At 40.3% G+C, this 144,179-nt stretch overlaps 5 protein-coding genes and 2 long non-coding RNA genes across 9 annotated transcripts; 2 read left to right on the forward strand and 5 right to left on the reverse strand.

Annotated features, from left to right (window-relative positions):
• Positions 1–42,006: 42,006 nt before the first annotated feature.
• slc34a1b (solute carrier family 34 member 1b) lies at positions 42,007–57,365 on the reverse strand. Its single transcript, XM_056262144.1, is given in 12 exon segments — positions 42,007–42,657; positions 44,187–44,253; positions 47,438–47,594; positions 49,479–49,646; positions 50,366–50,444; positions 50,528–50,620; positions 52,711–52,906; positions 53,004–53,115; positions 56,083–56,226; positions 56,417–56,548; positions 56,635–56,747; positions 57,318–57,365. Coding segments are annotated over 10 exon segments (1,704 nt in total). The 5' UTR covers positions 56,538–56,548; positions 56,635–56,747; positions 57,318–57,365; the 3' UTR covers positions 42,007–42,090.
• A 2,851-nt stretch (positions 57,366–60,216) lies between these two features.
• LOC130095408 (uncharacterized) lies at positions 60,217–69,193 on the reverse strand. Its single transcript, XR_008808103.1, has 5 exons — positions 69,049–69,193; positions 61,713–61,790; positions 61,502–61,579; positions 60,640–60,696; positions 60,217–60,457 (listed from the first exon to the last, which is right to left on the reverse strand). It is a non-coding gene; the product is annotated as an uncharacterized LOC130095408 (long non-coding RNA).
• Positions 69,194–70,980: 1,787 nt separating this feature from the next.
• rgs14b (regulator of G protein signaling 14b) lies at positions 70,981–88,589 on the reverse strand. Of its 3 annotated transcripts, XM_056262122.1 has the most exons (17): positions 88,572–88,589; positions 88,256–88,396; positions 87,536–87,658; positions 86,279–86,300; positions 79,209–79,378; positions 78,130–78,222; positions 77,892–78,035; positions 75,642–75,833; positions 75,449–75,566; positions 75,284–75,327; positions 75,010–75,201; positions 74,823–74,899; positions 74,273–74,399; positions 73,694–73,769; positions 71,783–71,835; positions 71,589–71,691; positions 70,981–71,500 (listed from the first exon to the last, which is right to left on the reverse strand). In XM_056262122.1, the coding sequence occupies exons 2-17, from the start codon at positions 88,310–88,312 to the stop codon at positions 71,244–71,246; spliced, it is 1,848 nt and encodes a 615-aa protein (XP_056118097.1). In that variant the 5' UTR covers positions 88,313–88,396; positions 88,572–88,589; the 3' UTR covers positions 70,981–71,243. The 3 variants fall into 3 exon arrangements, with proteins under 3 accessions (XP_056118097.1, XP_056118096.1, XP_056118098.1); XM_056262121.1 differs by lacking the exon at positions 88,572–88,589 and having other exon boundaries at positions 88,256–88,440; XM_056262123.1 differs by lacking the exons at positions 87,536–87,658; positions 88,256–88,396; positions 88,572–88,589 and adding an exon at positions 86,883–87,037.
• A 389-nt stretch (positions 88,590–88,978) lies between these two features.
• LOC130095409 (uncharacterized) lies at positions 88,979–100,674 on the reverse strand. The gene is made up of 3 exons (XR_008808104.1): positions 100,553–100,674; positions 94,394–94,674; positions 88,979–89,109 (listed from the first exon to the last, which is right to left on the reverse strand). It is a non-coding gene; the product is annotated as an uncharacterized LOC130095409 (long non-coding RNA).
• arl3l1 (ADP ribosylation factor like GTPase 3, like 1) lies at positions 94,549–101,016 on the forward strand. The gene is made up of 6 exons (XM_056262139.1): positions 94,549–94,634; positions 94,790–94,933; positions 98,490–98,606; positions 98,754–98,804; positions 100,606–100,791; positions 100,894–101,016. The coding sequence occupies exons 1-6, from the start codon at positions 94,617–94,619 to the stop codon at positions 100,939–100,941; spliced, it is 564 nt and encodes a 187-aa protein (XP_056118114.1). The 5' UTR covers positions 94,549–94,616; the 3' UTR covers positions 100,942–101,016.
• Positions 101,017–104,190: 3,174 nt separating this feature from the next.
• On the forward strand, positions 104,191–107,351 carry LOC130095399 (myozenin-2). The gene is made up of 5 exons (XM_056262137.1): positions 104,191–104,275; positions 104,897–105,051; positions 106,058–106,220; positions 106,319–106,502; positions 107,108–107,351. The coding sequence occupies exons 1-5, from the start codon at positions 104,206–104,208 to the stop codon at positions 107,289–107,291; spliced, it is 756 nt and encodes a 251-aa protein (XP_056118112.1). The 5' UTR covers positions 104,191–104,205; the 3' UTR covers positions 107,292–107,351.
• A 102-nt stretch (positions 107,352–107,453) lies between these two features.
• rbm22 (RNA binding motif protein 22) lies at positions 107,454–117,088 on the reverse strand. Its single transcript, XM_056262132.1, has 11 exons — positions 116,976–117,088; positions 116,317–116,370; positions 116,181–116,210; positions 115,806–115,938; positions 113,012–113,112; positions 112,697–112,869; positions 112,240–112,440; positions 109,320–109,484; positions 109,151–109,233; positions 108,224–108,355; positions 107,454–108,118 (listed from the first exon to the last, which is right to left on the reverse strand). Exons 1-11 carry the CDS (start codon positions 117,027–117,029, stop codon positions 107,970–107,972), a joined length of 1,275 nt encoding a protein of 424 aa, XP_056118107.1. The 5' UTR covers positions 117,030–117,088; the 3' UTR covers positions 107,454–107,969.
• Between the last annotated feature and the right edge of the window lie 27,091 nt (positions 117,089–144,179).

Consider the following 144,179-nt stretch of genomic DNA (forward strand, 5'->3'; position numbering starts at 1 on the left):
TGCGCGATCAATCTGTTTTATCGTGATCATTACATTACATTATAACGCGTGTTTAGCAATTCGTATGCCACTCGGTAGGCTACCACTTGAAGATACTCTTTAGTCTTTACCGCTATGGAGGTATTTTGTCATGTCTAATGTAATAATAGGGCCACCAGAATGGAACCAAAGCACTAGAAGGTAATTGTAAATCATACAAAATAAATGCCATGATCACTAGATTTTATACAGGTGTTACTATAATTATTTTGTTAATGGTGATCAGCAACCAACTATTGATAATGTGGAAGTTACTGCCTTTTGCCTTGGCATGACTTCTCACTTTTTGCTGACAATACAAAGGCAGAGTACAGTAACTTTAAAATAGTGGTCAAAAGTCAAGTTTGAGCTCAAAATTTTGTTATGTAGATAATTTGCATTACTTAAACATCTATTTGCCAGATTTTCAGTGTCCTAGCTATAATTAATTTGGCGGGACAACTAAAAATCTTTAAAGTCATTTTTCTCAGTTCCACACTCTAGCGAGTTAAGGTCTTTTGCCTTTGTAGGGCAGAGTTAATCTAACTAGCTGTGACGATCTGCGGCTGGAGTGCCTGCTTGAGCCGCTGGGGGGCACTCCTTCCTAGTTTATTGTTTCCTTTAGGTTTCACCCTGGACTGATTATGGTTGATTTTATGCACCTGTGTTTGATTATCTTGTTTAGCGCACCTGTCTTTAGCCTGAGTTTTCCCTTGGTTCATGGCTCAGTGTTGTAAGTGTTTGTAAGTGTCATACTGCATTCTAAGCGTTTTCCGAGTTCCTTAGTGTTTCCTAGTTCCTTAGTGTTTCCTAGTTTCACGGTTCCTGGACTCCCTGCCTGTATCTGGTCTTCCCGTTTGCCTTATCCTTACTTTATATGTTTGCTGATCTGGACTGCTTACCTGGTTTTGACCCCTGCATGTTTCCCTGTACCTGTCCCTGGATCTTCCTCTCATTAAAGCCTGCGTTTGGATCACCTCTGTCCATGTTCCTTGTGCAGTTTCATGACAGAATACTGAGCCACTACTGATCCAGCGGCTGAGAGGAACACGGACCTCGTTATGGATCCCACAGCGCAGATCGTAAGCCTCCGTCAAGGAGAACGTCCTCTCAAGGTTTTTGTGACAGATTTTTTTAAGCTCGCTCGTCAGTCCTTCTTGAATGATTTCTGTTTGATGATGTTCTTTCGAGGAGGACTGTCTGAACTGCTCGGCTCTGCTATACCGTTTCCGTGTTCAAGCTGGACTCTAACCCAATATATTGATCTGGCCCTTTCCATGGGTGGTTCGCTTTTTACTGTGGATTTTTTGGAACTTTTGCTTCACAAAGGACCCGATGATTCGCCACTTTACAAGGTACCCACTGAATCCACGCATCGATTGTCTCCCGGTGAACCAGCGCATCACACGTGCTCTGCCGAGTTTGCGTTAAGTGAAAGCCCAGTTGGACCAGCGCTTCGTAAAGGGTCCGCCGTATCCACGCAACATGTGAATCCCTACGTTCTAACACTTCATGTAAGCTCCGTTGTATTCCTGCCTCAAGTGTTTTCTACTGAGCCTGCGCTTCACGTCAGCCCGGTCGCGCCCGCGCTTCACTTCAGCCCAGCCGAGACCGCGCTCCACAAGCCTGCAATTCATGTCTGTCCAGCCGAACCCGCGGTTCACGAGTCAAGTGAGCCGAGTCCCGAGTCAAGTGAGCCGAGTCCCGAGTCAAGTGAGCCGAGTCCCGAGTCAAGAGAGCCGAGTCCCGAGTCAAGAGAGCCGAGTCCCGAGTCAAGAGAGCCGAGTCACGAGTCAAGTGAGCCGAGTCCCGAGTCAAGTGAGCCGAGTCCCGAGTCAAGTGAGCCGAGTCCCGAGTCAAGTGAGCCGAGTCCCGAGTCAAGTGAGCCGAGTCCCGAGTCAAGTGAGCCGAGTCCCGAGTCAAGTGAGCCGAGTCTCGAGTCAAGTGAGCCGAGTCCCGAGTCAAGTGAGTCAAGTGACTCAAGTGAGTCAAGCGCCAAGTCAAGTGCCAAGTCAAGTGAATCGAGTGAGTCAAGTGCCAAGTCAAGTGAATCAAGTGCTGTGTCAAGTGACTCAAGTGAATCAAGTGAGGCAAGCGCCAAGTCAAGTGCCAAGTCAAGTGAGTCAAGTGAGTCAAGAGCCGAGTCAAGTGAGTCAAATACCCTGTGAGGGTCATGGCGACGACGTCGATATGGACCTCACCCTCGTCCGAGTGTGCTCCGCCCTGGCTCCCTTCCGAGTGTGCTCCGCCCTGGCTCCCTTCCGAGTGTGCTCCGCCCTGGTCTTCGGCACGCCCTACTCCGCCCTGGTCGCCCACGCTCCACGGCCCAGGCCCGCCTTGCCTGTGTCCTGGTCCCGTTCCCCTGCACGGGCCTGGCCCTCCATCCCATCCCCCGTTGACCTCCCATGGGTTATGTGACGATCTGCGGCTGGAGTGCCTGCTTGAGCCGCTGGGGGGCACTCCTTCCTAGTTTATTGTTTCCTTTAGGTTTACCCTGGACTGATTATGGTTGATTTTATGCACCTGTGTTTGATTATCTTGTTTAGCGCACCTGTCTTTAGCCTGAGTTTTCCCTTGGTTCATGGCTCAGTATTGTAAGTGTTTGTAAGTGTCATACTGCATTCTAAGCGTTTTCCGAGTTCCTTAGTGTTTCCTAGTTCCTTAGTGTTTCCTAGTTTCACGGTTCCTGGACTCCCTGCCTGTATCTGGTCTTCCCGTTTGCCTTATCATTACTTTATATGTTTGCTGATCTGGACTGCTTACCTGGTTTTGACCCCAGCATGTTTCCCTGTACCTGTTCCTGGATCTTCCTCTCATTAAAGCCTGCGTTTGGATCACCTCTGTCCATGTTCCTTGTGCAGTTTCATGACACTAGCTATCGTTTGACAGTGAACAATTAATTTTTCAATTGATTCTCTGTTTCATTTGTTCTACTGAGCCATTGTTAGTATTACATTCATACTTGTTACTCCAAATATACATTAAAGGGTCGAATAAACATTGTCATTAGCGAAAGGGCAAAAGTGCAAACGCTAGACTGAGGCTAAATGTCTGTGTTTTGCCAGCGAATTAATTCTGGAATAATTTAATCATTTAAGTGCCCATTAAAGCAGAGAAATCACTTGCACTCACACAAACACAAATACACACAAACACACGCCCTCAGGGACACAGATAAAGGTATTATCAGGGCATGTTTGTGTGAGAATTTAGCTATATGTGCTGTGCATGTGAGATGAAACAGGGTTAGAAGCATTTCAACAATGAACTGAAGTGAGACGACTGGGAATTTGAGGAGTAATCCTGCAGTTATTGACCTACGAGTAGGAAATACAAATAGGTATCATTAGTATAGAGAGTGAACACATGTACTCTTTTATGTATGTACCGACAGGAGGTGGGATGCTAGAAGGAATGTAATGTTCTGCTTGGACAGGGTTTCATGAAGAGACACATGAGACACTCTGAAAACCTGTTTGTGAGAAGAGGTGACTGAATTAGAATGAGAAACTCTCTCACGGACAGAGATGTTATTGAGCACAGGTTTCCCTTTTTTTAACAGCAAATTGATTTTTAGATTTTTTTTATATAAGTATCAACTTAGATGTTTGAACTCTTGAAGATTCCCATAAAGAAATAATAAAAACAGACCACAGACAAATTTGGCAATTGGTCATTTTAGACAAAATGGTGGGGAAATCGTTCTGTGCATTTTCGACATTCTCTTCTTTCTCCGAACTTTGACCTTGCAAGCACTTTATCTTTTTAAAACTTAAAAAAAACCACCAAAATACTTATATTTGTAATATTTTATATATATATTCTGATTAACCCTGGAAAACAAATAATTAAAAAATTATATATTTATCTAAACAAATAAATAACTCTAAATGACCTGAAGCAGTGTGGCCTACAAGATGAATACTTTAAAAAAAACGGGCACTTGACAAAAAAAGAAGCACACATTCAAATTAGTTTAAAGGTACACTGTGTAACAGTGGGGCCTCTAATGGTTACAAAAACAAAACTACATGTATTTTGTGGAAGAACATTGTTTTGATGATTGTGCTTCAGTTATGCGTGACTGTGAGGGTGAATATGGTTATCCTACAGCTCATAAAACATTCACTGTTATGCTTAAGAGATATAACCAGTTTAGATGGAAGCATACTTTGTATATGTCATACACCAATCGGTCTGTGCAGCGCCGCTTCAAGTCGAACAAGGATATGACGAGACACACGGGCGAGTGACATGTAAGCAATTTCAAGTGAAAACCATCCCGTCAGGTCTAAAATATAAACACTTACCATATTACCAAAGTGAATCAGGGTAAGACAAAAACATGTTTTGGAATTTTTTATGTATTGACTGTGTTGTTAATTTTGAAAAAAGTTACATAATGTACCTTTAACTGTCTTTAGATTAATATCATTCAATGCAAGCTCTGTTATATTTTTGCGGTTAACTTAAGAAGTTATTAACTGTCTGAAGATATATTTCTGATAATACTGTCTCTGTGAATTATGATATTGAATGCTCTCTGACACAATCTCTCTTTCTATTTAAGTAAATGTCGTTGTTTGAGAGCAGATGATTGGTGAGTGTTTGGCATACTAGGTCTGAGTGATTTTCAATACTCTGAGAGAAAGCAGACGGCTATGAAAATGCTTAACCACCGTGGTTTGTTTTCAATTTCATGTTGGCAAATATAAATGATTGTCTCCGAACCAAACTAGATTTCAGGTGTCTTTTAACACAGATTCATTTTTATCAACTGATGTAAGCTCTCGTTAAACCTCCATATAAGATCATTACAGATCACAGGACATCAGCTGGAGGGACACAACCAGGAATGAATGCAGATGCAATGCAATCTTACTCAATAGATGTGTAACAGTGTCTCTTATATTGGGATGTTATAAGAATCAGTCCGTAGGACAAGAAAATCAACACATACAGATGAATCAGTCTGCGCTTATGGTGCCCTCCTTCCAACTTTAGGAATCACTTGATAAATAAGTCTTTATCAGAACACTGGTCACACAGTCTGCATCTGGAGTCTTTTAAAAACACACATGGGTCAAATATATGATGCTGATTTTTATTGTCTGTATCTATTCATTTATTTAAAAAATTGCAATTCATATTTTAACTTAGATATGAGGATGTAATGTATCTGTTTCTTTTCTTAAGTATCTTTTAAACTTTTCTGTTCTGATATTGTTGATTGCAGTTCCCTTTCAAGCCATTCTCCACCCTAGTTTTCTAGGCCTTCCAGAAGCTTTACTTGCCTCTGTTGATCAGGGCACATATGGTGTCTTTTAAAGCCCTGTTTCAGGGATTTCCCTGCAGGAAGTCTGTGATGCGGCAGGCTGGGCTTGCGCACACACGTTCATTAGATTTTACAGTTTGAATCTTCCATCACAAGTGCTTTCGTCCTGAGTTGTGCCTGGACATCTTCACACCAGGGCAGGCATTAGTCAGTGTGGCACAGAGGGTATTCGTTCCCCATAGTGTCGTCTTTGACGCTGCGCAGGTTCCCTCGAAAGGGAACGTCTCAGGTTATGACTGTAGAAGGGAACAAGAATCTGTGTCACTTCTCAAGGATCAAGGGTCACAATTGTAACCCAAGACGTTTCTCTTTAATCGTTGGGGAAAAAAACATCTTCAAGGCTTATTAATACTTTAACAACTTTTATCCGTGCATCAAAGTTATGTGGTGTAACCAATATGCAGAAATAAGCAATAAAACAGGAAAATATATCATAACCTCTGCAGAGCCTCATGACTGTGAGCCAAGGTCAAAAAGTCTCTTAAAATATTATTTTCATTGAGCCACCTGCCATTAAACAATCCATTACATATACTGAAACATTCTTCAAGCAAGAATCACATCAAGCAAATCACTTTATTCACAGAGTTGTCATCTTGTCAGGATAAGCTAGTGAACATGCCACATGGCTAATTCCCTTGACGCCTATTGCATACTGCAGTTATAGATAATTCATGTCAGCCTTGTGCAAAGCTCGGCTCTGTAATTACTTCTCCACAATGTGTTATGTGTCAAGGTTGTTGAATTAGGGTGAGAATTACCTGTTATCTGTATTCTGACTCTACAGCACAATTCCTTTACATCTGGCAACTCATTCATGGCCTCATTGTGCACATGAGTGCACAGGATATGTTCAAATATTAAGTGGGCAGTATAACCAGGTTTATAGTCCCTCATGGTATCTGACATTGTAAATCACTATCCTACAAAGCCTGACTCTGTGCAGTCAGATACAGATTAAATTACTTTTTACAAACAGCCGCTCCACTGCTACACTTTTGGCAACTTTGAAAAGAGCCGTTTTATATAGAGCTTCATTCAAATTGAGTTAAAAATGACCCAAAAGAACTTTAGTAGGGATATAATTAAATTCTCCATCATTAACTCAAGATTTGACACAAATTATGATTCAAGTTCACAGACCCTAGTTCACCATGCCCGCCTCTGCTTTGATAAGATTGAATGCTCTGTGGCTGCTGTTGGTAGAAACGTCTTGAAGCATCACACAATCCCTCAAGTCACAAATGATTGATTTTAACTTCCAAAGTGATTATCTACAGTGTATATTGGATCTTTATGAAAGAATATGCCAATAAAAATCTTTCAATATAGACCAAAATCACCCTTGAATATATTTTGAATGCAGTAACTTGTTCTATTAAAACCACCTGTGATCAATGTTAAATATTTTCACTATTTTATGCTGTAAAACTCTTTTTATTTTCACTTTTGCCGTTTACTCAAAAATCTAACATTTCTCTGTTTTTAGAAGTGTTGGTTTGTAAAATATAACCCAAAAATGAAACGTCACCATTTACTCATCCTCGTGCCGTTCCAAATCTGTATGACTTTCTTTCTTTTGTGGAAGACAAAGGAGATATTTTTAACAATTTATCAAGTGTTTTTTTGTCCTTACAATGACTAGGGTCCAAAACAACACACATTTTTCAAAATATCTTTTATGTGTATTTAGCAACTGTCACAGTTTATGAATTCACTGTCTCCTTTCTTGTCTCGTGTTGTGCGTGGGCGGGGTCGCTGATCATTGCAGCTGATTATCACCAGCTGCGCTCGATCAGTGCGCCAGCTGCAGCTGATTAGCAAACCCTATTTAGTCCCTCTGTTTTCTCCTTGTCTTTGTCAGATCATTGTTGGATGTTCCTGCTTGTCTCCTGTTCTCCGTGTTCCTGCCTGTTCCAGTTCGTTGGTTGTTCGTTTGTCCTGGCACCTTTATTCGGATCATCACATTTATCTGGTTCACTTTCACCTGGACTTCTGACTGTTCCTCGCTTCACTTCCACTACCGATCTGGACTGGAAATACCCACAGCATCCCTGTGCTACCAAGTGCCTTCCCACGGACAATCTTCTCATTTCCCTGTGACTTCAATAAACGTACCTTTTTACTTGCACTTGAATCCTCCGTCTCGTATATCCCTAACAGAACGATCTGACCATGATGGATTCAGCAAGCAGCACGCCGGAGTTGAACGAGTTCCTGTCTCGTAGCATTACCAGAATGGATCAACAGGAGGAGAATCTGGCTGTCACTAGACGCGCAGTTCAAGCCTTGGTAGCACAGGTGTCCGAGCTCACCCAACAGCTTCAACACCTGGCTGTTCCCACTGCGCCCAGCCCACCGCCGATTCCCCCACCTCCACCAGCACCCTATTGTCAGTCTGAACCACGTCTGCCTGCTCCGGAGATGTATGCTGGTGAGCCGAACTATTGTAAAACATTTTTAACAAAGTGCTCTGTTCTTTTCCTTGCAGCCACAGACCTTTTGCACTGAGAAGGCGAGGGTGGCTTTTGTCCTGACGCTGCTCACAGGACGTGCAGCACTGTGGGGAACGGCGGTGTGGTAAAATCAACATCAATGCTGTTCCTCGTTCCAGACACTTTCGGAAGAGATGAGGCGGGTCTTTGATCGGGCGACCACCGGACGGGCGGTAGCTCGTCAGCTCGCGGACCTTCGCCAGGGCAACCGTTCCGTATCAGATTACGCCATCGACTTCCAGACCCTGGCTGCCAAGTGTCAATGGAACAAGGAAGCGCAGTGGGACATGTTCCTGCATGGGTTGGCTGACCGCATCCAGGAACAGATCTTCACGCTGGACCTACCTGGGAAGTTCGACGGACTCGTCGAACTAGCATTGAGGGTGGACGCTCGCTTACACCAACTGGAGCAGCGGACCAGAATGGCCCAGTGTTCCGTGAGTGTCAGAGACCTTCAGTCCAGCGGCAGTGATGCGGTCAGCCCCGTCTGTGATCCCCGAACCCATGCAGGTGGGTAGAGCTCGGCTTTCCCGGGAGTAGAGAGAGCGCCAGAGATCCAGGGGCCTTTGCCTCTATTGTGGCGGGGCCGGTCACTACTTAAACACCTGCCCGGTAAAAGATGGAGCCCGGCCGTGAATGAGAGGCTACTGTCGGGCGGGATCTCCGTGAACAAGACCTCATCCTCTACTCTCCTCCCGGTTAGACTGCTGTGGGGAACCCGGTCCCATCCCACGCAAGCCCTTCTGGACTCTGGAGCTGAGGGTAATTTTTTTGGACAGAACTTTAGCCCAGACACTTGGATTACCCATCACCATTCTCAAGAACACCATTTCAGTTAGAGCACTAAACGGTCAAGAACTTCCAGACATAACATTCTGCACTCACCCCTTGACACTTGTCACATCCGGCAACCACACAGAACTGATTTCATTCCTCCTTCTGGACTCACCCATGGCACCCATTGTCCTCGGCCTACCCAATTCTGTTTCAGCCTGGAGCACTCAGTGCCATAAGTCGTGTCTTGTGTCTGCCTGTTCGTCTGTGTCCAGTTCTGTTTTTCAGAGGGAGGCGGTGAATTTATCTAACGTGCCCGCTGAGTATCGCGACCTGCAGGAGGTGTTCAGTAAGTCCCGTGCTGCTTCTCTTCCTCCGCATCGTCCCTATGACTTTGCCATAGATTTATTTCCAGGTAAGTCTCCGCCTAAAGGCAAACTATACTCACTTTCTGTTCCTGAAAGGGAGGCCATGGAGAAATATATTTCTGATTCTCTAGCTTCCAAATTCATCCGTCCTTCCTCTTCTCCAGGGGGGGCGGGATTCTTTTTTGTGGGTAAGAAGGATGGATCTCTGCGACTGTGTATTGATTACCAGGGGTTGAACAACATCACGGTAAAGAATACTTATCCTTTGCCGCTGATGTCTTCAGCTTTCGAGCGGTTGCAGGGAGCATCCATCTTCACAAAATTGGATTCACGTAATGCCTATCATTTGGTTCGCATCAGGGAGGGGGATGAATGGAAAACCGCTTTTAATACCCCCAGGGGGCAATTTGAATATTTGGTTATGCCGTTCGGGCTGTCCAACTCCCCAGTGGTTTTCCAGGCACTCATCAATGACGTGTTGAGAGACATGTTAGACCAATTCATATGTTTACCTGGATGACATATTGATTTTTTTCGTCGTCTCTCCAGGAACACGTGCAACATGTCAGACGAGTGCTTCAGAGGTTGCTAGAGAATGGGGTCAGAGGTGGGGGTAGGTGCAGTGCTTTCCCAGCACTCTTCTGCAGACGACAAGATGCATCCTTGCACGTTTTTGTCCCATCGTCTATCACCTGCCGAACGTAACTATGACATTGGTAACAGAGTTGTTGGCGGTCAAGTTAGCGTTGGAGGAGTGGCGGCATTGGTTAGAGGGTTCGGGAGTACACTTTATCGTTTGGACCGATCACAAGAACCTTGAATATATTAGATCTTCTAAAAGACTCAACTCCAGGCAGGGTCAATGGGCACTTTTTTTCGGACGTTTTGACTTTTCTCTCTCGTACCGCCCGGGATCCAAAAACATCAAGCCCGATTCCTTATCTCGTATTTTTGATCCATCCGAACGCCCGGTTACTCCCGAGTGTATTTTACCCGAGAAAATAGTTATCTCCACACTCACATGGGAGGTCGAAACGAAGGTCAAGACGGCCTTAGAAAGGGTTATGCCTCCGCCCGGTTGCCCACCGAATCGATTATTTGTTACGGTCCGACGTTATTCGATGGGGTCATTGCTCCAACGTGGCTTGTCATCCAGGAGTAAACCGCACCCGCTGTTTAGTCAAGCAACGATTCTGGTGGCCATTAATGGCTTGCGACATTCACAGTTTTGTGTTGGCTTGCTCGAGTTGTGCCGTTGGTAAGACGTCTAACCGTCCTCCTGATGGGTTACTCCAACCACTGTCTGTCCCTTCGAGACCCTGGTCCCACATAGCGCTAGATTTTGTCACCGCCCTCTAATGGCATGACGGTTGTTTTAACCGTAGTGGACCGGTTCTCGAAGGCGGCACATTTCATCCCCTTGCCCAAATTACCCTCTGCCAAGGAGACAGCGGTAACTGTCGTAGATCACGTCTTTCGTCCACATGGCCTCCCGATGGATGTGGTTTCCGACAGGGGTCCCCAATTCGTGTCCAAAGTTTGGCAGGAGTTTTGTAGATTACTAGGAGCTTCAGTCTGTCTTCGGGTTTTCATCCCCAGAGCAATGGTCAAACCGAGCGTGCCAACCAAGATTTGGAAAGAGTGTTGCGATGTTAGGTGTCCAAGAATCCTTCATCCTGGAGCCAACAACTTTCTATGGTGGAGTATGCTCACAACTTATTACCAGTGTCATCCATGGGTCTCTCGCCGTTTGAGTGTAGTCTAGGGTACCAGCCACCTGTTTTTCCAAGTCTGGAATCCGAAGTTGCGGTTCCCTCCGCTCACGCCTTCGTCCAGAGGTGTCACCGCACATGGACCAGAGCCTGCGAGACTGCTCCAGGTGGGGGCGCGCACCAAGGCTTAGGCCGATCGCCACCGGTCAAAGCCTCCCTTATACGTCGTGGGTCAAAAAGTGTGGCTTTCTACCAAGAACATTCCACTCCACTCCGTGTCTAACAAGCTAGCTCCTAAATTCATTGGCACGTTCCCTGTCATCAAAATCCTTAGTCCGGTGGCAGTCTGACGCAAACTTCCTCCGGCGTACAGGAGAATTCATCCCGCCTTTCATGTGTCCAAATTGAAACCTGTATTTCGTTCCCACCTTAATCCGCCGGCCCCGGTTCCCCCACCGCCGCGACTCGTAGACGGGGAACCAACATGTCCCTCTGTTTTCTCCTTGTCTTTGTCAGATCGTTGTTGGATGTTCCTGCTTGTCTCCTGTTCTCCGTGTTTTGCCTGTTCCAGTTCGTTGTTTGTTTGTCCTGGCACCTTCATTCGGATCATCACATTCATCTGGTTCACTTTCACCTAGACTTCTGACTGTTCCTCGCTTCACTTCCACTACCGATCTGGACTGGAAATACCCACAGTGTCCCTGTGCTACCAAGTGCCTTCCCACGGACATTCTTCTCATTTCCCTGTGACTTCAATAAACGTACCTTTTTACTTGCACTTGAATCCTCCGTCTCGTATATCCCTAACAGCAACTTGTTATACATCTTTTTAAATTTGAATCAGTGTTATTTTAGTATTTACATACTTATATAGTAAAAATGGTAAAACTTATATAAAAGTTATATACTATTATATAGTCTTTATTAATATATTCATCTCATAACATATTCTTACCTATGATTCCTGCATATCTTTTTTTCAGTTTTCATTTTAATTACAGTTTTAGTAAAAAAACAAAAGTGCTTTCATCATTTTTATTATTAATGATTTTATTTTACTATTTGGGTTTAAATTATTTAAATTTTAGTTCAGTTTTATTTATTTCCAGTTAGTAATTTTTAGCGACTCAAGCCACCTTTATTTTAAGTAACAACATTTAACTTTTGAGTTTACAACCCTGATTCAAATAGCCTACTAAATAAAGTTGACTCAAACGTTATAAATCATAACCATCATTAACCGACATTACATTATGCTATGAGATCATTGGAACTGGGATTTACTACAAACCAGATTGCATATAGTAAGGATCATGTGTACTAATCGCCACAGTCTACTTGGCAGCAAATAGAAATAATAAAATCACAAATGGCAGAAAGAAACAGTAGAAACAAGGTAAAAAGTAACATTAAAATGCACTAAATGTTATCGCCGAGATATCTTACAGATTGAATCGCATCCCTCTCGAAAAGAATCAGAGTGTATCATTATCGAGCAGCTGACAGTAAGATGGATCCTGTTTAGAGTCAAAGCAGGCACAAGCCCATCCGTTTAGATGTGCATTTGGATCGCTGCACTCTAGAATACCAAAAACGCAGCCTCTTATGATCTGCAGAGATAAGTACTTTACCAGAAGTTCAACTTCTGCTTCACATGGTCACTTGCATATATATTGCCCACTCATTTTTTATATGAGTCGCAGGTATGAAAGACATATAAATCAAGGGAGCGATCCAGCGCGAAGAAAAATAGTCCTCCTTTCAGACAAGATGGATTAGGTGTGTTCCTGATGGATACCATTCTGCTGGTGACCATGGAAACTGTCGTGTTCCCTGTCCCAGCCTGCTTTCAGATCAGAGAGCAGCTGCCTTTACATACATCAGGATTTTACTTAATGAATGGAAGCCTTTTTTCAGAATGAAAGTCTTGATGAGAGAACCAAATTAGCCAAAATAACCATGACAACAAACACAACTTAGGGAAACAGTGTGACAGTGTGACTTAGTCAAACAGTGTGAGATTGTGAAAACATGGCACTTATGATGGTAAAAAGTAACAGTTTGGTTTCTACAGTATTTGTTATGAAATTATGGTAGCCTAAACACATAATACAAATGCACAAACACTGCTAAATCTTAAAAAAAACACCGTAGGCTAATTATATTCCATTAATCCTTTAATACATTTAAAGTCCCTCTGTAGTCAATCATTTTATCCCTTAAAACTCATCTTTGATCACCAAAATTACATATTTAAACGTCTTTTTTTTCTGTGACAAAAGTCTACATGCCTTTAAATAGCTTGAATGCAACTCTTCACCCTAGCTTAATTTACTGTATGTAGGCCAATATGCTAATTAGGCCCGTCTCCACTCACTCACACCAGCTCAGAGATTTTACTTGGTCAAATTAGTAAACGCTGCACAATAGCAAGTAGAAATACTGATTTATTAATTTATGTATGAACCAGAAACTGATTCAGAAGAAGAAGAGGAAGAGCGAATTATACAGGCTCGTCTACAAGTCGAAGTATCAAAAAGGTAATGCGTTTTACTCTACAACATCAGACACATACTGTAACGGTAATTAATATGATTAGCCTTTTGCAGCACTACGTTATCAAACAGCTAATAATGTGTTGCTAATGTTACATGAACCATGTTCCCATTCGCCATCCCAGAGTCTGACGGCCGCCTTTTAAAAATCAGCATCCTAAGAAACGCTTTGAACAACTTAGAGCATCAGTGGAGAAAAGCATATTCATCATAATATTGAAATATACATCATATACATAATTCAAGTGCTATATTGCTAAATGTACCCGATCTTTCATATCAACAGACACATATACCTGGATAACCTTCTCTTGAGACTCCCCTGCTTTGTAGTTAATATCTGCTGACTTGTGAATTTGCACATGTTTTGTCTTAACGCATATTAAAAACACCACATAGACATATAAACAACAATAAAAACTTGATTTTCACCACTTTAAGACACATGTACATTAATAATATAATGAATTAATATATACATAACACAATTCGATTTGAATAGCCCTACATTTCTGCTACTGTAATGGTAAATGTTGGTGATTTGTGGATTGAAGAGCCCTCTAACTGTAACAATCACCTTCTAACAATGGAATTATCTAGTTCCTAGACCGTTTATACATGGTATTAAGGGTCAAAAACGTTTTGAGTTTTGTGTAAACAGGGCCTCAGATACATGTGATTTGTCGCCTGATCAAGACCGTCAGGGGTTTCACTTTTTTTTTAAACAATCTGAAGGGTTTGGGGTTTGACTATTGACTGTCAAGACATTCGACAAAGGCAGAGAGCAATGCTGGAAGCAAATCAATAAGTATACAAAGCTCAAGATGACGCAGGTATGCTCTACCCTGCTATCTGGGAAATTATTTAATATATAGAAAGATAAAAAAAAAAAAGCTATGTAGCTCTTGTTCGTAAATTCAATCTTGCAATACGCAAGGGCATAAAAGCATGCATGATGTGTTTACATATGACGACTGCATGCTCTGGCATTTGTCAAACTATGAGCTTAATGTGCCTTTGGAGGCTTTTATTAAGAGATACATGGGTATTTTAACTCCGATTACCCTGCGTGGAGGGTTATTTCCTGAATATAGCCTGACAGTGTATAACCCCTGGCAACAGATGAGAGGAATTACATATCCTATGGGTTGTTTATGGGCCCCTGGGAGCAGAAGTGGATCTGGGGGTCGGCGTCAAATAAATATGTTGACGTCTGTTCCTGCACACCACGCTCCCGCAATGCTAAGTGTGAGCCTGAAAGGACTGAGGAGCTCAACACATGACGTTTGAAGATTCGTTGGTCCCGACCTCTTAAAAGCACCAGAGAAATGTGAAGAGCCAGAGGGAGACACTGGAAAAAATGAAGAACTGTCCACTGGGGAAATTTTAGTCACAAACGAATCGGTTACCTAACGTAACCTCGGTTCTCTCTAGAAGAGGGAACGAGTATTGCGTAAGCTAGCTTACGCTGCGGGAAAGATTCATCTTTGCTGAGATATTGAAGCCAAAAAATTATTTCATAATTTTGTATCCATACACAACGCAGTTCCTCTGCGGCAGACCTAGAGCGGGCTAGCTAGCAGCTCATTGGTTCGCTCAGAGAGAACTGCTTAAGCCTATGGGAGAGCGGGGCTGAACCCGCTTCCAATGAGAGGCGCCCGCGCGCTCATTGCGTCATGACCCGCCAGAATGGGCGTGGCCATGGTGTATATAAGGCGCTCTCCCAGGCTTATATGTTGATTTATTTCAGCGTGAAGCGAAACGCTAGTAGCGCAAGCACGGCCGGGAACGCAATACTCGTTCCCTCTTCTAGAGAGAACCGAGGTTACGTTAGGTAACCGATTCGTTCTCTTACGAGAGGTTCTCTCGTATTGCGTAAGCTAGCTTACGCTGCGGGAACACCTGGCCAACGCCGTGCGCGCTACGAATCCACTCATGAAAAACCCAGGGATATACCGGGGGAATTTCTTAACGTGGAGTGAATGTACAAAGAGGCCGCAGAGCGGGCTCATGAAGTGTACACATAAGCATGTATGGGGCCAGCAGAGCGGGCACATGAAGTGTATAAGCATTACAGGAGAGCACAAGGGGCGAACCGGTTGTGAGGGACCTCCAGAAATGCAGCTTCTTAGAGAGCTGTTCGTCAGACAGCTAGTAATTTTGCCTGCAAGGCGGGAACTTCCAAGTTATAAAACCTGACAAAAGTGGACGGGGAGGCCCATCCCGCGGCCACACAAATGTCATGAATGGAAATTCCACAGGACCATGCCCACGATGAGGCCATGCCTCTAGTGGAGTGCGCCCTGATGCCCAGAGGGCAGGGCAGGCATTTAGATGCGTAAGCAGAGGCGATAGCGTCCACTATCCATCTAGACAGTGTCTGTTTTGAGGCGGCCAGACCCTTGGTGCGCCCCCCAAACGACACGAAAAGCTGCTCAGCGCGTCTGAACGCGGCAGCGCGCGTAGTGTACAATCTCAGAGCCCGCACCGGACAAAGGAGATTGGCATCGCGCTCACTATCGGATGAAGGCAGAGCCGATAGGGAGATAATCTGAGCCCTGAACGGGGTACCAATCGCCTTCGGGACATAGCCATGCCTAGGTTTGAGAATGACAATCGAATCATTCGGTCCAAACTCAAGACACGCGGCGCTGGATGAGAGCGCGTGAAGATCCCCAACGCGTTTAACTGAGGACAGAGCCGTCAGGAAAACGGTTTTGAGCGAGAGGTATTTCAGATCCACAGACTCGAGCGGTTCGAACGGGGGTGCTTTCATAGCTTCAAGGACTATAGAAAGATCCCAAACCGGAACCGACGGGGGCCGCGGAGGGTTCATCCTCTTAGCTCCCCTGAGGAAGCGGATGACTAACTCGTCTTTGCCCAATGACTGAGCGCGTCGGGGTTCCGCGAACGCCGCGACGGCTGCCACATAAACCTTGAGAGTGGAGGGGGACCTGCCCTTGTCCAGCATCTCTTGAAGGAAAACAAGCAAAGACGGCACCTCGCACGACCGTGGGTCCAGCTGTTTGTCGGTGCACCATTTTGAGAACACAGACCATTTAGACGCATAGAGCCTTCTCGTGGAAGGTGCTCTAGCCTGTATGACAGTGTTTCTTACTCCCTCTGGCAAATCAACGAATAGTCGTTGATCACCCATGCATGCAGCGCCCAGCGCTGTGGATGGGGGTGCCAGATCGTGCCGCGAGCTTGAGAGAGGAGATCTGCTCTGACTGGGATGGGCCACGGGGCTGTCTGTGACAGCTGCGTGAGCTCCGGAACCCAATTCTGACTCTCCCAACGCGGGGCTATGAGGAGCACCGAGTGGCGTGTGTCCCTGATCCTCTGAATTACCTGTGGTAACAGAGCGATCGGAGGGAATGCATAGAGCGGGCGGCGAGGCCATTCCTGGGCTAGCGCGTCCTCGCTCTTCGAGAAATATATTGGGCAGTGAGCGTTCTCTTCTGACGCGAAGAGGTCTACTTCTGCTCTGCCGAATAGTCGCCACAGTAACTGGACCGTCTGTGAGTTCAGGGACCATTCTCCTGTGGAGATGAGGTTCCTGGACAGTATGTCTGGACCGTCGTTCAGATGGCCCGGCACGTGCGTCGCTCTGAGCGAGAGCAGGCGGCTCTGAGACCAAACTAGAATGCGGTGCGTCAGTCGACAGAGATTTCTGGATCTGACACCGCCCTGACGGTTGAGATAGGAGACCACGGCCATATTGTCCGAACGGATCAGGACGTGGTGTCCCTGGATGCGCGGGAGAAAGTGCGAGAGCGCGTTCTCGACCGCCAGCATTTCCAGACAGTTTATATGTAATGGGCTTTCCTGAATCGACCAGTGGCCGAAGGCCGGTGAGCCCTCGCAGACTGCACCCCAACCCGTGTTGGATGCATCTGTCGAGATGACTTTTCGGCAGGAAAAGGTCCCCATCGTGACGCCTAGACGAAACCATTCTGCTACTGTCCATGGCTGCAGCGCCGTGAGACACGTTTGCGTAACCCTGATCAGCTGGCGACCCGTGTTCCACGCGCGGTGGGGTACACGGCTGTTCAACCAGAACTGAAGCGGGCGCATGTGCAGAAGGCCCAGCTGAAGTACAGCGGAGGCTGAGGCCATGTAACCCAGCATCCTCTGAAAAGTTTTCAGAGGCCTGCGGGTGCCCATCTGGAACGAGGCGGCTAGACGCTGAACACTGCGCGCGCGCTGTGTAGACAGGCGAGCCGTCATCGTGACCGAGTCCAAATCTATTCCTAGGAAGGAAATCGATTGACTGGGATGAAGGGAGCTCTTTGTCCAGTTGACAGGGAGGCCCAGCGTTTCCAAATGGTCGAGGAGAACTGCGCGGTGCGACAGAAGCTCCGTCTGTGATTGGGCCAAAATCAGCCAGTCGTCCAGATAATTCAGAATGCGCAGCCCCTGGCTTCGCAGGGGGGCGAGCGCCGTATCCATGCACTTCGTGAATGTACGGGGCGCCAGAGATAAGCCGAACGGGAGAACGGCGTATTGATAAACAAGACCCTCGAAGGCGAAACGTAAGAATGGCCTGTGACGGGGATTTATCTGGATCTGAAAATAGGCGTCTTTCAGGTCTAGAGATATGAACCAGTCCCCTTGGCGCACCTGCGCGAGGAGTTTCCTGGTAGTGAGCATCTTGAACGGTCTCTTCATGAGCGCTTTGTTCAAAGACCTGAGATCTAAGATCGGTCTGAGGCCGCCGTCTTTCTTGGGAACCAGAAAATAACGGCCGTAAAACCCCGACTCGGTCATAGATGGCGGGACTCTCTCTATCGCGCCCTTTTGCAACAGCGTCGCAATTTCTGAGCGGAGCGTGCCGGCGGCCAGCGGGCTGACAGAAGATTCGAGCTGCGCGCGCGCACGAGGCGGGCGGCGGCGAAACTGTAGCAGGTAGCCGTTCTTTATAATGCTTAACACCCACGGGGAAATGCCTGGAATGGCTTCCCACGCTTTGGAGCATGCGGCTAGTGGCCGAATGGCTGTATTGCCCTGATTGCTGCACATAGCGGGCTGGACACAGTGTGTGGGCGCGCTTTGAATGTGTGTGGCAACGGGATTTGCACTCAGAGAGGAGTCTATGGGCCGTGACACAGAGCGAGCAGAGAGGGGACACGTGCACGAGCTCGTGGGCGTGTTTATGTTCTCTGATATTAGAGCGGGCTGTGCCCGTTTCATGTGATGGGGCTCTGATAGAGACACGGGATATGTTATGCTTGTGTGTATGGGTGAACACATGATTGTGGGCACATTTTCTACACAACTGGCAAAATTTCTCTTTTTGAGATTTCTCTGGGTAGCCGTAAAAACGGCTTTTTGTCGCTCGCAAGCGGGCTGGGACACCGGCTTGTTTGTGGCGGTCAACACTACAGCAGTCGGCGAAATAACGGGGACTGGCAGAGGGCGAAGCTTTGACGGCGGTCCGGCCGCGGCGGGAGAGCACCGTCGTTTTCTTGACATTGTTAGGCAGACTTCTGATGATCAGGCTTCAGCGTGATCTTGGGTCGCGGGCCACGGGGGGGCGGCGGTCTGCGGCGGCTGTCAGAGCGAGAGCGAGGGCGAGGGCGGCCGCTCTGACTGCGCTGAGTTGTTTGAGTCTGCGGAGGGGGGCGCTGTGATGGGGCTCTGGCGGAGGGCTCGTGAGAGCGGCCCGCTGAAGAGCTAGCGCGGCGGGGTAGAAACAAGTTCATCGCCTGAGAAGCTTTCTGTACTTCAGAAAAGCGATCGACAATTCCCGTGACGGCAGATCCAAACAGGCCCGTCGGGGAGAGGGGCGCGTTGAGAAACGCGGCGCGCTCAGAATCTCCCATGTCGGCGAGCGTGAGCCATAAGTGTCTCTCAGCAACACAAAGGCTGGCCATGCATTTCCCCAGAGCTTGTGCGGCGGCTTTAGTGGCGCGAAGGGCGAGATCCGTAGCACTTCTCAAATCCGTGACGGCGGGGGGGGGTTTTCTACCGCCTTCGGCCCATTCACGGAGAATATCGCTCTGTAACACTTGGAGGACAGACATAGAGTGAAGCGCAGCGGCGGCCTGACCGGCGGCGGCGTAAGCGCGAGCATGAAAGCTCGAGGTCGCTCTGCAAGCCTTCGAAGGAAGCGTGGGTGAAGAACGCCATCTAGCGGAGGGCGGGCAGAGGTGTGTGGCGACCAAGTCCTCGACGGGCGGCATGGCTGCATAGCCTTTCTCGGCGGCTCCGTCCACCGAGCGCAGCGAGGCGGATACATCGGAGCGATTTCTAGCCGAGAGCGGTGCATTCCAGGATTTTGTCAGCTCTGCGTGAAGTTCAGGCAGGAATGGAGCGGCCCGGGTGCACGCGGGGGTCGAGCGCCGATGAAAAAAGCTACCGTCCATTCGGTTCGGGGCCTGCTCGGGTGGAGGAGACCACTCGAGACCGAGGCGTTCGACGGCCTGTGAGAGGAGGCGCATCAGCTCCTCTTCTATCCCGGCGCGGGTCCCCGTCGACTCTCTCGCGGATCCGAGAGATGACCAGTCTTCACTGTCAGAAGCGAGCAGTGAACAGGAGTCCTTCTCCTCCGCGGCGTCATCGGAAACAACAGAGCGGCCACTCGGCGGCAACTGAATGTCCGGCAGGGGCGGGGAGGGAGAGCGGGAAGCGGGAGGCGGCGGCGGCGGCCCGCATGTTTCCGCTGGGGGCTCCGGCGGCCTTTGAGAGCGGCGTTTCTTTTTACGCGGCGAGAGAATAGGCGGCGCGGGAGCGGTTTTCACTGCCAGAAGTCGTGCCCGCAGGGACGATAACGGCAGGCTTTCACAGAGGTCGCATCCTCCATCAGCGAGGGCGAGTTCTGCATGCTCGAGTCCCAAGCAGAGAGCGCAGATGACATGGCGGTCTCCGTCCTCGAGACGAGCGCGGCAAGAGCCGCAGGAAAAACGAGACATCTTTAAAAAGACGCTCGGCTCTTTTAGAAATAGAGAAAGGATACAATCGTCGGATGGCCTAGCTTGCTGGGCGGCTGAAGGTGGCGAAGACGGCCGGCTTCTTCAGGGTCCTTGAGCTCGCTAGAGGATGCCTTCTTCGACGGCAATGGCTTTTCTCAGGAACAGCAGAAGCGTGCAGCTTGCTGAAGATGAAATGAATCAACATATAAGCCTGGGAGAGCGCCTTATATACACCATGGCCACGCCCATTCTGGCGGGTCATGACGCAATGAGCGCGCGGGCGCCTCTCATTGGAAGCGGGTTCAGCCCCGCTCTCCCATAGGCTTAAGCAGTTCTCTCTGAGCGAACCAATGAGCTGCTAGCTAGCCCGCTCTAGGTCTGCCGCAGAGGAACTGCGTTGTGTATGGATACAAAATTATGAAATAATTTTTTGGCTTCAATATCTCAGCAAAGATGAATCTTTCCCGCAGCGTAAGCTAGCTTACGCAATACGAGAGAACCTCTCGTAAGAGAACCTCCGATTCCTCTTTTGTATGTCGCTTTGGAGAAAAGTGTCTGCTAAATGCATGAATAAAACAGCATTTTGTAATAGATTATTATGGTACGTATGAGATGTTTTATGAGATACTTTATGACACATATGGATTTTAAATGATCATTTAAAAGTAGAAATTTAATTTGTTTTAATTAATTTGGACATGCTGTATTTCATTATATTTAATAAATTAACATTCATTTAATGGCCCATGGTCAACAGAAGCATCACTTACCAGAATCATTAGGTGGTTATAACTCAATAGGCTAATAATTAGAATTTTAATGTCAATTTTATTAATATTATATTCTAAAAACATTGTGATTGATTTTGTGGCGCTGTTTTGGCAGCATGGGATTTAGATTAATCTAATGAATCAGTTGAGGAATTTTTTTTTAATGAATAAATAGATATAATTAGCCAACAGTGTTGATGTACAGTAATTATTTATGGGATTTTTTTGGTCACTTTTCCTGCTCTAATCAGTTACCATGGCATTTCATTGGATCATCACACCTGTTAGTGTTTTAGTTCATTATCATTGTATACTTGTTTCCTCGGTTCGTTGTCAGCTATTGTTTGTGTTGAGCACTCTGTTATGCTATGTTGGATATTCTTAGTTTATTCTTTTATTAAATACCTTTGGATTAGAACTTTTGACTCTTTGAACTGTGACAACTACTGCCTGTTCTCAGTTTAGTGTAAGTTTGCGATATTCAAAATTTGACAGAATTAAGCACGACCCAACAGTTAATCCAAACAACAAGAAGCATTCAACCTTTCGTAAGGAGGATGACAGTTCTCCCACTCGAGGGGAATTTCTGAGAGAGGCTGGTTCAACAGACTATGATTTCAGCAAAGAAATCCAGAAAAATTACAGCTTAGTGGCAGTAGTGGACACTCAAGACCATCCTAGCAAAACATGAGTGCTTTATTTACACACTGTCTCACATTTTTCTGTCCGCCTTTCTAATTATCAGTGTTACAAGGAGAGTAATTAACAGTCCAGTGTAAAACTCAAAAGAGTCTCACAAGTGTTATCAAGATTTTACAGTTCATCAGAAATGTAGGTCCTGTATATGGAAAACTTAAAAGCTGATAAAAATCGATGGTGCTTAATTTTGCATGCATGTCATGCAGGCATGTTTTTCAGTTTTATTTTCTAAGGGGACATATGCTCCTGCAAGTGCTCTCAGTGAAGGACCAGGTGTGTTTGCTTGAGGAGAGAGGCACCTGGATTCTCTGGAGGAATGAATGTCTTAACATGAAAAGGAAGAGCAGACGCTTTCTTCTATCTTTAATGCTTTTCCAGAAGTGCCTGTATGCATTTCAGACATTAGAGCCTTTTGCATCATAAAAACCTGAAATCTCCTGATGTCTAACTGTAAGTGTCTCATAACCATTGGTGTTATCGAATGGCATCTCAAATCAAGTAGCTTTTTGATGAGAAGTGAATTACTTTTCCAAATGACTAAAGGTATGATTTTTTTTTTTTTTTTTTTTGATGGACGATGAAGCAGGCAGCAAAATTTATAGACATGAATATCCTACAGATTTGGGGATCTGTTCTTTTGACTTGGTCTAAGCATCACCCTATAGCAACCATAGGAAAAATCAACCAGAGTGCCTTAGCAACCACCTACAAGGCCCTAAAGCAGTGGGAATGACTTTTACACAGGGAAACATTGCTTACATTTTCACAAGCTTGTGAAATGTCAGTGTGGTCTTAAAAAATGAATCCCTCAGACTATTAGGCCATAAAACACTGCAATCAATAATAATTTTCAGTCCACTAACCATGTTGTATTATGTTCTAACAGTGCAACTAAAGGAGAAATATTTAACGAGATTTGTGACATAAATAAATGAACGAATGAATACATAAATAGATATACACTCACCTAAAGGATTATTAGGAACACCTGTTCAATTTCTCATTAATGCAATTATCTAATCAACCAATCACATGGCAGTTGCTTCAATGCATTTAGGGGTGTGGTCCTGGTCAAGACAATGGCTGCATCCGAAACCGCATACTCAATGAGTAGGTACTTAATTTCAATGAGTACTTACTTAACGAGCGCTAAAAGAGTAGTTCTACCATAAAGACTCAGAAGGATTCTCGAATAAAATAGAATTTAATTTGTGAAAGGAGTTTACAGACAAAAAATAAAAGTAGATGCTCGACAAGCTCCGTCTCAGAGTTCTTTGGCGTAGGCCCCGTCCTCTGTCCGGGTCTGAAGGTTAGCTTGTGGGTCCTGCCTGATGTTAGAGGCAGGGGCAGAGCCTACCCCCAGACGAGTGGACGGGAGCCATTCTGGTGGTGGTGGGGAGGATGGGGGAAAACTTTGCTACGACACCTGCGGGCAACAACATGGGACGGACGGTAAGATCAGTCTTTTATATTCAATGTCAAGCTGTGATTGGTGGTGTGGAATTATAAATAAATGACGTGGCAGTGAGGTCTTTCTGGTAGAACTTCCGCTTCCGCTTTCATGTACTTTATAGCCAAATCTCGTTGAGTATGAATGCGAACCGGACATCTGCCATGTTGACGTTATCATGTGACCTACGACGTGTTATCACAAGCGCAACAACTTAAAATGTATGTGAAAATGTATATGAACGACACGTTTAATTCATCTATCTATAAATATCTTGATATTGATGAAACTTACTCATTTTGTGGTAGTATTGTTGAAGAAACAGCTGCCCATTTAATTTTTTTGAATACATTTAGGGTTGATTTAAGTTGTTATATTTTAAACCCTACTAATGTGACCCACATGCAGTTTTATCCTGATAACGATATAATTTTTTATTAAGAAACCCCAAAATCGTCATCTCTTGAATATGTTGTTAATTTCTTTATTTTATACCCAAAAAATTTACCTCTCGTTTCATCCCTCAGACTTATAACAACAACAAAAAAAACATTTATGTATGTATTATGAAGAACTATTTAAAGATATTTAGCCTTGTTATTGTTCTTTTTTCCTGTGTTATCATATTATGATGTACACAAACCAATGATCTTTAAGTTTTCTGTTTTGTCATGATTGTTAGATACAACTATGGTATCTTTCCATGATCTTGTATGTAATAAGTTTATAAGTTTAAATTATATGAGCAACAGGTGCACTAACACTTCATAACATCAGTAACTCGACAGCACAACCTAGAACAGTTTTCCTCTGCGTTTGTAATGTCTGCACAAAGGAGACGGGCAGCTGCTCGAAGATCTCACCTTTGGAGAAAACAAGATGGAGAGATGGAGGGTCTCATCCATGGCACCACTTCCAGGATTCAGCTGTGGGCTCCTCATCCTCAGATCCTACAAAAATGCACAAACATTACAAAAGCAGTCATTTTAACAGCACAATGTCATTTGATTTATGTATTAAAAATAACAAAAATGACCTTACTTTATATTTGAGTAAAATCACTAAAACCTTTTTTTCCCAACAAATGCTGCCATTATCTTTCCTTGCAGGTCCTGCTCCACCACAAAAGATCTGCAGCAAATGCACAGAAATCAAGAGTCAGAAAAGTGCTGTAATTTCTCCGTTTGAAATTACAATAATTCAAATAAACTAAAACTTTTAGATTTAATAGATTTTGTTATCCATTTCTGTAGTATACTCACTCAAAGCCTTTGATGACAGCATTCAGCATCATAAGCCACTCTCCACCGGATACACAAACGCGTGTTCTTCTGTCCCTGTAACATCCTGACAAGATTCACATTACCTCTGTGATTTATGAGCTCAATACTGCTTTTACATGCTAAGGTTGTAGCTGATGTCTTAACTCACTTTTTATTGGGATCACGCTAGGGAGACCAATTGCCTTCGAGTGAATTAAAACGAGCCAATAAATATTGGCATGCGGGATTTGCATTCCGCATCCCACCTATCAATGCGGGTATAAAAGCGGAAGCGAACGCACATACCATTGCTTTACGCTGAGGAGCCGGACGGTGTCCAGTCCCCCGCGAAGGTACAGCAAACATGGCGACGGGACGTGACGTCTACGTTCCCTACTCAGGGAACGAGGGTTACCATACGTAACCGAGACATTCCCTTTCGTATGGGAACTCCTACGTCTCGTCGGAGGAGTTTCCAACGAATTGGGTTCCCAAATAAAACGCCATTATGCTGGCCCCTTCCAGCGCCCAGCTAAGCTGCCCGCCAAGCAGTTTCTCAGTTTCTTCCGGGCGGGAGCTATCTAAGAGGAAATCACACTGCTGTTACGCAAGACCCGCTCAGTGGATTTGGATAACACTGGGGAAACGTGCCCATGTGGGAACGTTGCGGAGCCCCCGGCCAGCCCGAAGGGAGGCACTGAATACACATATGAACTAGCCCGTAGGGTAGTAAAACATATGGCAGTCCTTGAGGTAGTCCCAGCCCGTAGGGTGGGGAGCATACTCAGCAAGGACGACAGAGTGAGTCTGTCGAGGGGAAGACACGGAGCTAGCCCGTAGGGTAGCAGGAACGTGGAAAATTGATCACGAGGAAGTCATCGTGAAGGTCACTCAGTCTACTAGCGACTTCTTAAGAGAGGTAATAGACCTAGCGTCAGGCGGTCCGCCATGCCTGATGCCGAGGAGTGATGGAGGAGCTCAGAAGGTTAGCCGTTTGTTGGGGAACCAAGGAGCAAAAAGGCGCACGGATCCAGCTCATAAGGCGGAATGGCGCAGCAAGCCGACAGAACCTATTCCCTTGCGCCACTGACCGTAGTGAGTAAACGGGAGGAAACCGGTTCAACACGTAAGCTATAAAACCTGGCAAACGTGTTAGGTGTCGCCCAGCCCGCAGCTCTGCAGATATCTGTCAGTGAGGCACCTTGCGCCAAAGCCCAAGAGGAAGCGACACTCCTAGTGGAGTGAGCCGTCAACCTGGGTGGGCAAGGTACGTCCTGGGATTCATAAGCCCGGACGATAGCATCCACTAGCCAGTGGGCTAACCTCTGCTTGGAGACAGCCTTCCCCTTCTGCTGGCCTCCGTAACAGACGAAGAGCTGCTCTGAGGTCCTGAAGCTTTGCGTTCTGTCCACATAACAACGTAGTGCACGTACGGGACAGAGAAAAGCCAGGGCTGGGTCTGCCTCCTCCACGGGCAGCGCTTGCAGGTTCACTACCTGATCTACAAATGGAGTGGTAGGAACCTTGGGCACATATCCGAACCGGGGTCTCAGAACCAGTTGAGAAAGGCCCGGTCCGAACTCTAGGCACGATTCGTCGACCGAAAAAGCCTGCAGATCCCCGACCCTCTTGAAGGAAGCTAGAGCCAATAGAAGAGCAGTTTTTTCAGACAAAACTTTTAGCTCTATATCATTTAAGGGCTCAAATGGGGGCCTTTGAAGCGCTCTCAGCACCAGGGCTAAGTCCCCAGAGGGTACAGGGTGCAAATTACGAGGGGGATTTAACCACCTAGCACCCTTAAGGAATCTGATGATCAGGTCGTGCTTCCCTAACGACTTCCCGTCGATCACATCATGATGGGCAGCTATTGCGGCCACATATACTTTGAGGGTGGAGGGAGACAGCCTTCTCTCCAACCCGTCTTGTAAAAAGGAAAGCACGACACTGATCGGGCAAGTTCGGGGGTCTTCCTGGCAGGAAGAACACCAAACGACGAACAGGTTCCACTTCAACGCAGAGAGGCGCCTCGTAGGGGAGGCTCTAGCGGAAGCGATGGTATCTACCACAGCCTGTGGTAGGCCATCTAGAACCTCCGCGTCCCGTCCAGGGACCAGACATGAAGTCTCCACAGGTCTGGACGCGGGTGCCAAAGAGTGCCCCGTCTCTGAGAAAGCAGGTCCTTCCTCAGAGGAATGGGCCAAGGAGGTGCTGTCGCAAGGAGCATGAGTTCCGGGAACCAGGTCCGGTTGGGCCAGTACGGCGCAACTAGCAAGACCTGCTCCTCGTCCTCCCTGACTTTGCACAGTGTCTGTGCGAGAAGGCTCACAGGGGAAACGCATACTTGCGTGGGCCCCGGGGCCAGCTGTGTGCCAGTGCATCCGTGCCGAGGGACCCTCCGGTCAGGGAATAGAACAACTGGCAATGGGTTGTGTCCGGAGAGGCAAACAGATCTATCTGAGCGGCTCCGAAGATTCCCCATATCAGCTGAACCACCTGGGGATGGAGTCGCCATTCTCCCGGAAGGGGCGGCTGCCGTGAGAGCTCGTCGGCTGCACGGTTGAGCACACCAGGGATATGAATGGCCCGAAGCGACCTCAGATGCTTCTGACTCCATAGGAGGAGATGGCGGGCGAGTCGCGACATACGATGGGAGCGTAGACCACCTTGATGGTTGATGTACGCCACGGTCACAGTGCTGTCCGTACGGACCAGTACATGCCTGTGCAGAAGCAGCCCCTTGAGGCGGCACAAGGCTAAGCGTACTGCTTGCAACTCTAGGCAATTGATGTGCCAATGCAGCTGAGGCCCCATCCACAGACCTGAGACTGCATGCCCGTTGTACGTGGCCCCCCATCCGTTGGCAGAGGCATCCGTGAAAACCACAGCATGCATGGACACCTGGACTAAGGGCACTCCGGCCCGTAGAAAGGCAGGGTCCGACCAAGGACTGAAGGTTTGGCGACAGTGCGGGGTAATGTTGACCCGGAACGTGCCGCTATGCCACGCCCATCTCGGGATTCGATCGTGAAGCCAGCGCTGAAGCGGTCTCATATGCAACAGGCCGCGTGGCGTTACTGCGGCTGCAGCTGCCATATGCCCCAGGAGCCTCTGAAATTGCTTCAGTGGGACCGCTGACCTGCCTCGAAAGGACCTGGGGCAGTTGAGCACTGACTGGACGCGCTCCTCGGTGAGGCCGAGTCCAGCTCCATGCCGAGATAAGAGATCCTCTGCGTGGGGCAGAGTTTGCTCTTGTCCCGGTTGACCTGAAGTCCCAACCGGCTGAGGTGCCGGAGCACCAGGTCCCTGTGATCGCACAATAGATCTCGCGAGTGAGCTATTATCCGCCAGTCGTCGAGATAGTTGAGAATGCGAACGCCATGTTCTCTCAAGGGAACAATGGCCGCCTCCACGACTTTCGTGAAGACGCGGGGTGACAGGGCCAAGCCGAAGAGTAGGACCTTGTACTGATATGCCCGACCCTCGAACGCAAACCGAAGAAACGGTCTGTGTCGATGCAGAATCAAGACATGAAAGTACGCGTCCTTCAGGTTGATCGCTGCAAACCACTCCTGGGGACGGATGCACTCGAAGATGGGTTTCTGCGTAAGCATCTTGAACGGGAGCTTGTGAAGGGCCTGATTCAAAACACGCAGATCCAGGATTGATCGTAACCCACCGCTTTTCTTGGGTACAATGAAGTAAGGGCTGTAGAACCCAGACCTCATCTCGGCTGGAGGGACCGGCTCGATCGTGTCCTTTGCCAGCAGGGCCACGATCTCTTTCCTCAGGACAGGGGCGTCGCCACTCCGCACTTGGGTGAAGAGGACACCCCTGTACCTGGGAGGCCGGCGGGCAAACTGAATTGCATAGCCGAACCGGATGGTGCGAACGAGCCACCTGGACGGTCTCGGAAGCGCTAGCCAGGCTTCGAGAGACTGAACCAACAAGCCCACTCGGACCACCGGCGTACCCGCGGAGGGGCAGCGAGGTGGAAGGTAGGGACCCGCCCTCGGAGGCATTGCTGCGGCCGAAGGTGGGGTCTGTGTGTGTGGTGCAACACTTACCTGCCTCCACCGGGGGGCAAACAATTGGGAAGGCCCATCTTTCTCTGGGGCGTTCGACTGCTGAGTGTCCCGTGGCGAAGGTCGGAGGGGAAACGAGGAGCGAGGCTGAGGGGCGTCGAGTCCTGGCTTCCACGCCTCCTTGGCCAACGACAGACGAGAGTGATGAGGCCGGGGCGGCATCACTGGCATCTGAGCGCTGGAGCGAAGGGAATGAGTGTGGCGAGGCAACGTGGCGGCGCACACAGACATTCTCGCCTTCTTCGACGGAGGAGACTGAGAGTGACGAGGCAAATGAGCGTCGTTCTTGACTGCCAGTCTCGACCGAGGGTGACCCAGAGGAAACGGAAACTGCTCTTTTATTGAAAATTTGGGAACAGAAATAAACGGAACAGAAATAAACGGAAACAAAAGATTCTCCACCCGGCCCTCCTCCGGGGGAAGGAGAGGTGCAGAGGCCCTTTCCTGAAGAGCAGCAACCACGTCCTCTGGGTGGCCCGTCTCAGGGTCGCTTACCTTTCCTCTTGCCGGGTGGTTTAGACTAGGCCTGAGCAGGCTGCGCATCTCTCCTACGGCCGGCACCCTGTCGTTTAGCGGGCTGCTGCTTGGGCTGGGCAGGGGCGGAGGCGGCGGCAGGAGGGCGCCCTCGGCGACGAGCAGCTGGAGGCGCGACCGTCGGAGCCCACTTCCGAGGCATGATGTGTTTGATCACCTCCGACTGCTTCTGGGCGGTGGAGAACTGTTGGGCGAAGTTCTCCACCACATCGCCGAAGAGGCCACCCTGGGATATGGGAGAAGCAAGGAACTTGTTTTTGTCCGAGTCCTTCATATCCGACAGGGTGAGCCATAGATGTCGTTCCTGGACCACGAGAGTGGACATCGCTCGACCCAGGGAACGTGCGGTGACTTTCGTCGCCCGTAGGGCAAGGTCCGTCGCCGTGCGCAGCTCTTTGAGCACCCCTGGGTCGACACCACCCTCCTGCATGTCACATAGCGCCTGGGCCTGGTAGACCTGCAGGAGCGCCATGGCATGCAGGGCAGAGGCAGCCTCTCCACACGCAGTGTAGGCCTTTCCAGTCAGACTGGAAGAGAACCTACAAGCGCGGGAGGAGAGCGAAGGGTTACCTCGCCAGGAGGAAGCGGAGGTGGGACACAGTTGCATCGCCACCGCGCGCTCCACTGGGGGGATGCCTTCGTATCCCAGAGCTGCTCCGCCATCGAGAGTGGTGAGGGAGGAGGAGGGAGTCAACCTCAGTCTAGCCGCCAGAGGGTTCGACCAAGATTTCGTCACCTCCTCATGCACCTCCGGGAAGAAAGGAACCGGAGCGGAGCGCTGAGTACCAGCACGGGCCGCCCCGAGATACCAATCGTCGAGCCGAGACGGTTCGGGACGCGGTGGAGGGTTCCACACCAGCCCGACCTTCTCGGCCGCCCGGGCGAGCATAAGTGTCATCTCCGGGTCAGGCTCGGACAACACTACCACACCCAAAGGGGGCAATGCAGCCGAGTCGTCATCCCCAGATCGCGAGTCATCTCCCTCCGATGCCTCGATCGACATCTGGTCCTCCGGAGGGGCCCCGAAGGAAACGACTGGAGCCACACGTGATGACCCAGCACGCTCCTCCGAAGACCCCAGTGGCACGGCTGAAGAGGAGTGGGATGTCCGAGGGGGTCTTTCACCCGGCAGATCATTCCTCACTGTAACCCTCAGACCACCAATAGGATCAGCCGAAGTAGCTTTCTTCTGGAGTGAACCAGAAGAACAACTAGATCGGGGGATCTCAAAAGGGACTCCCCCTCTGGTGAGGGATCGCAGTTTTAGTCTCAACACCGCGATGGTCATGTTACCGCAATGAGAACATGACTCATCCACGAACGCTGCTTCAGCGTGCGCGAGGCCCAAGCACGTGACACAGCGATCGTGACCATCAGCCGGAGGCAGAAGTTGACCGCATCCAGAAACACACGGGTGAAACGTCATCCTGAAAAGGACGCGAACTTCACTCGTATTGCTCTTTCAGAAAAGAAACGCTCTCTTATTGTGTCGAGACACACAGGGACCAACGCGGCAACACAGCGGGGAAACTGCAAGCCCGCTGCGCGCACTCAACCAAATACCAGCTGTTACAACAGCTCTTTGAAAACAAGGCAGATCGCGTGAAGCAACAGCTGACACCGGGAGATCGCGAGGATCACTGAAGCGCCGTCACACCAACACAGAGAGGCTCTTCCTGGAACAGCAGACTCGTTGAGCGTGAAGATATCAAACCAATCTTTGTAGCTTATCACTCAGTGGACACTAAGTTCGGCTCCGAAGCTAAAAGCAATGGTATGTGCGTTCACTTCCGCTTTTATACCCGCATTGATAGGCGGGATGCGGGATGCGGAATGCAAATCCCGCATGCCAATATTTATTGGCTCGTTTTAATTCACTCGAAGGCAATTGGTCTCCCTAGCGTGATCCCAATTCGTTGGAAACTCCTCCGACGAGACGTAGGAGTTCCCATACGAAAGGGAACATATTTTCACAACTATACTATACTGCCTAACTACTTTACCCATTCAACAGTTAAAATGTTTACTCTATAGTAGTTTAACACATAGGATTTAAACACAAGGAACCGTGTTTACTCACATTTGAAAACCCCCGCGTCGCTGATCTCCGCGATGTTCGATTATGGCGTATGCTCTCCCGTGGGCTCCTGGGATAGAAGAGTATCCATCGGATGAGCACTCAAAAATCTGTGCAGAAGCAGTGAGCCATCCGGGAACTTCTCGCCTACTCTTTTATGAATACTGATGTTTCGAACGTACTGCTTCTTTCACGTACTGTTTTCCTACTATATAGTAGGAAAGTAGGTATATTAGAACGCACTATTAGTATACGTACGTCCGAATCTCGCGAGAATTAGTACGTCACCCAGCTAATTCTCGTCTACTCTTTTATGATTCGCACATACTTTTCGCTCGCCTACTCTTTTCCCCCTACTATATAGTAGGGAAGTATGCGGTGTCGAACGCAGCCCATCTCCTGAACTCCAAACTGAATGTCAGAATGGGAAAGAAAGGTGATTTAAGCACTTTTGAGCTTGGCATGGTTGTTGGTGCCAGACGGGCCGGTCTGAGTATTTCACAATCTGCTCAGTTACTGGGATTTTCACGCACAACCATTTCTAGGGTTTACAAAGAATGGTGTGAAAAGGGAAAAACATCCAGTATGCGGCAGTCCTGTGGGCGAAAATGCCTTGTTGATACTAGAGGTCAGAGGAGGATGGGCCGACTGATTCAAGCTGATAGAAGAGCAACTTTGACTGAAATAACCACTCGTTACAACCGAGGTATGCAGCAAAGCATTTGTGAAGCCACAACACCCACAACCTTGAGGCGGATGGGCTACAACAGCAGAAGACCCCACCAGGTACCACTCATCTCCACTACAAATAGGAAAAAGAGGCTACAATTTGCAAGAGCTCACCAAAATTGGACAGTTGAAGACTGGAAAAATGTTGCCTGGTCTGATGAGTCTCGATTTCTGTTGAGACATTCAGATGGTAGAGTCAGAATTTGGCGTAAACAGAATGAGAACATGGATCCATCACGCCTTGTTACCACTGTGCAGGCTGGTGGTGGAGGTGTAATGGTGTGGGGGATGTTTTCTTGGCACACTTTAGGCCCCTTAGTGCCAATTGGGCATCGTTTAAATGCCACGGCCTACCTGAGCATTGTTTCTGACCATGTCCATCCCTTTATGGCCACCATGTAACCTTCCTCTGATGGATACTTCCAGCAGGATAATGCACCATGTCACAAAGCTCGAATCATTTCAAATTGGTTTCTTGAACATGACAATGAGTTCACTGTACTAAAATGGCCCCCACAGTCACCAGATCTCAACCCAATAGAGCATCTTTGGGATGTGGTGGAACGGGAGCTTCGTGCCCTGGATGTGCATCCCACAAATCTGAATCATTATGAGTTCCCTTTCAGTCGAGAACGTTAGACGTAGTCGACGTCGACTGAATGGGGATCCTGCCAAATAGGCCAAATCCCCATTCAGTCGACGTCGACTACGTCCCCCGTTCCCTCCTTCAGGGAATGGTGGGTTATATACGCAACCAGGACGTTCTTCAATACTGTTCCTATAGTGTTCATTGCCGTCAAATTGAAATTCTTAACTTTTCATATTTATGTGTTCATTTTGTCCAAAAAGAACAAAACAAATCACAATAGTGTTAATTATACATGAATGAAATTATATAATGGTAAATACTTCCAAACAATTGTGTAAATGTAATAATATAATTGATGCCACCAATGAGAAATTAATAAAATGTACTGTAAGTTGACAAATGCATAAATATAAATGTAATCATCACAGTAATTTTTCCACTGTAATACAGCATCATAATATGGCAAAGTTTTCTATATTGGAGTGCCACTGACACGCTACTACTGTTTGTGCATGCGTGAAATCAACTTCACAAAGAGCTGATGTTCATTTACACATCTAGAGCCACTGTACACTTTACAAGTTGCTCATAAACTCGAGCTGAGAAACTTTGGTAAAGGCATGATCTTCTGTTTAGAAACATCACAATCTCTTTATTAACATGAATGGTTAAGAAATGGAATGCAAATTTTAAGGCTTTAAATCTATGAAGTGCTTTCAAGCTCGTTTGTTGTAAAGTATGCATCACTGACTTTTCAGTGAGTCAGAAGGTCTTTCACAAAGTTTACTTAACCGTCGCTCTACCTTCTGCTTTCTCACTTGTCACCTGGTGTACTCACAAAAAGTAAAACCAGTCATTTAGCCAGCACTATTTGCAGCATGGTAATTTAACTGTCATATTCAATAGTACAAAAGATCACAGTAGCGCGATGAGATGTGATAACACGTTCTTTAGACTGAACTAACTGAGGCTCAAAGCCTGCTCATCAGGTGCAATGAATGAAGCAATGATAAATTAACAAATAATTTCTGAAGGCTTTGATTCACTCACACTCAAGAAAAAGTCCCCATGGAGAAACCGACCTCGAGTGCCCTTCCTGTGAGAAATGAGTGGGAAGCACATCCTGAAGTTTAGGTTTCTCATAAACCAAAACCTACATAGCTGCCCATAAGTGTTCAGTTCACTTAGGCTACTTAAAACAATTTAGTAAACCCGTTGCCTTGAAATCATTAAGTAAATAAACTTAATGCTTAATTGAAAAAAATTCAGTTATGTGAACTTGACAATTACACATTACTTTATTTTTTCGATTAAGCATGAAGTTTTTTTTACTTCATAATTTTAAGGCAACGGGTTTTCTCAATTTGTTTAAGTTAAGTCAACTTTTTACAGTGTACATACAATGGACGTAACACAGAGGACCAAAAAATCGTTTTAAAGTGTGAACATTAAAAATTACATGTAACTTGCAGGGGCGTGATTTGCAGTACTGCAGGACACAGGCAGACCCTTCTCCTGTAATATATTATGTAATATAGTTAATTAATAATTTATCACGATCATTTGTGCTGGGATGTGTGTGTTACTAGGGGATTTCATGACATTCTATTTAAATTAGGGCTGTCAAATGATTAATCGTGATTAATCACATCCAAAATAAAAGTTTTTTTTACATAATATATGTGGGTGCACTGTGTATAATTATTTTATATATATAAATACACACACATGCTTGTATATATTAAAGAAATATTTTCATGTATATACTGTATATAGATTTATATATAATTTGTATTATATATAAATATAAATATTTTATATATAAATAATATTTTTTTCTTAAATATCAGCCCATTCTCATCCCTAGGCGTCATGAAACTGACGCCTTGGGAATCATTTTGACCATGCTTCAATATTCGACGCTTTAGGCACCCTTTAGCGTCAGTTACATGACGCGATCCTAGGGCGTCATCTTGCTGACGCTTTACCTTTAACGTCAGTTAGATGACGCTATCTAATCCTAACCCTACCCCAGACCTAAACCTACCCGCGTCATCTAACTGACGCTTAGGTAAAGCGTCAGTAAGATGACGCCCTAGGATCGCGTCATGTAACTGACGCTAAAGGGTGCCTAAAGCGTCGAATATTGAAGCATGGTCAAAATTGTCATTTTAGTGACGCCTTGGGGTGAGAATGCGTTGCAAATATACATGCATGTGTGTGTATTTATATATATACAAAATAATTATACACAGTGCACCCACATATATTATGTAAAAAAAACTTTTATTTTGGATGTGATTAATCGTGATTAATCATTTGACAGCCCTAATTTAAATGTGTTTTTAATGAGGAAGTGTATCTAGCCTTAACCATGATTTGGTTCACCCTCCTACGCCTTTAAAGACTGAGGCAGCACAGTTATGTTGCTCTCTAAAATACTTAATTTTGACCAAAATCTATGGTAGCATCACATACATCCTCCAGATCAATTCCAGAATGCATTGTTTTGGGCTCAGAGAAATCATTCATCGAAGATAATAGACGTAGCCAAAAACAATGCCAATTATAAACACATTTTAACAATTTAACCCAATACATTTTCTACTTATTAAAGGTGCAATAAGTGATATCTGAGAATAATTGTTAAACACTGTTGATGTTTGAAAATCAACCCAAACAAATACACCGCTCCCTCCATTGCTCCGACCCTCAAAATGCATGAACACGCAATGCAAGAGTGGATGTCTCTTAATCACAGCAGAAGCGAAGCCAAATAAAGCAAGGAAGAACAAAAATGAACATACAGTACAAAAGTATATACAAGCAAGAGTTCGTTGCTAGTCGTCAACAGCACCCACTCAAAACCAATGTTACTCACGTATGGAGCAGACACATCGCAACTTCAGCATCCGTTTTCAGGCCTTCCCGCTTCGGTCTCTCCAGCGCTGGAAAGCTTTTCTCATATTAATGCAGGTCCTAAAGTGCTTGCCAGATCATACCCTTCTTTTTCCAGTGTTATTCCTCTGACCTTTTCTCTTTTGTAATGTCTCTTAGCCATCTCTCTTTCTACAGACTTTCTTCAAATCTCCCTATTGCTCGCTCACTCGCACCCCCACATGTAATTATGCACTAATGCCAAACTATTGGTATCAATTGCCTGTTTTTCTTCCTTTAAAATTGTCCTGTGGAGTTTCCCATAACTCTTTTCTAACCTGTAAGATGTGATTTGAACTTATTCAATTTTTTTATATTGTGTGTAGCCTACGTTTGCTTTCATTTGACATAGTCTGCCTGCTGTTTGTTTGCCTGGATCGCACAAAGCTAATATGAAGTTCATTAAATTTAATCCCTGTAGTAAACTCCAGATCCGCCTATACTGTATTCATTAATTCCAGGAACATTTGAGTGTATAGACTTTACATAGTGTTAGCAAAAGAAAGCATGATCAAGTTGCTAGTACTGCAAACATAAACATAGTCTGCATTTTTCTTTCAGGCTCGTAAACAATGGCCACATTTTACTGTGAAAAGCGCTCAGCTGCTACATTGTGGGTTTTTCTTAACACCTCTGAAATCACAATCTAGACTAAATGGAAGGCAAGCAAAATAGAACAGGTGGACGCTGATTACAACACAGTGAGATGTGCACGACAACGTGCTTTGGAGATGAAAAGTTTTTTATTCAGTTTTATTTGTCTTTATTTATCCATCAAGCAGATAGAAACACATTTGCACAGCATTGCTCAATCTTTAATGATATCATGAGCAGTACATGTTTTATTTCTTATTTCACCCTATAAGGGAAACAATTCTTGAAATGCTATGAAAACATGCCAGATTCAAGCCATGTTTGATTCATGGACAAATTCATTCTTTTGAGTCAGATCATTTGATCCAGTACACACAACCAGTAATTAACAATTTATTTCTAACAAACTTCAAGTCCTCGTGCTACTTCTGACACAAAGAACAAATGTATTTGCAATGGTCACTTTACAGTTCTTCAAAACGTCTTCTTTTGTGTTCCACATAGGACAGAGCATCATACGGCTTTGGGACATCATAAAGCTGAGTAAATCATAATAGAACAGTCAATTTTAGGTCAATTATCCCTTTACATAAATATTTTGTCAGCGTCTCAACGGGAAGGGCTAACTGAGGTCTTAGAGACATTATGTAAAACAAAATAAATACTCTTTAAACGTTGACATTCTCAAACTTATGAATATTCCCTGTTTAACAATCAGAACCTCAAGGGGGTTTCAAAACAAATTACTGTATGGTTAATGTTACCACATGTCTGGCAAATTACCTTCAGGATGTTTCTAAAACCCGCAAAAAGGAGGCTTAATGTGCAATTCATGATCTTGCCAGTGTGGCAAAACACTTCCATACTCTCAACAATCAGTCACCGGGCCTTCTCATAAAATTCAAATGAATACAAGCAAAGAAATGTGACATTTTCCATATACATTTCTATTTCTCAGGCTGTATGAAAAACGCAGGTGTGGGTGAATTATAAATGTGCGAGCAGGTTAGTTTGTTTAGTATCACAGGCAGCAGATTTCACTGTAGGCTGAAATGGTTTCTAGGTCTATTACACGTCTTGTAGTCCGATATGCATCCCCTAATGAAATAACTTTCACTGACAACACAGAAGAAACTCTATGACTTCATGCTTTTTGAAATCAAATCAATGAGATTTTCTACAACATAGAAGTGGATCAAACCTGCAAAAGGTTCTGCCCAACCTCAGTGTATTAAAGCCATAATGTTGTGAGATGTGGAGCAGTTTGTTTCTTTCCCTATGGGCCTGCTGGTAACATGCTCAGTGTAGGTGGTTGGAACACACACTGCACTTTACATAAAAGTGAGGGGGAGGTGACTAGGAGTGCAGCTCATTTAACTGTGTAGGTGACTCCATCAGTGAATTCACTGTCAGAAGGACAGCAGTATGTTATTAATATGCAGACATCTTCTAACACAAGGGAATGATCTAATGTAGCTACTGTAATCAGGTTCGAACATAAAAGGTTGCTAACTAAATTTTGAGCATGCTGTTCATTAATATCACAAAGCTTACAGAAAGCCAAAAGAAATTAAGACAGGATACTGTGAATTTAGTGACTTTGCAACTCTGGCCGAATATGAACCTTCAATGTGAATGTTTAATGTTGCTACTGTACGTTGGCATAAACATGGAAATAAAAGTGTACTGCAGAGTTTAATCAAATGGGAACTCTTATAATATTTTTGGAGAGCGTCTGTGAATTTTGCTTAAAACTTTGTGATTGCAGTGTAGAGTGGTGAAAAGCCTTCAAACTAAATCAATTCATATACCAACTCCTTGATGTTTCTTATGACTTGATATATACCAACTCCTTGATGTTTCTTATGACTTTAGGGAACGTTCACCCAAAAGTTTCTCACCATCGTGTCAATCCAAACCACGACTTACTTCTTCTATCTTCTGTGGAACATAAAATAATACATTTTGAGAATTGTATTTTTGTCCATACAATGGAAGACATTCTTCAAAATATCTTCTTTTGTGTTCCATAAGCAAGTCAAACAGGTTTAGAACAATATGAGGGTGAGCAAACAATGACCAAATATTCATTTTTGTGTGAACTGTCTCCTTTAAGACTTTATTTGCCGCCATAGTTCAGTTCATGGTTTATACTTGAGGCGACCACTTTAGTAACTTCAAGTTGTGTCTTTGCAAGAATGGCTTGTATCTTTCTTACTAGTGGAAATTGTTCTGCAATGATTCAGCAATCACTGAATTACTGTACTTTACTGTACTCTGCAAGATTTGTCATGAGATAAACTGTAAGTACAATGGGATAATTGTTTACTGTTGTTCAAACAAAAATCATGATTCTTTTACATCTTTAGTGCAATCACATAACCTCTTGCATAATTTAATATTGGTTTGCTCCTCATGGTAAACGTGTTGAAGTGTCTAAAGCAATTTTTTAATCATGTCTCACCATAGGATAGCCGTAAAAACAATTTCCCGGCTGTCACCTGAAAGCAACGCTTTCATCAGAACCCAATCATTTTTGACATTTTAATCCTTAACTGAAATAAACCTCTACCGCAGAGACACAGGGTACAACACGGTTAAAGCAGACCCTGAGGTAAAATGTCTTCTTGATTTTAATTGCTCCTAAAGCACCAAATAAAAACAAAAAATATCACCACAGGACTTTCTTAAACAAACTTTTTTTTATTAAATATCACGGACTGTAGAATCCACATGTTACAAGTGGGATGCAGAGATGAGGTGAGGATCTAGTTGCTGCAACTTATCCTTTATGTGCAAGAACATAGAAGAAACAAAACACTTATGAACAGACTCTTTGCAAGAACAGAACAACCAAGCTAATACGCAACGACGACAGTCAACTGCTCTTAATTTGACTGCTTCATTAATTTGTGAAAAATACTAATAGGCTATAGTAGTTTCAAGACACTTTGCACTTACTAAAGACAGAATAATGCTGGAGTTCTTATAAAATAAATGTTGGTTCACTTGCAAAAAGGGCAGTATGAAAGCGAACCACACCAAATAAAAATAAATTAACATTGTATATGGTCCGGACCAAAGTAAGTGAACTAGTGGACTTTCCTGGTGTGAATACACTCAGACTCAAAAGAAAAGGCCTCCCTCTATCATCCACTGGCAAATGAGATGCAAACAGGAGCTCTCTGAATATTCAACATTGTGATGAATTAACCATGAATTGGTTTTATGAGATTTTTATGAGAAAGTTTCCACTCCATTACCTCTTTAAACTTATAAAAAAAACATACAATATTAATTATGATAACTTTATTTAAATCTGTGTAGAATAAATTACCATAGGGCACATCATGATCCATATATAATTTTGTCTTGACACAAGACTGCTAATGCTTTAAACATGCCAAACATTCTGCCAACTTAATACGATACTCAGGACCACAAAAAAAATGTTTTGGTCTCTGTTAAAAAACAAACAAAACAAAAAAAACGGCATGTTATCCAAGCAAAATACACATCCACATATTTGGTACTAAGTAAGGTTGATGTATTGTTCACAACTGTGGTAAATGTAATAATTGCCTTATGGATATTTAAAAAAAGTGACAGCCTATGATATCTGAACTCAAAACTCTTCAAAGACAGGGTAGAAAAGACTTGGCAAGCTGCGCTGCCAAGCTTCATATTAATCAACTGCTGTGCTGCTTGATCTTCTCCAATTTCTCCCAAGGTCCCGGTGTGGGTTCCCGGCCTTTATTCGTACCATTCGAACCATTCTGCTCATTTCCACTGCAGAAAAGGGGTTCCAGGCCGGAAAGATCAGTTTAACTCCGACCCTAAATCTTCCTGGACTGCGATCGAAATCGCCCCCTTACACATTCACTATTCCATACATTACTCCATTGATATAGTTCACTTGAAGGAGTGAATGAAAACGAGTGAATGAATTCGGACACTGAGTGTGCCAGAAGGGCACTATAACTGATATAGTGGGACCCACCATCCAATCAGAAGTACATGACATGACAATCAGAAGTACATCCTACTAGGCTTAAGTAAGTAACATATCTGCCACTTTTGTTCTGACCAAATGAAAACTTAAATGTTAAAACTTACAGCACCTTGTTTGTGTGGGTGGTCCTCAAAGCCCACACATACTTGCTGTCCATGGAGTCATGGAACGTGACCAATACGCAACGTCACATAAATAGACCACACCACATCATGTAGGCCTATCTTTCATTTAATGAGAACTGTCACTGAGAGGCTCTCAGTGAAGTCAGTCAGTTTAATTCCATGTGAAAATGACCGTTTTGAAAAGCATGTTGTAATTAGTCATATGCTTGACTATGCGTGTCATTGCTTCTGAGGACTGAATCTGAGCATTTTAAAAATTGACTTGTCAGTAAAGTCACAGGGTCCACTCAAGGAAGTCAATTGTAAAAGTGTTCATTCATATAGTCGGACTGAGATTGACTGAAAATGAGTCTTCAATTTATGACAGGCCATTAATTCAACCTTATTCATATTTGCGGTGAAACTAAAATTCTCTGTCACATGCGGTAAAATATGTGGATTCCATGCAAATTGGGCCTATTTTTTTTCTTACATTTTGTCTGTTTTGTTATTGATGTTTATTCTTTAAAAAAAAAAAAAAAATGATGAATTCAAAATAAAAAAAATGATGTTTCAACAGCAGTTTCAGTTGCTGCTAAGCATTCTTCAAGCCCAGACAATCTAATTTCTCTCTTTAATTGTTCTTGCTCAGATATCTTGGACTCTATAGCACCTTTTAAATACAAATGTCCCAAATTTACTTCTCTGGAATTATCAGTAAATATTCTCAAACCCCTAAAATCCTGTTCAGCACTATACATTCAATAATTAAACCTTGCATCTCTAATTAAGTAGAACCATCCCCTTAGTGTGAGAGATTTTTGAGGGGGGTTTTTTTATTGAAAAGATTGATGGCATTCTATCCTTTCTTATTCCTTCTCACTCTAATACTCTGGTTGACTGTTCCGTTATACAGCCAACTTGAGCATCTTTCAGCGGGTGTCTTTCTCTGACCTGAGGAACTCAGTGATGCAGATGAAATCTACAACTTCGCCCCACGATGTTGTTCCCTCTGACATCATAAGTTATTTTGATACAAATGGTTCTAGCATTCGAGTAATTATTAATTCTTAGTCACTGGTACTGTCTCGATAGATCACAATATCCTTCTGTCATGCTTTGAACAGTAGGCATTAAGGATTCAGCACTACTCTGGTTTGAATCACATCTTAAATCTAGGACATTTTCAGTGGCTGTTGGCCAGTTTTCTCATCATCTGTCTCTCTCTCTCCTGTGGGGTTCCTCAGGGGTCCATTTTGGGGCCATTACTCTTGCTGCTCTGCAATATCATTAGGAAATATATAATTTCTTTTCATTTCTATGGCGATGAATCATAGCTGTTTCTTCCATTAAAATCTAGAGATTCTCTGCAGCCTCTCATGGACTGTCTTGAGGATATTAAATGTTGGATGGCAAATAATTTTTAATAATAACAGGTAATAATTATACAGGTCTGCCAGTAAAGCACTCTTACATGTCCCACGGTCACGTCTTAAATCAAAAGGTGACAGAGCCTTTGCAGAGTCTGCTTCACGGTTATGGATTCAGTTGAGTGCTCCTTCTATTTCTGTTTTTAAATCTAGACTTAAGACTTTACTCTCTAGGCTTTCCTGACTATTAACTTGGATTACTAACTGTTTTTAATATTTTTTATTGTATTTTATAAAACAAATTGTACAGCACTTTGGTCAAGCTGAATTTAAATGCTCTATACATACAATTAACTTTATTACTTCCTAAATAATAATGATAAATCACAGAAACTGTAGTTTTAATATTTAGACATGGTCACAGGGTTGAAAAAATTGGCCAACTTGATATGAAAATAACAGCATATGTAATACACTCATGCTGCATTTTATTTGAATGTTACGCTTCTCCTTTCACTGAACAAAGGGGGAAAAAATGTGTAAGAGGCCCTAATTTGTACCCCATTGTTTGAATTAATTTCTGTGGCTGTGTCGGGTAGTTTTGCTTCAGAAAAACTCACAAAAAGTGCAGAGAGGAAACCTGTTTAATCACGATATGAAAAGATAAACTATTTTAAGAGCCAAAAAGCATTTAATGGACCACATGTAGTCTACATCCTGCTGCTCTTGCCATCCAATGAGTCAAAAACTGCCCCCGTCTCAGTCTCATAATCATAAATCAAAGTTGGGCTATTCTGTGCCAAAGGGGCTTGATTTTTTTCAGCTTCATATTCCGTCAATTGTGGCAGATCCTCGGGAGACGTGCGGCTCTGATCACTGTTCTGGGCTTTCCTGCAGCACAATGTGACTCTTGTGATGATGGTATCCAATGGTTTGAGTGAGTGCATCCAGAGAGGAAGGTGGTCCCAGGTTTGCAGCCACCAAGGCAGGAGGTGAGGCTTTTGCGATTGCAGTCTATTCACAACAACAATGCAGAGGAGGAGAGCAACACATGGCACACAGATCCCCAGCAGAACCTGCCATCCAGCCATGGAGAGGGCAAAGACAATGGATGGCAGAAGGAGGAAGCACAGAATCAGGTACAGCACAGCAAACCACCTATATTTTGCTGTCCGCTCACCCAAAAACCGTGCCATGCGAATGGGGAGACGGCTAAGAGGAACTGGGTACCAAAGCAATATTCCCAGAATGTTGAAGATGAAATGACACAGAGCAACCTGAGAGAGACAATGTGCAGAGCATCATGAGGGATGGAACATTGTTTTATTTGCTTTACAAACAGACTATCTGAAAAATAGGTCTCTAGGAATGAGCAATACAACTTATTTTCAAATCCTTAGTATTAAGGCCAATATCGCCCACTGATACTAATATCTCTATTAAATATACAGTATATCCATATTTTTTATGGATGAAATTAATACAATTTTACCATTTATTAACTTAAAAAGATCATTTAGGATAAATTTGCAAGCCTGTTTCTCAGTTTTGTTTAGTTTTTTCAAATAAATTTTGCCTATTTAAGGTTGATGTTTATTTAATGTTTATTCCTTGAAAATAACAAAATCAAGGGAAAAAAATGTGTAATTTTAGACAATTATCATTAAATCATTCATTATCAACATTAAAAAGGATTAAACTGCTATAACTATCAAACTTCTGTTTTATCATTCGGTAAAGGGATAGTTCACCCAAAAAAAAATGAAAATTCTGTCCTCATTTACTCGCCTTCAAATTGTTCCAAACCTGTATGAATTTCTTTCATCTGCTGAACACAAAAAAATATATATATTTTGAAGAATATGGGTAACCAAACAGTTGATGGACCCCATTGACTGAAAAAAAGTGTCTGATTACCGACATTCTTCAGTTCAAAATATTATTTTTGTGTTCAGCAGAAGAAAGAAATTCATGCAGGTTTGGAACAATTTGAAGGTGAGTAATTGATTACAGAATTTTCATTTTTGGGTGAACTATCCCTTTAAAGTTGACATGAAATAAAGTGCCAGATTTACTAATCAGGGAAAATTAGCATGAGAGCACAATCCCATAAAAGCGCAGATGGGAGTGGAAAGTTCAACACGTGATCTACTGACGACACGCAAATTAAAGAAACACAGACGCAGCCGAATCATTTCCATAATGACAAACGCGATCTACCAAGAGCAGCTCAAATTAGCATCTGATTTAAGACATGCTTTTTTTCGGGTAAATAATGGCCCAAACCAGTAAATTGGTCAGTGCAAACCTTAGTAAATCACTTTGCATAATTAATTTAAATACTTCTGAAAGGGAAACTCCTACAAAGGCATATGCAATAAGGTCAGCCGTAAAAAATAACCCTGTCCATGCCATTTCAGCACAAATTTTTCACTGCGTGTTTTTAGTTGACAGTAGTTTTTTTAACACCACAAAGAGGGTCTGCGGTGGCGCAAGCTGTTAGTAAATCTGGCCCAAAGGCTTCGATCGTCTTTTCTTCCCTATTGTGACATATATCTGAGTGAACTTCTTGAACGAGGAAATAAATGTAGGGTAGGACTTGATTTTGTCCATCAGGAATTGATTGAACAGTTAGATTGATGTTGTTTGCTAATTACTGTAATCTTATGTGAGTGACAGGATGATACAACATTAGCCTACGTATTATCGGAAGCATCAATATTCTAAGATCAATCCACCATTCCTAGAGTGCTGTAACTCAGTCACTGATTAATTGTGACAATGTTGAGGTCTCAAAAGACATCACCTGAAAGGCTGCAGCTAGCTTGTCTCCTGGGCTAGCTAATGCAGCTAAGATGGCTGTAGTGGTTGTTCTAATGGAAAAAAGCCTCATTAAAAGAATAAAATTATTATATTATAGTAAAGTCATATACTATGTATACACACTACCGGTCAAACTTTTGGGTCAGTAAGATTTTTTTTTTTTAAGAAATTGATAATTTTATTCAGCAAGGACTCATTAAAGGTGCAGTATGTAATATTGATAGCTAGTGGTTGAAATGGGTACTGCAGTCTAAATTCAAAATATTTGAGAGGGTTGTTTTCTGTATTCGCACTTCTTCCTCCTCGCGCGGGTTTCCATTCAGAGGACACGCGACGCTTTTTAGATGGATGCTGAGGCTTTTTCGGTTGGGTAGAATCTGCGATCTCTGACCTACTTTGTTTGCTGGCTTCTATGGCTATACGCTGTGTTTTCCACCAAATGGCAACCCTGGGTGACGAAATAATATTGGGTAAATTGTCAGCGGCGGGATCGCACAAACCAAAACAAAAACAGGCATTCCGACACGGAAAGCACATTTCAAAGTACTAGAATAACTGGCTGTAGCATTGTTTTTCAGAGAAACAAGTACAGTTGTGCTCAGAAATAATGGCACCCCAGGTAAATATGATCAAAACTGTAAAAAAAATAAATCTGCATCATTTATCCTTTTGGTCTTTCATTAAAAAAAAATGACAAAAATCTAACCTTTCATTGAAGTAAAATAATTAAAAGTGGGGGGGGGGGGGGATCACATTATGAAATAAATGTTTTTCTCCAAAACACGTTGGCCACAATTATTGGCACCCTTTTATTAAATACTTTTTGCAATCTCCTTTTGCCAAGATAACAGCTCTGAGTTTTCTCCTACAATCCCTGATGAGTTTGGAGAACACCTGAAGAGAGAGATCAGAGACCATTCCTCCATACAGAATCTCTCCAGATCCTTCAGATTGCCAGATCCATGTTGGTGCTTCTTCTCTTCAGTTCACTCCACTCATCAGGTCAGGGAACTGGGACGGTCATGACAGAAGCTTCATTTTGTGCTCCGTAACACATTTTTGTGTTGATTTTGATGTTTGTTTTGGATCGTTGTCCTGATGGAAGATCCATTTGCCCATTATAAGATTTCTAGCTGAAGGCGTCAGGTTTTGATTTTTTATCTGTTGATATTTGATAGAATCCACGATGCCATGTATCTGAACAAGATGTCCAGGACCTCCAGCAGAAAAATATGCCCACAACATTAAAGATCCAATGGTATATTTAACTGTGGGCGTGGTGTACTTTTTATCCTGTGTGCACCAAACCCATCTAGCGTGTTTGCTGCCAAAAAGCTCTTTTTTTTGTTTCATCTGACCACCGAACCCTGTGTCGTTTGAAGATCCAGTCTTGTCTGACAACTGAATTTGCTGGAGTTTGTTTTTTGGATGAGCGAGGAGGATTTTTCTTGAAACCCTCCCAAATAACATGTGGGGATGTTTGATTTTTTTTAAGGCTTTTTGGCCCCAAGACTCAACTAATCTCTGCAATTCTCCATCTGTGATCCTTGAAGAGTCTTTGGCCACTCAAACTTTCATCCTCGCCGTCCATTAAGACAAAATAGACGCACGTCCTCTTCCTGGCAGATTCGTAACATCTTCAGTTGTTTCGAACTTCTTCATTTTTGCCCTGATGGTCAAAATGGGGATTTTCAATTCTTTAGCTATTTTCTTACAGTCACTTTCTATTTTGTGATGCTCAACAATCTTTTAAAGCACATCAGAACTATATTCTTTGGTTTTACTCATTGTGGTGGATGATTAAGGGACTTTGGCCTTTGTGTTTCCTCATATTTAAACTCCTGTGAAACAAGAAGTCATGGCTGGACAATTGCATGTTCCTAGTCACCCTGGTGTGATAACAAAAGGTAAATATTAATGGGAATATACTTCAGAGATATTTTACTCGTAAGAAATTCTAGGGGTGCCAATAATTGTGGCCAACATGTTTTGGAGAAAAAGATTTATTTCATAATGTGTGTTTTAGAATGATTTTTGAAGGATCATGTGACACTGAAGACTGGAGTAATGATGCTGAAAATTCAGCTTTGCGTCACAGGAATAAATGTGTAAAATTATACGTGTAACTTGAAGTTACGTTTCTTGAAAATGGTATTAAAGTTTAAAAAAAAAAAAAAAAAATCTGTAAAAAAAATACAAAACGTATGTTTCTAAGAAATTGGCACATGTATTTTAAACAAATTTTTTTAAAGATTTTTCCTTTTATCAATCATGACACTCTCTATTGTCATTAACCCCTAAAAGTCTTCACATTGTAAAAAAAAGTATATGATCAATTTATAGTTCTGATGACACGTTTTAGATTGCTTAAACTCATCAAAATAAGTTCAGCAATTTTCAACCTTTTTATATTAAAGGTTTTAAAATAATTCAACAAACGTTTTTCAGTTTTATCAGTTTAATGTAACTAAAGTTAAAATTACTTAAACATCCAAGTTGATTGTAAAAAAAATGAAGGCAGCTACTTTTTTTTTTTTTTTTTTACAGTGCACCTGTTTGAAAAGACTACCTGGGTTTGCCTTTGGGAAGAAGAAATAATGTTTGAAAAATATAGTCTGCACACATTATGGCTTGTGTGGCAGCTCTTAAGCTCTGTGGGATTAGTGGTCTCCCAGGCAGTGTAATTAGGATGCTGTGGATCCATAATCTGTCATGCCTCACTAGAAAGTATAATCACTGTGTAGCTAATTACAATAAATCCAGGAGCAAAGTTAGACAATCACTCGTCTATCAATCAGAAGCCCAGGTGGATTAGAGAGAGTTGAGAGCATCAAGTGAACATCTCTCTTCACTTGGTTCTGTTTCTCCTTTCCTCTATTTAATTTCTCTCTCCCTCGCTCTTATTTGTTGAAGCACAACAACTTATGTCTCTCATTTCTCTGGGAAATCGAGTGCATGAGTTACTACATTGAGTAAAACCTTCACATTATTCATCGACCTGAACAGACCATTTATTCCCAGAGCACAAAGCTCATAGTGAATACGAATGAGTGGAAGTCAACAGTCAACCCTGTGAGGGCTAAAGATTGACTCCTCTGAGGCTCAGTGGTGTCTAAATGCAAATATTAGTGCATTACTCAGAGGTGATCTTGGGTGAAATGAATTTCTCGGGTTCAGTTGATGCACAGCTAAATTATACAGAAGAAATTCAAACTCTTTGCTGATATTCTTGGCCATAAGTTCAGCCTGGTCATCTTAGGGAGGAAGGACTCACCTATCAAAGGAGTGATGGCAGAAGTGAACACCGAACTGCTCTGAACAACAAAAGTCATTCCAGCACCAACCAGAATGGCCAGGTAGCCAGTCAACCAGCCAAACGGAAAAGGAAAGTCTGCAGGAAAGTGATTTGTTTATCACCTAAAAATGCTGGAAAAATGACAAGATAATTGAGGCTCCCTTCAGGGTTTCTCAGACTGAAACACTGGATGAACTTTTTAGCATGCTTTTGAAAAGGGAAGCAGTCAAAAACTGACAAAGTGCTTATTGGAGCCTATAAGTTCTTTCAAAAACTCAAGTTAGATGCGTTCCTGTGTCAACATATTCTGTTGGTCCTGGAACGACATTCCTGTCTGAAAATTTAATCCTACCCATAAGTTATCCCTAAAATCAGAGGGTAATGATAGGTGAATAACACTGATAAGCACCTAACCCTGGTTGTAAGACTGAAATTGGCATAAACTTGTCTCTCAAATCTGATTGGTTGATTGAAATGTTTTTCCAGGATCAACAGAGTTTTTGATCCTGGAACATGTTGCTCTTGGTGAAATCAGGTTCTGCGTCAGGGGTGGTTCTGCCATTAACCCCATCATGAGGGTTGTTCAGAATAAATATAATAAATGTGCTAATCGGACCATCAAGATTCATAAGAGCATATCAATGTGTTGAGATGCAATACAGTGACATACACTCACCAAAAGGATTATTAGGATAACCATACTAATACGTTTGACCCCCTTTCACCTTCAGAACTGCCTTAATTCTACGTGGCATTGATTCAACAAGGTGCTGAAAGCATTCTTTAGAAATGTTGGCCCATATTGACAGGATAGCATCTTGCAGTTGATGGAGATTTGTGGGATGCACATCCAGGGCACGAAGCTCCCGTTCCACCACATCCCAAAGATGCTCTATTGGGTTGAGATCTGGTGACTGTGGGGGCCATTTTAGTACAGTGAACTCATTGTCATGTTCAAGAAACCAATTTGAAATGATTCGAGCTTTGTGACATGGTGCATTATCCTACTGGAAGTAGCCATCAGATGATGGGTACATGGTGGCCATAAAGTGATGGACATGGTCAGAAACAATGCTCAGGTAGGCCGTGGCATTTAAACGATGCCCAATTGGCACTAAGGGGCTTAAAGTGTGCCAAGAAAACATCCCCCACACCATTACACCACCACCACCACCAGCCTGCACAGTGGTAACAAGGCATGATGGATCCATGTTCTCATTCTGCTTACGCCAAATTCTGACTCTACCATCTGAATGTCTCAACAGAAATCGAGACTCATCAGACCAGGCAACATTTTTCCAGTCTTCAACTGTCCAATTTTGGTGAGCTCTTGCAAATTGTAGCCTCTTTTTCCTATTTGTAGTGGAGATGAGTGGTACCCGGTGGGGTCTTCTGCTGTTGTAGCCCATCCGCCTCAAGGTTGTGGCTTCACAAATGCTTTGCTGCATACCTCGGTTGTAACGAGTGGTTATTTCAGTCAAAGTTGCTCTTCTATCAGCTTGAATCAGTCGGCCCATTCTCCTCTGACCTCTAGCATCAACAAGGCATTTTCGCCCACAGGACTGCCGCATACTGGATGTTTTTCCCTTTTCACACCATTCTTTGTAAACCCTAGAAATGGTTGTGCGCGAAAATCCCAGTAACTGAGCAGATTGTGAAATACTCAGACCGGCCCGTCTGGCACCAACAACCATGCCACGCTCAAAATTGCTTAAATCACCTTTCTTTCCCATTCTGACATTTGGTTTGGAGTTCAGGAGATTGTCTTGACCAGGACCACACCCCTAAATGCATTGAAGCAACTGCCATGTGATTGGTTGATTAGATAATTGCATTAATGAGAAATTGAACTAATAATAATCCTAATAATCCTTTAGGTGAGTGTATGTGGTCAAATAAGAAAAATAATATCTGAGAAATCTTTTAAAGCATTTCACACGGCTCCTGGCAATCACCTTAACTGTATAAACGGGTAGTTACCTGTGTTGATGATTTTCTGGATAGCTTTAGCCACTTGTCCCTGGAGGAGGGAGTTGAGAAGCTTAACCAGCAGCAGGAGGCAGGTGCAAAGCACCAGCAGTGAAGAAGACAGCAGAATCAAGCCCACAGCCAGATCAGACAATCCCGTCTCCACAAATAGATGAGTGCCTGCTCCAATACACACATGCATTTACATCTTCACTCTCCTGTGGAAATGTGCCCGTCAGTCACGCATTGACAGGCATGTGTTCATGTTAACAGTGATTAGCCCATCAGCTGCTGATTATGGGATGTGTTAGTAGAAAAAGGATTTCAGATTCTTACAAAAAAGTGGCTTCTAAAAATGAGGCCCACGTTTATAATTGAGGGCTTGAGTCATAGATTGTCCCCTGATAAATATGTATATATTACCTATTTTTTCTCATTATGATGGCTCATGAGATTATAAAATGTTATTGTCTCAAAGTCAATATGTGAGGCAGGATGACTCAAAAGCTCATTGAAAGTTTAAAAACATCTTGCTTCCTAAAACAGCATGTACGCTGTTTGTTACTGTTGTTGATGTCGAATGTGTAGTTAGTCTTTTACACAAGCATCTGACTCAGAGGCTTTCTATTGCAGGATGTGCTAATACAAAATAAATGACAGTTATTAGCCCAGACGGAGCTCTGAGTAAATGCAGAAGAGCCAAACAGTCAACAGAGGGATTTAGAAAGGCATTTCTCTGTATTAAAAAATCTTACAGTTTGAAGCCAGATAGAATGGATAACAATACTGTTTTATTTTAAAAAGTGTGCATGAAATGACTAAAGGCCGATTGATCAAAGGAAGGCTCTATGCTGTGTTTTTGTCCATTTTATTCGCTATCCCTTTGAAATTTGACTCACATTTTTCGGCATTCATGTGAAGTGATGTGGTTGGTACAGCTGAGGCTTCTGAATGCGGAAAAGAAACATTCTCTTGGATCTGTGGATTAAAAAAAAAATGTAGATAACGTCATGTGCTGCGTCAAAAATCTTCATCTGTAAGCAAACAGAAACGTTGCTCACCGTGATCCGTGTCTGACACCAAACTTTTATCAGGCTCTTATTGCGCAGCACCTCTTGCCCTGTGGCTATACCTACGATTACAGTCTTATCCAGCTGAAAGGGAAAAATAACATTTTCTTTTAACTCTAAACTCTAAGATTAATGACAGACTGAAGAGTACCAGAGGGTGAACAGTGTGATATTTAATTAGGCTACACAAGTTTTAACAAGCTACAAAGAATTTAACAAGACAACTAATGACCAGTTTTCTTTTTATTTATAATGACACCCAATTGGCCGCATACTTTAAGAAATAAATCACCAAAAATTAAAAATCTTTCATTATTTAATTATACTCATTCCAAACTTTCTTCCTTTCATTGAAAACAAAAAGAGATGTTTTGAAGAACGGTCACGCTGATCTTTTCCATACAATGAAAGTGGATGATTATGAAGGGCTGTCAAGCTCCAAAAAGGTAAAAAACAAAACAAAATAAGAGCACAAGAAAAGTTGCGAATAAGACTTGCGTGCCACATTCTAAAGGTGCTGTTACAAAAAAGGTCCATTGTCTGTTGTCAATACTGTGGTGATTCTGTGAATCACACAGAAGTCACTTTCGAACTGTAACAAGGTTTGTATTAAGGGAAGGAGGAGGCAGAAAATATAAATTGAGGCGAATGTTAATCGCAACTTTAATCACAAAATAAACAAAAAGAACAAAACTGAAGTAAAGCGTCAGCCTCTCACGGAAGACTTCCGCATAAACTAAAATAAAAACACTAAAATAAATGTCCCAGGCATGGTCCTCTCTCCTCCTACACTGTCATCACTCCTCCTTTTATCCTTCCGGTGTTCCTCAGTGGGACTCGAGACCGTTGTGGCGCGCAAGTGGCGCTAATGCCGGCCTCGCTCCATTCCCACTGCTCTCTGCCCCCTCCCCGCTTGCCACACAAACCAAGCAGCTTTCTTTTGTCACCACGGTAAATCCATGTGACCAGTTTGAACCTGTTGAGGAATCTGTGTGCGTAAATCTTTCGCCCTCGTGCAGAATTCACCATTGTGTGGATGGCTATCAAAATGACTGGATTTCACCTGGGAAATTTCACTGAACAACAGTAAATGTGACTGCACTGTAAAGTCCTGTTAACACTAACAATGAACAAGACAGTTATAACAATAATTATATTTGTGTCGTGACAATTCTCTGAGTGTTTGTCATGGTAATGGGTATTTCAATGTTGATATGTTTGGTCTTGGTGGAATAGATCTTCTGCTGCTGCTGTTTATTTTTACTGCAGAGCAAGTACGGTACTTGCTACTGCCAATACATACACAACAAGCTGCTGTGAGAAAGACAGACATGCTGCTGCTGCTGCTGCTGTGCAATATAATATACATGAATTACCCATAACAGATCTATACAGGTGGAGCTGGGGAAGGTGGAGGGTTTCTGAAAGCGCGCTGCACTGCTATAGCAAATGCTTAACAAGTATTTGAGGGTTGAGCAGCGAGCTCATTGGCTACTGATACGGCAGGAACCAATCAGCTGCGCCCTACAGATAATGATGTGATTGCAAGCAAGTTGAGTTAAGGCCCTATAGCCTGTATCATCTAGAGTTCCACGACAGAACTTTGTATTAGAGTCCACGCCAATACACTATATCATTCTGTTCTGCTTTGCGGTTTGTGTTGTCTGCTGCTTTAAATGATTAAGCTCTATATATTTGTGTGGATTCTGATTGTAAATGTTTTTTATCATTCATCATCCGGAAAATATAATTCTGAAAGTGATTGCAACTATGTTGTGTCTTTATAGTTATAGTTTTAGTGTGGACTTTTGTATTCTCATAGAATTAGAAATAGAATTATTATTAAACTTTATAATTATAGTCATCATCCTTTGGTCTGAATGGCCCTTAAGTCTTCTGAAGACAGATTTATGTGAGGAACAGACCAAAATGTAAAACAATATTCTCTGAAACATTAATTGCATAGCTTGAGAAAAATGTTCAATAAAGCATGAGTCGCATTTGGACCACTTTTATGATATGGTGATTTTGTCATTTTTCAATATTGACAGCCTTTCAACTGTGTACTAAAACTTTTCTTTTGTTTTCCACAGAAGAAAGAAAGGCATCCTTGTTAGTCCTGGAACAATTATTTCTATCAACCAATCAGATTGTATTACAGAATAGTGCTGCACCTGTATAATACTTTTGGTGAGGGGTTCTGTGATGACTTTCAGGAGCTCTGGACCATCCTCTCCGGTCACGATGTTGAAACTTTCAACCACCGCCTCCGACGCGAGCCTGATCACGCCAGTGATGGCTTCCAGCGGCAGCAACACCAACACTGACAGCCAGTTAAAGCAATCGTGCACTGTGGCACCCGCAAAGGCTCTGAAACAGTCCCACGCAGAAAGTGTCATTAAAGAGCTCCAAACTTTTTATTGATGGTTGAATGCTGACAGTGTGAGGTACTGTATGCTCTCTCTACCGTTTGAACTCCTCTCTCTCCCCTGCCTGCATCAGAGCCACTATGGTATTGGTGACAGATGTGCCAATGTTTGATCCCATGATGATGGGAATGGCAGATCCAACATCCAACACTGCATGAAACAGAATGTAGAAACCCGATCGATAGATGTGAGTCACGTTTCAATAACAATCATCCTTAGGCAGTTGAGAGAAGAAGAAAAAAACAGGAGGCTGCTATTGTGCACAAAACGTTCATTCTCAGGAAGTAAGTACTGCTTCTCTCCAAATAAATAAAAATCTTAATTTCAGTTTAAATTATTTAATAATTTTACCTGTATACAAAATCCTAAAGCTTCTACTAAAGAGGAAAAATGTGCAGCGTTCACGCCATGTCGTAATTGCTGTAATTATGAGATGACAACATGTGACATTGTACTCGGAGCTGTTCGGAATTATGCACTATGGCAACAATATCAATGTCAAAATTAATCTGCGGTGCACATGTTGTTCAGTGTTCACACATGGTACAAGTTGGAGCAGTTTACAAGTTGTAATTAAAAGTTCTACGAGAGTGTGAATGCTTTGTTCAAGTCGTAATCTCGTAATTATAATTATGACATGGCGTGAACGCACCTTGTACAGTACAATATATATATAAAACAATCAGCATAGCAACAAGGAGAACATTAGGTTATAATAATACAGTAATAGCCTATTAATCATTGTCACTGCAATCGATAACTGGTTCACAAGAATAAGATGCCGCCATTTGCATTTGTATTTGTATGAAATAAGAGAGAATGATTTCATAGTGAGATATGAGAGACACGAAAGTAGCGAGAGTTGAGTGAGGCAGGATGCGATGACATAAACGACACTGTCTTGACACTTACCGGCCAATTTAAAAGTACATTCTATAAAGTATGAATGCGTGTAGTATGAATGAAATTCAGACATACATTGAGAAGGGTCTATCTGCGTTCCTCAGTTTTGCAAAACACAACCTACAAGTTAGGCCTACAAGTTACGCCTCTTGCAATGGAAAAATGATCTTTTCAAGTAGCCTATTTATTTGGTTTTATGCATACAATGTTTGAAATTATTTTGCTTTCAATTCTTATGAAGCTGTGTGAATTCACCGAGCTATTGATGAAATATAGGATGCCCCCCTGAAGACCATTGTGGATTTACTTTTGCACGGTAAAATTTTTAGATATAAGTTTAGCATGTGCTGGATGATTATGCATCAGCCAATGTGTTATTATGCAACGCATTCTCATCCCAAGGCGTCACTAAAATGACAATTTTGACCATGCTTCAATATTCGACGCTTTAGGCACCCTTTAGCGTCAGTTACATGACGGGATCCTAGGGCGTCATCTTATTGACGCTTTACCTTCAATTTGGAAATTGGAACTTTACCTTCGATCCTTAGGTGACGCGGGTAGGTTTAGGTCTGGGGTAGGGTTAGGATTAGATAGCGTCATATAACTGACGTTAAAGGTAAAGCGTCAGTAAGATGACGCCCTAGGATCGTGTCATATAACTGACGCTAAAGGGGGCCTAAAGCGTCGAATATTGAAGCATGGTCAAAATGATTCCCAAGGCGTCAGTTTCATGACGCCTATTATAGGAAATAAATAGTAGCATTTGCTAATTTAGTTGTTATAGCACAAAATGTCAAATATTAAAAGAGGGGAAAGATTGCCCCTACTGGGGTAAGAAGCCATGCATAAACTGTTATGTATAAATTCAATTTGATATAATTCTTATTAATATAAGTAAGCATATTCAATGCACAAACTGAATATTAGGGATGGCCCGATACCATTTTTTTTCAAACCGATACGAGTACGAGTATTTACATTTGTGTACTTGCCGATACCGAGTACCGATACCGATATTTCTACCGCAAAATTAATAGGCTCCCAGAAGAGAAGACGACTATTTTAGAACACAGGTTAGAAGACTGTTTTTATTTTCTTCTCTGCTTGTTTTAACAAGTCTAAAAATAAAAAATAAATTGTAAAATAATAAATGTATTAACACACAAACCACTGTTAATTTAACATAAAAGCAAGCAGGCTACTGCGTGCATGGTCTGGCATTCTGAATGCGCGCAAAGTGCGCTCCCTTAATAAATCCTAAAAGCTGACAGTTCATCGCGATCTCACACAACTCTGTTATTATCAATGAAGCTGACTGCACAATCAATCTTTCATAATATCCACACTTTGTTCATTATAATTAGAGGATTTGCCAGCATACAGAATTCAGCACTGAACAAAAAAGTCCGTTTTGAGTGGTGAGGGGAGTCTATCTTAAATGCTTCTGATTGGCCATTGCGTTCCAGAAATCAACACATATGTCTGTGATTGGCTACATCGCTCAACGCTGTAACCATGTTATGAATAGAAACTCTGTCCTGTAAATCGTTTCTATTTTGTTGTAGTTGTTCTTGTTGCTTTTCTGCAAGAGATGAATAAAAATCTTTTATTTTTTATTCATAGATATTTCTAGTTTGCGGGAGTCCCGCGAATCGTTTTATTCTCCCGTAACCCGCACACACAGAGTGAGTGCATTACCGCCCGCGCGCGCGCTCGGCCATCAGATCTATGATGCGTCTTCAGATGTTTAACTAGATTGCTGGTGTTAAACGATGTACTTTCTTTCCCTCCTCTCGACACCTTAGCTGAACATAACTCACAGTCTGCCTTGCTGTTGTCATCACCCCTTATCTTGAAATGAGCCCAAACCGCCGACATTATACTTTCCTATGCCTCAGTTCACCTCGACAAAGCACTCGCGGCGGCCAGTTTCGTTTTGCAAAATGTACGTGGTATCGGTGCGTGGTATCGGCGAATTTTTATGAGTACGAGTACGAGTATATTAGGACAGTATCGGCCCGATCCCCGATGCCAGTATCGGTATCGGGCCATCCCTACTGAATATTAAGAAATATCAGCCCGCTGGCAATTAACCAATGAGAATGGAGCATTCCAGAGTGCTGTGCTGTGCTTTAGGAATGATAATATTCTATATGGGTTTTTGGATTATGCAGAGCGATACTGGGTTTGTAACGACTGCATCTGACTTACATCCAGAGGAGACCAAACTGACAACAATGGAGGTGGAAGTGCTGGAACTTTGGACCAGGACAGTAACCAGTATTCCGACCACCAGTCCCGCCACAGGGTTAGAAAAGACTTCGTTGTCCTTGAATATGTCCCCTGCAACCTTACCTATCCAAAGATACAACACGTCCCAATCAAAGCTTTTTTTTCCTCTCTGAGGATGTGATGTTGAGATTAGTAGTTAGTGGTCACAAAGTAACCAGCTTTTCACATTTCACTTGGAAGAATGGTGTTTACAATATAGTTACTATATCAGTGAACAGTGGAAAACGTAAAACAAAAATATGTTAAAGTTTACCTCCAGCTAACTGAAAGGCTGAGCTCAGGATGTCCAGAGAACAGATGAACAAGTACAACAAGAAGAGAAGAAGAGGTATCTTGCAAATATTGATGAAGATGTGTTTTCCCATCGTCCCCATCAAATATGGTTCTGGATAAAAAGTCTGTTTTAAAGAATTATTAAATTGAATTATTAAAGAATAATCACGAATTTTATATTTGTTTTATCATACTCACCTACTATTTAATGGACTGATCTGAGATCTTTGTTGTGAGACAGGTAAAATAGTCCTACTTTTATTCTTCTATGGCTCAGATGACGTTATGGAGCATCTTGCCATAGATCACCGCTGGGGGGGAAATATTTGTATTGATTTATATTTATCTTAATAAAACATTTTTATCTTATAATGAAGCAACAGAGTCCGTACAATGTGCACAATGTGACCTGTGAATTCACTGAAAATATAAATTAGCTTTAATTTCATCCCCCCTTAGCGAAATCCATTTTCACTTATCCAGGATTCAGAAAGCAGAAACACGTTTGATTGAATTCTCCTAATACCGTCATTCCACAAAAACATCATAGTAAGAAAATATCTCGTTTTTGCTTTATTACCATTCTGATGCGTTTTACCACCATTTCATGTGTTTGTTTATGTGTTACCAATTAACAAGTTAGCATTTGTATGTATCTCACTCAGATCGTCATGACCGTTTGAAAACTGAACATTAATAACTATAAAGTTCATTCTGTTCCTGAACATTAAAAGCTCTGAAACGGTCAGTTGCTTAATTCTTCTTTATTAATTCTTCTTTTTGATATATGAATAATTCTGTTGATAACTACTGTCTTGATTGTGAAGCAATTACGCACGACATATATAAGATAAAAAGAAAACGGCATGCTCAATACATACCTCATCATATAATGATGCTCTGCGCACCTGGCTGCATATGTATTCATTTATCAGCCAGCATTTATACGCTATCTCAGTTTGGGGGACAAAGTCACTCATTATGCAGTGCATAGTTAAAAAGTAAATAGAAAAACATGGGGAAATAAAAGTTGTACATTTACTAAAGCCTAAAATGATTTTATTCAGAATGCTTTAGCTGTGACAGAGCACTTTGATATGCAGAGCAATAACTGTGTTCATGTCTCTCTGAGGGGACAAAGAATGGACAGTGGGACACCAAGTGGTGAGACACTGATGAATGGTTTGTATATTTCCAGACCTGCTATGCTTTCCAATTATATCGTCTGATTGCAGATACTAAAATGCATGACTTGTGCATAATGCATAAAGAGATAAATTATTGATGTCCAGATTTATAGAAGGCATGCAGAGTTAACTGTCAAATAATCAGTTACACAATAATTCACTGCATACTCTAAGATGCATGAATGAATAGCATGCCTTCACACTCTCATGAACTATAAAACCCCTGGTGTATTCAATCCGGCCACTCACTGTTCTGGAATGAGCAACCCCGCAAATTAAATGACCTCACAGGTCACATTTAAACAGTCCCATTATTAACATTAGTTAATGCATTACCTGACATTAACCCTTAAATGCATGAATGTTTCACCAATCACTTTTACATATTTCACATCGTCTTTAGTGACCCGGATCTATATCTAACATGGACCTCTACCTGTCTCAATAATATAAAACTCTCCTTATATTAGAGTAACAATTGCAGAAGAATAAAAGAAAGTATATTTTGTTACCTTTTGGAGGTTGGAAGTGTTCAGTTTGAGCAGATGTTTTACACCATCACCACTGTCCTCGTCAGAACTCATTTCCCAGTACATTCAGTATGGCTCATATTCACAATCTCAAACATATTCTCAAAACTATCATTTTCAACATCTTCAAAATCAATATTTTGATCGCTGACAGCTTTTTAGTTCATGAACTTTAGTTTTAGTTCATGTTAGCTCAAGTTAAATCATCTTTACGGTAACACTTTTTTAAGTGGTCCACTTTAGACTTTCTGTTGACTATAAGTAACTTTGCAACTACATGTCCACTAACTCTCATTAGAATATTAGTTGACTGTCTGCTGTTACGAACCCCTCTTTAAAATTGGAAGAAAAGGGTTGCATAACAAAGGACACGTGAAACCTAAACACGATGCTTAAACATTTATTTCAATCACAAAAATAGGAAAACTAATTACCATCATGGTCACACACAACGCCTCTGCACTTACTCCCAATTTTCCTCAACATGAGGACAAGAGAGCTATCAGTCAATGAATGGGAAAACAAAGTAACTTGCGTTACTTATTTGAAAAAGTAACTCAGATACTTGGCTGTAAATTTAAAAGTAATGTGTTAGTTACTTTAAAAAAGTAATCTGATTACGTAACTCAAGTTATTTGTAATGAGTTACCCTCAACACCGCTATCTACTTATTCTACTAACCTGAACCCTAACCAAAACACTACTACAGTTTACGAATACTCTAATGAGAGTTAGTTGACATGTAGTTGCAAAGTTACTTAGTGGAATGTCTAAAGTGGACCATCCAAAATAAAGTGTAACCATATTGACTAAATGATATTAACAGATACATATTTTTTTTTTTTTTTAAATAATGTATTAGTAAATGTAAAAATGAATATTAACTTAATTTATTAAAAAACATCAGTATTTTTCATTGTTATATCATGTTAACTAATGGAACGTTATTGAAAGTGTACCTCACCAGACCCCTATTATACTATCTTACAATTAACAGTACAATTCTCATTTGATCTCTCAAGATGTTGCTCATTAGTTTTGTTTTATTTTTTTTCCAATGTTTGTTTTCCCAGAAACTAGACGGACATTCATAACAACAGAGGTGAGCTCGATAAAAATAAAGTTCCCCCCAAACATTCCAATAATTTACATCTCAGCCAGCTGGCAAACATGAACACCCATGAGCAATGAAATGAAAGCTTGACAGTATTGATTTGTTTTCTCATAAAGTGTCACTCTGAGCACATTATATCCTGAAACTCTAATTTTCTAACCCTGGTAATCTGCTTCGGGGAACCTGCCCTTCAGGATCATTCCGTACTCATGCCGTGAGCTCACTGTGGTGATGTGACAATGGAGCAAAAGCAGCACTAATGATCCGGCCCACAGTAATTTTCAGTGCCAAATAAGCAGAAATCATTTCGAGTAGGTGAAAGCTCATGATGTGAACTCTCGGCATCTGTCTGTCTGTTATCAGTCAGGGGACACTGGCATGGTTGTTAGCAATAAATAGGAGGTGGTAGCCTTTGACTGCAATGGAAAAATTTGGAAACACAAAGCTGATAATTTCATGCTTTGAATAGAAATAGAAATCCAGACTTTAATGACATTGGTTTAATTCAGTCATTAAATCACCAGCATCACTATTTGTTTCTTCTCCACCTCACACTTACAAAAATACTGATTTACAACACGATTTTTTACAATGTAAAGAAACATAATGTTGAAAGATGAAGCTCCTGCATCACAAACCGTAAGTAAATAATTTCATAATGCTTTGTGTCTGCTTTTTGTTAGCCAGTCATAACAGTGGCCGTTTACTGACAAGCCATAAGGATATTTTGCCGGATTAGATATTAAGTTATTTAAATATTTTAGATATTTTTATTGGAACACAAGAAAAACAAATCATTTCAGTGCACTTCAAATGTAAAATATACTTTTTTGAATATTATGATAGTGTTTGTGAAAAGTTGTTTTTATATTTTATTTATATTTTACAAGCCACTACAACTCTGCATGTATTAACCTACTAATATGAATTGCACACACAAATCACATGTCATATCTGCATTTATTTCACAAACATCATCAGGCATACAAATTCAAGAAGCTACACATGATTATTGTTGGTTTTCTTCTATGCAGACTAAACTAAAATCACAATTCCATAAACAGAGACACTGAATCATCCTCTTGTTATTACCCATAATTCCAGTTGATCTCTCTAAATCTCAAAGTCCCGAAGTTTGAATCCGGCAATCATTTGAACTCCTCCGATGAGGCACTCAGTTCTGAGGTCTCCTATAAAATATACAAGCCATTAGACACCATATAATCGAGGATATCAAACACAAACATGAGACACATAATAAAGCAGCTCTGACAGCACACGCAGTACTGACTGGTCTTGGGACTAATCTTTGATCTCATTTTTTTCAAAGTCAAGCTCTAAAGCGGCCCATAATCCATAATTTCATGTTTACCTCAAGTTGTTCGGTTTCTGGTTTAGCCGGAAGAGATTTTTGTGGAGTATGAAAGGCCTGTGGCAGGAGGGCAAAAACCAAAGACTTTAGAATCCAGTAAGAGGATTTCTGAACACATGCACATTTTACTCAGCTATCTAAATGACGACATACACCATCCAAAATTGACTTTTTGCTTGCAACTGGGGTAACATTTTAATACACATTTTAATATCTTCCCCAGCGAGTGCATATTAGTACCTTGAGAAATGAATAGCATTTATAAAGATTTTTTTTACACTCCTGTTAAAAAAAATAAAAGGGGGATTTGTTGTCAATTGACCCAGTGACAAGCTAAAGGTACAATTTTGCACATATTTACTGACAGTGTTTAGCCCATAGAAATCTCTCTACAAGTTAATTATTATTAAAATATAAAAAAAAATTCTATGCGCTATAAGAAAGCCAGATATACTTTGTACATTCCAAAAAATATAATAATAATAGTAAAAGTGAAAAAAACTATTTTAAGTATTGTTATTATCATTAGGAAATTGTCCAAATGAGGACGCCACTATGGATTCAAAAAAGGTAGAGACACTTTGTCCCCAAGAAAATCCACACACACACACATTTAAAGATTATTCGACCATATCACTAGATGGTGCTGGACAGCTGCTGAAATCTTTAGTATGTGACACACTGCATGTAAAAACTGAAACCTGACAATTGAGACAGTTTCCTGCCCATTTAATCATCTTATTTCATGTACAAATGCCACATTGTCATATACATGCACATAAGGCACATTAAAGATGTATCAGAGGTGAGCTTCAAATTAAAATGAAATGTGTTGGATATTAGCATTCTGTGGAGCCATTACCTTTTTGGCTTGCTGTACCTCTTCTGTGGACTTGGATCTATTTTTCACTGTCTGTTTTTGTGGGGAGATGGTGGACACCTTGGGGGAATGAAAATAAGATGGGCTCAGACCAGAAAATCATCAACTTTCACTAATGAAAAATCTGTGTTTTCTAGGACCATTTCCGCTCTCTTCTGCTATGCTCTCAGCATTTGGTTCAGTCTCCACTCACTTTATTCTCTGTCCTTTCCATGTCTTGGCTTGAGGAAATCAGCTGTCTCTAGGTAAAGTAGTCAATGCTTTTGTTTATCTGAAAATATGAAAGAGATGGAGAACAACAACATTAGCCGTGACAATACTTCACAAAGAGGAAATTTCATCTCTGAATGTCACCTATTAGTTTAATAGGATGATAACCGTAATTGGTCTACAGAGATTATTGGGTCTTCTTCTTTAGAAGCTTGCTTCACTTTCACACCTTTTTGTACCATGTCTCTGTGGAATATTTGTCACTCACCGAACTAACCGATTCCAAATTGCTCCTGGCGGGAATCCCATGACAAGGTACTGTAGGCGTAGCTGAGAATGAGACATGGCTTTTCAAGGTAAAGTGAAGCAAGAAAGGCACCATTGAAAGCGCTTGTCAACAAAAGCCTGAATTTGAATATCCCAAAACATCTACATTTTTATGTGAGAGAACGTGAATGTGAGTGCTATGCAAAAGTCACTACCAATCTGTTCATTATATAAAGAGATCCTGTCTCTTCAGAAAATTTGGATTAAACTGCTCGATTCATATGGATTATTAACATTTTGAAGCCCCAAAGTGGTAGTTGAGTGAACTGTCAATGGAAGGACAGAAATCTCTCAGATTAAATTAGAAATGTATTTCTGTTCTGAAGATGAACGAAAGTCTTACATGGTTTGGAACTACATGAGGGTAAATGATGAGGGTAAATGAAACACAAAGAAACTTGGGTTGGTAAATGATAAATGAACAAAGATTCCCTGTTCACCATCGGCCTGGCTGAGGATCACACCAGCCCTACTCCACATCCAGAGACCAGCCATCCAACAACCGCAAACTGCACGCTGGAGTTGCGAGAGCCCACCGCAGACAATGGAGATCGGGCTGCTGTGATGGACGAGCCCTAGCCTGCAATGAGAACGGAGAGTAACATCGCCCCGAAGTCAGATCCACAAGGGGAGTATGAACAGGTGCGTGAGCCCACAACACACTGTGCCACTGAGGGAGTGCTTGTGGAGTTCAAGAGCTTGGAGGAAAGCCTCACCCACAACCCTGCCACTGTAGATTTGATTTTTATGGCCTCAGGTAATTATCTTTCTCAAACATCTCCAATAATCCCAAATAATTATCAATTTCTCCTTACCCAGCTGGTTCCACCCTGAATCTCCAGTTTACCTGCTGGTTCCACCTAGCCCTAAATCTCCTGTTTCCCTGCTGGATACACCTAGCCCTGAATCTCCAGTTTACCTGCTGGTTCCACCTAGCCCTAAATCTCCTGTTTCCCTGCTGGATACACCTAGCCCTGAATCTCCTGTTTCCCTGCTGGTTCCACCTATCCCTAAATCTCATTTTTCCCTGCTGGATACACCTAGCCCTGAATATCATTTTTCCCTGCTGGATACACCTAGCCCTGAATCTCCTGTTTACCTGCAGTTTCCACCTAGCCCTGAATCTCCTGTTTCCCTGCTGGTTCCACCTAGCCCTAAATCTCATTTTTCCCTGCTGGATACACCTAGCCCTGAATCTCCTGTTACCCTGCTGGTTCCACCTAGCCCTGAATCTCCTGTTTACCTGCTGGTTCCACCTAGCCCTGAATCTCCTGTTTACCTGCTGGTTCCACCTAGCCCTGAATCTCCTGTTTACCTGCTGGTTCCACCTAGCCCTGAATCTCCTGTTTACCTGCTGGTTCCAACTAGCCCTAAATCTTATTTTTCCCTGATGGATACAACTAGCCCTGAATCTCCTGTTTCCCTGCTGGTTCCACCCAGCCTCATGTCGCATGTGATCCCTGCCAGCCTCTCTCTCCCACCTCCTCTGATAGTCAGATCCACAGCCCCACCGCTGGTTACCTTCACCACGCTTCACCTCCTACACTATATTGTGAGGATCTGCCTCGGAGCTTCAGGTCACCAGCTCCGCCCAGTAAGAAGGATCCCCTGGCTCCGCATCCAGCTTCCGAACCCCTCGCTCCACCACGGAATGTTGAACTGTTGGCTCCGCCTTGGCTCTTCCCTCCCTAGGCTCCACCAGAAACCATCATCCTTACGGCACCAACGGGCTCCCTCGGTCCCATTGGCTCCGCCATGGTCAGACGTCGTCCTACCTGCACCTTTGGCTCCGTCTGTCTCTGTCTTCCCCCGGCTCCACCTTCATCCTCAGTCCCACCGGCTCCGCCTCAGGCTTTAGGCTTCTTGGTTCCACCTCGGACACTCGTCGCTGCAGCTCCACCTTGGTCTCTAGTGCGAGCAATGTCGCGTGGGCTCTTCTGCTAGTCAGCTCCACCTGGGTCTCCATCTCCAGCTTGTCCTTCTCCATCGCTCGTCCCCAGGGTGTCGTCTGCACAGTTTCCCTCTTGGCTCCTCCCACCCTCCACTCCTCCATGGACTTATGTGTTGGACTTAGTTTTGTCTCGCCCCTATCCAGTTCCACATTCTCCTCCAGAGCCCCCTGCCCTTCCTCCTCAGTTTGACTATTTACGACGCAAGGACGCGCCTTTTCGGGAGGAGCGTAATGTCCGAGTTATGTTCTGTTTTGGCCATATTTCTTTGTGTTTTGGTTCTGTCTTCCTTATCTGCCTGTTTAACCCAGTTTCACAATGTGTTTGATTAGTTATCCCATTCACCTGTTCTGTTAATTAACTCATTAGTTCCCTCATTTGTTCTAGTATTTATACTCCCTGTTTCTTTCAGTTAAGTTGTCTGATCTCGTCTATGGTTTATGTCTGTGTAAGATGTTGAGTATTCTCGGTTTATCTCCTACGTTTACCTGTGGATTTCTAAATAAAACCTTTTTCGTTTGACTCTCATTCGTCATGCGCTCCTTGCACTCATGTGACAGACCAAGAGGTCCTGTTTTTTCCAGCTTGGATCTAAGGTGGCTATGGTAAGGGATGTAACATTTTCAAAACACGCTCAAAGCAGTTGACCAATCACAACACACTGGTCCAACTGACCAATCAGTGCACATTGCGCTTTTTTGAAGGAGGGGCTTCATGGAGGCATAAACTAAACAGAGTTTTACTGACTGGGAAGAGAGGTGCTGCAACAATCTAAAATATGTAGGAAAATAATGTGTTTTTTTAACTTTCAATTATTAAACCCCCAAAAAAAAATCAACACTTTAAAAAGGCATAATATGGACACTTTAAGAAACCATTTGCTCGATTAAATTTCTCAGAATCTGGAGCAGAGCAGTGAAGTCAATGTCTTCATACTGTGTCACTGAATCATCGCAGCACAAAGGACCCACTTTACCAAAGCACCAAGCTTTTGAAGCAGAAATAAGCCTGGGACTGGCTTAGGTATTTCCCTTTCTGCACTCATCATATCTGAAACTGCTTGTGTAGAAATATTGATGTTTTCTAAATGCATTCATGAATGCCATCTCTGCTTCAAATAAATAATCGCTGTCATTGTTCTGTTTATATGAAATGATTAAACCTCTATTGTTATTGACTGCTCAGAACCTTGACTGCATAATAAGACTTGCCTTTAATAATCTTAGGATTTGGCAAACTAAGCCTAGACTGCATCTATTTGCTGTGTGATTAGTTTTCCTTTCACTGATATGACTCATCAACACCTTTCAAAGCTCTAAAATTACAAACAAATCATGGCTCAAATACTGACCAATGCATAGACAGAGATTGAACATGGAGGTACAATACAATACGACTTATAAACTAGTTTATAAAACAGCACAATTATCAGAGCCCTCCCCACCTCTACAGCCCCCCACAATTTTCCCAAGTGAATCCGTGGCCAAAAATGGAACTGCTTCGGCTCTAATTGAAAGCCATTGGGGCAGATTTCAGACTGCCCCTCTTATTTTCACGTTACCTTACGTAAACCTCGCTCCTCCAGACCAATACAATATCAGTCTGCTTCAGCTTTGTTTACATTAGTCTGCATTAGGTCAGTAAAGTTGGTCTGTTCTTCGTATCAAATTAACGAAAGTTTAAACGTGCTAATGGGAATAGACTTTATTTAGTTCTGTTGTGTTTGTTTTATGTTTGTTCTGAGAATAGAAATTATTTTCCCAACCAGAATTCTCACAACTAACATTCTAAAACAACATTCGGAGGCAATACATACTACATTAAGGCATTCTATGCGTGCATGTCAATCATCATTAGAGCGCCACCCTCAGGCTGAATAATGCAGGATGTTAGACTTCTGCTCTGCCAAAAGTTTTCTGTATGTGTTCAGCGATTAGAATATAAAGCTCACAAAATATTTATTATAATAAAGGGCTAAGACTCAGAATCTGTCCTACATAAATGCTCGGTCAGGAGCCGCTACTGGTAGCCTACAATTTAGTATTGGTATTAGATAAACATAATTTTAGAGGAACTAGTATGTCACCCAGCAGGACTCTTGAAATGTCATGTCAACTGGAAGAAGGCCACCAGCTGAGGCGACTCTGAGCTCAAACATGAGATTGGTGCAAATGTCAGCACATAGAGACAGCAGACTGTGACTCATTAAACCCTCAGCCCTGCATGCATGTGTATTTGCTGGCAGGAGAGAGACCATGAAGGCGAGATAGAGCTATAGAGAGGGATAGACAGATAGATAGATAAACAGACAGGGAGAGAGGGAAAGACGGTTTAAAAATGAGATGCAAATACTGAGCAAGAAGAAAGATACATAATTATAAAACAGGGCCTCCGTTTTCTTAGTTCGGTATTTTGTGAATGTCCGTAAAACAGTATCCTTAATCAGTATTCAAGTTATTCCAAACAAGAGCGAGGCATGGAAGCAGCCATTCAAAATCTCACCCAGGACTGAGTCCAATTAGGACTCTACAGCTCCAGACGCATTACCATGGCAACAAGCTAGTACCAGGAGCCTGATAGATGAAGGAAAGAATGTGACGGGCGGTGTCCCTCCAGGGTGAGTTTAGATTACAGAGACCCTTGCCTCAAAATGTGATTTTTCATCTTTCAAAACAGAGAAGGGTACATTTTTATGCCTGTGCACAGTGTTCTGGAGAACATTAAGAACGGTTACAACAACGCTGTTGAGTTTGCTGTTGAATGGGAAATGATTTTGATTTTTCCATTTGGAAATGGAAATGTCTTTGTTGTGTATTTTACATCTTTGTGTTATGAACAAAATACTGGATCAAGATCAAGATGAGTCAAAATCATTATGTTCCATAAACCAAGCCAACTAAATCTACTGATTCATTTCAGATCATGTTGTGCATGATCTCTGAACTCTGAAAGCATTTGAAATGTTGTAAGATATCTAATATGAAGATCAGAAAGTATCATCATCGCAATCTAATAAATCACAGGAAATCAGTTTGATGGGAGTCACTCCTTGAAATGGATCTCAATTCATGCAAAGCACTTTGGGTAGTGTATTTAGTGTCAGTGTTTTTAGTCTCAGTATTCTACTGTCTAAATGCATGTTAGATCACATCATGAACAATTAATTCATTCATGATTCATATTTTTCTTCTTTCTTGTGACTGCTCATGCAGGACTGTCTGATATACTGTAACAACAACACCAAACACCTCTGTGCACAACTTATTCTAAAAAGTATCTTTTGACCACTTAACTACATATCAGCCAAGCCTGTGGCTGTTTAACAGACTCATATTTAAGAAAGAATTAAAACTAAGATCATTTTAACAAGCAAAATTATATAAATTCTGTAGTAATATATACACATCATTTGATTAATTCGGCTAATGGCTAATTTGAATGAACACTGTGGGAAGTAGAGTGCAGCTGTGGTGTTTGGCTATATTGTTGGGACAATTGTCGCCGAAAGTATAGTAAATCCTAAAATCAACTAAATTGTGATGACTGACTAATGGTCCCCAAGACCCTGTTTACACCTGGTATTAAGCTACGTTTTGGTCGATCGGGCGACAAGTGGAAGACGTTAAATATAGACGTAAACAGGGTATTATTATTCATGCCAGGCCAGTAGTTGGCGATGTCACTTTGTAAATAAACACTACACAGCTATAGACTCAACATGTAATACGCATGCACATGACGTCACAGTTTTCACAAATTCACGTTTTTGTAGTTTACACAGAGACGATTACAGTATCAATTGCATTACAAATCGATTACAAATACGTTTTCAGAAGTTTGCATTTTCAGGCCTCCAAAACACTGTTGTCATGTAAATGTTCAAATGTCATGTAAATAAAAAGTTTTCCGTTTTTAGTTGAAAACGGTGTTGTGTAAACGGCATGCAGATTACGTGTTCAGTCTATGGCACGTAGTGTTTCTTTACAAAGTGACATCGCCAACTACTGTCCTGGCAGCAGAACACAGCGTTTTTAATCGTTTCGCATCATTTCGTCTCGTTTTGAAAACATTGTCGTCTGTATGCGAAAAACGCAAAGGAAAAACATTTCCATTTTTAGTAGGCCTACATTGTTGTCGTGTAAATGTACCAGTAGTGTAGAAGTTCACGTGGTTGAATGCCACAAAAGACCGCCTACTCTCTCCACCTACTGACCAAATGTGTTGGAAGCGCGCTATCCATACGGGATTTAAACATTGTCGGCTGAAGACCTAAGTTTGGTTTGAAGAAGAAAATGTACTAAGCACAATGTTCTCTCACCATTCCTGTTTTCTAACACACACTCAGCGTTCGGCGTGGTCTTGCGGCTGTCAGAGCAGAAACGAAAGCGGCTGCTCTCCGTCTGTTTTTCCATCGTCTAAGGTCGCATTCATATGTAAATTGCGTGAGCTTATTTTGTCCATTAGATCGAAAGATCTGAAAAAGCCCATACATTTACTCGCCCAAAACCCTCCCCTCGAAGAAATCAGGACATCAAGAAAGTGGACAAAAGAGACGGATTAAAACACCAGGTGTAAACGGGAATGTGTCTCCCTTGTCAACTTGTGATCCGATTGACCAAAACGCATCTTAATACCAGGTGTAAACAGGGCCCCAGATGGAAAACAAAAAAATGCAAAATAATGTCTTAATGAAAATGAAAATGGTTACATGTTGGGTTGGGGGATAGAAAAAATCATTAGCTCAGTATTAAAAACAATTGAAGTTGATGGAAAGTTACCAACATGAAAGAAAAACAAGCATGTGTGTGTGTGTGTGGACTCTCTGTTCTTCTTCTGACACACACACACACACACACACACACACACACACACACACACACAGGGTTTAGATGACATCAACATCCCAGATTAAAATAATAATTACAATTCTTTAATGCATAAATTAATCTAAAAAGAAAAATACGGTGTGTATCCTGTAATTAGCATAAGAAAAGATCATATAAAAGACACATGACGTATTGGAGTTTGTTAAAGTGGTCTTACCTGTTGATATTTCAGTGTTTGCTCATTGAGGACAGTCTTGCAGCAGTTCTGTTTAAAACAACACAAAATGGACCTTTGCATACGAGTTAGAACAGTAACAATTGTATCCTCAGTAAGACACGCTCACGCTCAGCGCAGAATCCTCACCTCTCAGATTCGCCTCCCTCCCTTCACTCTTTCACTCTCCCTGCCTTCCCTCATTCTCTCTCTTTTTCTCTTTCTATCTGTGCCTCAGCTTGGGGGCTTGTCATCTGATTGAGTCTGTTTACCTTGCTACATGCTGTCCATTCAGAGAAGATAAATATAACGTCCCTGATGAAGACTTTCCCGAGGACAAGGTGCACTAGGGGGAAATGTGTGTGTGTGTTTGGTCTCTGTGTGTTATTAAATTCTAGGGAACCATCAGCATCAAGGTTACGAGCAGAATACACTCCATGCATTAGCGCCATCTCCCTCCCTGCCTCTATTTTACCTCCTTCCATTTCTGTCATTCTCTCTTCATTCACCCCCGGGGCAGTTCCATGTCTTCGGAAGATAGGAGTGAGCGAAACTCAAATCTTGAATCTCCACACAGAACCCCAGTCATTATCAACCTTTTAGGACATTGAAATCATCACGAAAATTAAAACTGTTGGTATATCATGGTCTTATTGTGGAAATCCATCAGTAGATGTTATTGTAAACAAAATAATATCTTCATAATCTTTCAACAAAATGTAATCGCTTGAAACAACCTCTGAAATGTTTCCCTATTCACAGTTGACGTCACTTAAAGCCTCACAGGCTATTGGTTAAAGGTACATGTAACTTTTTTTTCTCTTTTTTTTTTTAATCCAACATCATCAATCCTTCTTCCAAAACGTGTTTTGTGTTACCCTGGTTCACTATCGTAAGCCTATTATACATTTTTACACTTTAGACCTGATGTGATGTTTTTCACGAGTCTGCTGGCAAAAAGAGAATTCAACAGAGCTCGTAATAAAACAAGAATCAACATTGGCTTGGCTTTTCGGAGAGGGTGAGACCTGAGGGATTTTAAATGTTGCAAAAGCGATGCGGAGATGGTGTTTTTATTACTCAACAGGTCAGTAAGGTATTTTGTTGAACAGATAAACTGCCATATGTAGCTCTCTAACAGAGTTCATTAAAGCATTATCTATTGTGTAGGGTCATTTCATTATGGCGTAGCGCTGTGCTGGAATTTATTTTCAAGGAAGTCCTGTGTATATTAGCTACAGTAATGTCTTCAGCTAGTCAGCTTGAGATCCACTTCCATCTAAACTGGTTATATCTATTAAGCATAGTAGTAATGAATGTTATATGTGACCCTGGATCACACAACCAGTCACAAGTAGCACGGGTGTATTTGTGGCAAGAGCCAACAATACATTGTATGGTTCAAAATTATCGATTTTTCTTTTATGCCAAAAATCATTAGGATAGTAAGTAAAGATCATGTTCCATGAAGATATTTTGTAAATTTCCTACTGTAAATATATAAAGCATTTATTTTTGCTTTAAAGGCGATTTTCTCGATGTTTCGAATTTTTTTTGCACCCTCAGATTCCAGATTTTCAAATAGTTGTATCTCAGCCAAATATTGTCCTATCCTAACAAACCATACATCAATGGAAAGCTTATTTATTCAGCTTCTGCAAATCTTGGTGAAAATGAAAATATCCTGTTTCCCATTAAGGGATTTGTTAAAGTCATTAAAGACCTGAAAAATAATGATGTTAACCTTTACATAAACTAATAATTATAAATTACAATGAACCCAGTTTAATGCTTTAATTGCTCGTTCATGATAACTAACGCATCAACTAATTTGAATGTAGTAAAGTGTACATAATAAAGTGTTACCAAAACCAATTTCGAATGGTTTTCATTCGAAATCAATGAAACCTTTAAGGGAAGTACGCAATGCATGTCTTCATCAAAACAGATATAATGTATTTTTGTTATGTGAATCAATTTGAAATAAATACAAGCAGCTAGACATTAACATGTGCAGAATCACATCTACTGTAAACAATATTTCGTACTATCTGCTTTTATCAAAAAAAGAATAATCCTAAAAACAAGTGTCCATCAATAAAGACCGTCGCATTCACTTCCCTGAAACATTATTCTCTATTCGTCATGTTCCAGTGTGACTGATCATTGAAGCAAAGGATGTAACAGGTCCATTAAGCTCACACCACAGTTTCTCGGGCTGGGTTTGAGCACTGGCTCTCAGATGGTCCCTCCCCTAATGTGTCTGATTGTCCTGCAGGAGAATCCACTTCAAGAGACCCCATACTGGAGCAGGACTCCTCCAGCGATCTGTTGTTCTCAGCCTCCTCCAGGGGTAACTGAAGGAAGTGAGGCAGCATTAGATGTTCTTTCTTCAGGAGACCTCGCTGATCATCAGCACTGCAGGTCTGAGCTCGGTTTAACAACTCCACCAAACCTGAAAGTCCCAACACATTTAGATAAACAGGTTGCATTCTACGGTACTATAAAGACCGGCGGATAGAAACGAGGTAATCATCATTTACCCTCCATGTCATAGGTTCTCCTCAATCCAGGGTTCCTCTGTCGGGCATTTGATCGAGAATTCCCTGGAGGGAACATGTTCGCATCCACAGCACCTCTCCGATCCTGGTGACAGATGCAGGAGAGGTTATACCTCCGAGAGGGACTGGAGAATATCCAGATATTGAGATACGCAGTTCTAAAGCAGTAGACTCACTTGTAATGAAGGAGGTGAGAAGCTCCCTTTTAAGCCGCTGGCTTGATCAACACCTGCAAGAGTGATTAGATTGATCAACAGCTTAGAATTTTTATTTTAGGGTGAACTGTACCTTTAAGAAGACTGATTCCAGAGAGTAAGAATAAAATCATCATTTCCTAATGTAACATTTAGGACCCAAACTGGTTATACAATTGGGTGCAGTTTGTGAGAGGTTTAATGCTGTGCAGGGAAACAGGGAAAGGGCCCACAACAACTACGCAAATGGAAGGTGACATGTTCTCCACAGAGGTACGGCACTGAGCCTCTCGCACAAGGGATGGAGCACAAATCATTTGAATATCATTGTCGGTCCATTCAAGCTCAAAGGAAAATTCCATGGCTCAATACAATATCTGTCTATCTATCTGTTTGTCCATCCATCTATCTCTGTCTTTCTGTCTGTCTGTCTGTCTGTCTGTCTATCTATCTATCTATCTATCTATCTATCTATCTATCTATCTATCTATCTATCTATCTATCTATCCACCCATCTATCCATGCATCTGTCTGTCTGTCTGTCTTCCCATTCAATTCAGTTGTTCAGTAGACCTACTATATGAAACCTGCAAGATCTGTCTTTCTTTCTTTCTTTCTTTCTTTCTTTCTTTCTTTCTTTCTTTCTTTCTTTCTTTCTTTCTTTCTTTCTTTCTTTCTTTCTTTCTTGCTTTCTTTCTTGCTTTCTTTCTATCCTCCTATCTATCTGTCTGTCTGTCTATCTATCTATCTGTCTGTCTGTCTGTGTATTTCTGTCTGTCTGTCTGTCTATCTGTCTCTCTCTCTCTATATATATATATATATATATATATATAACTATCTGTGTGTGTGTCTATCTATCTATCTATCTATCTATCTATCTATCTATCTATCTATCTATCTATCTATCTATCTATCTATCTATCTATCTATCTATCCACCCATCTATCCATGCGTCTGTCTGTCTGTCTTCCCATTCAATTCAGTTGTTCAGTAGACCTACAATACTGTCTGTCTGTCTGTCTGTCTGTCTGTCTGTCTGTCTGTCTGTCTGTTTGTCTATCTGTCTGTCTGTCTGTGTAACTATCTCTGTCTGTCTGTCTATGTAACTATTTCTGTCTGTCTGTCTGTCTATCTGTCTGTCTATATATATATATATATAGATATATACTGTATATATATATAACTATCTGTGTGTGTGTCTATCTATCTATCTATCTATCTATCTATCTATCTATCTATCTATCTATCTATCTCTATGTCTATGTCTATGTAACTATCTCTGTCTGTATATCTGTCTGTCTATCTATCAATCTGTCTGTCTGTCTGTCTATATATATATATATATACAGTATATATATTTATATATATATATATATATATATATATATCTGTCTATATAACTATCTGTGTGTGTGTGTGTGTGTGTGTGTGTCTATCTATCTATCTGTCTGTCTGTCTGTGTCTATGTAACTATCTCTGTCTGTATATCTGTCTGTCTATCTATCAATCTGTCTGTCTGTCTGTCTATATATATATATATATACAGTATATATATTTATATATATATATATATATATATATATATATCTGTCTATATAACTATCTGTGTGTGTGTGTGTGTGTGTGTGTGTCTATCTATCTATCTGTCTGTCTGTCTGTGTCTATGTAACTATCTCTGTATGTCTGTCTGTCTGTCTATCTATCTATCAATCTATCTATCAATCTATCTGTCTATCTGTCTGTCTGTCTGTCTGTCTGTCTGTCTGTCTGTCTGTCTGTCTGTCTGTCTGTCTGTCTGTCTGTCTGTCTTCCCACTCAGTGAATTCAGTTGTTCAGTAGACCTACAATATGAAACCTGCAAGATGTAGAATTTAAAATATAATTTTTACATACGTTTATCTAGAATTAGTGTCTTATTGGCCAGGGAGGTGACAGCTGTGTTCATACTTATTATCTGTCCGCTTCCACTCTGAAAACAGAGGACAGAAAACATGTGAGCACATGGCTTATGCTGCAAATGTGGATATAGACAGATCAATGTCATTTCTAATAGTATTTAGTAATTAGGATTAGGATTGTATGACAAGTAGATTAATTAGCATTTAGTATGTCTAAATAGCATAAAGTTAGAGTGAGTGTCTTTGGTTTGGTCACTAGGGGTGTGAAGGCACAATTCTTTCTTGATAGATGTTACCGTACATAACTATGAAGAATACTAGAGCATGTGGAGGTTTCTTCTGCATATTGACTGTATTGCGTTTTTCATGTTTCTGATGTTTTGATGAACATAAAACATTAAATGATTTGTTCAGTACTGGCACTCTCCTACTGCAGTTTACTGCAGCTGCAGTTTAATAACAAGAGAAACTCTGTGAATGTCTCCCTGTAATCATGTGGTCCATCTAAAAAAGTCAAACTATTAGTTTCAACAAAGAGCAAAATACTTGTTCTGGCCAATCTAGACCGCCTCACCATGGTAACAGTGGCGTCCTGTGCCCTAAGGCGGTATTTGTTAAGCATCGTCGCAATGGCGTCCTGCAGGGTCTTATTGGATTTCACCACAACAGCCACCGTCTTACCTGCGAATGCTACCTTTACCCTGTACGAGAAACACACATGCACATATTAACACTTGGTGACAACAGGCAATTCAAACTGATTGTTTGCATTTAAAGGAATTGTCCGTCTATAAATGAAAAGTCTGTCATCATTTACTCACCCTCATGTAGTATCAAATCTGATGTTTTTTCTTCTGTGGAACACAAAAGAAGGGTTTTTTTTTGTTTTTTGTTTTTACGAATGCTGGTAACTAAACAATTTCGGTTCCCATTGACTTTAATTTTATGGACAAAAAAAACATAATGGAATCCAACCAAAACTGATTGGTTACCAACATTCTTCTAAATATCTTCTTTTGTGTCCCACAGAAGAAAGAAATGCATTAAGATTTGGAGCGAGTAAAGGATGAGTAAAGGATGCCAGAATTTTCATTTTTGGGTGACTTTTTTTGCACAAAACTCACGCAAATGTGACCCTCAGTTCCAAAAACACCTGCTGATCCTTCAGCACAGAGCTGTCCTGGTCCAATGACAGCGGTTGCTATATGTGACACCCAATGGGAGATCACAATAAAAAAATTGTTTTGTAAAGAAGTTCATATATAGACATTTTGTCTAGTAATGTACATGTAAATGTTTTGCACTTCTTACTTTGTCTTTGCCTTGTAGATAAATAATGATGTCTGACAGAGGAAGGCCTCTTTTTTCACATACGCCGGTGAGCATTTTGCGGACGGTGACACCAGGTCGGGCCGGGGTCAGAGATGCCGTACCATCGGGCAGGAAGACACAGCAATACTTATCAACCCCTCCGTCTGCAGAGCGTGCCACTAATTTCTCAACCTGCAACAATAGATATGTATACAATGCCATACCAGTACTGGTATCAATAATGCTGGTATCTACAGACTTTTTAGAAAGTTACCTCTGAACTCTTCACAAGTCCAGTCTTGAAGCTGATAGGTGATTCTGGAAATGGCCAATAGAGAACAGAGATTTTTTTAGATGGTCTAAAAACCTATTATTAGTTAAATTTGCCCTTTATTTAAACCATGTGTGGGTTAGGTGGGTTTTAACATCATAAAATCACCTCCCCAGGACCCTCTCTTCTCTTTGCGTTTGTCCCTTCCTATAATGCCTTGCAGATTGACCTTCCTTCTCTCTACCACATCATCAGCCTCTGCTGTACTTGTCTTCGCCTTTAACCTCTGGAGAACAACACACTCATATAAATCTATTATTAAGCTCAAATACAGTCATATTTTACATTGAGATCAAGTTACCTCCTTAGTTTTATCGAACTTGACTTGCTCTCTGGGTGAAGTGCTGCTGGTGTGTTTCGTTGACGTGAGGGGTTTGCCACGAGGGTCCAGTCCTGGCAGAGGCCTGCCCTCCACATTAGCTAGCATGCAGCTTTGATAGAGCTGTGAGCGCACGAAACGAGTGTAGCTGTCAAACTTCATCAGTTTAAAGATCTGAAAGGGGGGAGAGAGAACGGAGAGGTTAGGTAAGGAGGACGCTTCTACTCAAGAGGGAGTCAAAGGAGGGTGGGCTCTTGAGTTGATTGCTTTTAGTAGCTCTGGATAATTGAGTCATGATTGCTGTCTGTTCTTAAACTAAAGTGGTTTGCCTTACAACATGACACAACAAATACGTCTTCGTCACGAATGTAACAACTTATTCAATATGACACATATCTTTGTTTTTACACCACACAAATGGGAAAAACTACAATAGCATCCAGTGTCAGGTTTTTCCCCCTGCTTGTTTGACAGATGCAAAAATCTACTAATTTGTTGTTGAGGCTAAAAGCATTTGAAATTGATTGAAAAAGACACTTAATACGGTGCCTTCTTGCTGTGACTTTGCTGATTATAATGAGAATGCTCTAGTTTATATTATTGCATCACTAACCATGTCCATGGAACGCTTTATGCACTTGGGATGCACTCATGAACACTGTTCTCCTAAACTCTTTTTCTTGAAACCTTGTGATGTAATTATTTACTTGAGGCACTCCTGAAATTTTGTATTTTTTCTAGATTTGGTCATATTTAGTTATCTCGGGACGCTAGCTCGTCAGCTCCAGTTTGTATCCAGCCTCTCACGGAGACTGCAGATGCCCCAACACCTGCGATGAGACGACTCGACGCCTATGAAGAGACGACTCAATGCCGGCGATATGTTATGCCCTAAATTAATACATGATTAACTAACTGTATTTTTCTATGTACATTTCTGAAATGCACTTTCTGTAAAGCTGCTTTGAAACAATATGTATTGTGAAAAGCGCTATACAAATAAATTTGAATTGAATTGAATATAACCTGATACAAAAAAATGTATACCTTGAATGCAATGTACATAACTTTGGATAAAAGTATCTTACCAAATGGATAAATGTTAATGTAAACTTTTTTCTGCTTTAACCCTTAAAAGCATACCTCGGGTCTTTAGTGACCCGGGACCTCATTCGCTACCCTCCTCCTCATTAATTTTTTTAAGTTAGACATCAACCTTCAATTCATTATAAACAATATAACAGAAAAAATGATACAATTATAAAAGAATGCCTATTTTCCCATTCATTTTTTGTAAATGTGGCAATGTCTGACAATGTCAGACAATGTCTGAAGTGACATTTCACTCATAGTTACAGCAGGCAGAAAACAAAAGAATAGAAAGAATCATCAGCTAAACTTAAAATGGCTCAGCAATTTACTTTCAATATTAGAGCCAATTTTTTTATTAGTATTGAAAATTTTAGAGTCACTGTCACTTGATGGTGGATTTGGTAAAGAAGCTGTTATAGATCAAAATATTGATTTTGAATATGTTGAAAATGATAGTTTTGAGAATATGTTTGAGATCGTGAATATAAGCCAGATGCTGAATGTACTGGGAAATGAGCTCTGACGAGGACAGTGGTGATGGTATAAAACATCTGCTCAAACTGAACCCTCCCAAGCTGCAAAAGGCAACAAAATATGCTTTATTTTATTCTTTGGTAATTGTTACTCTAATATCAGGCGAGTTTTATATTATCGGGACAGCTAGAGATCCATCCGTGTTAGATATAGACCTGGGTCGCTAAAGACGCTAATATGTAACGAAACATTTATGCATAGAGCATAATCAAAAAAAAAAAAAATGCATAGTTCAGTCATGAAACTCTTAAAAGTAGCTGATCTCTCAAGCCAGCAGTACAGCCAATTGATTTCTCTTTCTAATCTACACAACCTTTATTCACATTCCACTCAGTAGCTTCTGTGCACAATGATTTTTATTTTTTATTTTTTGGCCATCCTCCCCAGAACCACCTGTCTAAATCTGCTACAGGGTTCTCTCAACCTTGAAGCAGCATGTATCCTAATATCTCTGTAATTCTGAGCATGTTTCAACATTAGGCCTTCGCTCATGCCAGCGTAGCAGATCTAGCTCACCAAGGTCAATCCTCCCTACACTCTATTATCAATAAAATGCTCTTGAAATCTATTTCCATTGACATTTCAACCTGATATGATGTCACATACCTGTTGTTGGGCTTTTTGAAAGATGTCAGCATGAGGGTTTTGAACATCTTTCTCCTCGACTCGTACCCTGTCATCTATGTTAATGGGAGAAGTAGCGTTGCTGGACAGGAAGCTGTTATAAATTGACAACGCCTCTCTCTTGAGCTAGGGTAAGAAAACAAATGTAATATTTACATTTTCTGTAGGAATTAGAAAGGAAAAGAAACGGTGATAAAATAGGGGTTATACGGAGATTTACCTGCTCTGATTGATATGCAGGTATCTTGCGAAACTTTTCACACGCCAGCCAGAATAAGATGTTCTCAGCGCTGACCTCAGATTTCAGAAATGCCTTTGGTGCATACAGACAAAATGTAACGCTAAGAATATGCCTCAAATCTGGATGAACTGCATGTGTCGGTGGGCATGATAATTACTATCACCTGTATTATTATTAAAAACAAGACAATTTAGACAATTTAATTTCTGGTTCTGGCTGGTATCTCTGTTGGCCACCAAATGAGGAATTCACAGAGGTTTATCCATCTCAGAGCTCTCACACCTAAACACACAAATGTTTCCTTCCTCCCCCCCAACCCCAACATTCTCCACACCTCCTCATTTACCTATAATTACAGTGACTCATACCGTGGGCTGTTTTCCTCCTCACCTCCTGTTTTTTTCTGATTTTACACATTTCACAATGAATTGGGGTTGAGTTGCTTGCTCTGCGTGGTCGGTAAACAAATGAGAGCGTCGAGCAACATGGCAGCATCTCTACGAAAATCTGTTTATTACGAAGTGAATAAGTGCAGAAGTAAATGACGTGTACACCGAGAAACTAGAAGCAAAGGCTTATTTCTAGCACACCGCTTCTGCTTTTCTCTGCCGAGTAAGACAGTCAGCCTTTTGTATTTAGCAGATCTGCTTGAAAATCACCAAGAAATGTTTTGAAAACAGCCTGTTTTCAGGGGTGTCTTTCGATTAAATCTATATTTATAAAATTTATTTATTTGCTGATTAATTAATGGCAATTAATCACACTTATATCAATATTACTTGAGTTATCTGTAGGAGAAGTGGTGCTTTAGCTTTGAATTGGTCCAATTGCATTGCTTTTAAAGCACTAAATTGACAATATTAGAAGTTAGTAGATAATTCAGCAACCTTCCCACCCAGTAAACTCAAGTGCTTTTTAGAAGATCCATTAGTGAAAATTACCAACACAGTAAGCAAATCAATATCTTCCCCTGAAGCCCATTCATCTATGATTTTGATGTGCTTTTTTATGTCCAGAAATATTCACTCTTTCGAATGACACTTGTTTAGTTCACTCACCGTAAAGTAGCGTACGCCCATGGGGTCCTCCAGCAACCTCTCGAAGCTGACAGCCCAGCTGGCCACCTGACCCACACCTCTGGTCCCTTCACTGGGCACGGTGGGCAGACTGGAGTTACTGCTGGAGTACTGCGTCGCTGTGCGCTCATCGGTCTCCAGCACATTCAGTTCTAACACCCACGAGACGGAGAGGATGTTGAGAAGCACTGGCATTTGAACTTAAAGCATTTGTGTGTATTGTGAGGGTCTGTTTACAGTTGTGTCCCGAATGACGCACTATACACTAACACTATGTACTTATGTACTCAGCTGTGTAGTATATGAACTTTTTAAGGTTATTTTGTCATTCAACATCGGAATTTAATAGCCTCTCCCCCTTTGCTACGTAATTAAAGCTGCAACAGTTGAGTGCCTGAAGTGTCTAAGGCCCTTTCCCAAATGACACACTAAAAACTAGTTTCCTTCTGAGTCCGCACTTTTGTGACGTAATGCCGCTTTGACTGTCAGGTAGACGTCTGCTACGGAGTCAGCAAAAGTGCGCATCAAGGGTGCATATCGACCAAAAGGGGGCGCTCTTGAGCACCCTTCTGAAACCTAAAATGACTAAATGGGACACGCTACGGTCTCATGGACTCGGCAGCCATTGTAAGTCCACAAGACTGAAAGTACATATGAAGGGTGCCATTTGGGACAGGGCCCAACATTCCACACTTAGTTTTTTCAGTTAATTAAGTGCATTATCCAGGTATTTAAAGGGGTGGTATAATGCCCTTTTCTCAAGATGTAAAATAAATCTCTTATGTCTCCAGAGTGTGTATGTGAAGTTTTAGCTCAAAATACCCTGCAGATATTTGTATAAAGCATGTTAAAGTTGTCACTTTTTGAGGGGGAGCAAAAATGCACAATTTTTGTGTCTGTCCCTTTAAATGCAAATGAGCTGCTGCTCCCGACACAGAGGGCGGAGCTTCAAGAGCTCATGTGTGTTAGCAGCTCCGATTACCTCACGCAGACATGCTCTAAATGTCAGAAACTGTTCTGCCTTTTATGTTTAAACCGGAGTCAGACAAAGATGGAGATACTCAAGAAGAAGTGACAACACGTAGAATGCAACAGGACGTCTCTAAATGGTTAGTTGATGAAAATATGTTGCTGATGTGGAGTTAACTATCTTTAATTAGCATATTCTGTCATGATAATCTATAAAAATCGCTCGTATAGGAAGATGCATACAGAGACGGATGCGACAGCTTGAGCAGACTCACAAATGTGCTCTTCTACAACAACTCTTCCTCTTCTCAACATGGACTGCGTGTTCCCGGGGGAGGGTTTATGTAAATTGTAAGGTTGGTGATGTCACTAACCCCCGGGAGGAATGTCGTAGTCCCTACTAGAGGCTGACATTTTTTCGGGAATCCCACGGGTCACGGGATTCCCGTGGGATTCCTGCAGGATGGGAGTCATCTTTGCTATTAATCACGGGATTTGGACGGTACAGGATAAATGGTTAACGGGAGCAGACGGGAGCGGGAATCAACCAATAGCAAAGACGACAAAAAAAGAAAAAAGTAAATGCACCATTTTGTAGTTTCCTTTTAATACGCCTACAATGTAACGCAATTAAAAAATAACTACACGACCCAGCCGTCCCAGAAGCCATCAGTGCTTTTTGTCAAGGCTTACCGCCGGAATTCAAAGAGCAGTGATGGAGGGAGCTAACAGCCGCGGAGAAGTCGATGTGGCAAAAAATTATTTACAGTGCAAAGTCAGAAGTAATGACATGTCTATTAAGTTCACAGAACTGGTCGGAAAGTCTGAAATATTAATTAAGTTTATGAGAGTAGAATGTGACGGTGATAGCACGATGTACGCTGCTTGTAAGACATGCTTAGTCTTAGTCAAGTACGCAAGTGATTCAGGGACGAGCGGTCTGAAGAGGCACACTTGCAAGGCAAATTCGGGAAAGAATCAGCCAAGCATCGCTTCGTTCATCAAGCGAAAATTGCCGTCAGGTGTCAAGTAAGTAAGTAAGTTTTTAACATGTAATTAAAAAAAAGCTATAAATGTAAACTATAAATGTATTGTTTACTCAACAATAAATGAGTAAAATGCAGCTTTATGTGCTGTTTGGGTTTATTAAACTATTGTAGACATGGTGTGAACCATGTACAGTTTTTCTTTTATTTGCTATCTTCCATTTTCTGGAGAAAATCTAGAAACAGGGGCTCAGCAGCTGGTCTAAAACAGGATGGAGAGCAGATTAAATCAAATTCTATGTATTAACTTAGCACTAATTGAAGAAAAAAATATATGGGAGCGGTACAGGAGCGGGAGTCAGTTTAAACAGGAGCGGGATGGGAGTGGGAGTCAATTTACCAGGAGCGGGATGGGATGGGATTATTTTTTAAACTTTGGTCTGGGAGTGGGACGGGACAAGATTTCTTTCTATGGGAGTGGGACGGGACAGGAGTGAAAATCCACTCCCGTGTCATCCTCTAGTCCCTACCAGCCGTTTGTTGTAGTCCTTAAAAAGCGATTTCTTTAAAAGCAAATATCTTCTTTTGCTTTGAGCGTTGTAACTTTGCAGATGTTGTTTATGCTCAAACAGCAACATTAAACACTAACTAAAGTTAGAAAAGTGAAATCATAATCAACCACCCCTTTAAAGTGCACTTTTTCTATTTGGAATTTTCAGTGTGAACACAATACTCTCTCTATTTATACTACATGAGATAAATGACTAATGAATAGTGCATAAGAACGCAAATTGGGACCCACTTTACCGATACGGTTTGACATGAACTTTTAGGTAAAGTGGATCATACTATAAGTCATTAAATATAGCCTACTATTAAGCAAACATGAAACATGACATGCAACACTAAGGGTTTGGATACCCTTGTGAAAGATAAGCGCACTTCATTTTATTTGTGTACTTCCAATCTTAAAGGAGCTGTATGTAAGAAATTTATTTCAATTAATCATAAAATGGCCCTGATATGTCACTAGACATTAAGAAATCATGTACATTTCAAATACTTATATCACTGACAACAGTTGTCCGGCCAGCATATTGTCATTTAAAAAGTGCAGTTGCAGCCCTCAACTGATGTTGATGTTGTCATGTTGTGTTTTGGTCTGATGCTCCACCCTCCACCTATCTACCAATCACGAAGTCAGTAGTGTTGCAGCATCCGGGTTGCCAGCTCTGCTCTAGTTACCACAGCTGCAGCTCGTCACGTTCCTGCGGGATCCTGCAGCCTATCTGGCAACCTTGAGTCAGGGAGGAGGGGGAGGGGATACACCGCTCTACAGTAATTTGAAAGTGATTGCAGTACCAGTTTTGGCCACAATCTTACATACAGCTCCTTTAAAAGTAGCCTACATTTAAAAAAATAACTGTACTGGAAATGATATCAAGGAAATAAAAAGCCACTTAATAGTACGTAAAGAGAGTACACTTGTATGACTTCTTAACTTAAGAACACTTTAGGTACTTTATAATCATCACAAATGAAAAGTTTTACTTTAAAGTATATCTGGTAACACTTTGGAATACTGTTCCTTCAGTAATAAATAACGAGGTATGGAAAAAAATAGTAGTTACTGATTAGCTAATAGTGAACTACCACATTCGACTGAGCGCTATGACAAACTAATTTGTTAATCAGAGTTTCTTGTTAGTTAATAGTAGTTAGAATCTTAATAGTGCGTTACTCATTTAGTTATTCATTAATGAAGGAACAGTATTCTAAAGTGTTACCGTATATTTTAAATTTGAATAATCTTTTGTTTAATAATATTTTGTATAAGTGCACTTATTCTGATGTGTTGAACATACTAAAGCACATGTAAAGTACTTGATTATCATTTTATTTGTAGTTTGTTATTCTATATTAGCCTACATTTAAAGTTAATATATTTTATATGTACTAAATTGTGAGATTACAAATATATTTTATATATATTTACAAATACAAATATATATATTTAACTTTATGGCTGCCAAATACAAACTGAGATCTGCAATAAGAAGAGCCAAATCCAACTATGCTACCAAACTAGAAGAACAAATCACCACTAATGATACACGGTTTATCTGGAAAAAACTCCATGACAAATTACAAAAAGAAACCCGCTCCTACACCTGGCGGTGATAATCAGCTTTCTGATACACTCAACTTCTTTTATGGGAGGTTTGAGCAGGCACCGGCTACACCACCATCTCCCCCCGACCCCCTCCCCCCTTTTACGAGGAGGAGGTGAGGAACATCTTTAGGGGACTTAAGAGGAATAAAGCCCCCGGCCCAGACAACATCAGCCCCACCGTTCTCCACCACTGCGCTGCAGAACTGGCTGGGGTCTTCGCCAACATTTTCAATACCTCCCTCTGTCAAAACTCAGTACCCAAGTGCTTCAAAGAATCCATTATCATCCCAGTTCCCAAAACCAAGACCATCTCCTGCCTCAACGATTACAGACCTATTGCTTTGACATCAGCAGTCATGAAATCATTTGAACGCATCTTACTCAATCACCTTAAAACTGTCACCACCCCCCTCATGGACCCATTCCAATTTGCATACAGAGCCAACAGGTCAGTTGAGGACACCGTCAATTTAGCAATTCATCAGATACTTAACCATCATGAGTCCGCAAACACCTATGCCCGCATCCTGTTCATGGATTTCAGCTCGGCATTCAATACAATAAACCCGGTCAAACTGTTCAATATATTACTGGACATGAATATCGATCCATGCATCTGTCACTGGATTCACAGTTTTCTCTGGAACAGGCAACAGAGGGTAAAGATTAATAATAATACATCCTCCCCTCTGTTCCTCAGTACAGGCGCACCCCAAGGCTGTGTTCTCTCACCGTGGCTATTTTCTCTCTACACAAACCAGCTCACATCACACCATAGTTCTGTCAGCCTATACAAATATGCAGACGATACAACCGTTATAGGACTCATCACCAACAACCAAGAAACCGTATACCGTGCACAGATCAACCAAGCAGTGACCTGGTGTACAGACCATGATCTTATACTCAACACATCAAAAACAAAAGAACTCATCATCGACCTGAGACGTCAGCCATCCCCCAAAACTCCTGTGCTCATTGAAGGTGAACCCATCTCCATTACTGATACATTTAAACTTCTTGGGACACACATCAGCAACAACCTTAAATGGAAAATCAACACAGATCATATCTACAAAAAAGCCCAGCAAAGACTTTTTCATCTCCGACAGCTCAAGAAGTTCAGAGTAAGGTCTCATCTTCTGCTCCGCTTCTACATGACCATCGTTGAAAGCATCCTCACCACTTCCATCACAGTCTGGTTTGGCAGTCTTGACTCACTTTCCCGGAAGAAATTACAGCGTATTATCAACAGATCATCTAAAGTCATTGGTTCACCCCTACCATCCCTTGAATCACTCTACTACAAACGGACACTACGCAGAGCCCACAAGATAATTTCTAATACCTCGCACCCTGCTCACTACGCCTTCCAGTTACTGCCCTCTGGGAGGTGTTACAGGACAATCGCCTCTAGAACAACTCGCTTCAAAAATAGTTTCATTCCAAAAGCAATACACCTTTTGAACTCTGAACGCTGAGGACTGTGGATTAAGCATGACCCCTTATGTATTATGTATTAATGTGTTTGTCTGTATGTATATGTATGTTACTTTATATGTTTAAATGTCTACTGTTTAATGTAATGCTGGAACCTGTACCAAAGAGCTGTACTGAAAACAAATTCCACCAGCCTGGCTGTGTGGTCATTAAATTAAATCAATCAATCAATCAATCAATCATTTAAATAGTTTTAATAGAAATTACATTAAAATATATTTTAGTTTACCATAAATGCTTTTCAGTACATTTGAAAGAACACTTGAACCACATTTCAATGATAATAGAAGAAATAACTTATATTACATATAGAGATGTAGCCTACTTAAGTCCTTAAGCGGGTCCAAAAATAATCTAATTGCATTTAATATCAGTTTAAACTATAATAAATGTTAATAATTGAATTGCAATTAATATGCAATTAAGTGCTTAAAGACACTACATTCATATTCTTTGAAATTATATAATACTTTTTGTAAACGTATGCTAACTTTTTCACAAATGTAGTTATCCATTAATGGTCTAATAGTAGTGGTGCTATAGCAGAGACATGACTTCATGGTAGTCTGTGTTTCTTATTATAGTTGCTGTTTTTACATTGTATATAGGGTAACCATTTTGGTCATTAGTTGGATAAATGATGGATCAGATGGACTACCAGCTGGTGGGGATGAGATTGAGCACCTTAAGTTTTCCAACAGGGCCAAATTTTGTTTGCACATAATACAGTGAAAATAAAATCCAGTGTACAATGTCAAGTCAGCAAATCTCATTCTTTTGTCAAAGGCTGATTTAGCCCTGTTTTGTCTTTCCTCAGGCTGTGGGAATGTGTGAGACATGCTAAATAAATGGGCTCGTCAATATGACACCATTAACGTTTGTGCGTTGCTAAACTGTCTCAACCCAAAATCTGTTGATGACACTTTTTACAGTTCTCTTCCTTTATTCCGACACTTCACTCGTCACTTGTTTTTGTGGCACTGGTGTGCAGTAGAGGAATTCCCCAAGCATGAGTTCGAGTCACACTTTATGAATAACTAGCATCAGACGCTTGATGATTATACTGGTGCGATCGATGATTGTCTTCACTTCCAGACAGTCACATGACTTTCTATACCTCTGTCTGTCTGCCTTTCTGCCAACCCACCTGTTTTTTCTCTCCCAATCTCTCTGTCTCACAATGACACTTGAACAGAGAGAGAAACTGATGTGGCTACACCCCCACCCCCAAAACCGGATGTAAACAGGTCACTGATAAAGTGATAAACCCAGAGGTATGACTGCATTAGAACTGTTCGCAGGCCATGTGGATAAAGTATAAAAACACATGGCCACACGGACTGCTGGCCTTTGTTTCCCCCTGATGCCGTTGATCTTTCATCCTCTGTCTCCTTTAAAAAAAACATTATTAATGAATAACTTACCTCCATCTGAAACAGCCAGTGTCTGTAGGAGAAAATAAAATGATATCGATCAGAGTTGTGATTATACTAATCAAAAATATGTATGTTGGATCATGGCGTAGTACATTCATCTGTGGTATTAGTGACTCAGTTGAAGTACACATTTCTTGGTAAAAAATGTTGTTTGATTCAATGCCTGCAGGCAATTGAGACACACACAAGCACCAGAAAGGCTGAGTGAAAGAGCTCACGAGCAACAAAATGAGGCACACAATTGGAGTCTGAGATAAAATGGCTGTTGTTTTTTCCCTCAAATTGGATATTAACTGATATTATTGTTCTCTGATTGTCTCATTCCCGGAGGGTAATGTAGTAGAGCTTACATCTTCAATGATCTTTTTTTTTGCCCCCTGAATAAAAGAAAGTAGTTGCAACTCTACATTAGTTAGTTCAAGGCCACTTTTAACCTTATAGTTTGACCTGATATGGTTAAAAAATACTTAAAAATATGTTAAACTCATTCTCAACAGATGCATTTTCATTGCCATATTCATATTCTGTGACAACGCCGTGTTTGCGCACACAGACCTGCACATACATTTTTAGTCAGGCTCTTTGAACGTACCTTAAGTCCGTTGGATATCTCAATGTTATTCCCTTTCAGAGACATATCCTTGGAATCACATGTACCTTAGATTATTAAACGCATGAGTGAGTTGTTTCTGATGTGCGTTTGAGACAGCTCTGAACACACTATAACTTCCTGCTCGAGCAGGAAGTCTTACCATGGTAACATGCCGCAAGAGGAAGTGTGGGCATGTTTCAGACAGAGCTCTTTTTTGAACTTTTTTTTTTTTTACAGTGAAAGCATGGCTGCAGTTCTTCCATCATTACATAATGAATAAGATTATTCGTGTAGAAAAACTTTCATTGGAATTAAAGGATTGTGGATTTGTGACATTTAACATTTGTTTTGTTGTTATTGACATGTTTTAGCACTGTCCCAGTCAGATTCTGAAAGAGCACATGGCAATTAGATAAAACATTATCACTTAAGCAATCATGACCAAAATAGCATGTACCACTGCACTTCGGTTGGTGAACTTCAATCAGGTTTTCTTCAAACACAAGCAAATCTACCGTTTTGAGATGATTCAACATTTAAAGGTCATAACAGGATCTTCAGCTAATGGCTAGCATGGCAGTAACTCCATATGCCTAAAAACAGTAGACAGATGAGGAAATGAGGGCTCTTCTGAAATCAGTCAAAGCTTTTACCTTGTTGAGGCTGTGAGGCTGACTGTCTGACAGGGTGTTGTGTCTCCCAAGAGTCCTTCGTAAAGAGTTGCGTCGAGCGAGGTTTGAGAACCCTCTAGTGATTTCATTGAAACTCAAGGTCCTCTGACATAAAATTCACACAAAAATGTTCATATATTACAACCTCACCATCTAAAAGCTTTACTGTACAATAAAATACATTCATGGTATGAATGATCAATTTACGGTTTCATAAAAATATTCATCGAAAAATGTAACCGAAACAATTAAATCCTTGTATGAGGATATAACATCTATGTATATACAACATGTATCATGTATATAGAACATCTAGTTACTGGGGTGCCTCAGGGCTCAGTGCTTAGACCACTTCTTTTCTCCACATGTCATCACTAGGATCTGACAGACAGACAGACAAACACACACATACATGCAAACATACATACACATACATAGATTTTTATGAAAAAGTAAATTGATTACTATTCAGACCAAGTAAACAGTTAAACATGTCTCAAATGTTTTTATTTGGCCCAAATCCAAACTCGGAAAAACTACACATATAGTTGTGAGAAGCAAAAAAAGAAGAAAAAAAATGAGTTTTCATTTTGTATAACTGTACCCTGAACAGAAAAAAATTCCAATATTATAGTATCATGACCAGATGTTTCCACCCTACCAGTTGTATCACAGGTAAGAAGTGAAGAGGAAATTTGGTACCTTTTCCCTTGACTGGACAGATGGTTTCTGTTGGTGGTGAGACAGAGAGATCTCCATGATGAAGCTGGCTGTGTGCTGGAGACCAGTGAGCTTACACAAAACCTGAGCTAGAACTTCTTGGTTCACAGAAACAACGTGTCACTGCGCAAACACCATAAAACACAACGCCGCTGGGTATAAAAGTCACTGAGAAGGAAAACACACTGACGTATACATTCAGGCAACAATCATCCAGAGAAACCGGAGGATGAATGACCATCTAGACAGAAATTAAATTTTTTATTGTGATAAAAAAAAGTGTTAGTGTTAGTCTCACCCGTTTGCATTTGATTATCTGCAGCACACCTTTCACAGGTGCTTTGTTGAAATTCTGTCATTACCCTCATGTCTTTTTTCCTGTGGAATACAAAGAGATTCATCAAAATGTGAAAACAGCTCTTTTACATTCAATGGCAATCTATGGTGATCATTTAATGTCAAGTTCAGTTGGTTTATGTTTCACATTTTTGTGAACTGGTGGTCTTCAAAAAAGGTCCCTCTTTATGTACAGTATGTCCTAAATGGAGACTGTGATTTGTGGGGAGCTTTATGAAGAAGTTTTTCTTCACAAACATGTCCAGTCAATCGTCCAAACTGCCCAAAGCTAGTCCTGACCGAAAAAACCATCCAGAACCAGTTATGTTTTGCGTCACCAAAGCTCCTTCTGTTCTGCAATGGTCGACACCTGTTCCTCTCAATTCATCAGTGCAGCAGTCCGTGTGGCCATAAGCCCGTTCACCATCTCACTCTCCCTCGCTCTTACAGCTGGATAGATGAGCTCAGCCAGCAACAAAGGCATTTGTGTTCCTGTGCGTCTGAGGAAAAAGCAAATGTAGTAATTAATGACCCTTAGCAAAAATGAAAGAAAGTGCTTATCATGATCTTCACAGATATGGTTGTCACATCTCCTCAAAATAAATATTGAATAATGAGTATAAGTGTGTTGTTTTAGAATGAGAGTGATGCCCTTAAATAGGATATAGTCACATGAGCTAACTGCTTAATATTTAAAATTAGTGGAGCTTGCAGAAATGTTTATATGAAGAATAACCATAGAGAAACATAGTCTAGTCTAGTTAATTTTATGAGAATTTTTGTTTGGTATCTTGTCACAAGAGTTTTCAAACTTTTTGATTCCACAGAACCCCAAATATTATGATTGTGAATGATTATCATGATTATATAATTATTTTATGATTGCAAAATATAAAATATAAAGCCTGCTATATGCTACTCTCAATGCTGTGGTGGATCAGCGCTTTGGGAAAACATCTTTGTTTGACCGGTTGTGAACACTTGTGTCACAGTCACCAGCTCAGTCACTAAGTCTGTAACCTGTCTGCACTACACTTCCCAGCATCCCTTCTGGTCCCCACCTGCACTCAGTCAGCCATCACCACACACCTGCTGCTGATCATCACCAGATACTGATTCCCCGTCCCTGCACTCCCTCATCAACACAGCCTATATCAACCTGCATCCCCCTCATATCAGTGTCTGGTCTCATCATCGTTACTACGAACGTAACTGCTACGTAAACAGTCAGACTTCTTACCTGAACACTCACCTAATGCCTGGTTCAGATTACACGATTTTAGCCCGATTTTGGCACGATCCGTTTGACGTTGAGTGTCATGGGGATTCGTAAACGACAACATGCGTCGGGACGCAAGATTCGATCGTATCATCTCGTATAGTGTGTCATAGTGGGCGACAACTTACGTCGCGTCTGCGATGCTTCAGGACAAAAAGACTAGCATGTTTAACCCACTGGGGTCCTTCATTTCAGAGTCACACTCAGGACCTTCGGGTCCAAATGGGCCGGAAGGGTGGGATTCATATTTATTAAAAAAAATCTTTTTTTTTTTCTTTTTTTACTTGTTTTTTTTATAATATTTTTTCGTTTCTTTTTTGGTGTTTTGAGATAATTTCAAAAATAAAAATGATTTATAATTAATATTAATGCAATAATTATGACCCATTTTTTCCCCATTGAATATAATAGAAATTTAAAAAATATATAGGCCTATATATATATATATATATATATATTTTCTTTTTTTAAAGCTGTATTTCATTTTAGAGTCAAGCCTAGGCCTCATGAAAGCAATTTTTGAAATGAGATGGATGCCATCTGGTGGACAAACTGAGCATTTAAAAAATTCAAAACCCATATGTAATCTGAATTTATTAGTGTGTATGTGTATAAAAGTGTGTTTGTGTGTGTGTGGATGTGTCTGTTTTGCACTCTTGATGTTTTATAGATTCACCCCTTCACTGTTGTGTGCTTTTTTTCTGGAACGTGGCTGATTTGTAGATTGTACGCACAAAATAACTCTGTATTTTCACATTTTTGCCAATTTCCCATTCATTACCTATGCGGGTCCATTTGGAGTGTGACTATTTTTTTTACAACCACTTAGACTATTCAAATCCTGTCCCCAAATTTTTTTTTTTGGGTGTTCATATGCCAAGTACCAACAAAGTCACCAAATTTCGGACCATTCCGATAAAGCTATGATTAAAAAAATATATATATATTTAAATGCTTCGGGTCCATTTGGGCCGAAGGACCCCAGAGGGTTACATTTTTTTAACGGTCGTCCACGACGGGTTCCGTCACATGTATGAGGTTGACCAATAGGAGCACAGAAGCTTTTCCGTACACAACTTTCAAAAATGGCGAAACGAAAGAGAGACGATTGTGCTACTAGGTGGAGTTATGACATGGAGGAAAGGTTCGTGGAGCTGTGGCAACAGTAACAGAAAACAATATTTTACCTCAAGTTCTCTTTGGAGGATTGACAGCCCATACTGTCCTCTTCGAGCAATCCAGGAACGTGTCCATTGTCGGGTTTTCTTTCTTTTTTTTACGTTTTTCTGAACACATGACAGCCAACACTCACTGCTTCATCCATTGTTTGTTTACGTTCGTTTCCGGAAGTCACTCACTCGCTACTAGTTTTGCCTTCTCGATGACATCACGCGCGTCGTTAAAGACGGCACGCGATGACTGGTCAGGAAGCAACGTGTAGTCTGACATGTTTCTTGTCCACGACACGATAAGATTTTAGGAGTCAAAATCACGTAATCTGACACAGTGACTATCGTAACAGACAAAAAAAAAATCGTGTAATCTGAACCAGGTATAAGTGAGTCAAGTGTCCTGTCTTCTGTGCGTCATCCCGATGCAGATCTCCAGTCATCGTGTTCATCCTTCACCTGCACAGAGAATCTAATTCTGTCATCACTATAGCTAAGTCTCCATGAATATTCGTCAAGTCACCATCCTCTCACCATCGTCTGGTTCCCGCTGTTGTCCCATCACTCTGCTCAATAAACACTGTTTTCACCTCACCATCTGTCTGTTCCCTTCTGTGAGTGTGATAACGTGTGGCAAACATGCATAGAATTTGGCTTAAATAACCTCTGACGATGACGTCATTGGAATGCGCACGTCAGAGGCTATAAATAGACGTTTGACAGGTGTGCTTTCAGGTTCCTTTGTCTTCAGAACCGCATTGTGTGCCGTGCCGTGTGTGCTGAAAACTTTCTCTCTCAAACTATACCCTTTGTTAGGAGTTAGTTTTGCCAGCAGGCAGGAATAAAGACTTTTATTACTCCTTTTCTTTTTCTCTCTAAACGAAAAGAAAAGAGTTGAAAAAAAGAGAAGCATGTCAAGTGAATCCAGTAAGAGATGCGTGCCGCCCTGCTCACAGCCCATCTCAGAGGATGATCCGCATGATTTCTGTATCTTGTGTCTGGGGGAACATCACGCTGTATCAGCCCTCGAGGACGCAGTGTGAGCACTGCGATTTATTCTCTGTCAAAGGGCTCCATGCCAGGCGCGCATTCTTGCGGGAAGAGCAAGCCTGCGTGTCCTCGATTGCAAGATCATGGGGCTCGCGTGTCGATTTGGCTGAAGGGCCTCCCCTTTCTCTTGTTCTCTCACCACTTCGTGAGGTCCTCGAGCCTGCTTCTGGAGCGGCGCCTCTTTAGACCGGTCTAAGGACACTAGTTCTCGTGTGGAGATGGATTTCTAGTGTACTGCCTCCGAGCGTTCCTGTCGTGACGAGAGATCTTACTTGAGGTAGTCACTCGCACTGTGGACAGTCTTCATTTAGACTGGCCAAAGGAACAAGAGACCCCCAGACGATACAAGTTAGACGACAGATTTCTGTCGGGTGGCCACAGGGAGGCATCAGAGAGATGGACTCTCCCCTTCTTTCTAGATCTCCATGATGAATTACTTAAATCATGGAACAAACCTTATTCTTCCCGTGTCTTTGTGCCCGTGACGTTGGTATATTCAACTATTGTTGGTGCAAAGGCAAAGGGTTATACGATGATCCCCTCGCTTGAAGAGATGCCCCTGGCAGTGTATCATCACTCAAAAAGCCTGCACTTCCCTCCATATCATGCAGAATTACATCTATGCTGGTAGGGAAAGCTTATTAGGCGGCAGGTCAGCCTGGTGCTGCCCCACACTATGTTGCAGGCATACCAGGCTGACCTGCTTAAAGAACTGGGCACGGACGGGGGAAACGTCAGTGAGGAGGTGTTTTCTGAGCTGCGCCAAACCACAGATCTGTCTCTACCCGTGACTAAGCAAACGGCCCATGCCATCGGCTTTCCGGCCTATTCGGTGACTCAGTCAAATACTGTCGTCCGGGAGGTTAAAGGCATGAGGAGGCTTTTGACAAGTTCCTCCCACGCCGTGCCCAAGGTTTGGGGCTGTCGGCCACCCAGCCGGTCGCGAAGCACTCCACCAAAAAAGTAGCTGGACCTCCCACGTCATGCCCAAGGTTTGGGGCTGTCGGCCACCCAGCTTGTCGCGAAGCGCTCCAACAAAAAAGTAGCTGGACCGGAAAAGAAAAAGAAGTTCTGAGGCTTGCGCCCAGGACCAAGAGGGTGTGCCCCCTGGGAAGGGGTGCATAAAAATACATCATCAAAAACGAGCTCCTTCTCGACACCCTCACACCGCTGTTTCCTCCCCACCACCTCCGGTTTCAGGGGGCAGCGGTTTCCAGCGAAATGTTAAATGTTCAGTTGCTTCCTGCCTTGAATCTAATCTCTATGCTCTCCAGGAAAATTATATTAATGAGATCTCATTTATGATTTTGTTCTTTCCTAAGGGATCAATTAATATTAAATGAGTCTACACATATGTGACTAGTAGACTAATGTAATCATGAAGACTCAAAGTAATGTAATTATTGCTAATGATGGCATAATTAACATGCAAGACAGTTTTGGAAATGACAGAGACACTATCATCATAGAATGAGTAATATCTCTCAAAGTTTTGTTGGAGTTTGTTGGTCATTCAGTAATTGGTTCCTAATCCCCCAGAATATTATGGAATCCCTACAGGAGCAAACAGCCATCAATAGAGTACAGTACATCTGCAGAGCAATGATAAGGACCCTCGGGATGCACAAGGAAACTCACCATTGTGAGTCTGGATTCTGACTGCACTGTGGATAGAGATGCCCCCCAACTGCTTTCATTAACAGGGAGAAAGGAACATTGTGGCTCTTCGGTGTAATACAAAGGGAGGGAAGGGCTGTTTTTAAACCCCAGGAAGTGTTCCTTCAAGGGAATGATGAAGTCTTGATGTTGACATCTATTATAAGCTACTGCTACAGAAACAGATCTGAAGCCAGCTTGTATATACTGAGGTCTTATACAGGAAGCTAAAGTAGCTTTAAAAATTAAATATGAAGTAGAATCTTGCACATAAAGACTCTCTATGTCAAGGTCTGCAGGAGAACCACATATGCAGGGAGATAATAGTTTTTGACACAGGAAATATAGGGGAAATGTTTGTTGGTTTATTTCAATGCAGGATTATTATTTGACAGTTAACCGGAAACTAAAGACACAAAAATGGCATTAGGGGGAGGGGACAACATACTGAAGACAAAAAGGGAGCAAAGAGAGTCTCAGAAGCCTATCCTAAAGCAGGTGGTGGTTAAGGATAATCCAGGTAAGTCTTTAATGCTGGAGATGTGCTGGAGGAGACGAGTGGAGGGGTGGCGGGCGGAGAGATTGCTAATTGTGTCCTACTAATCCAACCCCTCCCCCATCTTTACCCACCTCCACATCCTCCCCTGTCACATATGAGGAAGGCCAGGAACGTAGAGAAGCAAAGGTACTGCACACTACGAAGTGAAGAACACGTATTCTGAGGGAAGAGGACTCAAGAAACAGTGGACCAATAAGAAAACCCAACACTTAACTGGATATATCCCACATAGAATGTAGCTGCACCTTTCCATCTCTTTCTGCATCCTCTTTCTACCACGAAATTCACGGCACTATGGGAGAAGTCCAAAAGGTAAATGTTTCGATCTGCTTGAAGGGCCTATTTGGAAATTCTTCGGAACAAAGAATAGTTAATGAATGTTATACACATCGTTGTGATGGATGTACCTGAAACTTGATATTAAACTATTTAATCAGATATTTTAGGCACAAATGTTTGTTTTCAAGGGTTTGTTTTCAGTCATTGAGAAGTTAAAGGGCACTACAGAGCAAGAGCTTCGGATAGTCCTTCTCGGTCTGGATAATGCTGGAAAAACCACTTTGTTAAAACAACTTGCCTCCGAAGATGTGAACACCATCACCCCGACTCAGGTGAGAAGGGCAGCTTTGAGGGGCTTTCAAAGCTTTGGATTTTTTACACTTTCTTAATATGCTAGATCAAAAAAAAGGCTTACAACTTTTGACAATTAAGACACATGTGGTTATGAAAGCAGCGACAGCCCTCTGACATTACAGAATGTACGTTTAGTGCTTATCCAACTATTAAAGGATGTGTTATGACTTGCAAAACACGAGTAATTCAGACTAATTTGTTGAGGTGTGAAGTTACTAGAGGCAGGCTAACACATTTATTGTGCTTTTTTAGTGTTTAACAAATCCAGCAGAAATATTTTCAAAGCCTTCGACAGTTACGCTTCAGTTTAAATACAACAGTGAATTGGAAATGTTCATTCTGAAGTCATTCTTTGCCATAAAACCAATGTGTATCTTTAGCTGCATCGTGGATAACACTAGACTGTAAAACCAAAATGGAGGAATCAGGTTAATAATCAGTGATAAAAAGGGCAGACTGTGGACAAATACTACTGTGAAAAAACCCCTTCAAAAGGTCTTTGACAATGGGGGTAACTTTTTGGTGGTTTAAGAAATGTGTAATTATGTAAATGAGTATACAGTGTGTGTGTGTGTGTGTGTGTGTACTGTATACATGTGTGTGTATATATATATAATTTCATACAATTTTATAAAGTATATAGTCTCAAATATGAGAAATAAACTGAACAGTATGAGAAATAAATTCACAATTGCGAGATATATCACATTAAGACGTATCAAGTCAAATAGTGAGATTTAAAGTCACAATCATGATAAATAAAGTCTCATTTACCTTTGTTTTAGTCTAAGGTGCAAACAGACTTCTATTAGGAAAATATATACAAGTTCTTATATACTATTGCTAATATTGTAATTAAAATTAAAATATAAAAGAAAAGTAGTATTAAAGGGTTAGTTCACCCAAAAATAAAAATTCTGTCAGTAATTACTCACCCTCATGTCGTTCCAACCCCGTAAGACTTTCGTTCATCTTCGGAACACAAATTAAGATATTTTTGATGAAATCTGAGAGCTGTCTCACTCCTTCATAGGTCATAGAAAAGTTAGTAAAGACATCGTTAAAATAGTTCAAGTGACTACAGTGGCTCAACCTTAAGTTTATCAAGCGACTAGAATACTTTTTGTGCGCAAAAATAACGAGTTTATTCAACTATTAATTTTCTTCTGTGTGGGCCTCTGACGTGGCGTAACGATAAATTATATAATTAATTTAGTAAATCTTTAAATCCCAGGCAAAACACATAATTTTTATTCATTTATTTATTTCAAGCAAATAGAGTAACAACAGAAAAGATACACAATAATAATAATAATAACTTATACACTTATGCTTGAAATGGAGTGGGGAGAAGTAAAACTTATTGAACCCCACCCCATAATAATATAATAAATATTTGCAATTTATCATTATGGAGTGGGGAGAAGTAAAACTTATTGAACCCCACCCCATAATAATATAATAAATATTTGCAATTTATCATTTGTAGAAAATGTATTTTGTCAGAATACACGGCTTCATTTAAGTCTGAGGTAAGAACCACTTCCATTTAGAAACTATGTACTAATTTAACCTTCAAGAGTTTAACTGATTGCTAAATGTCAGTTGTTTCAGTTGTTATAAAAAAAACAATCTTGCCCTTTGTTCGCCTATATAGATATATGTGGTTCAACAATTGTACGACTTGTATAATACAACACTGTCGCATGACGAAAGCGACCCACTAGATGTTGAGGTCTACCTACAACCCACAGAGACAAACAAAAAAGCACCCATACAACTGCTAGGAAACCATTTGAAGGTGGTGACTGTCCTAGAGAGAACTACTATCCAAATAAATGATATAAATAGACATGATGGCATCTCAAACTTCCAAGAAAGTTTCAGTTAATAGGATCAAATGTGATCAGTCTGGTTTACTGTTGAGGGGTCAGAGATAGAGCATGTCATGACTGTGTGTATTAGTGCTGGTTATTAGCATGAAATCAGCCACAGAGAATGCATCTGACGTAAAAAATTAATTAATGTCAATTATAATTTTTTTTACATTTATCTACCCTTGACTGACAGTATTGTCAATCAGTGAATTTGTACAGTGGATGCAATTGATGGCTGTTGACACAACATTCAGCATGGAATATTTTGGACTCCGCTGTGCACAGCTTGCTAACAGTTAAGATGTTGGCACACTGTTGCTAGATTACTTCAAATATCCTGGGACCTGAGTAATGTGAGACTATTTGCTGTTTAGCACGAGTTTTGTTAACAGCCATTATATGTTGCAGCCAGTTAAAGCTGTAAAGAGCCGAGGCCTGTGGGGAGAGAAGATCCTCTCTAAGAATAGCACCATAACAGTGTCTTTAATCCCACGGTTAAAGATTACTTAACCATAAAGTCTCAGTAGTTGGAGGCTGCTTAGGGGCAGGATAAATTTAGACTAGGATTTTAAATACATCGTGCCTCTATCTGGTATTATGATTTTGGCCCAATTAAACCAAAGAGTTTATTGAATAAGACAGTCCCCCATTAAGGAAGCCAATTTCTGCCTCAAAGTAAAACACGAGAAGGTAAATGTTAGATCATTTTGGATAAGTATATAAGTATTAACTTTGTGACTGCTAAAAAAAAAGTATGAATGAGTGTGGTATGAACGTTATCTGGACATTCGCCATGTTGTCATTATCATGTGACCTACCAGCGTCTGTTACGTCGCTTCACTGCCATTCATAAATCCTCTCCCGTGGCCTCATGGGACAGTAAAGTTTCCATCATATGCACACTTCAGAATCTCCCCGGAAGTAGTAGGTCATCCAGGTACTTTTAGCCTACTCTTTTATGAGTACTGTGAATTCGGACATCTTTTGTCACATACTGTTTTTTGCCTAGGATTTCTCCTTTGATTTCTGATGCAGACTCTTACTTCAGGAATAATAATAAAAAAACGAAACACAAAAGTGATGTTTATCTTTATCATTTTTGCTTATTAGTGTGGTTGAATTGGATCGTCGGAGGTCAGCAGGAAATGCCGTAGTGAATAAAGTGAGATTAAATACATAAAGTATATTTGAGTAAATTACTTACTTTAGTTACTTGAAAATGTAATCTGATTACGTAACTAGTGTTACTTGTAATGCATCACCCTCAACACTGGTCACAGTTGTTGGATATAGTCACATTGTGAATTTATGCCAATGTGAGATATATGAGTAATGATTGTGAAATATAAAGTCACAAGTTTGAGATGTAAATTATTATTGTGTGTGATATAAAGTATTAATTGTGCGATTCAAAAATCAGTTGTGAATTTAAAGTCACATTTGGAAAATGTAATTTACAATGTGAGATAAAGTCACAATTGTGGTATAAAGTCACAAGTGTGAGATTTAAAGTCACATTGGGAGAAATAAAGAGGAATAAAGTTACAATTGTGAGATTTAAGTCACAAGTCATTTAAGTCACTGACATTATAATTCACAGAAAATCTACAAAACATGTATCTACAGCTGTATGATGTGCTAATTTTGCTTATTTCAGGGTTTCAACATTAAAAGTGTGACCTGTGATAGCATGAAGCTGAATGTGTGGGACATTGGAGGACAGAGGAAGATTCGACCATTCTGGAAAAAGTACCTGGAGAACACAGATTTATTGGTATGACAGCGATGCTCAAGGGGGGAAATTCTCAAGTTAGCATTTTGTGAGAGTATTTACAGTCGCATTTGTAATTAGATTCTATTTTGTGCATCTGTCAAAAAAAAAAATCTCTTTAATAGTTCTCATTCTTTTCTTTTTTTTTAGATCTACGTGATTGACAGTGCAGACAAGAAGAGATTTGAGGAAACAGGACTGGTAAGACTAGACAGAATCAATCTGTGACAATCACAGCTTCTCATTTTTTTCCTGAAAAGCATTTTGTCCAAAATTGTGTTTACTTGTAATGTGCACAGGCTGGATATGTTTTGTCTCGAGGCTCAATTGAAGCAGCCTTCAGCACAAATAAAATAAAAAAAGATCCTATATATATGGATTAGATGAACTAAATCAGATTAACCTTTCTGTCCCTTAAGACAATTTCCCAGAAGAAATGTTTTAAAAACAATCTTTCTAGTTTCAAACAATACATGTTAATGGCTTTAAACTTTTTATTGTGTATCCTTAATTAGTTCCTCATTTTGAAGAGTGAAGAAATGCATTATTTGCTGGAGTTGCATTATTTTGGGCTTGATCCCTAACCAGATTTTAACTTCCCATCTATAAAAAATATACCACAAGTGTTACAATCAGGGGAATTTGACATCATTTTACATTTTACATTAATTTGGTATTGTGTAAACAACAAGCATTACAGAGAACAATGTATTTGGTTATGGTGGAAATGAGAAGTGAAATATGAACACATTTGTATCATGCCAGACAGTCTGAAGTTTAAAATGTTTATTTTAAGATAAACTATTAATATTATATTATATTAAATATAGTTTGAAGAATCTGAATTTAACCCTTAAACGCATACCTCTGTGCTTTAGTGACCCGGGACGTCATTCACTACCCTCCTCCACATTCATTTTTTAACAATCAACCTCCAAAGTATTCCTTGATCAATTCATTATAAACAATATAACAAGATTTTATAATAATAAAATTGTAAAAGAATGCCTGTTTTCCCATTCATTTTTTGTAAAGATTGTATAGGGTCGCTTACGACCCAAGGTGTGTAACAGACAGTGTAAGTATATTTTTTTCTGCACAACAATAATTGAATATTTGATGACTGAATAAGTGCAATTCACCTTTATTCCACAAGGTGGCAATGTCTGATACAAAATGATGAAGTGACGTTTCACTCATAGTTACCGCAGGCAGAAAACAAAAGAACAGGAAGAATCATCAGCAAAACTTGAAATGGCTCAGTGATTTACTGCAGAGCAAATACTAAACGCAATCAAATATTAGTGTCACTGTCACTTGACGGTGAATCTGATGAAGAAGCTGTCAGTGATGAAAATATTGATTTTGAAAATGTTGAAAATAATAGTTTGAGATTGATCATTTAAGCCAGATGCTGAATGTACTGGGAAATGAGCTCTGACGAGAACAGTGGTGATGCTGTAAAACATCTGCTCAAACTAAACACTTCCAAGCTCCAAAAGTTAACAAAATATGCTTTATTTTATTCTTCTGTAATTGTTACTTTAATATCAGGAGAGTTCTATATTATCGCGACAGCTAGAGATCCATTCGTGTTAGATATAGATCCGTGTCGCTAAAGACCCGAATATGTAATAATGATTGGAGAAACATTCATGCGTTTAAGGGTTAAGATTCCAGGTAGCAAAAGGTCCTCACTCCTACAATGATCAAAATTCACTGTATGAAAACTATGTACCACTCTGATGATGAATACAGTGTCTTTCCAGTTTGTACATTAGGGGTCCTATAGCTCAACTGATAAGTCTAAGTGTTACCAATGCCATGATCTTTGGTTCAGTCCTTAGGGGACACAAAAAATCTATAATGTGAACACACTGTAAGTGTAAATCACTCTGGATTAAATTATATACAAATAATACATGAATCGGGATTGACCGTATGCTAACCTCTATTTGGTGCTGACTCCTCTCGACGACTCTGTGTTGACCTTCTTCCACAGGAGCTGTCGGAGCTCACCGATGAGGACAACCTGAGGGGTGTGCCATTGCTCATCTTTGCCAATAAACAGGACCTGGCCACAGCTTCCCCTGCCAGTGAGATCGCAGAGGGCCTCAACCTGCACACATACCGGGACAGAGAGTGGCAGATCCAGGCCTGTTCTGCCGTATCTGGGGAAGGTGTACAGGTTTGTATAGTGAATTTTAATTTGTATCAGCTTTTTAATTAAACCTTTGAAACATACATATATACCCATGATTAGACATTAATTCATTATTTTGTCTCTCAGGATGGCATGAACTGGATCAGCAACAATATTGTAAATAAGAAGAAATGAATCTGCTTTCTCCCAAGTGTTATTTTGTACAATTGCTCTAATACTTCTGTTAATGTAAACCACATATAAAATATTTACTTTGGAAAACTCTTTTTGTAATACAAATTTCTGACATGAAACTCTAGATGGTGCAGGCTGATAGGTCCTTAACTTATTTGGTAGCAATTGCATCGTCATCTACATAGCGCAGCTGATTGGTTGCTGTTGCATCAGTGGTCAATGAGCTGTGCCTCAACATTCAAATACTGGTAGTGTTGCTGTTAGCAGTGTGCAGTGCGCTTTCAGAAACCCTCCTCCTTCCCCAGCTCCACCTGTATAGATCTGCTACGGGGGGTTATTTTATGTATGTTACATGTGCAGCAACAGCATGTCTTACATGCTCACAGCAATGTCTGTGAATGTATTGGCAGTAGCAAGTCTGGGTACTTGCTCTGCAGCAGTGTAGATCTATTCCGCCAAGACCAAATGCATTAACATTGCCATATCCGTGACCATTACCATGCCAATCTCTCTGAGAGTTGTCATGACAGAAATAATATTAATGATCTTTCTTCCCGTTTGTAAATTAGCTGCCTAAAGAGACAAAGGAAGACAACAAAACAAATCATTTTCCCCCTCTCTCATCTCTTATGCTCTTACAGAGTGTTTTTGTTTGACAAGACGAGTTTCATTACAACCTTTTAATCAAGATGTTGCCGTTACATTTTTGAGGGATATGACATACCAGGGCATAAGTAATGCACACAAGCAAGATTTTCAGCTTAAAATAAGGATGAAGCATTCATGTATCTATCACAAATATATATAGTCTTCTTCAGCTGTTTTGATAGTTGTCACACCAAAGAATTATCTGAAACTGAGCAAAACTCTTGTACTTTGTAAGGTGATATGCGAAACCCATGTTTGTTTGTTTTTTGTCGCAGTATGACTGGATTTGGTAGTTTCTATATGATTACCATGTGTGGGCATAATGTGTATGATTATGTGAAATGAAATTGTGACTACATTTTCTAGTAGTTTAAGATTATGACTTGAAATCTAATTCAAACAAGATCCTGGAGTAGTCATGTTGGTTTTATCCACGTTTTCCAACCTTTTTGGAAGATCTAAAATAGACATTCAAGCAATAACATACAAGCAGCTGTTGTTCTGAATAACATGTAATCACAGCCATGGTGATGCTGGAATCAACAATAAGTTTGTGTGTGTGATAATTGCTTTTGTACAGCACATTAATAAACAGGAAGTTAATAATGAATAACTTACATTTTAGATGCAATATTACTAGTTGCTTTGTTTTGCTAGTCCAGGTCCACCTCTGTAGACCTGATTCGTGGAGTTATGTTTAATGATTATGGGTAGGGGTGGGTGTGGCTAGACCTTCAAGCTCCACCCACATCCTCAAAGTAAGTTCAAATACAAACAACTTTTTTTTTTTTACATACATGCTTTTGTTCTGTGTACCTCATATCAGCCAGCTGTGTAAAAGTATATCTGCACTTTTATAAGGACATAAGAGCATGTGATTTTTTTTTTTTTTTTTTGCATATATGTGGCTTCGGTTGTTATGAAAGTTATAATGAAAGTTATTGATGATTCAAGATTTGTTCGTGAAAACATTCATACTCAGATATCAAACAAATTTGTGCATACACACGATTAGTGAATGAGATCCAGTGTCTCTAAAACTTTTTGTATGGAATTTGGCTGGACTGATATTATATTATTCATAGCATATTTGATAGCACGTACAACAAAGTGCTGCAGTGATTATGGTTGTAGGCCAACCCGGAAGTTAGCATCACCCTGGTTCCCTTGACAAAACCAATAGCATTTTTCCATTGGCTTTTGGATTATTGGCGAAAACTAGATTTGTGACCAACAAAATTTTGATTTTTACATGTTTTTTTTTTCTCCAGGATAATCTTCACAACTTTGAAGCTAAATACAATCACCAGAAATACAGTAAATAGCTAAGCGTAGACTAAATTAACTACATCACGGTCATATGACTTCAACAACACAACCATTACGCTTCCAACTTTTTCAGTCTCAACTAAAAAAATAAAAAAAATTCCCCTGAAAGTTTGGATTAGAATAGTTTAGCAAGAGCTCAATTACGAGGCTGGGAAAATGGATTAATGAGTATTTTACCTGTTCGGCGTGATGCTGTTTAATGTCGCCAACAACCTCTGTAGTTCCAATTTAGCCACTTGTTAGCAATCGCCTTTAGGACAAGTGAAAGCACAGGGGTGGATTACTTATGTTGTAGAATAAAACGTGAAAATATCTTGAGCTTGTGTAAACCACAGACCTTATTTCAGACATTCAACCAAAAACCCATTAAAAAAATCGACTTCTGGACAAAAAAAACTGTTTCTGGGTTTTGGCCTAAAAATATATGTCATCCCTGCAGCAGTCTATTTAGACAAACACTAAAAAACGGGGTCACAATTTAGATTAGGGTCCAATTCTAACTATTAACTATGACTTTTAGCTCAATAAACTCTTAATTACTGCTTTTTAATAGTTAGTAAGGTAGTTGTTAAGTTTAGGTATAGGGTAGAAATTGGGTGGGATTTTTAAGGATGTAGAATATGGTCATATAGAATAAGGCATAGTAGGCCTACTAATAAACAGCCAATATACTAATAATATGCATGAATTAATAGTGAGAATTGGACCCTAAACTTAAGTGTTACCAAAAATTGAAGTCCCTTCTCAGGCCCATGGCATCCCTTCAGCAAAAGGTGTTGAACCCCAGAGGCAGACAGACTTGGGCATGACTCAGAGTCTTGCCTTCCTCCCCGGTCACTGGTCTGAACGCTTGGAGTTATGGCCAGTGGATCAAATTTTCATTAGTGTGGATGCTGAAGCTCTACCGTGCTAATCCATGCCCATTAGATACACACTTCACTTGCTATAATAAGACAGTGATCTAACCAGGGCAAAAAAGAAGGTCCACGGTGTATCTGACACACAAGCGTTTCTACCTCGGGACAGCATACATCATAGACTGGCATCAGAGCAAAAACAGGATTTTAAAATTGGTAAGTTTTGCTATAATGAGAGGATTCGTTTGTTCCGTGATCTATGCGACTCAGTTTAAACAAGAGTTTTCAGGCATGATTTGAGATCAAAGGAGTACATATGAATATCACAATGAAAGGATAAAAATCAGATTCATTTTAGTGGGGAAGAATCTCAAAATAAATGATTCTTCTGGGCTGATTTTATTGAAGACTGGACACTATTAATATCATCATGCCTGTGCCATACACTGACGTATCTAAGGAGAAAGATCAACAGGAGCTGTGCTCGGACACAGATGGAGGTAAGATACATCAGAAGCAAGAAAAAAACAAAAGCGGAGTTTCTTCAAACAGCATGCCTCAATCTCATCTCAATGGATATGATTGATTCAATGAAAGTAGCTTGAAAGCAACAGCACTATGACGTGTGGGAAAAGAATCAAAACAGTAAAGTGAAAACGGAGCCAAATTTTCACTTTCTTCTCTGGCATGTCTCAACTGCTTTGACTCGGTTCCCAAAACAGTAAGGGTGTTTGTAATGTAATTTGACAGCCGGAGACTAAATGCTTTACTCCAAGAGATCATGACTCATCCACGCCTGATTGGGAAAGATCTGAACCCTCTTAAACATTACAGGACAAACAGCAGGCTGAGGTTACACCCAGACGCCTGTGTCAAATTTAATGATTTAATCAGCCGCACATATTGTGCTCATGCTTGGAGATACTTTTGCTGACATTAAGTATGAATGATTTCACAGTATTAAAGCAAACCTCTGAATGTCTATGAAAAATAACCTTTTTCATTAACATTTAAATGTGATGTAATTACTAGTTTATAACATTCTAATGTGGTTTCATAACGGATCGTAGTTCTGTGATTAATATAACATGCGTTTCAATATATCTGTGCATGTAAATCAGCATGTCTGAACCTGGGAAAGAAGATCAGTGTTCCTCAGGATCTGATGATGGAGGAGCTCAATCTACTGTCAAACAGAGGATCCATAATGTTTCACGAGAGACTCAAAAGAGTGGAGAGATTCACCTTGGAGAATATAGCAAACAGACACATCAATGTAAGATATCTTACTGTGTTCACAAGGTTAAAGTCAACATGAAATCAGAATGGGCCCTATTTACTTAAAGGAATATTCCTGGTTCAATACGGTTTACATTTATGAACTTGGTCCCAATGTTAACCAATAGTCAAATAGCTATGTTATTATTTGAGTGTAATGTGAATAATCAAATATTATTTCTATGCGGAATAACTTTAAGATTGCGGCAATAATAACAAATAATATATTTGAATAAATCATGTTACATTTGGGACCATCTTGAGGGTGACCTACAGCCTCCACGTCAAAAAGCCTCCTTAAAATTTTCAGGAGGAAACTCCACAATCAACTGCAAACTCACATTTAGGTCCGGCTCCATTCTGGTATGCAATGCCCACTTTTCATGATCCAATCAATCCCTTATGGAGAAAATCACACCCTGCCCCATTTTCTTCTCATTGAATATCCAGTTTCACTCAGAATTGCGAGAGTTTAACTTTACAGAAGTAAAATGTGTTGTGAAAACTATTTGAATGTGAGACCAGGGGTGTCCAATCCTGCTCCTGGAGGGCCAACTTCCTGAAGAGTTTATCTCCAACCTGCTGCCTGGACGTTTCTAGTCGCCCTGAAGACTTTGATTAGCTAGTTTAGGAGTTTAAACCGTTAAGACATAACAGGATTGGAGACCCTGAGGTAAACTTAAGATGTTTACAAAGGTAAACCAACTAGGAAATAACTGGAGGACCACCTTCCAGGAGCATTTAGCTCTAGCCCCAACTAAACACACCAGAACCAGTTAATCAATGTCTTCAGGATGACTAGAAACTTCAAGGCAGCAGGTGTTTTGGAGCTAAACTCCTCAGGCCCTCCAGGAGAAAGTATTAGACACCCCTGAGGTAACTATTAATCCCATACTCATAAAAATAAAGGACCCTAAAAGAGGGTTCTAAAACCCTCTTTTAGAAACTTTATTTTTAAGAATGAGGTTCAGAAATAATGGATGATGTTTTAACACTATACCTAGCACTTAGAGGCAAGCCTTCAAGGTCAGAAAGACAAACAAGGAGAGAAAGGCGGCGAGTACTTCACCTCTGAAATCTACATCACCCAGCCTGGAAAAAATAACCTGGTCACCGCACTCAAGAGCACAGTCGCTAAGAAAGGAAACCCAAGCTTGCTTGCACCTGGTAAATACATGACCAATGTGTATCTTTAATTCTGTACGAGTATATCGAGTTCAATGGTGTACCCAAAGTCAAGGGAAACACACATTTCTTTCACACAGGTTATGGGGGGCACCTGAAAGAGGTTCCTCCTGAAAAGTTCAATGTCACTGTGATCCCCAAGTCTTACCATACTCCCTGGGAGGAAAAGCCCATTGACAGAGAAAAACTTTTGGCTACTATAAGTACCAGCCTTCCTGAACCACCTTACAAACTCACCCCAGCCAACTACAAATGCTTCAACAGGTACCCATTGTAACCCATTGAACCCATTAAGCACAACTACTGGCATCCTCATTAGTAAATTCAGCATTAAGTAAATTAAAGTAAAACTTTGTTTTATTTACTTTCTAAACATAGGTTTCTGGTCTTATTGTAAATGCTTCACATAATAATAATAATAATAAAAAAATCGGTTATGTAATCTTTGATGAATGTTTTGCTGATGTCACAAGCTACTGAATAATGTTAACATAGCTAGTTAGCTATATTTTCCAGTTGAAAATAGTTTCATTTGGCCATAAGATTATGGAAGTAAAATGGGTTTCAAACAGCAATAGAGTGCAAAAGTGTCTGCCCACTTTTTTAATTGCCTTGGTTTTGAAAGTATTTCTCCCAATAATTCCCCCCTGCCAAAGGTATCTTTAAAAAGTCTTTAAGAGTTATAAGCCATATGAACCAAACCAACCAGCTATGTGGAGAATCACAACATAAAAACTTTTATTTACAGCTAAAGTAGAAATCGGACAAAAAGGCAAAGGTACAAGACTGTGCACTTAATGGCTTCTTAGCATGTCCACTCGTCTGTTAAGAAAAATCGGATAATTTTGAATAATAATTGTTCTTTACAGAGCTCCTACACCGTTTGGTGGGACAGCAGGTACGGCGAGGACTCTGCCGCTACCTGGCTTTGAGATGCTGCAGGCTCACACAGAGCCACACCTAACCTGGGACAGGATGTGCCACCGGCCCAATTTCAACCGTACGCCACGGGGCTGGAGAACCCAGTACGTTATAGAGTCTCCGGATTTGTGAATCTGGTGAATTTTGTCAAAATATAAGTGAGGACTACGTTTCTGAGGGATGCTTAAGACGCCACTGTGAATTGTGAGCTGAGCCATCAAATACCAATTTAACGTTTACATACATTACCTGTTATTATGCTATGATACGGTTTACGTAAACATTCACACAGTATTTCAAAATGTGAAGCATCTTTAATGTAAGCACAAACAGACAGCTGTACATTAAAAAAAGTCTTAAAAACAATTCGGGATGATACACTTCATTCTTTATATTTAGACGACAAGAAATGGACACTAGTGGGAACTGTAATATGAACAATGGAATATTCTAGAGGTGTAGGACAATACAGTGTCAAAAACAAAAATGGAGATGTCAGGCATTTGAAATAGTCAATAGTGCCCCCATTTGGTAATTGTTGGTCACTGCAACCAATTCTTTGCCATTTGGCCCTAGAAAAGGCATCTCTGTTTCATCACGGGTCATTATAAAATAAAAGCTTAAAAAGAAAAGTTTTTCTCTCATGGTTTAAATTCTAATGTTTTCAGTATGCATTTGCATTCCATCTTACTCACTTGCTCTGAAAATGAGTGACATAAACATTCCAAAAAATGAGAGCAGAGATGACATCACTCTGGGTTCAGTTGTTCAGTGGACCTCACTGAACAGTGAGGTAAGCTGTATGACTATCTAGGGGCCTCCATGGCGACTTGCATGAGCGCCCATCCGCTGAGGATCCTGGGATGGGTAGTGGACCTGTCCAGGGGGCCTCATGCCCATTGGCGGAGGCATTGAAGGGGCCATGGGATCCATGGTGTGGAACATAGGAGGACCAAAACCTGGAGAGAACAGATGAGGTTAATGGGGATAAGTGAAGCGCTTCATCTTGGATTACTAACAGGCCAAAAAACGAGGAAGGGGGAAGTGAGTGGGGCGAAGCTTACCAGGTGGTGGGGGCATGGCAACCCCAGGTGGAGGAGGAAGTCCCAGGTTCATGACAGCAGGGGAGCTGGTTGGAGGCAGGTTGAAGTAATTGGTGGAGGCATCTTCGTCAGATACAGGGGGTGGAGGAAGAGCTATTGAAAAGATATTTGACAAAGGAAAAATTCACACACTGCTTCAACTTAAGCAATATAGAGTGGCCCCCAATTTATTTAGGAATAATCTTAAAGTACAATTTAATTTACTAGAGTGACAAGTCAATCTATATATATATATATATATATATATATATATATATATATATATATATATATATATATATATATATATATATATATATATATAAAATATATATATATATAATAAAATACATACTGTTCAACAATGAATAAATTTTAAAATAATTTAAATAAAGCAGTACATTTAATCTTAGTTTTATTTTAATTACTAAATCATCACTTTAAATTTAATTTACTAGTGTGACAGGTCAAGCTCCAAAATAAATAAAATAAATACATAAATAATTTAAAAGCAATCAATACAATTCACAATAAGTAAATAAAAATAAATGAATTAAAAAAATACATTTTATCAGTATTAATATTAAATTATCATTGTATTTAATTTACTAGTGAAAGGTCTAAATACAAAAAATAATAATAATGATTTAAAAGCAATCCATTCAATTCATCAAATAAATGGATAAAAATAAAATACATTTATAAGCAGTGCATTTAATCATACTTTTATTTTTAATTTATTATTAAATTATTGTACATTTATATAATTTACTAGTGTGACTGACAGGTCAAGCTCCAAAAATAAATAAAATAAATGAATTAATACCATGCATACATTTCAGTCAGAACCACTGACATAAACTCATATTATTTTACTAAAACATATGCATGAGAGACTTTGGCACATACCACCAGGGAGCCCTGGCACTGGTTCCAGACGGATTCCACTCTCCGTCACCCCATCCTTCTCTTTCCCTCGAGCCGCCTGTGACCTAAACGACACACAGCAACATTCAGTACCGCCACCACATACATGAGTCTGGGTGATTTTCAGGTTATTGCACAATCAGTCACCGACCTGCCCCATTTAACATTGAGCCGGCGTCCATTAATGATGAGTTTATTAAAGGACTTCTCTGCAGCCGTCTCTGCGGCCTGCCGTGTGGCGAACTGGATGAAAGCACACTGCTGCCTTTGAACAATGGTGATGGTACGAATCTCCCCAAACTGGTAGAAGTGATTCCTTTGTGGGAAAAAAGAAAACTGGAATCTTTAATCAAGAAATGACACAGAAGAGAAAAAGGATAGGATTTTTTGGCCTCAACATAATATAAAATAAAACAGCACATTAGTAAAATAATAATACTCTTTAAAATGGTTCCTAAATAAATTACATTTTGTTAAATTCCCCCTGTGGTGAAAATCAAGCTTTTGTTGCAAATTGCAATGTTGTTAATATCTCTATGTGGTGTTTTTAATGTGCTTTAAAGGGTCATGAAACCCTAAACCAAATTTTCTGAGATTTTATCAGAGGTATGTGTGTTGAACACCATTGAAGACAATGTTCGCATCTGTTAGATTTAATAGTTGGGTGAAAATGGTTAAATTTTAGTTTCTTTCCGCTATTTTCGTCTTCCGGGTTTAAAATCTTCATCGCAGGCTGTGACGTGGCAGAGCACAGTATAGTGCGTTGATGACTCATCGGTGTCTCATAATTATTAATGAGACTGAGTTTTCATATCCTATGAGAAGACACTGTCTCTTAATTATTCATGACACCACGTGGATCTTTCCAGTGACATGTCAAACTGTGATATCGCGTAGTAGATGAGAGAGGCAATAATGGGACGCAAGTGTTTGTTTTTGTGGTGCAAAAGTCCAATTGGGTTGAATGTGTTTCCCCGCGATGCTGCCCGGGCTAGACTCTGGCTCTGGGCGGTTGGTTTTCCATCAACCACGGACACATCTAAACGTGTGTGTGCCGCAAACATTTTTGAGCTTCGAGAATTGGAGAATGGTGGACTTCGCCTTGTTGATAACCAATGCAGGTTGCGTCTTGCGAGTGATGCGGTACCAAGTCCCGAGGACTTTTCTATCCCTTCAGAAGTGTGTGTGTGTGTGTGTGTGTGTCTAAAATGAGAAGTCATCCACCTCCACAGAGCCATCTTTATTATGGGGGTTCAGGGGGCGCGTAGATCTAGGCTATGCACGGAACGTTTTTTTAAACGGAAAATTAATAATTTTCAAATATATAGTGTCTATAAACAACTATATATTTTATAATGACATTATAATTATACATGTAGCCTACATTAATATGTTCTCAATAGAGTTACGATTACTGTAGGCTAATATAGCAGGGCATTCAGTTACTTTTGAAAGGACAATAATAAAGTGTCGTATTTAATAAGACTTTAACTTTGCCAGCTATAAAAAAAACCTAGCATTACCACTGCTTTTAGTGACAGTCGATATGCATGGGATACTGGCGATGACAGTGATGGCCTTACCCTTCTCACAGCCATCCACGCCCATTTAAGTTGCATTTTTCAAAAAGATTGTGAGCTAGACTTGAGCTGAAAGAGGGGGGTTTCATGACCCTTTAAGACAAACCATGTGCAAATTCATTCAAAGTCAACACCATTGCTGAGAATTTTCTCCTTAAAACTGCAAAAAAAAAAAAAAAAAATCACATCAACGAGTGGATCTTTGAGCTGGTGCGAGTGAGTGGAGGCGGGGCTCATTTGCATATTCATAGAACCGAGTATACTAAATTAGGCAAGAGTGTAGAGTTACATTCAAGCTATTTTAAGGCAAGACGAATTTTTGTTTTTCAAGGAAAAAACATTTAAATATGTAATTTTGGTGATCAAAGAAGTTTTTAGGAATAAAATTATTGACTACATTAGGACTTTAATTATTTTACAATTATCCATGCAGCTTTAGATTGATCATGTGAGACACTAAATTAAAAATTCATGGTAACACTATTTTGATGGTCCCTTGTGAACATTCTGTTGACTAAGTAACTTTGCAACTACATGTCAATGAACTCTCATTAGAGTATTGGAAGACTGTCTGCTGAATATCTGCTAACTCTTTATTGTGATGCTCCTCCAACAGACATTATACTGACTATAAGTAACTTTGCAAGAACATGTCAACCTATTCTACTAACCCGAATCCTACCAGTCTGCTTGAAATCTACTAACGATCTAATGAGAGTTAGTAGACATGTATGTGCAACACTAATTATAGTCAACAGAATGTGTTAAAGGGACCATCAGAATAAAGTCAAATTAAATTCATTAAAGGTTCTCTAAGCGATCCTGGGTGACGTCACTTCTTGTTGACGTTCGAACTATTGTCAAACAAAACGGAGGCTAGCTAGACCCTCCCTCCTCCTCATCCGCACACTAACCCCCCAAACCACACCCCCAAACCCTTCTTGTCGGTCATTGGCTGGAACAGTTTGTTATGTTTTGGGGAGCGGGTCGCTGCAGTTTGTTTTTGGTGCTGTTTGTGAAGCATGGGCTGTCTACAGAGATCGCGTTTCTTTACAGTGTGTTCAGGGGACAGGCAGCCAGCGGATAGTGAGGAGATGTTTGCTGTATGTGACAAAAAATGTTTTGGCCTAAAAAACACATGACATCGCTTAGAGCACCTTTAACTAATAAAGGCAAAAGAAATATCATTAAAAACTTGAAAGGGAGACCAGTTACAGGATACTTTCTGTTTGCCGATTAAGATTGCAATTTATTTTACAGACCTGTTCCCCATGTACATCCTACGTACTTATCATAATATTTGCAATAATTGGGTAACAACTAGGTACTGTCCCTGGACCTACCTCTAAACCTAACCTTAACCCATGTGGTTACCTTATATTACCAGTACTTTCTTAGGCAAGTACACGTACTGTAAAATAAAAAAAGCCCATGTGCAAGTTGCGTGTCAACTAACCAAATATAGCTTTAAGAGCTCTAAAGTGCACTTACCTGAGCTCAGAATCAGTAACGTTTTCTCCCAGCCCCCCAATATACAGCGTGGTGATGGACTTGTCCTCAGGTACGTCCAGTCTGGGCATAGTGGAGGCCCGCTTCAAGAGTTTATCAGCCACAGGATCATTAATGCCATAGTAACGGTCCTTAATGTTCTGATCAGCCAGCGGGTCATCTGGATCGGTGGGCTTTTCATGCCTGTGATATCAAAGCAATGCATTTCATCACAAATGTAATCAAAATTCATAATTGCTAATACATAATTCACACCTTAAGCATATTTCATTAAAAAGCCACTCGAAAAAAAATGGACGCGTTTATCAAGCAAGCAATCTGATCCAAAAGACATGAAGCAAAATGAAAATCATGACCACCAACACTGGGTGTTTTCCAACAATGGAGAGTTTTGGGTCATCATTTTACACTGATAAAAGACTGGTAAGGGGTTGCTCACCTGTACGGACACTCTTCCCCTCTCTTACACTCCCCTTTCACCCAAAAGGAACAGATGTGAGGTCTGTTCCTCTTGTAGTACGGTGTGGTACGAGCCAGTTTCAGCAGCATATCGCTGCTGCTCGGTGCCTTCCCAAGCAGCCCCACGGGTCTCGTGCCATCAGAGTTAGCGATCTACACACCCAAACATTACAATTATTTGACCCACAGACACTAATAAGTATTTTCATTCACTATGCCATGTTATCATGTGGAAATCCTTAAAGATTTCTTTGATGTGCCAATGCAGACAGACGTCACAAAACACAAAATTTACCTCTCTCTCCATATTCTGAGTGTAATACTCCTTATTCACGTCCGATCTCGGTACTTCATCTTTAACGGACAGCCCAGTGTCACGAACCTGAATGGGCAAGCCTGTCCAAAGCAGAAAAATTATCTTTATTATTTAGGAATCTTTACAATACTATAATTATGATATTAAAATTCTAAATTGACTTTTTATCTCAATGACTTTTAAGCTTTAACTTCAACTTTAAGTCATTATGTAGATTTTTTTTTTTTTAAGTGATCATTTCGACTATGACTTAGCATGTCATAATTTCAACTTGCCAGAGCGTGACTTTTTTCTTATGTGGAAACATCACTAAAAGTTCACAATGTGCAATGTCAAGCAAACAGCAAAAGGTATAAAAGATATACTAAAGATTAGGGGTGTAACGGTACACAAAAATCACGGTTCGGTACGTACCTCGGTTTTAAAGTCACGGTTCGGTACGTTTTCGATACACCAAAAAGTAAGAAATGCCAGAGAAATTTCCTATTTGTTAAAAGAAAAAATATTTTTTAAATAAGTGAGTTTTCCTACATCTTGAAACTTTCAGGTTTATAAATGGGGGTCATCTTTAAAGGATGAACAAATAATGTTTTGGTCATCACATTAAAAATAACATTTAAATATATGAAGAGTTCAGATGCAAAAGGCAAGCCATTTGAAATTTTCTTCTAGAATGATCATTTTTATCAAGCTTGTATATTTAAGTTCAGTAATTTCACTTAAATGGCAATGAAGATTACCTATTAATTGTCATTTGAGTGAAATTACTGAACTTAAATATACAAGCTTCATAAAAATGATCATTCTAGAAGAAAATTTCAAATGGCTTTTGCATCTGAACTCTTCATATATTTATATATATAATATTTGAGTTTTGAAGTGCTGGAAAAAGATGTGTGAAGTAGCCTACTTGAAAGCATTTCACTATTCCAGCCAAACTGGTTACAGTTATGGTGAATGTTGCTGGTCTGTGGACGTAAAGTATTACTAGTTCATTCACGGCGCAATATTTCTCCTGGTGTCCACGTCAGCGCTGTTTGATCTGATAGAGATCTACGGTTAATAACGGAGAAATGTGAATGCTTCTCACTAGATCTCGCAGCGATGTTATTACTTCAGTGGCGAATTCAAATGTTTTCTTCACTGGATCTCTTAGCGCTGTGTTGTAACAGTGTCGCTTGATCGAGATCGGCTCGCGCTGCACAGATGTTGCTGGTCCGAACTGATAAACGATCCGTGAAGCACAATGAGTAGCGCAGTTTCGTTCCGTTTTCTTTGCGCTTGCCATTTGATGTTGTGGTGGTCACGCCAGCGCGAATTTTGGCGGCAGGAAAAATGGTCCATGGAATCGTTCGGTTTGTATGCGTACCGAACCGGAAGCCTCGAACCGAAACGGTTCAATACGAATACATGTACCGTTACACCCCTACTAAAGATATAGCAATTTGTCAACTAGTGTTGTCAAAAATATATTTTTCGATACACATCAATTCTAAATATTTGAAATGGTTTCAGTTTTCCTAAGTATAACAGCTGTGCCTCCTCACTAGCTATGTTTCCATCCACCTATTTTTATGCTAATTTTGGTATATTATTAAAAAAGAAGTTGGATGGAAATGCCAAGATGCGCATAAATTCTAAAAATGTGCATAAACAAAACATACGCGCTTTACGTACGGACATATTTTTTATCCGATAAAAATGACATGCGCATAAACTATGATGGAAACACATCTACCGAGTAAATCCCTCGATGTGCAACGAAAACTCACATGACTTTGCCTAAACGGTGGATGTGATTGGATAACTTGGACTTCATGGCACAGCATCTCAAATGTTGGTTCGATTATTCTGAAATGCTTGAGCCAAACTCTGTCATCGAAATGATTTGGTATAATGACCTCCCAGAAATGTCTCGCATGATTGCGTTCTTAAACAAAAGGCATCCAATTCAAGATAACATGACAGCGTTTATTGGTTTTTGTCTCTGAGACACAAGTCCTTTATGATGTAGGAAAATTAAGCCACAATGACTTCCCTCGATTGTAGCAACTTACATTTTTATTACAGATAATTAGCGGTTATCTTGTTTTTGTTCTCTTGAACACATGGAATAGAAACGCTGCTCTATTCACAATTGTTTTACACGGTATTCCAACTTTGAATGGAAACATAGTTACTGTGATAACACGCATGTAGTTTTACATGCACTTGGAAACACAACATTCACCAGTGAACGAGCCTTTAATGTTGTGGCAACTTTTCGAAGCAGTATCAAATGGTATTGAACATCGATTTTTTAGCGGTAGTGTAAGGCAAGTTAGAATGTCCTGCATTTTGATAACATTAAAGGAATAGTTCACTTAAAAATGAGTATTCTGTCATCATTTACTCACCCTCAAGTTGTTTCAAACCTGTATGAATTTCTTTCTTCTGCTGAACACAAAGGAATATATTTCGAAGAATATGGGTAAACAGAGAGTTGATGGACCCCATTGACTTTCGTAGTAGGGAAAAAATACAATGGAAGTCAATGGGGTACATCAAATGTTTAGTTACCGACATTCTTCAAAATAACTTATTTTGTGTTCAGCAGAAGAAAGAAATTCATACAAGTTTGAAACAACTTGAGGGTGAGTAAATGATGACAGAATACTCATTTTTAAGTGAACTATTCCTTTAATGTCAACATAATTTTACTAACAGATATTTATATATCCACAGTATAGCCACAAATTAGCTGAAATTCTAAACCATAACAGTTCTGCATTACCATATTCCAGATCCAGGAGGCAGGTCTGACAGACATTCTTCATTTTACTGCAGGTCTGACACACTTCTGTCTTCTTAAAGCGCATCCTGACTCCGGGACACCAGCGGAACACCGTGAACGGACGCGCACAGATCTAGAGGATAGGAAAAAGAGAATATAACAACATGCTGCACTTTCAAATTGTGGGGCAAAAAATATAGAGCATTGTTTTTCAAGACCTTTTTTTAGGGATTTTTGACTAATAATTTAAGCGATTACTGGACTGAGTTTCTACTTGTATTTGAATTAATATTAGTAAATAGAAACGTTCTGAGATGACTGGGAACACTGTCAGGAGCACATTTAGCCTTTTTGTGAGGATGAAAGCAGCAGTACCTTGCACTCCTTGCCAAATTTCTCTTTGGTCTGTTAAAAGAAATACATGTACAAAGTGAAAATGTGTTTAAATACAAACTAACACAACTATCATATACTAATAATTAACACATGAAACTGCTCTAACTCTACTTACCATGCGGATATAAGGGTTTTCTCCCAAGCATGTTTGACAGAGGATGGGAAAATCCTGTTCAAATAAGTACAAATCAACAATTAGATAAATAAACATAAGTTTTGAACTACTGTTATTATTATATACATATACACACACAACCATAGTTCAAAACAAAGTGCATCCAATATAGGATTTAATTGTAAACGTTATGAGCCAACAATATCACTATTATACATGCACGTTTATAATTAAAAATAATTACTTAACTGTTATTGGTGTTACTGTTATATAAACTCTTTTGTTTACAGGACACTTTTCATTTTTCGCGAATATAATAAGGCTTTCTCGTCATTTTAATTTCAATGAGAGGTTTATTTGCGTCTATACAATGAAGATCAGTTACAATACAGTGACAGGAGAGAGGATGTTCACACTATTCTGTTAGCAAATACCGGTGATTCGTTGACGGTTTACAGTAAATGAATATAAAAAACATTTTGACTATCGATAAGAATGGGGTTTCATTAACGTTAGCCAAAAGCTAAGACACTAAGTTACTACAGAAGGGGATCCTATTAGGAAAGGCTTTAATTTGGCGAGCTCAAAATAAAGAACGTAAATGCACCAGTCGCAACATGTAATACTTCTTCAAACTTATTAAAAAATTTTATACTCACCGAATCCTCCCAGTTTTGCCTGTTGTAAGTGTTGGATCCTAACGACGTCGCCATTGCTACAGGCTAGCGCGAACGGAATTTTTACCTACAATGCTTTGCGTCTATAGGGCTGGGAAAGAATCGCAGCGCCACCTAAAGTCATGGAGGAATGTATACATTTCTCCTCCTGGAGAGAAGACTACTGGTTCTGGATGGGAAAATTCAGCATACGATTTTATGATTTTTGTAGGTTGCATAAACATAGTCATATGTTAAAACAAACAGTGTCTTGAGTTCTAGTATGACCCACTAGCAGTCAGTCAGGGGCAGTCAGTCTTACTTTTCGGTATCAGATTAGGCCAATGTTTCTATGTAACTGATTTTTAATATATATTTTTTTAATGTCTAACTTGTAAGACTAGTCTTAGAGGTTTATGCAACCGGTTTCACGGACAGGGTTTAGATTAAGCCAGGATTATTTAGGATTTAGATAAATTAGGACATTTAAGTAGTTTTTATAAATGTGCCTAAGAAAAAAACATTGGTTGTGCATCCTGAGGCAAAACAATGTCAGTGACAAGTTTAAAATATGCCAGTGCAAGTTACTTTCAGTTAAAAAAGCTCAAACATGCATTTTAGTCTGGAACTAGGTTCAAGCCTTGTCTGTGAAACCAGACATTCTTCTGAAACCTTCCCCGAAACAAACCCTCACTTTGACCGTGCCAATTTACACAACGTCTTTGGAATATCAGATACAATATTAAATTATGCAAACAAACGTAATCAAGTAATCAACAAATGTGACATGACCTAGGATGTACAAAGGAATGCAGGATGAGCAATGGCATAATAACCAGTCTAATGTCATTACAGCCCCTTAGACCATTAGTGTCAAAGCATTGAAGGCCATGTGATGTAAAACACTGGAGCTTATAAATAAAGAGTGACTGAGATTGTGTAGAACGACTCTCCACTAAATGATAAATGCATAATGACAAGGTCTGTCAGGCTTATACTTTTGATGTTAAAAGGCATTAATATTTGAGATAAATCTAAGTTTGGATGGCATGTGTGTAATTGTGCACTATATGAGTATGGAGAAGCTTTATCTACAACAAGAAATCTATCTATCTATCTATCTATCTATCTATCTATCTATCTATCTATCTATCTATCTATCTATCTATCTATCTATCTATCTATCTATCTATCTATCTCGAAACTGGATTTTTGACAATTAAAGGGTTCACCCAAAAATGAAAATGTTATTAATTACTCACCCTCATATTGTTCCAAACCCATACGACTTTTGTTCATCTTCGGTATACAAATTAAGATATTTTTGATGAAATCTGTGTGATTTCTGTCTCTCCATTGACAGCTATAAGCAACTTAAAATTTGATGCTTCAAAAAGTTCATAAAGAGATTGTAAAACTAATCCATATAAATTGAGCGGTTTAGTTCAAATTTTCTGAAGACACTCGATCGCTTTATATAATGAACAGATTGAATTGAGGCTTTTATTAACATTTAAACATTGATCAACGAACATAAACTGAAGCTCAACCGAACCTGCTTGACGCACGCACGAGAACAAACCTCATTGGTTCTTGCTGAAGCTCAAACGTGCTGCATGAGCTTGAGTTGATGAATGTTTATGTGAATAAAAGACTAAAAACAATCTGTTCATCTTTATAAAGCGATTGAATCTCTTCGGAAAAATTTGGACTAAACCGCTCAATTCATATGGATACGGTTTGCGATCTCTTTAAGAACTTTTTGAATCGTCAAAGTGGTAGTTGCGTAGGCGGACAATGGAGGGACAGAAATCTCTGATTTCTGGTTTGAAACTGTCATGGCATGTAATTGAACACATAGCTTACAAAACAAGTTTGATACGGTTCGTAAGAAATAGATTAAATGCACAAAGATCAAATAACTATGTGCATTAATTATCCACCATATTCACCGTTAATCTTCATCAAAGAGGTTAAATAATAAAGTCTGATTGTATCCCTCTACGTTGCTGCCCACTAGCGGCGAGTGTGTGCGCAGTAGCCTGTGGAGATTGAGTGAGCCCAGTGTGTGTGCAAGGGACAGTCAGGCTCGAGGCTCGAGTTCTGGTGGGTTCAGCCCAGCAGAGACACACCGCTCACTCTGTGCTCGGACAGGGACACTTGACTCTCCCTAAGGCTTACATGATCAGGCTGAAATCCTCTCATGCTATATTCATTTATCTGGATTGAAGACTGTCTCGCTGCAGCTGCCTCTGGCTGATATTAACTTGGTGAGTGGATCTTTCTTTGAAATCTGGACCAGCTAACTTGCTAACATGTAAATTAGACGTATTTTGTGAAATAGCGTCAGTAGTCCTAGGTTTTGTCTAGGTTGGCATACGCCCCGGAGGTGCTGAATTAATATAACCGCGCATAGATAATGGCTAGTGTTGGGAATGGGTAACGTTAAGTTAGCAGGCTAGGTTATAGGTGTCCGACTTTAGCATAACAGCAGCCCAAAAAGGCTGTTCTAATACACAGAGAGCTGTCTACACAGACAGCATTTTTGGGCGTGTTCGAACGACCCCCAAAAGCTGTCTAAGTAGGCAGCTCACAAGTTTTGAAACACAGCTCAAAGTCTCTCTGGATCATGAACCTCATTTACCTTCTCCACTGTTTAGCCTAGCTTAGCCAGCCTGCTACTGATCTGGACCTGTTTTCTGTTATATAAACACCCACATTGCCCCAGTGTTTTCCAAACGCGTCTATAAACATATAAACAGCGCTGGAAATGAGAGTGTAGTTCTATCCGTCCACCCCAACACAACTCGACATTACCCGTCGCGCTTAGTTAAACGGGTCGACTAATTTAGCTGTTAGCAAGCTAACAAGCCGGAGAAGAGAAAGAAGTTTGGACTGGTCAAGTTAATTGTCTCCTGCGTTTGAATTGGATTATTTTTGGAGTCGTTTGTTTCTTTCATGGTTCCAGGTCAGTAACTCTTTCTCTTAAGAGTTGTGGTTAATATTAAGTTATTGTTACTAATGTATTTGCCTCTGTATTATTTGAAACAGTCGTGTTGTTACACGTAGTGAATTTTCTTTTGCTCAATTTTTAATTAAATGTAAATGCATTCCAGAGCAGCCTGGTATTGACCCAAATCTAAAGGTTATGTTTTTGTGTAAGCAAGTTAATAGAACAAAAATGTCAATATGGTATTTTACTGTATGTGCAAACAGTGCACCATGGCATCATCATCCCAAATGAGTGATTGACAACATTTACTGATGATCAGAGACTGTATCAGTATGTGTTTAGTTGATAGGATTGTGAAAAGGAATGTGCTTGTTAGTTTATAATTAGATTTGTAATGTATTAAGGAGCTCATAAATGCATTATAGTGCTGACGCAGTAATTGGAGTCTTAAGGTTTCTCATTGAGGTTTAGATTAACCTTCATGTGCCGTGAAATACAGCCACCCCGGTCAAAGCGAGTTGCAAAGCCACCAGGTAATCAAACGACATGCATGAGACTGGTCAACATTTGTCAAGTATTTTGGCACATGCTTATTTATCTGTGGTACACTGACTGTCAGTCTGAGCAGATTCTTTGGGAAATATTGGCTGTAGGCGCTGAAAAAGCAGCTTTGTGAGAAATCAGTGCCGTGGTTATGGAATATCTGTTAGTGCACAGCAAAACATGTTCAGGCAGCATGAGGCGTTCGGAGTGGTTTGTTTTTGGGATTAGGGTGAGAGGCTGTTGTTTTGCTATTTGAAAAGCTGCATTGGGTGGAAAGGTTAGAAGATTCAATGATGAGAAATGACAGGGTTTTTGAGCCTCCTCGCTGAATCACCGGTGACGTTAAATGTCTGTGGTCATGCAGGAATTTATCTCCAGTTTGAATGTGAATGAAGGAGTCAGATGGAAAACGGGGGCATGAAAATAGGTGGCTCACAATTTGTGTGGCTCTGTGCGCAGCAAGATAAATATCAAATTGAGTTTTTCATTAAAGAAAGAATGGAGACCTTGCCGGCAATGCAGAGAAAACCAGAATATGACCTTGAGTCAATAAAGGAAGATTTCAGACCGCTTCTAGCGGTGAAAAGCTGAGAGTGGTGAACGTTGAGTCAGCTAGTTGTGTGGCTCTCTTAACATCAGATTCGGTTGTTTGCCTTTGATTCATCATGCAGTGCATTTCGGCATGAACACTTTAATGGGATGGATCACCCAAAAATGTAAATTCTTTCATCAATAACTCACCCTCATGTCGCTCCAAACCAGTGAGACTTTCTTTCATCTTTGGAACGCAAATGGAGATGTTTTTGATGAAATCTGAGCGCTTTCTATCCCTCTACTGACAGCTACACAACTACAACTTTGACGCTTCAAAAAGTTCCTAAAGAGATTGTAAAACTAATCCATATAAATTGAACGGTTTAGTCCAAATTTTCTGAAGAGACTCGATCGCTTGAACAGATTGAATTTAGATTCACATATAAACATTGATCAGTGAACATAAACAGAAGCTCAACCGAACCTGCTTGACGCGTGAGAACAAACCTCATTGGTTCTTGCTGAAGCTCAAGTGTGCTGCTTAACACTAGAATGAACATCATTGGCTCTCATTGAAGCTCAAACATGCTGCGTAACACAAGAATGGACCTCATTGGTTCTCACATCTCAAGCGAACACGCTTGAGCTTCCGGTTACCAGATCTGATGTGTGAGTTGATGAATGTTTATGTGAATAAAAGCCTAAATTCAATCTGTTCATCATATAAAGCGATAGTGTCTTTTCAGAAAATTTGGACTAAACCGATTCATATTCATAATCAATTCATATATGGATTAGTTTTACGATCTATTTATGAACTTTTTGAAGCACCCAAAAAAGTGGTAGTTGTGTAGCATATCAGATTTCATCAAAAAGATTGGCAGAAATGTGAATCTTATAATTTTGTATGTAAAGCACTTGCATTTTAAAACGTGTATTATTTGAGCTATAGCCTAAAGTTGTTCTTGTTCTTGGATATAACTTTACACAGATTTTCTTTTTGTGCATATTGTTTATGTGCTGTGACTATTGAAACAGTATTTTTTTTTGCGTGCGATTTTTGTGGTAAATGTAAACATGGATTATTCCTTTAAGGTCACTATGAAATCAAAATGGACAATTCCTGTATTCTTCATTGAATATCGCACTATTTGTTATAAATCATTTATCTGTGCACATAAATTCATGCTAGTGTGACTGTGACTGTGAGGGCGGGACAACCTGTCACTCACATGACATCACAGCAACTGCAAACCACAATGCTCTAATCAAATCCAGATGGACAAAATCAAAATCTTCCCTACATTTTTATACTGTCCTAGCCGCTTCACTTACGTCAAAATAGGGAAGAAAAGACTATCACGAATTCTGTTTCATGCCGACTTTAAGTAGTGATGTTTTTGTATGTGATTCTTGTAACCCAGGGCTAAATGTTTCTCCAAAACGAGGCTAATAGCAGATCGTTTTTAAAAAGATAGTTCTGATAAGTTGGTATATTTGTGCAAACAGCAACAACGGCTGAGGCATTGCAAGTGTGGATATCCTGACCCTCTCCCATCAGGTTTAGAGGATTGGGCCCGGGTGAGACTGCAGTCTGTAGCGCATCTGATGCTCTTGAGCTCTTGCCGTGCAATGCCTTGGGTTCACCTCTCATGACGGGATAGAGTCGTATTAAGCAGGGCAGTGGGAAGCGGTGTGCGCTTAGAGCTCGGTTTTACTCCTGCAGCACATTAATAGCTCAGCTTTCTTCTCTCTTTTTCTGAATAGCAATGTTTTTGAAACATTAGGACAAGTGGATTTATATAACCAATGAAAGAAATAGTTTTAAATCCCTATAGTCGCCGTTTACTGACATTTCAACAAAGCTTTCAATTTGAGGCATTACTAGTGATTGGGTTTTTTTGCGTAATGCTATCACTCGTTTGGTTTTGAAAGAATTATGGTGAGCAAAAGGGTAATATCCCAGATTGCATGAGAGCATTTGGCTTGATCAAAATGACTCAAATGGTCTGATTTTAAAGACAGTTTGCCCCCAAATTTAATTTATTCTTCTTGCTCAACCTTTATCACTTTCCAGTTTCCCAGAGCTGTTCTTACATACTTTGGAAGCAGTGGCTTTCAAGCTATCACTATTGTATCAGTGTGACTTTTTAATGTTATCAGTAGCTTCGTTAAGTAAAATAGGCCAATATTTAAGTTTATAAATAATGTTACATTTTTGTGTGGCTTAAATTGTTCAACACAAATCAAATAAAATCATCCACTTTTCTTCAGAGCCTATAAGATTTTATTTTTTTATCCATGGAATTTTGTTTCTTTATTTTTGCTATATTTGCTAAAGTTATATTTTCTATTAAATTATTATGAAAGTTCATTAGCAGCATGTATCATTTCTGTGGGCCTACCTTTGATAAAGGTATTTTTCTGCCTTTTCTATCCTTTGTTTTGTAGTCCGTCCCACGCATTTGGATTGATTTAAAATATTATCCAATATATCTTTTGATTGTTTCAAAATATAAACAATTATTGGTCATTTTATCAGAAAAAAATCTAGATCGATGCATCCCGATACGAATGCTTTATTAGCGCACTAAAATGTGAAGTTATTTAATATTCCCACCAGCGCAGATTGATTGCACATTTTGAAATTGAGTTTTTTTGTTCTTTTTTGAGTTTGACAGCCTCTAGTTAGTTAGTATATCTCTAATGATTTTCTAGAGAAGTCTTTTTAAGCATTTGTGTTGGTGTGAGTCATTTTGTCTGTTCTGTTCTCGTGGGTACAAACTCTCTGAATCTTATAATCTGCTATTCATTTCATTCTTGGTACATGTTAAATAGTGCTCAAGACAAAGAGATTTCAGGTTAGGGGAATAAATGAATAAGAGATATAGACCGTTCATTTAGTCAGAACCCTAATGAAGAGGTGTCAAGTGCGTTACATAAGAGCTGTGTATCAAATCAAATTGTTAACGTTTCATCATGTTAGTTTACTTCATGTCATTCACCTCTGGATGAGGTCAAGTGTTTGTTGTTCCAGGAAATTGATGAAATGCATCAAAATATCTGCAAAATGAAGCTTAATATCCTTCTTGTTTACAGACAGCATGGAGGCGAGTTTTGCCATTCACCTTTGCTTTGGGTATAGAAATCAAGCTGTTTGTATGCTCTCACTCATACTGAAATATTTCGATACTCCTGGCCTCCATCATTCAGGAAGCGATCTCTTTTGTTGCATAACATAAGAGCCCGTGCTTTCCTCCCCATGTTTGATTAATGTTCATACGTCGCATGGTTGATTAGTTGACATATAAAACGCTCACACAAGTTAGCCTAATTGCTCGTCAGTAATTAAAGTCAGCGTCATTTGAAGAGCGACTCTTTGCCAAGGCTCAGCCAGCGAAGCTTGAAGTGTAAGGCGGTGACAGATAATATATTGAACAGGCGCTGAGTCTGGAGTACATCCTTTATCACTTCTTTCTTTTTCTTTTTAGCTGACAAGTGACCCAAGATAGTGATGGTTTCCGTTCTTGCGAAGTGAAAGTGCACTTTGGGCCATTGACCAAAAGTTGGTTGAGTTTGTGCTGAGTGCAAAAGTACAAATGTTAATAACCGCAGTAATCTAAATGCTCAACAGCTGCCCTTGAACTGCCTGTTTCGTTTCATCTGCTGTGACAGGCCTGTCTGTTATCAGCCTTTTTAGGGATGTTCTGTTCATTTAACTATCTGGAATATTGTGAAAAGTCTGAAAAACGTCAAATATTTTGTTACTTTATGCACTGAACTGTAGTTTATTTATTTATTCATTTATTTCAAGCCTGTGGCCCTATTAAATATCGGTTAATTTCCCCCCCTAAAATATCCGCTTTTTTATTCTGGATTCTGCTTTAATGGTTAAATTAAATGTAATTAATCAAAAAGCATGTGTAATTAATTGAAAATATGAAGCATGATATACAATTTAACAATCATTTATCAAAAGTTTAACAATTAAATGTTTTGGGTCCTACGAAATCAACTTAATCGGGAAGAAATAAAACCAATTTCGTAGGCCCCAAAAATTTAATTGTTAAACTTTTCATAAATTACTGTAAAATGTATATAGTAATCTGCTATGCGTATATCACTAAACGTGCATACAGTGAAAACAGTTTAATTTTTCCCAAGTTGTTTCAATTTCCTTTTAATAATCAAAAAGCATGTCTAATCAAGAATTCATAAAACTGTAATTACATTTTTTTATATATAATAATAATATTTGTATTTTACAATAAAAGTTTTTTTCAGACGTTCAGTGTTGTCTGTTTTAAATTATCTGCATTTATGATTGAATAAAAATGTATTATTAAAAAACGCACTACTTTTTGCTGTGTTCAGAACCGGCGAAAGTCATTAATATAATATCACTAGAGCTACCTTGGGTATGAATGTTGTTTTTGTCTTCTAAAAAGATCTATATTTTTTAAAAGAATGTAACTATGTCAGACAAGCTTTTTTTTAAGCAAATATTTAGTTAATATTCTTACTCTTAATAGTCTTCACCACTGACTGTAAGATGTAAATAGACATATGGTCAGAACTTAGACGATGTAAAACGTAAACATATGTATCACAGCACTGCATATATGCGAATTGAAAAAAATGATTGAATTCAAGTATTTACACACTTACATTTTTCCTATTACACCATCATTTACATTTTATTCGAATCAAACTGGTGTTTTCATGAAACCTTTTCCGATTGATTGAGCCATTAATCCGATTACTAACAGATTATTGAGAACCAGAAAGAATTCCTTTCATATAACATTATTTTTCCACTCTCTTTTTCACCATGGGAAGTCCGCTCCTTGCACCAATGCTTTTCTCTACACTTCTGCGCCACCGGTCCAGATCATCTGTTCAGCACATTTATGGTTGTGTGGCATCACAACAGCGGCAGCGGCCAACAGCTGAGAAACTCGCCGGTGTTCTATAATGCAATCACTCTTTATGGCATTGAAATGTCTGGGATTCTCTCTAAATCCAATGCTGATACGTTTCAGATGCATGTTACAAACAATTAACTCTCTATCGCTCTGCTACGCCGGTATTATCAAAATAATGGACACTTAGCAGAAACTCAACCAGCTGTTTTTCCACTGCTAATCTTTTAATGTTGAAGGGAGTCGAGGTAAAGGCATTTATTTTTCCTGGAATCATCCTTTATTTTCTTTTCATAAAGCCATCTTATCATTAAAAGGTCCTGCAATCGTTCGGTGTCCGTTAAACGTGAGCGTAATTGTGGGGTTTTACTAATCTTTTGAGTCTAATCTGTAGTATATCACAGAGAGGATGGTTTTTCATTGGATAAGTCTGATCCAATCAGAGAGAACGTAATGTGCAAAAGCAGTCCGGCCCCGTGTTTTATGTGCGACTGTTGCCTCATTCAACCCTAGTGACATTGGGGTGGTGAAACTTATAAAATGTGATGTGAAAAAACAAATCAGAGCTGGAGTGATTTGTGGAGGCCCCAGAAGAGCACTCGAGTGTGATCAAATCCTGGCCTCGGTTTCAAAAAAAACTCATTATCTGTACTCCTACAAACACAAATTATCGCTCCACCCTGAAATGAATTCTCTCATACACCCTTAAATCACGCTTTCCTCCCTCACTTTAGCTACAAAACACCCTTATTTAACATTTCACAAGTCCGCATACGTCCAGGTACTGGTACATGGTTGGATTACTTGTACCCTGTCATCCGGTTTAAGGAGTTAAAGAGACGTTCCCACAGATCGTTCCTCACCTGGGTCGTCCTCTGCCCCCTCCGACGCTGATTCTGTTGGTCGTGCAGGGAAGAGTAATTAATCTCCAGGAGGAGCGTGCCAGATCGGGGCACTGCATAACAATTTGTCTTCTTCGCCGGGGAGTTGGCAAAATTTTTGCACTCTTCCTGCTGGAACGTTACACTGAGCAAGCTGTCGCTTCACCTCTCCGTCAACAAGCCAGTGTTGTGTTGGTGTCAGCTTCTCGTCATCTGACCAGGGGTACATCAGCAGCTGGCTGCTTATCTTTTGGCCCGCCTGAGACACTTCACTTCATTAATAGAAGGCAGTGAGTGTTGCTATGGTCGTGCCCAGAGGTCAGATCCGCATGCAGACCTCTGCGCGTCTGAGATGGAAATCTACTAACTAGAGTCAAGATCTAATCTTACAAAACCTGGAATGTTGTTTTGATTCAAGAAGTTATCAAGTTTCCTACAACTTGTATATGTATTTGAATGATTTATTCTTTATGAATTCATAAAAAGCTGGTGATTGTCAGACTTTAGCTAAACTAAAGAAACTCTGTTAAAGAAACCTTAAAGGGATAGTTAGTTCACCCCAAAAATAAAAACTCATCAATTGCTCACTCTCAAGTCATTCCAAACCCAGACTTTTGTTCATTGTCAAAACGCATTAATATATTTTTACTGAAACCTGTGAGGTTTCTGTCTCTCCGCTTCAAGTCAAGGTAACCACAATTTATAAGGTTTTAAAGGTCCAAAATGGTTATAAAGGCATTGTAAAACAAATCCATAAGCGGTTTAATCCAAGTCTTGTGAAGAGATACAATCACTTATGATGAAAAGATTTAATTAGGCTTTTATTTACATCTAAACTGGGCCTGCGCGATTATTGCAATTAACATGAAATCGCACTTAAACTGATTTGGCTAATTGTGATTATGAAATTGCAAAGGCTGTGATTTTTATGTTTTATGCGCAGCTTGTCAGTGTCATACGGCTCTCAGTAGTAAATGCTGCTCCATCTGAAAGCGCTGCGAGTTTGGGTCGCTTAGGCCTATAACATGCATATTGAAAAAGCAGCACGCATCAAAGATCCTTCCAAACATGAGAAGCATTTATGAACATGTTGTCCAGCAAAAGACAACATTTAATAAATGAATCAAAGCGTTTCAATCTTCTGTTTATTCAGCTACAGAGATAGTATGATGCGTAGGGAGGATTTCCTGGAATGATGTGCGTGATCTTACTTCTGCGGGGCATATTTGGCGTGTCTGCGCGAGAGCGCCCTCTGGCTTTCAGATGGAGCAGCATTTACTACTGATCACAGAGCCGTGCTGCACTGACAAGCTGCACATAAAATAATCGTAGCCTTTGCCAAATTGCAACCCTTATCTAAACTATGACTGCATTTGCAACAATATTGCACACATTTGTTTTCTGTTTGTTTTTGTCGATACAACAGAAAGACAATGGGTTCTAATGGGAACCCATTGACTTTAATTTTATGATCAAAAATAGTTGAAACCGTCTTCAAAATATCATTTGTATTTCACAGAAGGAAAAAGTCATACGGGTTTGGAAAGTCATCAAGTCAGTAGATGACAGAATTAAAATTTTTGGCTGAACTATCCCTTTAATACTGTGCAAAATAGTTGTTTTTGCTGTCTGACATTTCTTGATGAAATTGCTTAAACCCACTTCCATGTTTGAGAAGTATTAACTTTTCCATACAAATTCCTCTTAAATTATGCCATCTGGTCAAGTTTTTTTCTTTCCTCACTCCAACAAGATTGCAGATTGAGTTCATTTGGAGAGATCAGACAAGATTCTCGGTAACCAGCCCATGCTGGGTTAAATTTGTCTTAAGAAGGCCTGCACATTTCCTGACAGATGGACGGCATTTGGAAGGAAAAACAACTGCTCTTGCTCTGAATTTTTATAAGCTGTTGGTTGTAGGCTGGGGTCTGGTAAAATGGCCACGACTGTTGTCTGAAATTTTATGGATCTTTACGGACCGCTTCACCGTGACCTGGTTTCCATCAAACCAAAACAAACTTGCAATGTTGAGTTAATGCAATTTGTGTGTTTCTTGCTCACGAACTGACACCTGTATTGTGAGACATGTGAGCCTGTAGTTGTGTTGGCATCTGTTTACATTCTCTGATCCGGTCACACTTGTCTTTGGCGGGGCTCCAGGAAGGCTTTGCTCCTCTGGCAGCGGCGGAAACGATTGGATGCCGAACCGTCTTTGTTACAAGCCTGTAAACAGCAATGCACAGAGAGGAATATAGTATCAAATGCAGTGAGCTAAGAAGGCTGCAACGTTTTCAGCACAGCTGCTCACCCCGTTCATGGTTTCTCAGCGCAGTCTGATTGCCAGAATGCGATGGAGCCGCGGATGCTTTAATCTGTGCATGATCCTGTAATCCAGTAGACGTGAAGTGTGCAGTTCGGTGCCGCTGCAGGTGGGCTTTGCTGACTGCAGCGCTATTGCCACAGCATCTGTAATCACCACTGATACCAGCTAAACAATCTCAGCTGTGTTTTACATCCAACATGATAAATGAATCAACCTCATTCACCAGAGCCAGCCAGGTATAACAATGTCTCGTTAGTTGTGTTTGCTACGGCAAGCATACTATTTCTCATACATGGGATTATGTTTTTTTCAAAACCCCTAATTCTAAATAACTCATTCCGCACCATTGTGCTACAGACCCGAAAGAGCTCTGTTTCTGAGCGATCATTCAGTATGCAATCATAATTTGTGAACTCATTTAGGAATTTATTTAGTAAACATGTTTCCATTATAGATTTTGCATGTTTATGCATGCTGACTAAAACTTGTATCCAGGTCAAGTGAGCGTAACTTTTTTTTTATTATTATTATTTTTTAATTGATTCACATCTTGGTGTTTCTATTCAGCATAGTAATATCTCTTTTCCTTGCATAAATTACATTGAGATTATTTTAAAAAGATTAACTTTTAACTTGAGCACTGCAATTTTTTTGTCAACCGTGAGGGGATGCAAAATTTAATTAAAATTCAGTTTGAAATTGCTGTCAATGTTTTTATCCTTCATCATCTGAGAAAAAAATTCTGAAAGTGATTCTAACGATATTGTTCCTCTGTGTCATTATTAGGGATGTCCCGATCCGATCACGCGATCGGAAATCGTGCCCGATCACGTGGTTTCAGACTTGATCGGAATCGGACGTTACCTCCCGACCAGGACTCGGATATATGTAAATTAGGGGTGTAACGGTACATGTATTCGTAATTATTGAACCGTTTCAGTACGAGGCTTCCGGTTCGGTACGCATGATACAAACCGAACGATTCCTAGGACCATTTTTCTGCCGACAAAATCCGCGCTGGTGCGACCACCACAACGTTGTGCAACATCAAATGGCAAACGTAATGCAAGCGGAACGAAACTGCGCTTCTCATTAGTCATTATATTGTGCTTAACAGACCATTTATCAGTTCGGACCAGCAACATCTGTGCAGCGCGAGATCAAGCGAAGAGATCCAGTGAAGAAAACATTTGAATTCGCCACTGAAGTAATAACATTGCTGCGAGATCTAGTGAGAAGCATTCAAATTTCTCCGTTATTAACCGTAGATCTCTATCAGATCAAACAGCGCTGACGTGGGAACCAGGTGAAACATTGTGCCATGAATGAACATGGATTTAATGTTGCACTTCAAAATTCAAATATTATATAAATATATATTTAAATGTTATTTTTAATGTGATTACCAAAACATTATTTGTTCATCCTTCAAAGATTACCCCCATTTATAAACCTGAAAGTTTCAAGATGTGGGAAAACTCAAACTTCTCTGGCATTTCTTTCTTTTTGCTGTATCGCATTGAACCGAACCGCTTTTTTTATGTATTATATAAGTATCGGATCGGGACTCGGTATCGGTAGATACTCAAAATCAAATGACTCGGACTCGAGGGCAAAAAAACCTGATCGGGACATCCCTAGTTGTTATTGTTGTAGATGTGGTGTGGACTTCCCTATTCTCTTAGAATTATAATGATTATGAAAACTTTACAGTTATGGTTGTCTTTTTGTTATGGATGTTTATCGTACTTTGTGTGAACAGGCCTTTAGGCTGCAAGGGTAGTCTATATTAGTGGTCGACCGATTGATCATTTGCCGATTAATCGGCACCGATAAACGATTGCTGCAGAATCGGTTATTGGCAAAAATCCATACCGCTAGTTTTACTGGGTTGACTTGCATCCGTTGCTGGAGCGACTGAGAAGGGTGCGCTGTCATTCTACAGTAGTAGTGTTCTAAAATAAAGCAAATAAAGTGTGAGAGTATACATACAATGTGTCTGATTTTAATGCTAGGGCCTTTGTGTAGGCTAGATATAAAGATGCCCATCTTTAAGCATGACTGTTTTGGATTTATATGAAATAGTAACACTTTAATTCAAGAGTCCATTTGTAACATTAAGGTTAATAAAAAATATTGTTCATTTGTTGATTTGAACATTTTACTAATAAATGTTTACATTTTAAAGTTGTCTCTTAACATTAGTCAATGCACTAACATGAATGATTAAGGTATAATTAATATATTAATATGTTTTATATATTTAAAAAGACATTTTCATGGTTCAGTACTGTTTTTCAATATTTGTAATAAAGTTCAGTAGATTTGCAGTCTTGATGGTCTTGTCAAAACTGATGAGTAAATAGACTGGTTTTCAAATATCAAGACACAGGGTTGGGCTTCCACTCACAGACTTGTGAGGCTACTATTAGTCTTTCATGTCTGAACTTGTTTTTGTGTATATGAAAGGGTATTAAATTGAATGCATCTTTCTTTGTAAATGGAAGATTGATGAAATGTCATTAGGTCATGCTTTAGCAGAGACACTGCGTGGTTTTGCTTTCCCTTCAGGCTGTTGTTGCCTTTTGTCCCTGCTTACTTTGCTTGACTGTATTTAGGCATCAGTGTAGTTTTTTGTTCTTGTGCGACGGGAGACAAGGGTTATTCACGGTTAAAGAGAGCACTCAGGTTTACAATCTGTGCTGAGACTGATCTTTACACTGTTAAAGGTAGAGTAGGCAATTTGTTTTATTAACACTTTTTGTTATACTGGTTGAAACTCTGTTCACATCCTGATTGCAATCAATTCGAATTTAATCGAGGAATCGTGACAGCCCTAGATTTACAAGTCAGCACTCTGTAAGTTGTTTAGGTTCATTATTATTTTAATGTTATGCGTCTCTCGGGACACTTTGTTGAATCTGCTGTGTGCTTTCATGTGTTTTGAAGGAGACGTAGCTTTGTAGAGTGCTCTGAAAGAAGTGTGGGATCTCATGCTTTCAAAGCTAACTTGCTAATGCTAGCCTCTCCGCTATTGCCTACCTTACCTTTAAATGGGCCTCCAATGAACATTTTTATATTCCCTAATTCTGAGAGGTTAAATCATCTTTGTTCATATAGTTTATTTAGTAGCTTAGTTAGTTAGTACCATGTTTGTGTTTTAATTAAATAACATATTTCTATCTATAATTTCTATATATTGTAATCATTACGATCATAACTTGTAGTAATTGCTTTAATGAGCTCGTAGTTTCTGTCTAAATGAATTAGCTAACTGCATGATTTGTATTCTCTTAGAACTGTACATTTCTGACATATGGACATTACTTTGACACAGTCACCTCTGATAACGGATTACTCTAAATCTGTAAAGCTGCTTTGAAATGATATGTATTGTGAAAAGTGCTATTACAAATACATGTGAATTGAATTAAGTTGAATTATATATTCATCATGGGGCTTTGAGATAATAAGCTTGGGGTCAGTATAGTTTTTTGAAAGAAATGAACGTTTTATTCAGCATGAACATGGTAAAAGTGACAGTAAAGACATTTATAATATTACAAAACGTTCAAAACGTCTTTTGAACGATTGTTAAAAATCCATTGTTCATTATAAGTGGTTCTTGCTGATGGTTATACTTACTTATTTGTTTGTTAAATGTATATTAATTGTTATAATATTTGTATTTATAATTTAATTTAATTTGGTTTATAAATATTATATTTTGAATAAGCAAATAATTTTATACCTATAGGTGTATCAAACGATTTTCCTTCTCCTGCATTGTTTTTTATATATATATATTTGTAGACTTTATAATAAATCCTAGATTTACATTGAAGGAGGGAACACAACAAAGCCATATCTTGGGATCAAAACATCAGAGAGTCTTGGGGTTGATTTTATTTATTTATTTATTTATTGAGGCTAGTAAGCATCCACTTAGCAACCATCTAGCAGTGCCCACAGCAACGCTTCTAAATCAGAACAGCTTAGTATATGCATAACAACGCCCTGGCAACAACAGCATCTTGCATCGCCACATATTCTAGTTATATTTGCTCCATGAAGTTGCATCATTGTTTACACATCTCTGAGACTGTGAAGAATTAAATTATCTTCAGCAAGTCTGGAAAGGCCAGCTACAAAAGCTCACATTAATAATTTCAATCAAATGTTAGAGTGCCTGAGCCGCCAACAGAGCTTCGCTCCTCTGCAGAAACATTTTATTCGTAAGACGCGGATTAAATGCATTACGATGACCCACGAGAAGTTCACAGAGCAGCACTCTGATTTCGGGTATTTTGGCAGCGTTGTTTTCCTTAGCATTTGCTTGCTTGTATCAGCTGAGTTCGGAGGACTGTAACACCCTTCTGGCACTGAGGCAGTTTTGATTACTTTTGCGGAGGAGAGGAATTGAGTTCAGATGTCAAGAGCAGTGGCAAAATGACTGCCTTGTTTTTCTCCCCCTTCCACGTTGTTTTGGTGGAGAGCCAACAAAAGGGTGCTTTGTCACGGAGAGCGGCTTTGAAACACGGAGCAGAGACGAGGGAATGGCAGAGGTTTGTCCAGCGAGTCCCTGAGCTCCAGTGATTCTGCCTTCTACTGGGAAAACCCAGCAGTTCTCTGTGCTTCTCAGGGCTATCAAAGGGATCCACATGATCAAAGGTCGATTTCTATGATAATAAGAAGAAATGTTTCTTAAGCATCACATTAGCATATTTGAATTATTTCTGAAGAATCGTGTGAATGAAGATGGGATGCACCGATATGAAAATTTTGGCCGACAACCGATAATTCTTTATATTTGAAAGCCGATAACCGATATGTTGGCCGATAAATATAAATCCAAATTTTTTATATAATTTGAGAGCCTGATTACAAAAAAACAAAAGTCTCACAATTAAATCCATGTCCCAAGCACACAATTATAATGATGTTCTCATTATAATTTTATGTTGCCTATGTGACAGACTTTCATTGCACATGTTGCACCTAACTGTATTTCCCTTTTTGAAGTGATTCAAATCATATCGCATGCAATTCAAAGCCAAACAAGTTTGCATCTGAAGCGTCTCAGCTGAAGGAAATAATCCATTATTTATCGGCTTTAAGATATCGGACACATTTTCGTATTGGGCAGATAATAATAACATTATAAATGAACATGTATAGTATACTGATATGGTGGCTGATATATATGTGAATGAAGACTGTTGAAACTTCAGCTTTTCCATCAAAGCAATAAATTACTTTAATTACTAAAACATAGAAAACTGTTATTTTAAACTGGAATAATATTTCACAATATTACTTTTTTACTGTACTTTTGAGAAGAAAAAAAATCAATTCAGCCTTGGTGGACATAAGACACTACTTAAACTTTTTTTTTTTTTTATTCTTAATTATTCCAAACTTTTGATTGGTAATATACATAAAATATTAAACTGTCATTGAATGGAGTTGATTTTGTGATCTTTAGCAAAGCCCTCAACTTCAAATCGCTTCAAGGGATCTCTGAGGTTGGATCATCATTGTGTCTCTTCCTCTGATCTCTTCATTAGCTCTATATAATTATCACTAGTGGCATCTCATGAGACCTCATGTTTATGCATATTCAAAATTGATTAGCGCTTAATTAAGTCCCCTGGTCCAAACACGTTTCAATTCACGTGATTCTGCTTCCTATAGAACACAACTTCCACCAAGGGATCTGCGTCTTAAAAAATTCAATTATACCGAATAGCTAAGTGCGTTTTTGCCACTAACGTTTTCCTTACCAACATGTGTTTCTGAATTGCTGACACACGGGCTGCTCTGATTTCCCTATCTGAATTTTTTACATGCTCGCCTTTGTTGTTCCAGTTTTTTCACCGAATGGCACCCAGAGGCATATCCGATATGTAGCATCAACCTCGTGTGGGTAATTTTTCCTTTCCTCTGCTTGTCTGTATTTGTTAGGATAAATGTAGGCCGAGAGGAAGCGAACAAACCCGTGTGTCTCTTTTGTAGACGGCTCTGTTAGCCCGTGAAGATGACAAGCAGCGTTTCTCACGATATCTTTTACTCTGTCAAGCGCTCGCTGTCCTGGGCACAGATGGTGCTGGGAAAGCAGGCGGTCAGTCATTTTGCTCCCCATTGAAAGATTAGTTTAATATAAAATGAGGACTACAGGATTTGATATGAAGAAGATTTGGATAAGATTAAATTTGTGTTTGACTGTAACATCAATATAAAATATCCAAAAGCACAAATGTTTTTGTTTTTTTTCTTCTGTGCAATTTGCTGAATTACCATATGTCAGAGGTGATCACCTGATAAACCAGATCGCCAGAGTGGATAATACAGGCTCCTTTGGAAGATCAGATCGAGATGACCTGCTTACGGTCATCAGCGGCCCAGTTCCCATAATTCCTCCACGAGCCGCTGCCATTAGCTAATAGAAATGGAGGATAGTTTGTCAAGGAGGCTGTTCAATGCAACATGGAGTTCTCGTTTAGTGGACTATAACCCTGTTCGGGCGGTAATTGTTTCTCATGGGGATGTCTGTAAAAACACATTTGCATGGCTCCTCAGTGATAAAACTCCTGCTTTCAGATGACGATTTATTCACGTTGGAGGAGCGAGCCTGGAAATGTGCTTCTCACATGGTCAGTCACATGTTTAACATTTAAATATCCTATTTAATAATAGGAAAATTCCTATGGTTTAAGTGGCTTTACAAATCTCTACAAATTATGGATGTCAACTTAAATATGCGGAAATTTGCAGAAATAAGTCATTCAAACTCTTATTTGTCTAAGGAAACATCCAATCTGGCTACTTGTTTGACTAGTAAAATGCATAATCGTGCAAGTTCTAATTTATATAAATGTAAACTATAGACTAATAACGAGTAATTTATTGCATACCTCTTGCTGACATAACGGCATATGAGTTTGCTCTCTCTTTTTTTTCTTACTTAAGAGCTCCCATATACTCTAGTAGAGCAGTGATAGTATTATTCTCGTAAACAGTTTCTAGCATTTTTCAAAAATAAAAGCCTTTTTTTAAGGATGCACCGATATGGAAATTTTGGTAGAAACCGGTAATTTTATATTTAAAAGCCAATAACTGATAAGTCTTTATATTTGAAAGCCGATATCTTGGCCGATAAATCTAAATCCAAATTTGTATATAATTTTTGAGAGCCTGATTATAAAAACAAAAGTCTCACCATTAAATATGACAGACTTGTGCTGCACATGTTGCACTTAACTGTAATACTCCTTTTTGAAGTGATTACTATCATGTTTCAAACAAAGCCATCATGTCGATCAGTGCGCATCTGAAGCGTCTCAGCTGAAGGAAATAATCCATTATTTATGGGATTAATATATTGGCCGAATTTTCTTACTGGGCCGATAACGATAACATTAAAAATGAACATATATCGGCCGATATATCGTGCATCCCTGCCTATTTTTACTACAAACAGTTACCGTACAGTTTTTGGCAGTGGTCAAATTTTTTTTTCAAAACTACTTTTGAAATCGATCCCTTGTAAACTCAGAGATTTGAATTCGAAAGGCAGTTAAATTACGAATGGCAATTAAATATTTAATATCAACCGATACAGATAATTTAAAAAAAGCTCTGAAAAATTTGTGGATATGATATGATGTATCATGCATCCCTAGACTATACTCGTGTGCAAAGTGTGCTGCATATTTATGTATGTATGCATCTCTCAGAAATCCTGCTGGAACTCGTGCTCTTCAAATATGTTTTGAAAAGCTGTGGTTTGAAGTTCATGCCATCGCTGGGCAGCTATGCATTACTGTCTGGTGTGCAATTGATTAAAACCTGTTGGGCTATTATCATCACTCCATTTAGGATGCATGAGGGAATGTAATGGAGCCAAGCATTTACTGTTATAGCTTTATTTTTCACCACCCACTAGTCAGGTGCCTGCGTGTTTGTGAATGCCAGCAATGATGGGTGATTCTTGAGAGCTTTAGCCAAAGAACTTTTGGCAAAAAGATTTGTGATTCTCAAAAGCCTTTGTGGTTTATAAAAAAAAAGTCAAAATTGGGGGGCGATCTGTGAAAGAAATAAAAAAGCAAGCACTCGCGTACCACGTTTTAGTCTGGGGAGGTTTTATTCATGGCATTCTGGAGGTGGTTCTTCAGTTGAATTCCTCTCCAGTGATGTGCACCTTCCTACACAAAACCCTCCTACTGAGAAACTGTAATTGGGTGATGATAATTATTGAGCATTTTTAGCCTTGATTCTCATGTGTGGGAACCAGCAGAGTCCTTGTCGTTTATTGTCTTCTACTCGGTTCATTTGAATTTATTCTACATGTTTTAAAAGCGTGGAACCACGGTAGATGATTGAATCAAGCCAAAGAGCTAAATATAACTTTTCTTTAAATGTTATTATGTTGGCAGCCAGAAGATGGAACTTATCCATGACGTTCCCATAGTAGTTTCTTTTTTCTTTTCTTTTTTTTTAAGCAACTTGACTTGTTAAGCAGGTCATCAGCCCAAGCGCGCACTCAACACTTCACCACAATGATATTATAAATACCAACATAATAGAACATTAATAAGTGTCCTCATCATTTTTGATGCATAAAATAACGCTTTATTTCCTCTTCCTATCCAGCCCAATGCAAAGCATAATGGGAAATTGAATCATGATGCTATCGTGTTTGAATTGAGAAACCCGATAGAAAGGTGTTAAATCAAAATGAATTATTAAAATATTGTGAACAGCATCAATGAATCATTTTTTGAGTGTATGTCCTCTATATACTGTACATATTAAAATCAGTTTGTTTCTTGGCTTGTTTACCTGCCTTTGATCTCGTAATTAAAATTCAATCTCATTGATATAATTACAAAGAATGGCTCTGGTTTTGTACAATAATCTAATCAGAAAGACGTTCCAGATGTGTTAAATGGATTGAAATTTGAAATCCACTTGCTTTCATTCATGGTGCATACAAGGTAAAATTAGGTAATGTCAAGCCCCTTAAGAGTAGTCTTACTCTGGGGGTTGCCAGAATGTTGGTAACCAAACAGTTGATGGTAGCCATTTACTTCCATAGTTTTTTTTTTCCTACTATGAAAGTCAATGGCTACTGTCAACTGTCTGGTTACCAACATTCTTCAAAATATCTTTTGTGTTCATCAGAAGAGAGAAACTCATACAGGTTTGGAACAACTTGAAGGTGTGTGTAAATGATGCCCAAACTATCCCTTTAAGTGGCACTTATAATCCCTGCATATTATGGAACAGCTCAAACATTATACTTGCTGGAGAATCATGACTGAACTTCAACATTTGAGTGAAGGGTAAGGATGTCCCAATGGCCCGTATCCGGTGTGAGAAAGTTACGGTTTAGCTGACAGTCTGTCACTTTCAGGATACACTTTCACTACATCTTGCGTTCATTGATCATGCACATGTGTTTTATTTTATTGTTGTGAATTGCGTTATCCAGCTGGCTAACGTAGATAAGGTTTGGCTTTGAATGACTTGTTATGGTCTTGACTCTTGAATGAAATGAGAATAGATGGAACATATATATATTATAATGCAGAGGTTTTCTTAGGGTGGGTTTCTTTGCATAAGGCTCAGGCAGGGTGCTGTCTCGGTGCGCTCATAAGCCACCACCTGGGTTTGGGAAAGGACCTGGAGTCGTGCCAGGGTCCGCTGTGGAGAAGGCCAAGCCAGCGACGCATGGATCCAGAGCTGTCAGGGCTCCAGCTCCTCCCGCTTCAGCTGCTGATCCAGCCAGACAGCTGTGAGCTGCATTCCTTCCCGGATTTAGGGGGTGAAAAACCATTACTTCACTGATATCTAAGTTGGGTATCTTGCACCGGGGAATGATTGGACCAGCTCTGTGCAGTGACCCAAGACATAAGGTTTACAAAATGTATTCATTCCTTCTGTTCACACTGCTAGGAATGAACGCGAAACGGTTATTACCACATGGTGCCGAGTGAGAGATACCTCATGAAATCGATGTTTTGGGGATTTTAGTCCATGTCTGTTTACTCCGAGGTGCCTATATGCTAGTGTACTACTACAAAAGTTGACAAAATAAACTTGTATCAGACACATTTAAAAGGTAATAGTTTTTCTCTTTCTGGAAAGTGTGAAAAAAAAATGTAAATACTCATCTTGTTAATTTTATGGAATCTTTAAAAGGGACATGTTGTACCTTTTTCTATTTGTTTTTATTGATGTGCTTTTAGTTTGTGTTTTGGCTGTGTACGAAATCACATAGGCTACTCTCTTAAATGGGTATAGGCTAAGGCTACTTATTTTTGAAAAAGTACTTTGCAACTGCTAAAAAAGTATATTCTATATAGTATAAATGTGTGTAGTAATGAATGCTGCATATTACATTCGCCATGTTGTCATTATCATGTGACCTACCTACCAAATAATAGAGGAAGAATGCAATTTCGGATGCAGCCTTTGTTTTAGTCTTGTTTTAGTTTTTTATTCCACTTAGCCTATTGTCACAGTTTGTCACCAAACACAGTAGAGGTAAACAAGGTTTTTGCTATTATAAATCACTCTTGATTGGTTTGGCTTACCTCTCTGCATGTTAAAGGTAGGGTAGGCAATTTTGGTGCGGCTAGCAATAGGAAGCTAGCTTTTAAAGCATAAGATCCCACCCTCCCTTCAGAGCATCTCCAAAGCCACGCCTCCCCCAAAACACATGAACCCGCAGGTCGCACAGAGTCAGAGCAGATTCATCAAAGCGTCATAAGAGATGCCGTTAAACTACCTAATATCTCAAAACGCATAACATTACAATAATAATGAATGTAAACAACGTAAAGGGCTTTTACGTGTACCACCTGACTGCTGCAGATTCATTTCGGCATTGATAGTTTTGACATAGAAACGCATAAATCTGAGTCTGAGGACGTGAACATCATGGGTTTCGGTTACGACATGGCGTGAACTAAGCTTGTTGTTTTGGTTCAGTAGGAACTGTAAAATGTGGCTGATGTTTGTTGCGCTCTGTGACTGGTGTCTGCGCAAGCAGTGTGCGCTGAGGTATGGAAGTTTCAACCAGAATAGCAAAGTGTTTATGAAAGAATTGCCTACCCTACCTTTAAATTCAGTATGGCTGCCTGCATACCTCAGACTCTTTAAAAAACACTCAAACTCACCTCAAAACCCTATGACACACAACTTTTGAATGCAAAGTATTAAATGGTATAGAAATTGGTTGCCTCACGTTCCTGTCAACTGTCCCTTGGTCACAGAATAATGAAGCGTAATGGAAATCTAGCCGCGCTGTTGATGGAATATCGAAGTCATAGCCCAGGGACAATGTTTGTGACATTTTGTCAGTTTTTAAATGATTTTCTGTCTGAAGCAGAAAAGCATAAATGCCCTTTTCTGAAGGTAATACTTCACTGTTGTCATTGTAAAGAAAGGGCTTTAGATAACAAACCACCCCAAAAGTTTTGAGCAGCTGTTTAGTGAATGCTTTTTCTGTAGCATCTTGGCTTGGCATTTGGACACGCGGGGGAGCAGGGGAAATAGCTATATTGTGGTATGTGGTTCTGTAGTGATTTTCTGGCTTCAGGGATATGAACTGTGATAAAGAGCAAAGCAACTTCTGTTTTGGCAAGAGGCACAGGAAAAGAGATGACAGGCCGGAGGCATGAATTTGATAAATTTACCTTAAATGTGCAGCCATTTTAAGAAAGTTTTGTACTCCTCTCCCTGTCCTAATCTCAGTTCTGTCTAAACTATATGACAACAAATCATATTTAGAAAATAGGGAGATGTTCGGTGTAAATTGAGAGGAATGACAAACAATAAAGATGTTAAAAAGATAAAGATTAACTCCTTAAACCCTGAAGGCATTTTTAGAGTTGACATGCACAAGTAAAGACTTATAACTCCAAACCTATAAAAAGGAGAGTCAAAAGTTTGGTATTGTTTGATAGAAAATGGTTTACAATTTTACAAAAAATTTTTTTTCCAAAATTGACTAATTTTAATCGTGAGAATCTGCTTTAAATAACAATCAGAGCATGTTTCATAAAGTTACGAGCGAAAACGTGACATAAATGCTGCATCCGTATATTATTTACACATGGGTCTTGCAGGGCTTCATGTACAAAAACTCACTCAAGTCGAAACCCAAAACAATTATGCTTGTATTCTTCTCTGTGAGACCTTTCAAATATAACGCACGACTATCTGAACTGTATGAGTTTTTTTTATATATATACAGGGATTAAAGTTCTCCGTCGCTACGACGGATTTCCGTTAATTGCAGCGAGTCTATGACGGATATCCGTCAATTGCAGGGTTCCCGTCTGTCCTTATGTCTTAAATTAACTTTTCATAATTTTAAGGCCGTAAATAGGCTTTCATTTCGCAAACAGTGTGATAAATGTCTTAATTTTAGTTTGAATAGGTCTTAAATTAAGGAAAGATGATGCGTATTCACCCTGCTGAGGGGGGATGTGATAAAGCCTGGAGTGGAGCAAAAGCACGTTCCTCTCTCCACTCTAAGCATTCTGTAATCACTTTGCTCATGGTCCACTCCGGTTTTTCAATTCCCGCTCACGGAAAAACTGCTCCCTGGACCCTGTTCACTCAATCTTGTCAGGCGAGGCTACAGCTCGTTTGCTGCGGTCCCATGATAGAAAACAGAACGCGGGTCAATATTGGTCGTTTCTCAATACCAAGTACGCAAACTTCGGACTTGCGTCCTTGGTAGTTCGGACTTGCCAAGTTCGACTCAGGAGAACAAACTCCCGAGGACGAGAGGACGCTGCTAACAGCGCGTTCTTGATCGCGTCACTCAGCACGCGGCTACTCCGGTTATCAACTCTGCCTTTTTTCATCAACACCACTGTGCCTCTTTTCTTTTATAAATGAACATAATTATTATCATAAACATATAAATGGCCACACAAATGTGGTTCAGGCAACGCACATTGATTTATCATATAGTTATAACAACACGAAATATAGCTAAAACACAAACCTGCTTCTTTTTGTTTTCATTTTAAAAATATGAAACATTATTTATCATTAAAACTGACATTTAACAAACAGACAGGGTTGTATCGTTTTATTGTATTATGCGTACACATACAGTGAAGAGAATGCATAGTAATATAATATTTTATATATTTTAGAATATATAAAATTACACAACCATGTCTCTTTTTTGTTAAATGTCAGTTTTAATGCTAATATCCCGTTCAAAAGTAGTAGCCTAATAGGTAGGCTATAATAAGCTATACAATGAGAAATAAAGCAAACAATTCAATTAAACATAAGTCAGCTCTGTAATAGGCTACAAAGTTAAAGTTAAATATAGCCTACATAATAAAGTTATAAAACTTCACTTTGCCCTCAGCCAAAACAATTTGCATTGTTTGGTCTCATAAGATAAATAAAAACATGCACTGAAAAGTTATGTAGATGGTTGATTATTTGTCAAGATAAGTAATTGTTTTTCATAGATTAAAATAGCTTTTAAATTACTCAATATTAGATCGGTTTTAAACATCTTCCCTTAAAACGCTATTGGTCTCGACTATTTAAATAAAGTTACAGGAATATGACTTGGCCTGAAAAAAATTTCAGTCAGAAGAATTTTTTTCACTTTAATCCCTGTATATATATATATATCAGCAAATAACTCTTAGGAGTTAATCAAATTAGCTACATGCATTGTAAAGTTCAGACTCTTGAGCTTTCAAATCTCTGCATTCATGTCAAACTTTTTATACAATTTTCTATTTATTTGTTTATAAAAACTTTAGAGTTTTTTTACTTGGATTTTTGAGTATAATGATTAAGGTGTATACAGTCACATGTATTCAAGGTGCTTGGAAAATGTTATTCGTCGTTTTCATTACACCCTGAATACATGTGACTGTACTTAAATCTTGAATCTTTTAAATACAGTTATTAATTCATAAATATGTTTTTGGGGAGGCACACCACAGGGCATTTTTGAAACCTGAACTTGCCTTGTCATAAAAAGTATTTGATATTAAGAGACTCTCTGGGGTCAAGGGTCTCTCTATAATATAATTTCCTGTTTTTCCTCCCTATGCATCTGCACAATGGTCACACTACATGACTGATTTGGCAAAACATTTTTTTAATACTTATATCATTTGAACAAAACTATTTCGCATTTCTTTTCCCTAATAATGATAGTTATGCCAAACTAGCTACAACAAAGTAATTATTGCTTCTTTCCCCCCCTGCATCATGATATTATAATCGTTACTACTTTGCTGAAGTAACAGAAAATGTCAGAATTTGAAAGCTTTCTTCAGATGGTATAGCTTCATGTAAACTTTTCTAATTCTGAACTAGGATTTTGAAATGTTGTTTTGTTATTGATTTGCCTTCAATAATACTTCATAAAGTTCATTGTTCAGTCTGTGAGGATTCAGGAAGTCGTGAGCTCCCGTAATAACCCGCAGATTTGCATTTGTCCAGAAAGCGAGCCTGCAGCAGTGTGAACCGGGGAGGAACGGCCTCAGCTGTTCAGACAGGCACCAGTGAAGTGTGAAGTTGTTATTTTTGGCTCCATTCCTTGTGCTCACCTCCACTTGTGTTTTGATGCTCTTTTAAAGTGGCTCCTGCGAGCCGGATATATAAGGGGTCTTGGCCCCGAACAGCTGCAATAACCATTCTTTCTGCCGGTCACTCCTCAGGACTGATGACGGCACCCGGTGCAGATTTCATGCACCTCTGATTGTAATCTGCCACTCAAGACCTCTCCATGCGAGGCTCTTGATTAGAGAGCAGTCATTAGAGCAGAGAACGATACCCTACGCCTGAGCACTTGTGTGTCGGCATTTATGGCGCTCTACTGGATATCTTACGTCCTGCTTGGACAGATCGCCGTTACATTAACCCTTTTGGAGCATAGCTGTAAGAGCATGTTGGTGCTCTTGCCTCTTTGCCAGTATGACAGACTGCAAGATATGACTTGGAGGAACCAGTTGGCACTGATCCAGAGCTGCCACAGTGTCATTGCCAATC

This window comes from Rhinichthys klamathensis, unplaced genomic scaffold (assembly GCF_029890125.1).
Source record: "Rhinichthys klamathensis goyatoka isolate OS25496 unplaced genomic scaffold, OSU_Roscu_1.1 h1tg000191l_1, whole genome shotgun sequence".
NCBI classification, from domain to species: domain Eukaryota; kingdom Metazoa; phylum Chordata; class Actinopteri; order Cypriniformes; family Leuciscidae; genus Rhinichthys; species Rhinichthys klamathensis.

Coding starts and splice junctions, on each gene's coding strand:
- rgs14b (XM_056262122.1), bottom strand. CDS start 88,312: ATGGAGATCTCTCTGTCTCACCACCAACAGAAACCATCTGTCCAGTCA. Junction 75,567..75,641: donor AGTTCGATAAAACTAAGGAG/GTAACTTGATCT, acceptor GTTGTTCTCCAG/AGGTTAAAGGCGAAGACAAG. Junction 71,692..71,782: donor TCTCACCTCCTTCATTACAA/GTGAGTCTACTG, acceptor ATCTGTCACCAG/GATCGGAGAGGTGCTGTGGA.
- LOC130095399 (XM_056262137.1), top strand. CDS start 104,206: ATGCCTGTGCCATACACTGACGTATCTAAGGAGAAAGATCAACAGGAG. Junction 106,221..106,318: donor CCCAAGCTTGCTTGCACCTG/GTAAATACATGA, acceptor TCTTTCACACAG/GTTATGGGGGGCACCTGAAA. Junction 106,503..107,107: donor AACTACAAATGCTTCAACAG/GTACCCATTGTA, acceptor TGTTCTTTACAG/AGCTCCTACACCGTTTGGTG.
- arl3l1 (XM_056262139.1), top strand. Junction 94,934..98,489: donor ACACCATCACCCCGACTCAG/GTGAGAAGGGCA, acceptor TGCTTATTTCAG/GGTTTCAACATTAAAAGTGT. Junction 100,792..100,893: donor TATCTGGGGAAGGTGTACAG/GTTTGTATAGTG, acceptor TTTGTCTCTCAG/GATGGCATGAACTGGATCAG.
- rbm22 (XM_056262132.1), bottom strand. CDS start 117,029: ATGGCGACGTCGTTAGGATCCAACACTTACAACAGGCAAAACTGGGAG. Junction 112,870..113,011: donor CTCAGAATATGGAGAGAGAG/GTAAATTTTGTG, acceptor TTGGGTGTGTAG/ATCGCTAACTCTGATGGCAC. Junction 109,485..112,239: donor GTTACTGATTCTGAGCTCAG/GTAAGTGCACTT, acceptor TTTCCCACAAAG/GAATCACTTCTACCAGTTTG.